This window comes from Lycorma delicatula, chromosome 2 (genome assembly GCF_047948215.1).
Source record: "Lycorma delicatula isolate Av1 chromosome 2, ASM4794821v1, whole genome shotgun sequence".
In the NCBI taxonomy this organism is placed as follows: Eukaryota; Metazoa; Arthropoda; class Insecta; order Hemiptera; family Fulgoridae; genus Lycorma; species Lycorma delicatula.
The window spans coordinates 111,331,133-111,454,089 of NC_134456.1; the positions used below are offsets into that span (position 1 = coordinate 111,331,133).

General features: G+C 31.2%; 1 protein-coding gene across 1 annotated transcript; it reads right to left on the bottom strand.

Annotated features, from left to right (window-relative positions):
* Positions 1 to 8,709: 8,709 nt before the first annotated feature.
* Parp1 (Poly-(ADP-ribose) polymerase) lies at positions 8,710 to 112,322 on the bottom strand. Its single transcript, XM_075356070.1, has 19 exons — positions 111,981 to 112,322; positions 104,778 to 104,919; positions 97,304 to 97,476; positions 87,194 to 87,396; positions 77,803 to 78,019; positions 73,519 to 73,727; positions 72,184 to 72,279; positions 60,445 to 60,608; positions 58,658 to 58,806; positions 52,291 to 52,357; positions 49,350 to 49,560; positions 43,963 to 44,170; positions 31,749 to 31,868; positions 27,567 to 27,791; positions 26,218 to 26,442; positions 24,512 to 24,631; positions 20,957 to 21,117; positions 19,394 to 19,573; positions 8,710 to 12,684 (listed from the first exon to the last, which is right to left on the bottom strand). Exons 1-19 carry the CDS (start codon positions 112,101 to 112,103, stop codon positions 12,612 to 12,614), a joined length of 3,066 nt encoding a protein of 1,021 aa, XP_075212185.1. The 5' UTR covers positions 112,104 to 112,322; the 3' UTR covers positions 8,710 to 12,611.
* Between the last annotated feature and the right edge of the window lie 10,635 nt (positions 112,323 to 122,957).

The following is a 122,957-nucleotide window of genomic DNA, read 5'->3' on the forward strand; positions in this document are numbered from 1 at the left end:
GCTGGTCTCACGCAGATAACTCTTTTCCGCAGTCTTTTGTGGTAAATATATTGATTTACAGTCTGTCCTGCATGCAAAAACTCCTTATGGACAATGGTATTACTATCAAAGAAACAAATTAGCATGGTTTTGATTTGTTCAATTTTGCTTTCTTGGGACGTGGTGAGTTTGAAGTGTGCCACTCCTTGCTCTGGCGTTTTGTTTCTGGGTCGTACTATAACATCCAAGATTCATCACCAGAAATAACATTTTTTTTTAGAAAATCATGATCATTTTCAATCTGCCCTAGAAGATCACGTCATACTTCCACTCTGTTGTTTTTCTGTTCAGCAGTGAGGTTTTTTGGTACCAATTTTGTACAAACTTTTTTCATGTCAGATTCATTTGTCAAAATTTGATGGACTGTGGTGTGGTTCAAATTCAATTGTTCTACAGTCATTCTGACAATTAATCGCTGATTGCACCGTATCAAGTCTGTGATTCACTTAACATTGTTATCAATTTTTGACATTAATGGTCTTTCAGAGTGTGTTTTGTCCGCAACTGATTCCCGCCATCTGAAAATGCTTTAAATCACCTAAACACTTGGGCTTGTGACAAAGTGTCATCTCCATATGCCCTTTTCAATTTCGCAAAATTCTCGGTAGCATTCTCACAGAGTTTAACACAAAACTTGATTGTACAACGTGCTCTTAGTAGCACTCATTTTTGTAACGCACAAGAATTCGTTTCACGAAGTTTGTTTACGTCTTATGTGGCAACAGTAAATTAAAAATATTAATACCTAACATAAATCAGCTGTTCATATAATCATATGTTAACTAGTAACTTTTTTAGTGTTGTCACTTTGGCCACCAAAAAAAACTAGTCTCATTACTTTTACATATCTCATAGGTTAAGGCTGCCTCAAAAATGGAACATGTTTCAAAGTGATTTATTTGTATTTCTTTCTACAATTTTTGTCTATTCTTCCAGCATACTAACAATCAGGTTTGTTGTGGCTGGATTAGATAATTTTATTTATTGGCAGCAAAATTTTCCATGTTTTGATGAATGTGTAAATTTCAATCTAATTAATAGATTCTGTGATCCAGAAGATAACATCTTTAATATTAGTTTTTCATACCATTACATCTCTTATCGATTGTGTTGGCAAGTTTTGAAAGTTGTTTGTGGCAGTATTTTTTCTCAAGTGTAGGGAACTTTCCTCGATTCATTATAGCTCAGTAACAAAGTGGTATAGCAGGAAATTTTATATACACCTACTTCTCAGTTGAAACATTCACATTGGGTTAACTTTGTGTTTATCAGTGGGAAGACTTGAAGCACTCCTTTGGTTGGGGGGAAGGGTTTTATTTCTGTGGTAGATTGTTACTTTATTATATATATATATATATATTCCTCTGATTCCTTCTCCAGTGGTGTTATTTAATTTTTAAAAGATGTGCATGTATCATCTTCTGAAGTAATACCTTACAGTGGTTCTGGAGGCCAAACAGAAAATGTGTGCACTGGATCTCTGCTAAGAATATGATGACTATTAGAAAGTTGTATCTTTTGCACTTATGAGTAACTTCTTATGTACTTCTGAAATAAAAGGGGAAAAACCAAAACTGGGACTGAGATGATTATCAGGTAAACATTAGCCAAATACAGGGCGTTTCAAAATGTTCTTCGGAGTTTTGAAAATTCATTAACAAAAATGTATTTCACTCATAAGAATAAAACAAGTACTGTACAAAAGAGTACTTCAAATAGTTTTTTCCACATATACTAGGTAGTTAGTAAACCATTTGCTCACTAGGCGTCGACAGTAGATAAAATGGCTGCCACGGGAAGCAAGAAGTCGTTTTGTGTGTTAGAATTTCACTTGTCAAAGTCAGTAATTTCTGTGCAACGTGCGTTTCGCTTGAAATTTCATAAGGAGCCACTAAGTGACAATTCAATTTGTGCACGATAAACAATTCAGTGAAACTGGTTGCTTATGCAAGCGAAAATCAACTGATCGTCCATCAACCTCAGAAGTCAATGTCGAATGTGTGCGCGCAAGTTTCATTCGCAGCCCGTCAAAATCGACTGAGGCTGCAGGCAGAGAATTAGGAATTCCAAAAAAAAAGTGTGTAGAGTTCTCTGTAAACGTTTATTATGCAAACCGTACCATCTTCAATTAATCCAGCGTCTTTCTGATGGAGCTAAAATAAAACACGTAGACTCGATTTTTGTTTACAGTTACAGGAAAAGATGTTGTTAGATGAAGGTTTTCTAAACAAGATAATTTTCATATGTGATGAAGCCACTTTCCATATTAGCGGCAAAGTAAACTGTCATAATGTGTGAGTTTGGGGAACTGAAAACCCACACGGTTATGTGGAACACATTCGGCATTTTCTGAAAGTAAATGTTTTTGTGTGATCTCTCGTGGGGCAGTGTATGGGCCGTTCTTTTTTATGGAAACGACAGTAACTGGCATGATATACCTGGATATGTTACAATTATGACTTATGCCTCAGCTACTCAATGACATTTTCCAGCAAGAAGGTTGTCCTGCCCATTTTCATAATGAGGTTCGACAGTACCTTAACACAACATTACCTCGGCGCTGGATAGGACGTGCGTCTGAAGAAGCCAACACATTATGCTGTGGCCACCAAGATCACCAGACCTCACACCATGTCATTTCTTTCTCTCGGGTTACGTGAAAGATAAGGTGTTTATCCCCACCAATGCCGCACGATATCGCTGAGCTAAAGGATCGCATAATCAATGCAATCAACTCTATCGAAAATGACATGTTAAGAATGAGTTTGGCAAGAGCTAGACTTTCATGTTGATGTGTGCCGTGTCACCAGAGGAGCACATATTGAACATTTATAGATTTTAACAAAAACTGTTTGAGTCCCTGCATCACCTCGTACAACTTTCATTTTGAAGTATTTCAAAAGTGAAATACTTTTTTTGTAACTCCTAAGAACATTATGAAACACCCTGTATAATCACTTTCTACTGTATTTATCAGTAAATGAATTATCAGTGAATACAGTCAAGTTATTTTGCTATAGTTACGAAGTGATTATCTTATCTGCACTATAATCCACCAAATACTGTGAAAACACCCCACAGTCTTGTCTCAATCTCATCTGTGTGTTGCCAACCTGTTCACCCGTCTAATTTATTTCATGCTCTGGTTAGCTACAACCAGCTACTGTCCGGACTCAATCAGGGGTTGGTTAGAAATTGTTTACTCAAAACATCTACTTCATTTCTCTCAACTGATTTAGTAAGTCTAGGTGTGCTGTAGCACACTTTTGTAAATCTAGCAAGTAAATTTAACAACTTCTAGTGTTTTAGAATTTTTGATTAATACATATAAATCTACCTAGCAGATTAAAATTGTATAATATAAATTGACAGAATCCTCTGGCATAGTACTCTATGTAATTTTTTATACAGAACTTTCTAGCAAGGGACACATTGAAAAAGTGGTTCATAATTAGTGGAAGGAAACATGAATAGCGTCTATTCATTGCTGTAGACAGCTATTATAACAATATGGACTTCATCCAAAAACTTCCAGAAAAGAACTTATTTAACACGTACACTGCATAAAAACGTTTTTAATAAAATACAAAGAAGATGAAGCAACTAAGCTTTAAGCTGTTCACTAATGCAAGAATATGTGTCAAATGAAAAGAAAGAAGACATATAATGATCAGCTCTGAATTTAGAAAGTGGGGTGGGTAATACCACTTGCATAGGCACAATTTTAAAACTTGAAGCTGGTTGAAATGTAATAATGAATCAATGAGTGGATCAGTTATGTCATACTATCCTATTGAAAGAAAATCTTTAAATATTCTAATATATAGTAGATTAAAAGAAAAACTGGATTTTATGCTTAAAATCAAATGAAATTCACGTTTCAATTATTTATCATAAAGAGCCTTCTCTCTTACAAGTTTTAACTAATAAAAAACCTTACAAGCCTACTACCAATCCCTTTCTTACATAGGGGACTGAATTAACCTAATAAAATAAAACAAGAAAGAAAAAATCCTGAACAAAGTGTTGTATATGCATAATTAAAGAGAAAATTTTTTCTATCCCAATATACAGGTCAACCTCCACTATGTATTGGAAAAACTTTGTAAAAATTACATGAATACATTTTAGTTTATTTTTCATAAGTTGCGTATGTTTATCATATTCCATTTCAGGAATCTTTTCTTTAATTACATAATATTTTTGTTTATATTGATTCCAGTTACACAGTAATTGTTTAAAGTTTATCATCTTTTTTATTGGTCTTTATTATAACTGCCTTGTATTACACTGAATATATGACGTGCGACAATAAAGTAATGAGACTGATTTTTCTTTGCAAGATGTGGCAACCCTGCAGCTTGCGTAGGCACACCATCAGCTTTTTTTGGTCTGGGTGATCCCTTTGGGCACCATTGCGAACTATGGTGTTTTGTCTCTGGATCGTATTGAAAAAACCAATCTTCATCACCGGTGATAACACGGCTCAACAAATCTGGATTGATTTCCGTTTGCTCTAACAGTTCGGCTGCCACATTTTTCCGTGTTTCTCGCTGTTGTTGTGTGAGATTTTTGGGGACCATTTTTGCACAAATCTTTCTCATACCAAGATCTTCAGTTAACATTAGACGAACCGTTTCTCGATTGATGTTGAGTTCTTCTGCAATCATTTTCACGGATAATCTTCGATCAGATCGTACGATTTCACGTACCCTGGTCAAGTTAACATCTGTCCGTGAGGTTGATGGTCGTCCACTGCGGTCTTCATCTTCAACATTCACTAAAAATTTTATGCCACCGAAAAACTTGAGCTCTTGACATAACCTCCTCTCCATAAGCCTTCTGAAGCTTACCATAAGTTGTCGTCGCGTTTTCACCCGATTTAACCCCAAAAGAAATGGCATACCATTCTGCAATATTTTGTGGTTTCATTTCTGTGATGAGAGACACAAATACATGTTCACTTATTACAGCACAACTCACGACTGAGCAGTTGCATCAATGTGCTGCTTGGACGAGAAGTAGCTTATAGACCAAGGTCAAAGATGGTGTGCCTACGCAAGCTGCAGGGTTGCCATATTTTGCAAAGAAAAATCAGTCTCATTACTTTATTGTCGCACCTCGTACTTCATTTAAATTATAGCTTTCATTTTTTATAATTATTTCTTATTTTTTCTAAAATGTTTTGTATTTAATTTTCCTGAAAATAATAATATGTATATAAGTAATTTTTATTCAGTTAATGGCACTAATGGTTGAAATGAAAAATTGATTCTCACTCTAAAAATAAAGATGCATGATATCTATATTTGAAATAGTATTTTCATTAATAAAATTATATCTTGTTACTTTCTTTACAAGAGTAAGTAAACATAAAAATTTATATTATATTTTTTTTTTATGCTGTAAATTGAGATATGGGAAATAGATGAAAATGACTTTGTAATCTCCTAATCTCTGAAAAGCAAATCATTCATGATAGCAGGATATGATATATCTTTATGATTTTCGAGAATGTCAGCTAGTAATTACACAGGTGGAGGTCATGCTAGAATATCCATGCCAAAAAATACTATAAATAATGACCACTGCTAGGAACACTGACTGATTCAGGCGACTGCATTCAGTGTGTTAAATCCATGCCAAACATTACCAACTCTTCCAAGGCTATTGCAAGGAAATGTGCATGATGAATATACCTTTCCTGATTTCTATCTTCAACAAGAGTACTAATACACATATACTGGTCACATATATTTAATTCTTAACATAAATTAAGTTCATATAATGATCAACAGATGATTACTTTTTGATGGGTGATTATGTTTCTCTTGTTTTGTTCTGAAGTGAATATATGTTTTCATCTATTTATGTGTTTATTTAGCAATTTTTAATATTTTAGTTTCTTTCTTTTTTAAACTTTCTTTATCAATACAAACATTTTATATTAGTTAATTTTTTACTTTCATTTTTGTAACCTTATTCAAACACTGTTTAAATTTTAAAAAGTTTTAATTAATACTGTTATTTTATGAAAAAAGAAGCCTAATTTTTTAAAACTTCTTTGAAAAATTTAACTCTCAAGGTGCCCATTGCCTGTGGCTGCCTTACACAACAGAGCAAACAGTGGTGTATTCTAATGTGCTCTAGGACGAACCTCTTATTGTTGATTTTTTAGGCCAGTGGCAAAGAAAGTTCAGTTGGTACAATTATGTCAGACAGTTGAAATATTTCTCGTTTAATGTGTTGAGAAATGGATGAGTGGTCTTGAAAATCTGTCCATTCTCTCAGCTGGTTTCAATCGGCAAGTATAAAGTATAAAAGTTATCCCTTCTCATTTGGGTTAAATTTTTTAGAGGACTTTAATCAATTGTTATATCTTTTAAATAGTTCATTACCATTTTGGATCAATTCCAATAAAATTGCTTGAGCCAGAGTTGGTGGTCGCCTTTAGTTTTTTCTTAATCACATTATAAATTAAAATAAATCCAGTTGTGACATGTGCAATCTCTATGATGACTTGTTGAATGTTTGATGAATGAACTGGATCCCTTGCTGTACTCTCCCAAATATGTGGACTGAGACAATTCAATTTGCCTGCCATACTTGAACGTATCCTTGTGCGGCAACCACCGGCAACAGATACCCACTTTTATTTAATATTACATTAGTAGATGCGTAGCAGTTGGAAATGTTCAAAATTGTGTTCAAATTTCTTTCCTTTGATGAGTAAAATCAGATATGTACAGCAAGGATAATCTACATTAAGTTATTATGTCAAAAAAAACCTTGCTTTTTGTCACAATTCTTGATTGCAACTTAAATTACAACTACTGCTTCATCAATGCTTTGGGGCCAAATACTAAAATTTCTACTGTTTGGAATAGTTTCTTATAGTTTTTCAAGCATTAAGTATACACTGAATTAATGTTGCTTATTCTCTTTTCGACTCATTAGCCAGTAATAATTACGAGGAAATAATTCAGGCAGGAGAAATAACTTAATTAGAAAACCTTATGTAAGAAAATAAAATTTTTTAAATGGAAATATAGAAAGTATTAAAATGCTAGAGATGATGAAAGAACTGCATGGACATCTTAGAAATAAAATTAGCAAAATGAAAAGTAACAGAAAATTAGTTTATGTACATGAGAAAAATATGAAACAAAGATACAGTATAAAGAGAAGAAACCTTCAGAGAAATGATGCCAGAATATGTTTAGAGGGGTAGATGGAAAAAGATTCCTAGGGGGAAAAAAAATAAATTTATAATAGAGATTTTATTTTGAGGTCGGTTTGATAGAGCTCATAAACTTTAACAGAAATAAGGATTAGAGACAGATAATTTAACATCATTATTGTTTTGTTAAGAAAAAATTGTCATGTCTGAATAAACTATAAATTAGTACGTAGTTTATGGTACTCCACAATAAATTGGCCACAAATTTTAGAAAAGGTATAATATTTACTATACTCAAGAAAGCAGGAGAAAAGTGCAAGAACTATTGCACCGTCGATCTAAAATCTCACACATCAAAAAAGTAGGATTTTTTTCAAACAAATGGAATGTGTAGTGGACTGTGTATTTGACCCAAGATGAAAATGAATATTATGACAAGTCCAATTTCAGAAAGACCATGGTTGTAAGAGGCAATTTTGATACTCTGCAGGAATAAGACTAATAAAGGCATTTATAGAACTAGAAAAAGGATTTCATCATGTAGAATTGAATAAATTTTAAAGAAAATTGGACTGAAATGTGGTGGAAAGAAACATATATAATAATCTGCTTAAGTAAAAAGAAGCAGTGGCAAGTTTAAAAGATGAAGAAAGGAAGGTTTACAAACGGAAAGGAGTGAGAGGAGTTGCCAATTCCCATTGTTTTTCAAACTGCATGTAGAAGAAGCAATACAAGAACTGAAGACACATCTGACAATACTAAGTAACTATTCAAGGAGAAAGGATATCAGTATTTAGATTCGCTGATTAACAGATTCCTTTAAGAACCTAAATCTGAAGAAATTCTGAATGGCATAGATTTATTACTAGACAGAAATCCAAGCTGAGAATAAACAAAAGTAGGAAGAAAAACTAAATCGACAGATTAATTAAGATATCCAGGTTTAATTAATTTAGTTATGAAATGTAACATTTTTTTTGCTTGAGGCTTGTGCATAGGATAATGCATAACATAAGAAAACTGCCATGCCTGATCGGGATTATACTCTGGGACCTCCAGATGGAAGGCCGAGATGCTGCCACAGATTTTGGCAATTAGATAAATAGTAAATGTAACAGAGGATAAAAGATTAGCAGAAAAAGAAAGCACTGGAAAAAAGCATCAAACAGTTAAACTGGCAACAAAAAAAAGGTCTGTAGATATTTAATATTAGTTTAAGTATTAATGATCATTTAGCAGCTATGGCAACTGTAAAAAGCCACCCACTTTATTTTTGTTAAATGACCAAGTAAAAAAATACACAACACAGCATCAATGACAAAGGACAGCAGGCAGTGACAAAAAAAAATCAGTAGAAAAGGACTACTTTTATACTGGTTCAAGAGTTATTCGGAAAGAATGGGACCTTGAACATAAATATGCAGAATAATTAAAATAAGCAAAAGGTTGGGCCAGGTAGTAACATAATGAATGTAACAGAAATCTTATAAACAAAATGTTATATTTAAAGTACTGTAATACAAATATTTTACTTAATTACAAAAAGAAAATGTAATTTATTATATATACTATCAATATATGAAAAAAAGTGATGCATAATACAAATTACAAAAAAATCTGATTTAAAATTATAAAATAATTATAATTAGTATGATGCTTAAATAGTTAATAAATTCAGTGTTGTTTCTTAGGAAAGGAAAGTTAAATAAATTTATATTAAAATTTTTTTTATGAATTACCTTACAAAAATACGGAAATTCAAAGTACAAATAATATAACGTTTCTCTTACACTTCTTCTGCTCTGTAATGGTGGAAGAACTAGATTAATAAACCTGCTCTTTTATGGGACCATAAAGGTTAATTTTATTTAATATTATATTAACAAATAAAATAATATACTAATAATCTAACTACACAATTTTAAGGCAATAATGCCAATTATTTGCATTACTTGATCCTACATGTTACAGATGAACAATGGCCTAGGTACTACACATTTATATTTATTACGTAATCAGAAAATCTTAAATTGAAACTAAAGAATAATAAATATATTCACCATCAATGGGCAGAAAGGACTTCTTCCCTTTTAAAATATTTCAAATAATATTCTGCACATTATTACTATACACAATTAAAGAAAGGGAAAATGAACTATTTTTATGCATGAACGCATGTATGCATGAATTGCATACTCATATTAACTTATTTTTATCAACTACCTGTATCCATTTTAGATTCTAAATTAAAATAAATATAGTCTTTGAATAACACTGCAAGCATTTAATGCTATGGTCATTAAATAGTAACAAATTTTAATAACACTGTTATCACATCAGGTCCTCAACCAGTTAAGACATTTTTATTTCTTATTACCTGAATAGAAATGAATACAAGTGCCTTAACTAGTTGAGGATTTAATGTGATAACAAAGTACTGTTAAAATTTGTTACAATGAAGGTATCACAATAGAAATAAAGAAACCAATCAGAAGAAAATGCAGAAACAAAACTTAAAACTATATTAAACTATACTTTAATAAAATCTTTAGTGAACATTTACTATTAACATTGTATAGTTTTCAATTATTTAATATATATTATTATAACAGTAAATTAATCAATGAACAAACTAAATTTGAGGATGATACTTTATTCAAACATATAATTAATAATTATCAAGATACCTAACCTGTTTACAAGTCTAACATTAACATTAATAACAACTGCAGCTTTCCTACATAATGGACGTAATTACTTTTACACTGATGACCACCGCTTATGACTCTATCTTATAATTTTTCTATCTACTTATGTTAACTTTAATACTTTTAAATTGAAAGAAAAGAAAACTTTTCCTGATGATGGTCGAATGACCAAAAGTACTTGAAAAACAAAGACAAATTTTTGTTAAGGTTGAATTTTTTAATCTATTTTATTTACATATAAATAACCTTATATACCAACAGTGCCATGCTTGAAAGATAAAGTTTTCAACTATTAACTATAGTTTAGTTTTATAAATTTTATCAATAAAACGATTATTTTTATTAATTTTATTAATAAAATGATTATTTTTATTAATTTTTAAATGTGGAGAACGATTAAAACTGCACATAGTCCTTATTCTCTACAGCTGACAGAAACTGAACAATGTTCAGTTATAATATTATTTAAATATAATTCATCTTTTTTCTTTCATTATGACTTTGGTACTGCATGTGCAGATATTTCCACAAATGTTGTTCTGACATACAGTTCAAACTTCATAAGAAACTTGCATAAAGACAATTTATTTTGTATACGTAGGATTATTATTTTGCTCCTTATACCTAAATTTTGGACAAACAAATGGTGTTTGTTGGTCAATATTTAGCAAAACTGGCCAAGATAAGGTGCTATTAAATGGTTTACTGACACTGGCCATTTTGGGCGATTGTAATAGCTTTACAGAAATCGGCTTCTATATTACAGAAATATAATATAGAAGAACTATATAAAACTGTCGTTTATTACTTTATCAAATATGACATCCAAAACTGTAACTTCTTACCAGATCTCAACATTTGGTACATTTGTCGGGTAGTATCCTAAAAATTGAAAGGTGTAAAGTAGGGATTAAAAATCCAAGAGCCAAAGTGGTTTATTTAATTAACTGGTTTCATAAATTATTATTAATGTTGATGGAAGATGTGATTTAACAGAGCACTATTACAATTTATTATTGTTTAATGACTACAGCAGTAGTTAATTCTGCAGCATTATTGATAAATTATATTTCTATTTATCATAACAATATTTATATATTTCCGTTCAGTTTATATCAAAACAGAAATTTAAAGATAAAAAAAATAACTTAATAAAATTTACTTTAAGTAAAAAAAATTTTAATCAATTTTTATAAATGGATTGATAAATCCTTAGATGTTAATATAGTTCAGTCTGCTGAAAGTGTAGATACAAAGGTTGCTTTAAAACATAGTTCTGATCATGCAGCCTAGTTTATTTCACAGTGTATACATAACTGTTAATGAATGTTATATTTGAATGCATTATATATGTTTGTATTCCTTCTCCAATGCATCTTTTTCTGTAGGAAACCAACCTTGCAAACTTCACTAACAGGCCTTTATCAAATTGTTTTATTGTAATAGTTGGAAAGAGAACTACTTTAACTTATAAATAAATGACTGAATTAATGGTAAGTAAATCTGCAAAGATGGAAATAACATTTATGAAAATTATGTTCAAATTAATTCAATACTCTTTTCATATAAATATGATAATGTTAAGCAGACTCAGAAAAAAGAAAATTTTAATAACCTGAAATACTTAAATGAGTATATGCTTCTAAAATATTGCCTTCTGAAGAAATATTAATTTTTTGAGAAGAAAATTTATTAATACAACTGACATTATTTCACTGTCATAAATTAATTTATCAATAAATATGTTTAACACAAAATTCTGACTAATTCTGATCATTTATTCATTCATAGCATTCTGAAATGAATATAACTGTTAAACTCTGCTCATGACCATTGCCAAATAAGTATAAAACTTTTAAGTGTTAAAAATGCTGTGTGGTTTCTGTGAAAATGCAGATTATAGTTAAAACTAGTTACATTCTTAATTGTTATAATTTATAACAATCAATAAAAATCAGATTACCTTTAGTAATCGTTTTGTTCAAGCAACAACTTAATAATATAAAGTAATAATTTCTTATTTAGAGAGAATGTGATCAAATGATTTTATTGTTTTCTATCTATTTTCTAGTGGGTTTAAAAAATGACAGTTTTTTTATTTATTAGTAAAAAATATAATTAATTATCCTTTTTTTATTTCTTCAGTATATAAGTAAAAAAAAGGATTCCTTTTTCAGCAAACAACTGAATAAGCTATTGGCTTTGAACATTAAAAAAAGTTAAGAGAGTAAACTACAATTACATATTTTTGTAAATGATTTTTTAAAGGAAAATTCACATAGATATGGTCACGTGAAAATCCAACATATCAATACGGGGCTTTTGAGTGCCAAACAAGTTGAAGAAAATGCAGAATATCTTTTAAAATTACAGATATAATCTAAGCCAAAAATAATGTTCTACACTAACTATAATTTAAGTCACATTCTTGAATTCACACACATTTCTTAAAAAAGCATTTAAGTTCTAAATGAATCCAAGTCCTTGCTCTTTAGACTTGACAATAACTGAATAATATCCAGTAATAATATTAATTTATAAATAAAAACAATAACAGAAAAGATTAATTAAAAACAAAACAGAAAACAAATAAGACACAAAAGGAACATGAAAAATAATTATATATAAATAAACAATTATAGCAATCTTAAAAAAAACTGACATCATTCTTTGTGTGTAGTAACTTAATACTTGTACTTGAAATTTAATTTCAATAAGTATTGAGTCTTGACTTGCGCAACATCATAAACAATGTATCTGAAAGAAATTGATTAAGGAAGTGACATATAAATAAACATAAATATTTTTAACTATAAAAAAATCTTATTTTTATAATTTTTCAGTTTGAAAGCTTGTACACACAACATGCATAAAAATTTCCACACTTTAACATTTTGACCGAGTTATAACATAAAAATGGTGGGTTCCTTGTTTATTTATAATTACATATTTTTCTTTATTTAGTATAGATAATAGTTGTAAGTTAATAATTACTCTTAGTGCAGCAATTTGTTTTCGAAGGATTACATTAGACATTTAAAACATATAAGAAATCAAAAGCAATTAGCTATTCTCCGATAGCAACTATTTAAAGTGACTATTAGTCACTTAACAAAAAATGTATTAGCGTCATGTTTGAAAAGTGCCTGCCAGTCTAAATTCCAAACCCAGAACTTTCCTGATAAGTAGGACAGATGCTAGCACTCCGAACAGGGAGATTGGTAGATAAAACAAAAAAATATATAGAAAGATGATATGGCTTGAATTATGTGTCTAGTATAAATAAAATGTCTATTTGTTCCACTTTCTACTTTGTTTAATTTTGTTATGAAGAAATCTCTTTCTGCTGAAAAGGACAATGAGTGTGCAAATACGGATGATACAAATGAAGAAAATATGGGTGAAGACTGTAGTTGAAGAAAAATAAACATTAATAAATATGGTACTATATGAAAGAAAAGATATAGTTAGGAAAATCGTATAGAAAAATATGGGTTTCATGAGAGACGGATTGTGATGTACAATATGACAAATAGCTCAATCCAGGAAAACCTAAGGTATATTAATAAGAAGATAAACTTGTAATTGATTGCTAATTATCAGATAGATCTATTTTATAATTGTTACCGAGAAAGATGGAATAAATGATTTAATAGCCACACTGGAAAATTACAAGCTGTTCAAAAGTCTGAACAAAATGTTCCATGACCGAGGCTATAAAACATAAAGAAGTCACCATATCTCATCGGCAAGGATGGTAATGTGTCGAAAGATACCTTGTGAACAACACAACCACACTCATTCAGATTGTATTAGCAGTTCGTGTTGTATATTTGTTTTTGTGCTTGTTGGAATTTTTAAAAATAGAACTAGAGCAACATTAAATTTGATTTTGCACAGAAAAATTGCTATAAAAATGTTTGAAATGATAAAACATGAACATAGCGATAAAGCTATATATCATTTGCATGTATTCCAAGCGATTTGTTCATTTTCATAATGATCTGAAGTCACGACTACGAAAATAGGGAAGCCGTTAACCAGCTACAGCAATGAAAATGTCAAATGTGTATGTGAATTGTTGAATGCTTTCTATTATGTTACTGCTGCTGACTAACAATTGATTTGAAATGTTTATTACATGCGACTGGATTTTCATAAAACCAAAAATTGGTTCCTGCTTCAGGGCAATGCACCAGCTCATACAGTCATCATTGTATGGTAGTTTTTGAGCAAAGTACATGTAACAGTGCTGGATCATCCCCCACACTCACCCGATGTAGCTACTGTAGAAGATTTTCTATTCCTAAAGTCAAGATGGTTATGAAAGAACAGTAAGTCAACAGACACCATAGAAGAAAGTGATACAAGTATCATATAGGTGATTATAAAAAAAAAAGAAGACTTCTCTAGGGCTTTTGACAACTTTATATAATTGATCTAAAGATTGTATCATATTGTAGAGTAACTTAAATACAAATACATTTTTCCTGATATTTTTTCCTAGACTCTCTCCTGGAACCTTTTATACAGAATTTGTGTATATTCAAGTGTGAATGAATACTGATATGTTAAGTAAATAAATAATTCTTAGTGATACATAGTTCTACACAAACTTATGCAAATAATTACATAGGAAGTTTTTATCACTAAGTTTAATTTTATGCAATTTGAATTTTGGGACTGAAATCACTTTAGTTTTAATAAATGATTTAGCACCTTTGCCTGCTGCCACGTTTCTTTTTGAGAAAAAAAACCACGATGTTCTTTAAACATATATCTCTAATCCATACTGTGATACTTTCTTAACTTTATTCTTTTTGAAATTAAATAAATACAATAAAATCTCAGATATTAGGTGCTCATCAAAAATTTTCCAGATTTACAATCTTATTTATAATGCACAATAATCATATTGTTATTGTAAACAGATAATTTGAGTATAAAATTTTATGAATGGGTTCTAGGACAAGAAAAATTATTAAATATGTAAAAAAGATTGGTTTTAATAAACTGGAATTAAAGTTTCTATTTTGCTATAGTACTATAAAACGTATTTTAAAAAATAGTAACGTAAAAAAGCATTTAATAGTTTTTTGTTTTTGCGCTTTTATGGCCAGCATAGGACCACTTTAGTCAATTATAAGAAGAATTTTTTAGTCTCCTATTTTTCCAACATTTCTTCATCCTTTCAGACCTTACCTGTCTTTCCCGCTCTTGAAATCACCCTTCCTTTCTGTTGTCTATTTATTTTTGGTTGTAATATAGTTCTGTTTCTTTTTCAGTTTCTTAATTTAATCTGTTTTTTCTATTATATCTTTTATTGTTATTTCAAGTTCTTTCAAATCCCAAATTTACTATCCTAGAGTTTTTCTATAATTCATATTGACAATCCATACCCAGATGTTCTGAATAAGTGTCCTAAGAATGAAACTTTTTTTCTTCTGATCGTACTGGTTACAGGTTCTAATTGTTTATATATTGCTTCATTGGAGAATTCTCCAGTGTCCATCTTTCTGATATTCTTTATTAATGCACTTCCATGCTATCCTTCTCTCGATTTTCAGGATTATGTTTATAGCTACGGAGTTAGTTGTTTTATACAGAGTTTCTCTTCTGTAAGTTATTTCCTGTTGGATCACAGTTTTGTAATGTTTCAGTTGCATAACTACGGAAAGACATTTCTTATTGTGCATGATTTTAGTGAGTGTTTGTGCATTTGTTAGTTTGTTAACAATGTTGTTCCATGTAGGTTTTTCATCTACATTGAAAGTGATAATTTCTCCTAAATATTTAAATCTATTGACAATTTTTATTTTCTGGTCATCTATTGTGGTTTTAGTTGCGAATGGAGGGTTGGTTAGCATTATGTCTGTCTTTTCAAAGGATATTTTCAGGCCAACCTTTTGTGCTATATTTTGTGGTGTTTTTATCTGTTTTTTTCATTCATGTAGATTGTTTTGATTCTTGTAATAGGTTTTTACTGAATATATGTCAGTGAAAATCGTATCTATTAAAAATCTACTTATTGCATTTATAAAATTTACTTAAATTGATCTCTTTAGAAATTTTCAAATATATGATGTAAATCTGTACATATGAAAGAAATATGAGTTTTTCAATAAAAGAAATTGTAGTTGTTTGTGTAAGTGATTATTTCTTTTGAAGGAAGGATGTTTAACTGCAAAATTTCTTGAACACACTGATATGGCTTACTTTTAACATAGTTAAATGAGATTTCAGACACAATGGTATTGAAATTTGCAACATTAACTCAAGAAACACTCTTGAATTATTTCTTCATCTGTTGAACAATCATCATTTGGCTCTTCCAAGATGGAACAAATTAAATTTTTTTTTAATTGAATTTGATAATTTTATCTCAAAATCTATATTAATTTAATTCTGATAGAAAATATCCATAAAATCACGCTGGAACACCACACATTAAAATTGTATGAGATAGCTGTGTTATTTCAAAACAACATATAGGTTAAAAAAATGACATCTAATAAAAAAAAACAACTGTTTCACCATGACAATGCACCCGCACATTTTTCAGTTATCACAATGCCTAAAATCAATGAACTAAAGTATGAATTGCTTGCTCATCTGCCTTATTCGTCAGATTTATACCCAGCAACTACCACCTATTTCCTAACCTCAAAAAATGGCTTGGTGAACAACAATTTAAGAGCAATGAGGAAGTTATTTATGCTGTAAATGGGTTTTTGAGGAGCTCAACAAATCACACTACAAAAAACAAATTGTGTAATTAAATTAGAGCAACGGTATGAAAAATATTTGTGGAGATTATATTAAAAATAAAACCAAAAAGTTTTCTTTGCAAGTCAGAAACTTATCAGCCCACTCTCAAGTAAATTAATTGTCTCCCGGTCACGATGCACGAAATTGCACAATGCCCTATGCTGGTCTTCTGGTCAAAGCACACGAAGTTGCACGTCAGTTGTACAGGCCTACTGCTGCTATATAGTTCAATTTTTATGAACTAAACTTTTATAATACTATTCACAGTAGTGTTGTTTTTAATTTTTAACACAGTTCAATGTTCTTAACCATCTGATTTGGATGTGATCAGCTGTGTTTTGTTTTGAAACTTCATTGTTGATTTACATTGTGAAAGTGGTTTCTACGAATGCCAATCATGTTTCTGACTGATATTGAAGATTTAGTGTCTTTAAGTATTTGTTGAAACACTTAACACTCCTTTATTCATAAAGCAGTTTAAGTAATGTTTCTGACGACAATGATTCTAGCAATAATGATGAAAATTCAGATGATAGAGCCAGAGGTTATAATAGGTTATGTCAAGTTGTTGACTGGGTAAATCCAAATAATTTTACAGAAAGATCCTATTTTACTTGTGCATGACTATGACCCTAATCATGATTTTGCACAAGGTTTTAATGAGTTAATTTTTTAAAAATGTTTTTAAGTGGTGATGAGTTTTTCAATATGATTACCACAGGAACAAACAATTATGCTTAATATGTGCAGCAAACCAAAAATCATCCCATCAGCTCATAAAACTTGAAAAATATGTTCAGATGTGTACTTTGTAGCTCTAAAAAGATAAAATGTCAGTCAGGAAGATGAATTAGATATTCATTGAAGTGTAAAAAGTGCAATCTCCTAATATGTAGAGTTGGATGTTTCCTTGAGTATATCAAGAGAGAGGTATCGAAGGGTCCCAATAAAAAATAGTTGAATTTTTTCTTAGTTTCAGTTTTTTATATTAATTAATGGTAGGTTTTTTAAGTATAGACCACATTTTATAGCTGTGGTGATAGATATAGGAACATATGTTGATGTTTTTACAATGAAAATATATGAAAATGTTGTTGCAATACTATTTTGTCATTTTTTAATTACTAACCTAAAAGTTACTAATTACAATTAATGAATGTACTTATAAAAAAATAATAAGTAGTCAAATATTGTAAAATGATGAATAGCTATCTTACATTGAAACACTGATGACTGTATTTTAAAATATTACTTTTTTTGAAACAACAAATAAGATAAAAAATTCTACAAATATATTTTTTTAAAAATCACAATTTTAATATTGCAGTAGCTACGTCAAGACTTTGGAATTGACAAAGACTCTTTGGAAATGCTGAAGATGGAAACTAAACCTGTTGAAAGGTGGGCATTTATTAACTGTCCATTAGTGAAGACAATAATTGTAGTTTAAGATAGATAAAGCAAACTAAAGTATGACTGAAAGTAGAAAAAAGAAGCATTTAATCATTATAAACACAGAAGACTAGAGAAATCAGCACTGCCTTAAAACTTCACATAAAGGCAGTTTACACTGGTTTTAAAAATATATATAATAAAGAGGAATTAAATAGCTGGGAAAATTACTTCATAAATAATAGTATTTAATTAGGTCAGAGTACCTAACAGTCTTTTTGAATTTGACATTATTAAAAATTCTTTTGAGAAAGCTTTTAATCATAAGAAAATTAAGTGGTTATCATTAAACTTTGTTCACAGGCAAAGATATAACTTGGATTGGTTTCAGATTTGTAAATGGTTTAAGGTTCATATTATTTTTTATTTAAATAATAAGTCTTACCTATCCAATCCACAGAAGAAGCAAGAATTATTGTGGAGAGTAATCTGAATTGGAGGTTTAAAAGATTAGACACTTTCAAGCTAAATCAGTGCTTTCTATTTGGACTGTGTAAAATAATAACCGTTGTATTTTTTTAATTCTAAAAAACTACACTAATGGTGTTTCATAAGAACTATTTATTTATCAATTAGTATTTATTACTGTTTCTTCCTTTTTCCATTAATTTACTTAATACAATTTTTTTTCCCCAGTGTTTATAGATGATCGATCATTAAACAATCTAAATGGGATCTAGACTTAGATCTTATGTAAATTTTAAACAGTTTTTGGGCATAATCTTGCTTTCAAACTTATTTCAATAATAGTTTAGCAAATGTATATTTCCTTCATTGTTTAGAAAAAAAAATTAATATTGCTACATTTTGATTATCTGATTTGACTTCCAAAAATAATTCATTAATTTTTACTCAAAAGTAGCAAAAGCAATTCATAACAAATTTTAAAAGATAGTTAGATTTAAGGCACCTAGTCCTTATCTGAGCAGCTCTAATATCATTTATTACTGAAGAAAGTAACAAAACCTTACTTATGAGTATAACCAATGATTTTAAAATTGATGAATGTAATTGATGGTAAGCTGAAAAGTGAACAGAAATAATATTCTGGTAGGAGTATGAATCAGGATGATTCAAACAATTGGAAATTCTATCAAAATTAACTTTCTTCCTTCCAAAATTAAGGAAAAACCACATTCATACTTTAATGCTATGTATTGGGATCACAAGTCTTATAGACCTGGGTCTCTGATTTGCAACCAAATATAGTAAAAGAAATAACCAAATAAGTAATATTAAAGGATACTCATTATACAACAAAGCTGTTCTATCAACATCAGCACGTTTAGGTTTGCCAGCAGGCACTTCAACACCAGTTTCCAATGTAATACTTCCAGAAGGATCAGGGCAAGTACTACCAATACCTTTACAACTGTGATGTCCCTTAGGAAGCTTTTCAATAAATTCAGCTGATTTACATTCATACCTATAAAAAAAAATTATTCAGCACATTTAATAGAATAAAGGTAACATTTATTTTTATATTATAAATTTTTAAGGTAAAAGTAAACATTTAAATAGTCCAGTGGTACACATATACTAAAAGTTGAACTTGCATATTTTACACAGCATCTTAAATTTCATCTAGGCCCTTTTCATAAACACATACAGGCTCTGCTTTGATAGATTTCACTCTTTCAGATTGATTAAAATCCAGAATAGGCCTGGTTTTACATAGTAGGCACTAATTAGTACTTATTAATAGTAACTAATTAATTAGCTATTTGTTCAACCCTTGAATAGGAGACAAAGAGTCTACAGAGTGCCATATACACTCAAAGAGTTGCTACCCCAATAAGCTATGAAAATAAACTAAGAAAAAAGTAATTTCCCTGCCGCTACTAGGATGGTGAGAGAGGGTGGCTGGCTGATCTAAGGGACCTTTTCCATTTGTTCAATAGGGAAGGAATTAAGGATCACACTCTATTAAATAGTATCTTGTCATTTTTTTTATGTTTTGCTACATCTCACCTGCCTACTTAAATGTATAATAACTGACTTACTGATTAAACAGTGACCTCTGTTACTAAGACTAAATTATTAACAAAGCCTTGAGTTAACAAAGAAGTGACTGATACATCCCTTTCTACAATAAGGAAATAAAAAGGACACTTTTTTAAGAAAAGAATTGCAATATCTAATAATAAATGAAGTAATTGAAATATCAGCAGTAACCATCAAATACTCCAATACATTAGTTCTCATCAACTGAAAGATCTCTTTCAATTCTTCAATCATAAATGGAGATTATCATTTATACATATATCATTAACTTCCCAATTATTTTATTGGTTCCCCTGCTAAATTGAAGCTGTGTGTAAGATATGTTGCCCCATTAAATTCATTGCTTTATACTATTGCTACTATTTATACTATTTTAACTGAATTTATTTACCTGTGAAGCATATGGTACAACATGCACCAATCATAGTTTCTTTCACCAAGAGTAATAATGCTCAACATGTTGCCAATCCTTGTGGAAGTTTCACATTTTTGTGGGATTGCTATATTAATCCTAATTTCTAATCCTGGTACAAGGAAGGTCCTTGTACCAAATATTTTCCATACCTTATTCATATTTTGTAAATTTACTTCTAAAGATAAAAAAATTCTTTAATTACTACTACATTTTACTCCATTTTTATACCAACAAAATTATTCTTTTTTAAAAACTTTTATATTTTCTTATTACCAAATTATGCTTAAAAAATACATCTAAACTCAAATAAAAATAAAAGATGGGAAATCTATATTAAAAGTTCTAGTAATTCAAGTAAACCTAATTATTATCAATATTTAAAATACTCACATTTTACCAAGTGCAACTTCACACAATAAAATAAAACCAATATTATTGTTTGGTGATGCCATACAGTAATTGGCTGACTTAGAAACCATATCAGCAAAGTATATACCTTTACCAAACATATAACCAGTAGTTGGAGCTTCAGGTGGAGCAATTCTTAGACCCTGTAACGTAATATAAAAATACTGAATTGCATATTATCTTAAAAATACAAATATTAGGTTTAATCTTTTTTTTGTTATGCTTATATATTTATCTATTTTGTCTTCCTGTACCTTTTTACATGTCTGTAATATGGCCTACCTTGATACTGTTTGATTATTTTCAGTAAATAAGTAAAAAAAAGGTAATTCATTAATTATCGAAATTGCACATTTACCTTTCAACACAGACACTATTTATTTAATTGGGGAAACATTTTTTCCAATTTATAAGTTTTCATAAAGTACTATTAAAGAATTCAGTTAACCTATCCTTAATGAAAATTAATCTCCTTGCTGCTTCTGAGGTTAGAAAATAAGTAGAAGTTGCTGTATGGTAATTTAAGAGATATAAAACACAAATCGAAGATCACATTTCATTTTACACTCAGTCCATTAGTATCAGTATACTTAGCAAATCAATATTTGATTTGCTAATACAAAATACACATATGTTTAAGTATAATCTACAAATTAAAAAATGTATATGTATGAAAAATTTACATGTATGAATTAACAGTGTGATAATGATAAAACTACCAACACCACACAGTTGATGTTGATATTACAGTGACAAAAATCTTCTGTGAATATGAATGTGTTGGATATTGCCCTGACTATAAATCAATTTTGATGAATTGTCAGCCAGGATTGGTGAGATTACTCTTGTTGAGTTTCTTCAAAAATCCTAGTCACTTTATCACATCCATAGTCAATGTCACAATTATGGCAGATAATTCAGAATCATGAAAGAGGTCAATTGTCTGTCAGCATGATATTTTTTCACAACATGACTCCTAATTCCTATCATTATATAAATTTTACACCAACCATTTTACAGCTCAACTTGGCCTTGAGCATTTACAAATAAAAAAAACAATAGTTTGGAGGGGTATATTTTGTGAGGGATGAGCTGATGGAAACAGTCAGTGTTTTCTAAATGGACTGGAGGGAAATGAGTATGACATATTTTTATAAGTATCTGAATGTTTAAGTTTTACTACACGGAAAATGACTTGATATTTAGAATTATTAAAACATCATTTTAGAAAATTTTTATTGGTTATTTTCTCAATTGCAAAACAGGAAATACTAATAAAAATCATTTCATTTGAATGCACACTGAAAACGTTTTGCAAATTTAGGTAAAACTAATCCCAGAATTCAAAATTCAGAATGTAATCCCAGAATTCAAAATTTGGTATCCTTGGGTTTCATATTAGGATAGTTTCACTATCTCAATATGCTTCGTGTGTCACTTTCATGCTAAGACTACAATAAACAAACAATTTGAAAATCATGAATAAACATGAAAAACAATAATTAAGACAGTCAAAGGTCATCTGCTTTTGAAGCAACATACAATTTTCTGAACAGCATTCATACACCAAGAGTGATCAAACACTGTTTGATATTAAGCACTTGGGACTACATGCATATAAAAAAGTCATGGAAATAATTAAAAAACTTTTTTTATGAGTATTATCATATCATTCATAAACAATTTATGACATGACTGGATAGTTTATAGACTGCCAATCTTTACAAATACAATTCATATATGTAAAACATGACTAACTTCTAATCAATGCCCAGAAAAAATTACTGAATATAAATTGATGAAAAATTGTATACATATTCTTCTTATGGCATAAGTGCACACTGAAAGGGATTTTTTTTTGAGTTTCTGAGTCTAAAGGGTTAAAATGTAATAACAATGAAATGTACTTTTTTTTAATTTCTCAGTAACAGTGAAGATATGAATTTAATTTTTGATGTGTTATCTTCATGTGAATATCTAAAAACCAATTTATAGAATTTTTAAAATTTGACCTTGAAAGGTAAACATGTTTTGAATGTTTGCAAATTTTCCCTTTTTCTGCTTGTCAGAAAAAGGTAGATATCTAATTTATCACACAGTGATAAATTAGATATCACTCAATTTGGACTTGCAAATACTCTTCAATTAAATATCTAAAAACCATTTCTAGTTTTCTGAATTTTTTACAATTTAAGGGGTAAAAAAAAAACAAATTTTTTTTTTACAATTTTGCAGTTTTAATTTTTGTTTGTAATTCTGATTATATATTTCATGAGTGAAGCCGTGACAGGAAATCTAAAAACCAACCACAGTGGGTTCTGTACTGACCAAACTGTTGCTCCGAAGAAATTACTTATTAATTAATTTATTATTATTATTTATTAATTAATTAAACTGATTGCTTTTATAAATTTAACAGACATTAATCTTTATTTTTCATTATTAGTTTCACAAGCATGAGTTAATGAACTCGAGGGATCCAGGGAGCAGAATCTCCTAACTGCAGAAGGAAACACAAGTAACAATATAACGTGGGCGAAACTGCAACGGGAATGCTAGTTAAAAATTTAAATCACATCAATAAATCACCTACAGATTCCTAACAATACACTAAGTAATAGGCAGTGGTAGTTTTATTACAGATAGGAGTCCAATTTCTTCTAAATGGTAATCACTTATCATGCAAGTTTAGTTCATGGTTATCATACAAAGGTTGCATAAAAATAATAATAGTAGGAGTCTCCATTAACCAAAGATCATAAAATATTTTTTCAACAATAAGAAATTGTGGAGTGAAAATTTTTGTTCTTTTCCCGTCAACATGACAAATTCATAGTTATTTTATGATGTTCAGTATAAATGATTGAAACTATATCACAATATTACTCATTGTATGAAAGTAATTCCTCATAAATTTTCAAAATAAAACATTTTACAAAATATAATGAGCCAACTGTCCAGATCTAGTCTCTTCTCTGCCTTTTTCTCAAAAATTAATTTTAACAGTTTCATTGCTTCTTCCACTGACATTTTAACATATGTAAGAAATTTATGATAAATACATACTGTGTTTGACAGGCTTCAAGTAAACGATCTCCAAGAAGCTTTTGAGGCATGTCAGTAGTATTGGGTTGTAAGGTCAAAAGAAGTTTAACAGAGATTAAGCGCAAAGCAAAATGAGTAATCTTAAAAATTCTTTTTCTTTTGATTAAATTTAGAAAATTTTATCAGAACTTTGTATTTACTAGCTAAAAAAAAGGTCATTTAACTACTTATAAATAAAAAGGGAAACTCTCCAACCATAAATATTATCAAGCCAAAAACTAATTTTGGTGTTTAAATGCAGCTTCTAAAAGAAAAAATCCTAATGAAATTTAAAAATTACACTAAAAACAAAACTGCTACTTGGAATTACAACAATGTTTTAACAGACTGAAAGAAAAAAAACACAAGTTCTACTGATCTGCAATCTATATTCATTCTCATTCATTCCTCTTTCTAACAGGTGATTAAAAATATAAACCACAATAAATCTACCTGAGAAAGAATACCAGCAAAATTAGTCAGTCTAGAACCATGCCATAACAACTTTCTATTAGGTAACTTCTTAAATGGTTTATAACGCTTCTCCTCTTCTTTTCTATTAACACTAAATGCCTGAAACATAAAATTACAATTTTTCTGTAAAATGTTAAAGTGCAAGATTTATTATTTTTTAAAAATAGATTAGAATTATTTAAGTCCAAATCAGAGGCAAGTTGTAGTGGGGTAAATTTGAAGAACATTCCAAACCCCCAGTCAGTCATTTTTGTCACATTTTGAATATTACATGTCATAACAGTAGTGTTCATTTAAACTTACAACACACCTTAAAAGATAAAAATGAATGTTACTTTAAGAATGTTAAAACTGAACTATTTTTAAGAAGAATTTCATTTGTATGCCAGTTATGTTTTAAAAACAAAATGACTTTTTTTTAAGTCGATAATAAAATTTCACCCTACCTTATATTCCTTTATTTCTGTGATAATCTTTTAACCTCTGACTTAAGTAGCACAGTGATAGTATATCTTTCATTTGCAAGGCTCTGAATTCAAATTACAGACAGGCTTGGCATTATTCACAAGCTAAAAAATTCCTTTCTTAAAAAAAAAGCAGGTAGGTAACTGTAATTGGGCACAACCTGTACCAGCTGGAGTTAAATAAAATAAGTTTCATCATAATTACTACATGATAAATTAACTGTTTTACATATTCCAATCTTAATTCTCTTTTACAATTTTTACCACTTTACACTTCCCTTCAAAAAAAATAACTACATCATCATCAAATTAACTGAAACTGGATATCTGGAAAGTGGTTCACAAACTTCTTCATTTCTTTATAAGATTCTAACACAAATTTCTCTTCTCTCGTTTTAACACACCTTCATTTCAAAGGCTTCTATTCTTCTTTCCATTTTACCTACTGTTCATGTTCAGTACCAAAAATTATGGCAATACACAAATATTTTTAAAAATTCTTGTTTAATTCTTAATCTATAACTCATGTTAACAGATGACTTCTTATATGTATAAAAACTCTCTTTGCTCGTGTCAGTCTGTTTTTGATATCAGTATTACTTTATCAACCTTTGAAATTTTACTACCTGAAAAACAAAATAATGTAACTAATGGTATATTTATTCCCTTAAATTAAAATTAAAACATCCTTTGTCATATTTCATTATCTTTTTTAATTTTATTTGTTTTCAAAAGTTAATTTATTCTTTCCCAGCAATAAATTCCTGCTATTCAATGTTTCTTCAAATTCATGTTTGGGCAAAAGAACATTATTAATAACAAATTCCAAAATTTTTCTGTCAGATCTTTTTCTCTACTTCTGCATTCATCTTCTATATAAAAGATTTAAAGGGAAAGGGAAAAATTACATCGCTGTTCAGCTCCATTACAAACCATAGCTGCCCCCTTTCCATTTTCTACTTTCATCACTGTGATTTTTAGTACAAATTGTAAATAATCTCTGTTCTCTGTATTTAAGTTCAAATTTTTCTAAAATTTTAAACATTTGTCATGTACATTATTCTTCTTAAACATGCCAGAGGCCTTCCTTGTTCTCAATGAAATCAAACTCATTCATCTAATACATCACATGATGTTCTATTCACCTGTAAAATAACTTTATTATTATTATTATTATGAATGCATAATATGTTAAACTGCTGAGAAAAAAAATAAAATTACCTCAAGTATTTCAAGTTCATAATTGGAATGAGTTGCAGCATGTGTATTTTTAACATATTGATCTATTAAATCAAATTCCTTAGAATCATGTTCAATTACATCAATATCGGTGTTAAGTTTAGCAAAATGAGCATCCAAAGAGTGCTCACCATCTTCTTGGCTTGTCTTCATTATTTCATACGCACATTCAATTTCTAATAAACTGTCCAACATCTCCATTTTATTCTGTAAGCAAATAAAAACTACAACATTTTTTCCAAAACTACAATAATTAAAAAACTACTGCAAAAAAACAAATCATTAACAACTTAATTAAAAAAAAATAATTATTAATTTATTATGAAAAGTCAACTACAAACAATACATATAACTAAAATTCAATATATGTCTAATAAAAATGACTTTCCCAGTTCAGTCCTTATCTTTTTCTCCCAATGTGCTTCTTTTTTCTACTTAAAATGTTTCAACAGATGCTCAAATGGCCCTAATTAAGAGAAAAAGGAGTGTACTTTTTCTAATATATGTCAAATGATAAACACCACCTGAAATAATTAAATCATTGAACTTTATCAGAAATTTGTGACAAAATCAGTTTAGTCCAGTAATTCACACTTAAAATTACAACCCTGCAATTGCAGTTGAAAGTATCATGTTTCTATAAAAAATTATGTATAATGTTATACTTTCATCATAATTTATGTGCTCGGTTGTCAACCAACCAAGTGGTTCAATTGCTCCAACCCAAATAAGAAATATGAACATACAATTAATAAACAGTTTGTGAACATTTTTTCCCTAATAACCCTTTTTATATTTTACTGTTTTATGTAACTTTGTAGATACTGTAATGGTTTTTTAAAAAACATAGTTTAGAAAGCAATAATTCCAACCTTTAATAAGAGCTGAAGTAGCAGGATTTTTTTTAATGTAGCTGCCACTGAAACTATAAAAAATAATCTATTTTTAAAATATTCTCAAATGCTAACTTACACTATCTCTTAATAAAGTTCTAGAATGCTTCATTAGTAGGAAAACAGGAATCTTTTTAAACATAATTTTCTGTAGTTCCTATATGTTTTTAAATGTAAACTTACGATTAACACAAATAAAACAAGCTCTTTTATTATATGGTTTATAAAATATTAATTGGCAAAACAATATTTTCTTTTGTAATGCATGATGCAAATATATCTGCACAATATTTTACTTATAGTTTCATTGGCTGCCATCAGATTACACTATTTAAATGAAGGTTTTATTCACTATTTTGTAAGCATAATAAATAATAATAAAAAAAATGTATGTATAGTTGCTAAAACAAATGTATTTTAAAATATATAACTACAAACCTTAAGCATTTCAATATCTTCCAAAAGCGGAGGATTATCTATGCCAAAATCATGAGGCACAAGGGTGTAAAATCTATTGGTAGCTTCAATAATTAGTGCACGCTGATCAGGTTTCAGATCACCATCCCGCTGCTCAATAAAACCTTGTAAATTTGTTAACACAGAGTATGCTTCAAGTATTTGAGTTTTACTTATTTTACCCAACGGCATTTTTTCCAAATCAATCTAAAAAATAAACAATTAATTATGGAAGCAACAAATTAAATAACTAAAGTTAAAGATTTAAAAAAAAAATCTTTAAATCCACAACTTGTAACAACCATTTCTCTAATGCTGATGTGTGCTCCTTTTATTAGAAACTTCATAGTTTACATAAATTTATTTCAATCACAGATTTCAGAAGCCAATTCAATAATTTATTTCAAAATTAATATGCTTCCAACTACTGATAATGACCAAGGTGTTCACAATGTTCTTCATCATGTAGCAGTTTCATTTAATCTCAAAATATTTCATATAATTTTTATAAATTTTTTACATTTAACACAATACCAGCAACAAGGTGCCTGTAAATTTGTCAGAATCGCACACTGAAATGTCTTAATAACCAATTTCTGCCCAAATTTCACAATTATGATAAAATTGTCTATTAATTTTTAAGCTGTACAAGTAATTTAAATAATAGGGAAGGAGCCAAGCAAGTAATTGAATGCAGCTAAAAATATTGAAAAAGCTATTAACCTGGAGACCTGCAGTTTTTTTTTAAATAGCATCCTCTGGAATCAAAACTGAGTACAGATGGACCTCAGTCTAAGGTGTGCTAATTTCTGCAAAAACGTAACTAAATGGTGATTACTTTCAAGACATCAAGTAATGGTGATTTCATTAATAGTTTTTTAAATAGAAACACGACAAATGAGAAGAAATAATGAATAATATGAATTAATTATTGTGAGAGAAATTTAATTTGAAATTAAATAAGAATAAAAGAAAAATACTGAAACATAAAAAAAAGTATGAATTAAATATTAAAGAAGTAACATTGTGAAGACAAAATAATAAGAAAAATCATTTTAATCAGCTTAAACATTAAAGGATATTTACTTTAAGAAACTAAACAAAAAAAAAAAAAAAAGAACTAACAAAATATACAAAACAAATATTACACATAAGTAACCAGGCATAAATAAAAAACTATAAAAATATATTATTTTTATCAAATTGAAGAAAAAAATAAACATCAACTCCTATGTATTCTGAAATCAAAGCTACACTCAAAAAACATAATTAAATAATTAGCACCTATACTTTACCATTAGTAACACACTTGGAACCATCACTGTAGAAGAAATTTATAGGTTAAACAGGACATACTTGGCAAAGTGTGCACTTTATTTCAATTCTTGCACAGAAAGTAGGGGCAAAGATCTCACTTACCACACACTACACAAAAACCAAATAGATAGTCTTTGAAAACACTGTTTAAACAAATAATAGCCTAGCAGACTTACTCCACGTAATTTATCCAACTGAAATATTGAAAACAGTATTAACAATAATAGGCCAGCCACACACTCAGAGAAGTTATAAAGATAATCGTAAAAGCACTTCACAAAAAAAGAGAAACATTATTCAATAAAAAGCCTACACATAGATACAATATATTCTATAAATGGATTGTTTTCTGAAACTGAGGAGTTCTGATATCAAATCAGGATAATTTAATAAAAAAAAAAAAAAAAAAATTACAAAAATATATTTGATTACATATAAAAAATTATTTTTTAAAAAAGCTTTTATTTAACTAATATTAATAAAAAAAAGAAACAAATTAGAAAAACCCTCTAAAAAGTAAAAAATAAGAATTAAATCAAAGTGACAATTTTAAACAAAAAAATATAATATATTAACAAATATAAAAATGCACTGAAAAGTAAAAAAATAAATTATATAAATAACTAATAAATACATATAATGATTATTAAATTTTAAAATTAAAAGTAATGAAAATATTTAGTTAAATAAAAGCGTGGTGCAGTTTTTATAATTTATTTAAAACACAACATTTAATCTTCAATTTCATTTTCAATAACAACGCGAGGAGACGGAAAGGTTTGCTGGAACCTCTCCAGTTGAGACTGACTAGCTACAAGTAACAATCTGGGAAAATGCACCCACTCGCTTTCTTTGTACGTGTTCTCACATAGTTGAAGTTCATTTTCGAATTCTGCTTGTAATCTAAGCCAAATTGAACGCACTCTTTCCGCTAAAAGTTTCATTTTAATTAATTATGAATTTTTATTTAATGAATTCATAATTACAATTACAATTATAATAATGATAATAATTAATAATTTTTCAGATTACCGTCAAAATGTAATAACTTTGTGCAAGATTTCTAAATTTAATTTTTATTTTTAATCTTATTAATCCTTAAAGGTCATCTCGGTGCAAATTTGAACCATCGAAGAATTAAAACTTGAGTTATTTTATTACAGATAAATAAAGTATATACATATACTAAACAACCTCATTAAACAAAATATATTTTAAAATACAGCAAATGTCTTTAAATACTTATTCGAAAACATTGTTATAAAAACTGTGCCACGCTTTTATTTAACTAAATATTTTCATTACTTTTAATTTTAAAATTTAATAATTATTACATTTATTTATTTTTTATTTATTGGTTATTTATTTAATTTATTTTTTACTTTTCAATGCATTTTTATATTTATTAATATATTATATTTTTTTGTTTAAAATTGTCAATTTGATTTAATTCTTATTTTTTACTTTTTAGAGGGTTTTTCTAATTTTTCTTTTTTTATTAATATTAGTTAAATAAAAGCTTTTTTAAAAATAATTTTTTATATGTAATCAAATATATTTTTGTAATTTTATTTTTATTTTTACTTTTTAGTATTAATGAACAATAAACTTTTTACATACAAAAAAAATATTCTTAATAACATTTATATCTAAATATTACTGTTTGTTTATTTATTAAGACTAAAAAGTAAAAATATTTATTTTTACACATCGAAGTTATATACGTGTATCAAATTTCATTGATTTTCATACGATAGTTGATGAGAAATAAAAATTTAAGCAACATGCATGAATTTAGCGTAGGGGTAGCATGTGGAGGGGGTGAGGGTGGGTCATATCCAAATTCTAACACCGCAGTATTGTATTGTCATCAAAGTTACATACATGTACCAAATTTCATTGATATTCATACGATAGATCAAAAGATATAGCAGTTGCAAGATTTGATTATAACTAAAGCAAGTTAAATAAAAGTTTATAAAAAATACAGAAGAATATTTTCAAAGATCCCATAATCCAGACTAATTAAATGTAAAATGTTACATATCAATCTAACAATACATCTTATTACAGAAGGATACAAATAATACATAAAGGCAAAATGCAGCTGCAACAAACATTCAACGGTTTGTCAATAAATAGTAAGAAACTTCAACCTAATCTCATAAGAAATTCATTACAAGCAATACTTTATTCTGAACACAAGAGTATATTTACATACAATCATATATATCTCATTTATAACAATATCTTAATGGTATTATTATTATTTACAAATGTCATCACTTCAAATAAGAATGATTACAGATCAGATTTATTTTTACAGTCTGACAGAAAAATCAGGAAAAGGCAAACCATGAGAAAGTAATATTCTGAATTACTGTTCATATCTTTTCCATTTCAATAAATTAACACAGCAATCAATATAATCATAACCTCTTGAACCAACAAATCTTTGTTAATGTTTTCTAAATGCTGTTAACCATACAAAAAAATGGAAAAATAAGGGGAAACCCATAAAAAGAACTTTCTACTTTAATTTTATAGAAATTTCTGCATTCTACAATGTCTTTGAACAATTGTATGAAGAGAAGTTTGCAAAGTGCATCATAATTGCAATACCTCCCATTATAAATGTTAAGCAATTTTTTAGGCTGATTATTATTGCATGCATTTACAAAGTATCGAGTTGAAATTAATAATTAAACTGTAAGAATAAGGAGTTATTTATTAAAATTTTCAGAATGCATGTGTACAGAACAATAATTTTGTAATAGCTTTTCATGACATTAGACAAATAAAAACAATCAAATTATTATTTACTAATTAAGTAACATTTTCACTAACCTCAAATTCCACCATAGTCTTTTTCATGAGATCAATATCAAATATCATCATGATTAATTCTTGGATAGGCTTTTTAAGCTTGGAACCAGTTGCATCAAGTGCTTCCAACTGTTTCTCTTTCTGTAAAACAAAATTATTTATTATTCTAGACCAACACAACAATTGAACAGAATGCAAATAAAATTCTTTTAATAAATTGATAAAATAACTCTCTCTGATCAATATAATTATTATATTCAAAGGATATGTATCTCTTTTTATTACATGAGAACTGACCACCATGTATTTCTTAGTAACCTACTTTAATTTTTCACAAATTATTTATTTAATATTTTTTTGACCTTATAAGTTTTAATTGTCTTAAAGCAGTTTTCTAAAATTTACTGTTTTTTTAATATCACAATAGCAATACATTTCATTCATATTTTATGAATTTATTTGTCAGCGAATGTGGCTACTGATACAAACTCTCAAAAATTTAGAAATTTGACACTTGAAAAAAACAAAAGAGTTCAATTCTAGCACAGTTATCAAGATGTGCCAGATGAATCAAGTTTTTAGTTGTCAGCAGACAATATTATGTTTTAGGTGATGTGAAATGTATAAAAACGGTACGTATTTGTGGCAAAAGATAGTTACATGGGTTTTGAGTGTGTCAGTTGTAGTTGATTTTCTGTAAGTATTAAATAAAATGTATTTGTTAAAATTTTGATGACACCAAAAGCTATACTGACCTCATCAACAACTTAGAATATTTGGTGTATTTATTGGTTTCTCCTTCAATTGAGTTATTGATGAGTATCAATATAAATTCAAAATATTGGGTCATTCCAAGAAAAATCAACAAGGTGGATGGACAGCCATTCATAACCGGATTGACTGGGATTTTCATGGAATTTGGTATGAATTCTGTTGATAGGGTTATGAGAAAATACTGAACTTCAGAACACTATCATTAACCGTTTTCTTTTTAGAGCCCTTCAAATTTAATGGCACATTTTGACTTGCGGCACTAGTGTTTGGTTGATAAAACTTTGTTTCTTATTAAGGTAGAATGATAAACTTGGACTTATTTTAAAGCTTATGTGATGCTCATTCGTAGATATACAAGCCTATATTTACAAAATTTTTATTTCAAGGTCACTACATTTGACAAGATATTCAGTCACTGCCTGAGTCAAGATATTCAGTGTTTGTTTATTGACTGCTAAGTATTAGTGTACTTACTTGAATTTCAGAAAAAATCTTCAATTTTTTTTATTAAAAATATATTTCATTCATCATTATATTATAAAATACAACAGTAAATCAAAAATAAACGGGATTTTACTTTTAAAAAAATTTATTTATGAAAAATAAAAGGCAAATATAATTTATTTTTCTACATAGTCGCCTGCTTTAGAAATATATTTTTCCCAGTGAGAAGGAAACTTTTTTATTGCAGCATCACAGAATGAAGCTGGTTGCATCAGGAGCCAATTGCGCACAAATTCTTTCATGCCATCTTCAAATTGTTGCCCTCCTACAGCTTCTTTAAGCGACCCAAACAAATGAACATCACAGGGCAATAGGTCCGAGTTGGAGGGGGATGATCAAGTTGAGGCCAGTACATCTCTTTTAGTTTTGAGACTGTTAAGAGCTGCAGTATGGGGCGTGACATTGTCGTGGAGGAGGATGGCCTCGTCTTTTGAGGTGATATGCAGCCCTCACCCTCTTTCAACAGCTCGCAGTAGTAAGCAGCATTGATTGTGTATCGCTCATAAAAAAAAATCAATGAGAAAAATGCCTCACTGGTCGAAAAAAACGGTTGAAAGAACCTTGCCAGCTGACAGTCAAATTTTGGCTTTCATCGGAGCTGCCTCCCCCATACTGGCTTGTTTTGACTAGGCAGTGCAGTGGTAGACCCACATTTCATCACAGGTGATAGTCTGACTCAAAAATTCTCACCATCTTTTGCAAACCTTGCTGTAAGCCGTATTAAGTTATGGGAGCTCCCATAACTTAATCCAATCTGTTCTGTAATTTTGGATACTCTCACCCATCAATTGTCTTCAAGAATGTCTCGAACTGTGTAAATGTTTTCATCTGCAGTGCTGGTCCAAAGATGGCAATCAATCATGTCGCTGATTTTCCACTCATTCTCGTCTTTCTTTGAACTCTTTATGCTAGGCAAACATACAAGTCCTTGATAATGTTTGGTCCCTGAACTACGCAATCTCTGGAAAATTTCTGTCGCTTGAACTCCTTCACGAGTAAGAAATTTTGTAATTATGTGTTGTGCAGTGGAGGGGTACACCTGTTGCTCCAATATCGTGAATGTTACTGATAAATCGGTTGGGAGTGTGGAATGGCCGACTCTCCCCACTTCTAATGACTCCACCTAAGCAAAAGTGCGGGCCCAGTCCTATCAACTGTAGACGCTCAGGAACAAAAATTTCATTTATATTTGATTTATCCTTACAGATGTGCAAATTTGAAACTGGGACTGCATTGGGACGAAGAGAAAAAAAGTGTATCAATGTTTTCACAAAAAAAAATCTTTTTTTGTGTGGTTTTGAGGTGGTAAATATTTAAATTTTTGTTGGCTGAACTAGCAAAATCAAATAAAATGTCTGGCAAGAAGAAACCAAAAGTAATGAGGTAATATGTTGCTCATTTGTTTTGTCTAGTAATAAGGAATAATATAACTCAACTCTCAATCAAATGACCAATGATGATTGTTTCGTTCCATATTGAGCTGTCCGGTGCTGCGATTTAGTGGGTGCTAGCACTCACTGGCAAGTTAAGCTCATACAATCATTCTACGTCAGAATCCTATGCACTGTGGTCGTGTTTTCATTTAGTTCAAGGGGACTCATAGTTTCTTGATAATGTTTAAGTTCAATTATGACTAAAGTGTCATATATTCTTAAGTTTAATGTAAATATTGTAATTCAATCAAAATATCAAGGGTAACAAGATATTAAATATAACGATTCAAGAAGAACATAGCATTGCTTCATTTCATCATCTACCATCTCATCAAAAATAAGTCCACACTAACTCTAAATTCTACCATATCTCTTTATGGTTCTCCGTCGCTAGATCAAGTTGTTGCCAGACTGAGGGACAGGATTGTCAAGTCGCCAGATTAAGGAGCCGGATTGGTCGAAGGATTCACAAGGCAGGATTCGTAAGGTCGGATCAAGCAGTATTTACAATTTATTTATAAGCAGTGTTAAATAAAATTATTAATGTTTCATAAAAACCGTGCAAATACTAACTTCTTAGAACAGTGTATTTAAAATATATAAGTGTATAAAATTAAATATATTCAAATGGGTTGTAACAGGCAGTTACTTGCAAGACTAGAATGAGAGCAGGTATATGAAGCAGTCTTCAATACCGGTTTTGGTTAGAACTGTACGGCATATGCACACTCACAGTTCAAGTTTCGTCTTGTTCGTCGACATGAGGATAGGCCAATGCCAACTGATAAAATCATATCGAATATACATTCAAGCTATCTTGTTCATTCAACTTTAGTCATAGACAATAATCTAACAATATTACTTTGTATTCAACCTTATCTACTTTTACTAGTATTATTTTATAATAAATTAATTTCTTATAAATATAATATTATCTCTGTCAATATTGTAATTCCAGTAAAAATGGAATTTAAAGATTTAATTAAGAAATGAGGTATTATGAAAAACTGCATAGCAAAATTAAAAACATTCATTGATAATTTCATGTCCGAATCAGACAATTATGATTTGTTCACTATAAAATTCAATAAACTATTAGAATATGAAAAAACATTTTTGAAGTTCAATCTGAAATCTAATTGCATAAAGATGCAACAGATAAAGATTTAGAGGATAGGGACATACATGATAACATTTTTGATAAACTTAAATTAAAACATAAAAAACTAGAAAATCTTTTCAAAATTTCAGGTGTAACTGAATCAAATAAAATAATTAATAAACCCAATCCAATTACATTAAAACCTATACAAATTGAGCCCTTTCATGGCTCATGGATGTGAGAGCTTGGCATAAATTTTTTGATCTTATTAATAGTTTAGTCCATAACTGCAAAGAATTTTCTGTTGAAAGATTTTACTACCTTACAAATTTCTTAAGGGGTAATGCTTTAGATGTAATAAAAAATTTATCAGTAACATCTGAAAATTATGAAACTGCAATAAAATTACTTAAAGCTCGTTATGACAACAAACTAATTGCATCTAAACATGATATGGAAATTATTAATCTAAAACCATTAAAAGAGGAAAATTCTGAAAATTTATCTAAATTCATTGATCCAAATTAATTCAAACATTAATGCATTAAAAAATCTAAATATTGATTATTTAGAATTTATTATAATACAATTAATTACTCAAAATTTAAATTTGAATACTTTAAAAAACTGGGAACAAACATTAAAAGGTAATGAATTTCCGAAGTTAGAACAACTTATTTTTTTCTTAGAATCTAAGCATAAATTACTTAAATCCGCATTCATAATTCAAGGTAATGAAAATGCGCAGCCGTCTAATGTAGGCTTTAGCGGCAAAAAATATGATTAATCAAAACCTAGTTCTAGTAAAAATGTATTTTATGTAAATAATTCTATGTGCGTATTATGTAAAACTAGCAACCATAAATTGTATCAATGTGATAAATGTTTGAGTTATAATGTTAATGAAAGGAAAAATTTTGTATTTCATAAAAAAATTATGTCTTAATTGTTTAAGTAAACAGCATATTGTAAAAGAGTGCCCAAGCAATCGTATTTGTAAAAAATGCTTATGAAAGCATCATATGGTAATTCATTTAGATAAAATGCTGCAAGAGGCAGCAAAAAAATCTTCTAAGCCAAATCAAGCTCCCCCGATTAATAATTCATATTGCACTTTAAAATCAGAACCTAACAAATATGTTTTACTTGCAACAGCTGTAGTTAACATCAAGGATAAACAAGGTAATTTCATTCAAGTCAGGCTCTTACTTGATTCTGCTTCGATGATTTCATTTTGTACTGAAAGGTTTGCTGCTAAACTTGGGCTTCAAACCAAACCTGTTTTGATGCCAATCTCAGGTATTAGTAATTGTTACTAAATCTAAGCTAAGTGTTGATTTAAATACTAATTCTAGTTATGAAAATTTTAATTTTTATTTGAAATGTCTTATACTGCCATCTATTACAGGTTTGTTACTTAATGATTTTATGAACGTAACTGACTGGGAAATTCCTTGTCACCTTTTTCTTGCCGATCCTAATTTTAACATTCCTGGGCCAGTTGATATTCTTCTACAAGCTCAATATTATCTTTCGTTGCTTAAGCCTGTTCAATTAACTCATAATGTTAATCATACTATACTTCAAGAAACCCATCTTGGTTTCATAGTCTCGGGTCAAATCCCTATTAAATCTAGTAAATGGAAAAATTCAGATTCAATATCACTTTTTGTTAGCAATGAACAACTTTCCTCTCAATTAGAGTCATTTTTGGAGATCTGAAGAGATCGAAGATCGTTTACCGACCAAGGAGGAATCTTTCTGGAAAAACATTTCGTTGAAAATACCTTTCGTGATCACAAAGGCAGATTTATTGTATCTCTTCCTCGTTAGGAAAACTTTGCTTTAGGATTCGTATGAGAATGCAAAGCATCGTTTCAATTTGTTACATCGTAGATCTCAGAAAAACACTAAACTTAAAGAAGATTACTTCCATTTCATGAAAGAATATCAAGAATTAGATCGCATGAAACCGGTAGATTCATCTCAGTGTCAGGCTCCATCTGAAATCTTTTATTTGCCCCAGAACGCAGTATTTCGTGAATCTTCCACCATTACCAAAACCAGAGTAGTATTTGATGGTAGTGCAAAATGGCCGATCACTCAATTCAATTCTTGCTACAGGTTCAGTAGTGCAACAATATTTATTTCAATTATAATTCGTTTTTGAACTCATGGCTACATGCTATCAGGAGATATTCCAAAAATGTAATGACAAATTCACATTAATCCTCAGATTTTCCACTGCAAAGAATCCTATGGTATGACAATAATAACTCATCAATCATTCCATACAATCTACAAACAGTTACTTATGGTTTAGCATCTTCAAGTTTTCTAGCTACAGGATGTTTGATCAAAATTTCTAACCAAAATGAAGCCTCCTTTCCTAAAGCTTGTCGATCAATCAAGCAAGATATTTATGTTGATGATTTGCTCACTGGTTGTGACAACACTGATCAGTTAAAAGAATTGTACAATGATATTTCGTTATTGCTTAACAAATACGGAATTTCTCTGCATAAATGTCATTCAAAAGTGCCTGGTATGTTTGAAGATTCTGATTTATTCATCAAATTAGAAAAAGACAAAAAACATCAAGACATTTGGATTATCTTGGGAACCTCAATATGATGATTTCATTTATCAAATCAAACCAAAAGATAATAATATTTCTTACACTAAACATTCTGTTTTATCAATAATTTCTTCATTGTTTGATCCTTCGGGTCTACTTGCTCCTGCAATTGTTCCATTTAAAGTGTTCATCCAAGAGTTATGGTGCTCTAACCTTCAATGGGATGAAGTTCTTCCAGCTCCACTGGCTGAAAAATGGAATTCTCTGTATTCTCAGCTCAAATCGTCAAGTAATTTCCTAGATCCTAGATTAGTTAAAATCAGTAGTTTCCCTAAGAGTTATCAATTGCATGGATTTTGTGATGCAAATAGCAGCGCATATGGTGCTTGACTTTTCATCAGATCTGTTGATAGTAATGAACACACTGAAATCCACTTGCTGTATTCAAAATCTAGAGTTGTTCCTGTCAAGCAAATCTCTGTTCCAAGGCATGAGTTGAACACCGCTCTTCTGTTGTCTCGTTTATTCAATAAGTTTAAATGTATTTTAGGTAAAGATTTGATTCAATCCATTTTTGGTCGGATTTTAAAGTAGTACTTTTCCTGGTTGTCTTCGCTTCCTAATAGATGGAAGATATTTGTCGCAAATAGTTTGCGAAATTCAAGAGCTAACTAAGAAATGCTTATGGAAGCACATCCCTTCAAGGGATAACCCTGCAGACGTCTTGTCATGTGGTTGTATACCGGATGTATTCTCTTTACAGCTTTGGTGGAATGGTCTGTCATTTCTGAAACAAGATGAGGATGCCTGGCCATCCAATCCGCCTATCATTTCTATGATTCCGCCAGATTCGCTCAAGGAAGAGAAGTCTAGCAAAACTAATGTGTTTTCAGCTCTTCTTCAAACAACAGAAACTTTCAAAACCATTTCTTCGTTCATAAGAACATTAAACATATTTTCATACTGTCGTTGCTTCATTTACAATTTAAAAAATAAAAATATTGTATATTGTCATATCTTTCTCCGGAAGAAATCAATTCCACATTGGAAATTCTTGTTCGTCAAACACAAGAATTGCACTGTAATAAAGAATTAAGCAATTTAAGGAAAAATGTTGCTGTGTCAACGAAAAGCAAATTAGTTTCTCTTAACCCATTTTTGAATCAAAATGGTATCATTCGTGTCAGAGGTCGTTTAAGTTTTACAGACTTGTCTTTAAATGCTAAACATCCTATAATTTTAAGTCCTCATATTCATCTCAGTCAATTGATCATTTCTCATTAACATTTAAGATTATCCCATGGAGGATTACAGTTAATTCATTCCTCACTGGTGTTGATTATGCTGGCCCAATACTTAACCATTACAGTGGGTGGCATACATCTGATCCATCTCCACTTACTCCTGGACATTTTTTAACTTTCACTCCATTAACTTCCTACCTGATCCTGATTTCTCAAGACGTTAATATAAATAGACTTCTAGGTGGCAGCTTATACAAAAGGAATTGAAAGACTTTTGGAAAACTTAGTCAAATGACTACTTACATTCCTTGCAGAAGAGGAATAAGTGTAAAATTTCAAATATAACATTTGTGTTGGCAATGTAGTTATAATCAAAGAAAGTAATCTTCCTCCACTGATGTGGAAATTGGGAATAGTTGTTGAAGTATATCCAGGTAATGATATACTAGTTAGATTAGTTGATGTGAAGACTAATAATACAATAGTTAAAAGAACTATTAATAAATTGATTGTTCTTCCAAATTTAATTGCTTGCAAGGACATAAGTTACGCCAAATGTAATCAATGATATTTATTCAATGTAATCCTCATGTATTTGTTTTTTTTAAATTTATTTTGTTTGTAAGCTTTGCCTGTAGCAACATTTGATTTATTGCGGTAACTTTAATTTTTGTACTTTCAATGTTTATGTAATTATTTTATGTATTACTCTTTATTTGCATATTAAGTTTTATTTCATGTAATACATCATAGAATTATAATAAAGGTAATTATAATTGGAAGGCGGTGTGTTCTGTTCCATGTCAAGCTGTCCGGTGCTGCGATCTAGTGGGTGCTAGCACTCACTGGCGAGTTAAGCTTACACAATCATTCTACATCAAAATCCCGTGCAGTGCGGTCGTGCTTTTATTTCAGTCCAAGGGGACTCATAGTTTCTTGATAATGTTCAAGTTCAATTATAACTACTGTCATACATTCTTAAGTTTAATGTAACTATTGTAATTCAATCAAAATGTCAAGGGCGACAAGAAATTAAATATAACGATTCAAGAACATAGCGTTGCTTCATTTCATCATCTACCATCTCATCAAAAATATAGTCCATGTCCGCACTAGCTCTAAATTCTACCAATGATAGAGTGTAATTAATACAAATTAAAAGACAAAATGTATTGAAGCTTACTATATCATCAGTTTAGTCATAGTCTGTGTCCATTGTAAACAATATTAAATATGACCTAAAATATTTGATTTATTTGTGGAATAACATAATGCAAGAAAGCATGAGCACTATAAAAATATGTCTGCCCTGAAGTCAAGATATTCAGTGTTTGTTTATTGATTGCAAGTGTTGGTGTAGTTTAGGTACTTAGTTTTTTTAAACTTACATATCTTTTGAAGTATGCCAACATTTTACAATAATAAACGTTGTAATCCATTTCAAGAAGTAGATTATAATAATGTTACTAAGAATTTAAGAAAAGTGTTAAAATGGATGACACAAAAAAAATTAAAGTTTAAAAAGTAACTGGAAGGTTTGTGATAAGCATTGGAAAAAACTTGCCTCAATTAGTAATAAAACTTCAGAAGAAGCAGATAGATGATGGTGAAGAAGACTTTTATGATGAAACAAATTATGTGTTATACAGGCTAAATGAGAGTCTAGTGAATATTGGGGAATCACCTATAAAATCTAAAAGATTGCAAAATAAAACATATACTGCCAAAAAGACTGCAAAAATTGAATCATCAGCAAGGGAAAAAATATTCAATGAAACTAAGAAAAACTCTAAAGACTTCATATCAAGTCAAACCTGATAGTGAAATCTTGGTACAGTTGAAAGAAAAACATCTTAAAATAACAATTCTTACTCTTGTTTCATGAAGTTGGAGCATCGAAAAAGTGGAAGATGAATTCCCAGAACTACCAATTACATGAAACAACAGGCAAAACAACTAGTTAAAGAACAAGGGACTGTCATCACCAAACCCTAAACCTGGAAAGTGTCTGAATCAAAACATATTTGGATGTATTCAGGCATTTTATAATCAGATGATGTAAGCTGTGTAATGCTAGGCAAAAAAAAAAAAAAATGTGTCACAATCAAATTACCTTGTGGAAACATTCAAGTTCAAAAAAGACTATTACTGGCTAATCTGAAAGAAATACATCATCAGTTTAAAGAAGCTCATACAGGTATTAAAATTGGGTTTTCTACCTTTGTTGCTTTACATCCTAAAAATTGTGTTTTAGCAGGTGACAGTGGAACTCACAGTGTATGTGTGTTATCTATCAGAACAAGAAATTTATGTTCGATGAATGTAAATTAAATTATTTAAAAAAAGAGTGCAACAATCATTTCACTTATAAATACTGTGTGGCACAAATTATTTGCAATCCACCTCAAGAAATTTGTTACCTTGGCAAATGTAAGAATTGTCCCCTTCTGACAATTTTATAAACATTTTAGATTCAATATTTGTTGAAAATTCTGTGGACAAAGCAACTTTTCAGCAACAGACATCAACTGATTGTTCAAGTTTAGAAAAAGTAAAGAAGAATGTAGAAGATTAGACGTTTATTGAAAAACTATCAATTCTTGTATGCCATTCATTCGTTGCTTCTCAGCAATGAATGAGGAGTCAAACATCTTAAAAAATTTAAAACCTGTAACTGAACCCGGAATCTTTATCACATTATGCGACTTTGATGAAAATTATTCAATTCAATTTGTGCTACAAGATGAAACCCAAGAGTTTCACTGGAACAATCAACAGGCTACAATTCATCCTTTTGCTATTTATTTTAAAAACCAAGAATTTGCAGACACTAAATGATAATTTAGTTATGTTTGACTGCCGTAAACACGACACAATATAAGTTCACTTTTTTTCAGAAAAAACTAATTAAATTAAAAAAAAAAAAAAGTATAATATTGTGAATAAACTTATTTAATTCTCAGATGACTCAGCAGCACAATATAAAAATAACAAAAATTTTGTGAATTTAACTTATCATAAGGATGACTTTGGTGCCAAGGCGGAATGGCACTTCTTTGCCAGATCACATGGCAAGAGTTGCATGTGGTCTTGATGGTACTTTATAAGATTACTATCAAAAGCAAGTTTATGATGCTCAAACCGAGATCAAATATCAGCAGTCACTCAGCTTTATGATTGGCTTGGTCAAGTATTAAAAATATGAATTCCATATTTGTTTCAAATGAATATCAGAAAGAAGAAAAGTATTTAACAAAAAGAAAGAAGTATCGTTTAACAAAAGTGGTGGTGATTCCAAGTACTCAAAAGTTGCTTGCTTTTTTACCAGTCAGGAAAGGATGTCTTAAAACAAAAATTATTACTGAAAATGAAGAATATGAACATAAAGTTAGTTTTCCTGAAGTTTCTGATATAAAAGGTTTAATCATGAGCAATTATAATGGTGGTTGGTTTATTATTCATTTATTATGTATAAATGAATCGACAGAAGTGAAAGTAAGTTTTCTTCATCCTCAAAGTCCATCTCCTTCTTATGTTTTTCCAGCACAGTGATATTCTAATATTACCTCGACAGGAAGTACTAATGAAAGTTAATCTGAAAACTGCTACTGGACATATATATTATATATTATCTGAAAAGGAAACTACTCAGGCAAATGAAAAACTGACAACAAAATAATCAGGTATTTCAAATAAGTACGTAAACACTCTTTTAAAATTTAACTTAACAATAACTTTGTGGTATAATTTTTAAGTAGCAATAAAATATCAGATTACATTTGATTTCATTATTATAAAAAAATTATTTTTATTAGAAACATTACTTTGAAAAATTAATAAGAACATTAGCATTAATCAAAATATAAGTGCTGTTGCTGTATTTTATTGTTAAACTATAGTTAAAAATTAATACAAATTAAAATATCTATTTAAAGTAACAGCTACCAAAATGAAACAGTTAATTTAAGAATATATAAAACTTTAATTTGAAATTTTTATTGATTTAACTTTTTTTATGTAATGTAAGATTTTAAGACAGTCAAAATATCCAAATCATAAACACCACAACTGTAATTATTTAAAGACATACAGTGTATTTTAATTATTAGTCGTATGATTAATATTTATATTATTATAGCTTCTTGTATTAGGAAAAAAGTCTTGAGAATTATAGCTTATACATAATTATGTTTTACACTTGAGTTTTTAGATCATTTAAAAATGTTGAGATTTATTGTTTTACTTAAAATTATTAACTTAATTTCACTTTTAAGCATAAAGTGTAATGATTTTCAACTCATTTTCACTTAATATTCACTGCAGTCTTGTTATAAAACTAATTAGAAATTTAAAAAAAGTAAATTTTGCTAAAAGAGTGAAACACATTTTGTGAGAAGGCCTCTAAAAACGAAAAGGTTAATGATAGAGATCTGAATTTCAGTATTTTCTCATAACACTATCAACAGTTAATTCATACTAAATTTCATCCCAGGTGGTCAGGTTGTGGGCCTTGTTAATTTAACCTGTAATGACCAGGTTGGAAAATATATCAGAATCTTGTAAATTATTATTATCATGAAGAAAATAATATAAAACTTACCGTTTCAGCATCGCCATAGTCAACGCTAAGTGGGTACATTTTTCCAGAAATCTTATGGAAGTTTTTATGATTTTCCCACATATTGCCTGTTTTATCTTCATATAAAACACGAAACTGGTGCAAAGCATCAGCTATACTTTTATAAACATCCAGTTTAGTACCACCAATTGTTGTACCAATGCGCCCCCAACTTCTAAATAACCAATAACTGTAAACAAAAATGGTTTAATAGTCCATTGTACATATGTTCTCCATATAACTGAAATTTGGCATGATTATTCTATACGGAAAATAACTAAAAATTATTTTGATGCACTACAAGAAGGTATTATAAATTATTGAAGTTTCGATTACTGCGCTGCAAAATCACATAATGATCTTATTCGTGAAGACAGGGTCAAAATTTCCCAATTTGCTATTTTTGTGTAATATTAGTGTTGGAACCATGCATTCAATCATTCATGACATGCTGAATTATTGCAAAACACGTTTGAGATGGGTTCCAAGACTCAAGCCCAAAAGACACCTGGATTTGCATTTGTTCTGAACTCAAAGAATGGTTTGAATCGTATGAGTATAACAACCTATGATGAAATGTAGATACATCATTTCGAGCCTGAATACAAACAGCAAGGCCTTGGGGGAAACACTGATTCATCCACCATAAAAAAAATTCAAAACTCACGCCTCAACCGATAAAGTGATATTGATGGTCTTCTGGGACTTGCAAGACCCAATTTTTAGCGACTATTTAGTAGAACAACATACCATGAACAGTGAGTACTATTCTAATATGCTCCAACAGAAAGTGAGACCTGTGATAAGGCGAAAACGTCAGGGCGCTTCCTCAAAAGGTCTGATTCTCTTCCATGACAATGCATGCCCCCACATTGTTCAGAAAATGAGAGAAATACTTGAGAAGTTGGGGATGGGAAGTGTTGCCACACCCCGTACAGCCAAACTTTGCCTCGTCTGATTTTCATTTGTTCAGCCTGCTCAGAATTTTTATGTGGCAAGAAGTTCGACCACAATGAAACAGTCAAAAAAGCGGTACATGAATGGTTCAAAGAGCAAGGTAAAGACTTCTACACTATGAGAATTAGATAACTCTCATAACAGTAGTACAAGTGTCTAAATGTTGCTGGAAGATATGTTCAAAAGAAGTGTAAGTTTCATTGTCATTGAATAAATCATTTTTTCTCTACATCAATTTGTTTTGTTAATTATTGAATGTCCCTTTCATAACTTTAACAGCATGAAAAATCTTTATTTTATTTTTCATAAATATACAGTGAAATCTCTCATGGCGACCACCTTTATAAGAGAACCACTTCTGTAAAAGACCAGTATTTCTTGGAATGTAAATAAATTGCAGTACTGACAATGTTGTTATTGCAATCTAAGGTGACCACTCTCTAACTCGACTTAGACCATCAAATATTTATTGAAGATGACCACTAACTTGGTGCTTCATTTTGGTATAAAACTAAACGTTAGTCACAAATTTAATAGCAGATTAGAAGAAAATTTTAATTTAGTACAAAAATTTTTCAGTCATTTACAAATAAATTTAATTTAAAAAAATAAGACAAAAAAATGTAGATCTACATCATGTACAAAAATATAATACTTTTTCATTCATTTTTATAGACATGTATGCCCAAGATGATTATCACAGCCCACTTTATAGAACGTACCATTTATAAACGTTACAAAGCAAACAAAAACAGTATGTCTGCCACCAGCTAGTCAGTAGCAGACAGAATTGATTCAGATGGCAGGGCAGGACTTCAGTTCTGAATTTATTACAACTGCATTCAAATGAGTTATACATGTGAATAGTATGTCTCAGTTTAACGTTGTTTCCTTTTATAATCTTTATCATTGTACAGTTTTTTATATTTCTTAGTAAAATGTCAGGGAAAAACAATAAATTAGAAACATGATTTAAAGTTACTCAAGATGCTGGCTGTCTTGTTTTATAAAATTTGTGTAGTGGAAGTGAATCAGTCCGTGAAAACATAGCGGCAAAGTGGTTGCAACAGTTGCCATTGTTAATAAAAGACTACAATCTAAAGAATATTTACAAGCTGATGAAATGGGACTTGAGTTTTACCAACTGTCAATGATGTTCAAAGGTACTAAAAAAGTAAAACAGAGAATAACAGTGATGTTGTGTCAATGCTATAGGAGAAAAGAACCTTCATTAGCAATAAACAATTTGCTGCGGCCAAAATGTTTCAAAAATATGTCTGAATTGAAAGTAGAACGGTACGCAAACCTAAAAGGCTTGGATAATGGGGTTAAATTTTCGCTAATCAGATTGAAAATTCTATGAAAAAATAAGACAGAAAAATGCTGCTAATTTTGGTTAATGCCCCATGTCACCTGAAATTGTCAAGTAATGTTTATTGTTTTTACCTGCTAACATTAAAAGTAAATTATAATTATTAATAATTATTATTCACAATTAATAGATTTTTGAATAATTCAGTTTAAACTTCATTATCACCTTGAATAATGAGTATTCTTGTAGCAGTTATCGACAAGTTCAGAATGTAGATTACTCGATTCAAAAAATTTCTTCGATAGATGTAGTGGAATATGTAAAGGAACCATACATTAGTGAGGACGAAAACACAGTAAAGTTTAAAGAAAGATGGTACTGATTACGAGTTATATGAGGAAGAAAATATGAATGAAGAAACTGTTTAAACTGAAAATGAAGTTGTAGAACTAGGTCAACAGATCGGCACTGACACTGATGTTCACTTTAATGAAGATGAAAATGATTGGGAGAAAGAAATTCTGGATAAGCATGCAATATTTTTACTTCAAAAGATGCAGAAGAGATTACAATGGAAAAAGATGAAGAAATCCCAGCTGTTCCTATAGATGATGCTTTAAATTGTGTCAACAAATCAAAACTAGGTCATAATCTTGGTAATAATAAATTATCAACTTTCTTTATGAAGTTCAAATTGTGTTAGAAAAGGAAGTGATTAAACAAATGACAAAGTCAAGTAGGCAGACTTCGTTGAATGAATACTTGCAAGTAGTAAGTGCTTTTAGAGGTAGTAAATAAAATTTTGTAATACTGTATTTGGTAATAACAGTAATTTTCAACACACACTTCAATTGTTTTAAATAAAAAAAATTATTACTCCCTCATTTTCAGTTTTTATTTCATATTCAACATTTCTTATTTCTATTTTAAAAATGTATTAATGTGTTCTGAGAATCTGTTTAATCTTTTTCCATTATGTCATTAACCAAACTATTCATGTATATGTTATCCATGAATTATTCATGTATATGTATGTATATTGTATATACAATACAAACAATACAAATAACAGTACAGTTATATTTAGTTGTTTGACTAAATTTTGTAATTTTAATGAAATGAATTTCTTCTGTACTTCCAATGACTTTTTTTATTTATTAAAAACATTAATTTTTGTGAACCTTTAATGAGAATTATTATGACCATAATAGTACACCTTTAAGAAATTATTACGACCAAACTAAGCCATGTTTTCTAAGGCAAACATCTCTACGAAAGACCAAAATTGTCAGGAATCAAAGCTGGTCATCTTAGGAAGATTTCATTGCAATCATAGTAACAACAATGCAATCATAACGTTCAGTGTATTGCTAGAGACAAGATGGTGTTTTCGCTAGATGAACGTGTTTTCATTATTGAGTCGTACTTCAGTACGAAATCAGTGGTTGCAGTGCAAGATTTGTTTCGCCATAAGTACCCAGATAAACCAACATCAGTATTAAGGTTAGTTGCAAAATTTAGAGAGACTGGTTCTGTTAATAACAAGGAACACAAAAGATCTGTGTCAGTTTTGAATAGAGATACAGTCACTGAAATCAGACTGATTACTCACCTCACCAAATAAATCGATCAGACGTTTGTCTGCTGAAATTAATTTGTCTAAATCAACTGTTCATCGGGTGACCAAACAATTACAATTACGACCTTATCGCATTCAAACGGTTCATCAACTTCTTGAGCCCGACAAAGAAAAACGGCTACAATATTGTCAATGGTTCCGTCGATTTCTGCATGAGGGAATTAATGTTATGGATTCGTTATTTTTTACAGATGAAGCATGGTTTCATTTGAATGGCTACATAAACAGCCAAAACAGTAGAATTTGGAGTGCTGAAAATCCCCACGTTTATCACGAAAAATAATTACACCCGCAGAAGTTGGAAGTGTGGTGCACGATATCATGGAAGAAAATAATCGGTCCTATTTTTTTCGAGTACACCATTAATGCAGAACGATATCAGGATATTTTATTTCAGTTCATTGCACTCTTGGAAGAGGAAGAGAGACACTGCTGGCTACAACATGACAGTGCGACATCGCACTACGCAGGTTCAACTTCTGATTTCGTTGAGGAATTCTTTGGTAATCGTGTTATCGGTCGAGGTTTGTGGTCATCAAGATCTCCAGATTTGACTGCGGCGGATTTTTTTCTATGGGGTTACCTCAGAGAAAAAGCCTACAGCAACAAACCACAAACACTTGAAAGTCAATATTGAACAAGCTGTATTAAATATCCAGCCACAAACTTTGAAAAAAGTTGCAAGAAACGCTGTTAAAAGAATTGAAGCTTGTATTCAAGAAGATGGCGGCCACTTCCAACATTTACTCTAAATGTAAGGTAATGGATGGTAATAATAAAAATTACATTTACATTTACACACGCCTTTTTATTATTTCAATATCTACCAATATAAGGTTGGGTTGCATTTTATATGGGACACCCTGTATATTAGATTAAATTATTGCTGTAAGTTAAAATGCATATAAAACATGTCACAAACTCTATCCTTGTCTATGCAACTAATTTCCATGATTTCTGAATGAAACAAGGTAAAAAACAATAAGTAACTAGAAAATCACACCATTTTTATCTTTCAAAATTGACCTTTGTATAGTCCCAATAACAGAATATTTTTAACTCCTTAAATACCTGTTTCTGTAAATAATCTCTAACAATGAATATATAGCAACCAAATATAATCTGTATTCTTCTCTCAATTTTAGCTTTTTCTTTTTTTTTTAACTTATCATTATTTCTGAAATTAAAATTTTTAATCACAGATCCAACAACCACATCCCTTTTAAACTGGATTTTATTATTCCCATTCAAACCACTTTATCCAGAAAAAAAGGTTAGATTATTCACTAACCAACCAAATTAGACACAACAATATTCAACAACACTTAACTCCATTCTCATATTAAAATATTCTTAATGATAATCAATTTTATATACCTTCAAACAATTACAACTGATAAAAACTACATTACTATAAGTGATTTTACATTATTATATCTAATAGAGGTAGCCATTTAGTACCTTTTCCCTTTGTTACTTTCAAGAATTTGTAATTTATAATACGAATTTCTCCCCCTTTGTATATCAGTTTCACCCAACGTAACAGTGTACACCTCATCTCTAGTACGATAAACATGAGCGACATCATCTAATCCACTTTCAGGGTCAACAGCTGTTCCTGACTGAACTTTTACTTTAATTTTTGATGGCTGTTCACTCTTAACAAACCTACCTATAAACATACAAATTTTATCACATAATCATAAAACTGCTTTATTTTGTAAAAATTCATCAAATACCTTATGAATACACATACATAAAAATCCAAATTCCTTACATTAAAAATGGTTATCTCACAACAATAGATCAGAAAAGGTTTTGATTCAGACTATATAGTAACATTTATTTAAATATTTTATTTATTTGTGTTTAATTTTCTAATGTGAACACGTACTTTGATGAGTCAATTTGAAGTTTAAGACTTTTAAATTAACACTTATGAAGAACACTTGTAGAATGATGACAGAAAGGTGGGAGAAACATAAATGAGATTAGCTATAGGCTGATCAGGATCATGGTTTTTGGTAAGCTGCACAAGTAACTGATTGAAGAGAGGTCAAGAAATATATAAATATAAATTCTATAATAAAAAATCAAAGCCACTGTAGTTTTTTAAGTTATTGGCAATAAGGACTATATTGTTGCAGGCAAAGGTGTAAAGGAGTCATTGAAAGATTTTACTAATGGAACTACCAAAATTAGAAGGTAAGAATACTTCTGATAGACCACCACATTAAATTAATTCTATCAAAAAATTTAATAAAAAATGTTGTAATGTCACAGTAAGGCTTCTTACAAGCTAAATATATATTGAAGCCCTAGAAATTACTTTCTACATTGTAATTACATCAAAGAATACTAAAACATAATATTACTGTCAATGAAAACCAAATGGTATATACGCAGCTAAGTACAATAAGATGTAAAGGTAAAAGAAAATGTTTTCAGAACTTTCCCACATGTGACATTAGGCACCCAAGCATGATAATAGAAAGTCTCTCTTGGAAGTCAATACCCAAAAGCTTTCACATCAAATTAAAATTAACAAATTTTATCAAGATAATCACAACTATAGCAATAAAGATGAACAAGATATGCTTTAATAGACAGTAAATTGCAGTCTGGGGTATACAGATGAAATATGCAGCGTGTGATTACTTCATCTTCAGCAAAGTAACATAAGCTGGTCTAAGCCAAAGTTATACAGGCTGGTCTAAAGTAACATGAACAGCTAGACACCATCAGAAACCTGAAGATTTTATAGTATCGATCTACCTACAAGGCTCGTCTGATATATTTTACACACTAGTGTATAAAATAGAGTGTGAACAGAGAAAAAGGTACTATCAAGTTAGGCACAGCAGCATATGATAGCTAAAATTCCCCTCTATAAACCTGCAATAATCGGTTGAAAGCCGTTTACCGGTTTGTTTTCAATAGCAGTTAAAATGGAGTCGAGTATGGTCAATATGTTAACATGGTTAAAACAACTGATCAAATTTTTAAAAGCAGAAAATGTGAATCCAACACATATTTTTCCTTGTTTAAAAGCGGTTTACAGTAGTGAAACTGTTGACAGGAGCACTGTAAATAAGTGGGCATTGAAATTTTGTGAATGTGATGCTGGTAAAGCAACAATTGAGGGCACACCTCGCAGCAGACGACCAGTTTCTGTGACTGGTGAGAAAAATCGAAAGGAGGTGCATGATTTACTTCAAAGTGACTGGCGAATCATCCGCCAATGCATTGCTATTCAGTTAGGCATATCTAAAAAAACGAGTAGGTCATATTATCGAGCAATTGGGTTACCGTAAAATTTGTGCATGGGTACTGCACAAATTGATGGACAAGCACAGGCAGCATCGTGCCGAATGTTGCGAGGAACTTTTACAGTGCTATTGTGCCAAAGGAAATAACTTTCTTTTCAATATTGTGACCGGGAATGAGAGCTGGGTACATCATTACGACCCAGAAGAAAAATGCAAAGCGTGGAATATAGACATTACGAATAGCCAAAACCACAAAAATTTAAAACTCAAGCCTTGGTGAAGAAATTCCTTTTGATGGTGTTTTGGGATGCCAAACACATTTATGTAACTGAGTATTTGGAACATGGGATGACTGTGAACTTAGAATGGTACAGTGAGACGTTAAGACACCTCAGAAGATGAGTATGTCGCGTTCAAAGACCACCATGCCCATAATCTTGCAACATGACAATGCGCAGCCTCACAAATCACACTCCACTACAGAGGCTCTCCGCAAGCTGAAGTCTAAGCCTATTCTGCATCCACCATACTCGCCGATTTGACTCCATGCAACTTCCACTTCTTCACTCATTTCAAGAGGGATCTCAAAGGTAATCATTACACCAGCGACGATAAGATGATGGAAGCTGTGGCCACTTGGATCTGAGAAAGACCACCAGAATTTTTCAGTGACAGAATGCAAAAACTTGTCACATGTTGGGAAAAGTGTATATTGAAAAATAAATACTGAATATTGTAGCAAAGGTACAATTGTACTTTTATTCATTTTTTATTTCATTACAATATCTCTTTTTGTTCCCATGCTTTTTGTTCACATGCATACATGTGCAAAATTTATCAGCCAGGCCTCATATTTTAAGTGCTCTACTCATTACCACAAAATATAAGAAAAGAAGCATAAATGAAGAGAAAATAAAGAATTCAGAGGATAACGCCCTGATAAATTAACAATTGAAAAGATATATCATATGATGTCATCAAATTATAAATTATTTTCCAGATTCATTACAAACAATATTTATAGTATATAGCAACGGTCAATAAATTTATCAGATTTTCACAATAGATTCCAATTGAAAATCTATCCAATAAAAAAATATGGATACAAAATGTAAAATTAATTAATCACTTACTCTTTCCAGATTTCATTGATTTTAATTCTGATTTAGTTTTTCTTGATCTTTCAACACGGATCTTGGGCTAAAAAAAAAGTAAAAGTAAAAAATAATAAATTATCAAAATATACCAATAAAATTAAATTTTGACTTGATCATATGACTGGTTATGTAACAATTGTAAAAAATGAAATTGTTTTTTGAATTGCTAACTATTCAACTGGTTACTTAAAATGAAAATTAAGAAGTTTCCAATTTAAAAATATTAAAGCTCAAAAAAATATATTTTTTAAAAGTATAATTTGACATACAACTTTCTGTTTCATACTTTTAATAATTTTTTTGCAAATTAAATGATATTTAGTGATTAGTTCCTTTCTTTATGAGAATCTTTTAAGTTTTTCATTATTTAACTCTTGAAATTAGAGTCTCTCATACAGTCATCAGTCCTTGCTTACAATCAGAAGGTTCATAGCTTGATTAACCATCTAGATTGAAAACTAATGGTATAAGGTATTTAAAATCTCTTGCAAGCATTGGTGATAGTCAACTTTTTATTTTCTCTGTTAAAAATTTAAGGACAATATCTAATATTATTTTAAATCTTGGGGGTTTAGAGAAAAACGTTTTAATTTAAATTACCCTAAAAATTATGTTTAAATACTGACAGTTACAAATGGTATACTATGAGATTTTCAATTGCACACATTTGATGATTAGCTGGTTTGGTGATTGCAGCACTGTATTAGGCTCTGAGCATTGGAAATATACGAAAATGAACTTGAAACTAGGTATAAGTAAAATTTATTTGTGATTACAATGCCAAGATTCTATTATTAAAAAATGTTAATGCAGTAGACAGAAATGAGGATCATTCTCCCAACAAATAAAGGTAACTAATTAATAATATATATGTATATCCCTGAAAGATAAAAACAATTTTGTAAGCAAAATCAGGTATAAGATGTTGACTTATCAGATTAAATAAGTAAACATCATATACATGTGTTGGCAGTGTACATATCACTTTTCACTTTGTTAAGAGAATTAATTAATTATAAGAAAAGAGTTAAATTAGAAAGGAATTTTACTTGCTTGCTAATGCTGGTCTGGACACGAGGCTGTCATTTTATTCTATTTAACTGATGTTCAAACTGACAATAACTATGATGGTTTATGGAACAAGTGATCTGATATATTTAAATTTAAAAATGATTTTTTAACTTTATGCTCAAGAGAAAGCTTTTAATTTCCTGGAATATGTTTCTTTAAAAAAAATGGGTATATTACAGTTCGTTTTATTACCTTTTTAATAGCTTTACACTTGGATAAGCTTTCTTAGAGTGAAATCACATCAGGAAACTTCCTGGAAACCAATTATAAAAATCCCCTGTAGTGGCTTGATCATGTGGGTATTGATATTCTCATACTATTTTCTGTCACAGTTGATTTAAAATGAGGTAATTAGCAAAATAATTTGGAGCTGGAACCTAATCCAAAAAGTAAAGCAGATTCTCTAGCTTCTGTTGTGCTAGGTACGATAAGAGCCAGAATTAATCTGTGTGCACATAACATTTTTTTGTAATTTATTGTTAAATAAATTACAAAAAAAAAAAATTGTAAATAAAACACATTTTCAGATGAGTAAAAAGGACACTATGATATTGGCATCATCCCAATGATATTTCAACTTTTAATGCAATTTCCTCAACAGACTTCATTTAATATTTTGAATTTGCTAAATGTTTTATCACCTGTCATATTATAAGCAATCTCTATGAACACAACAATAACCCACACTAAAGTAATCCTCCAAGCAATCATCAATGCAGACTGTAAAAGCTTTTCTTTTTTTTCATTTCTATTTCATATAGAAGATTCTGCATATTAATTTTTTTAACAAAGTAAATCTGATATAGAAGAAAAATAAAAGATATTTTCCAACTACATTGTTCTAGTTAATTAAATTTAATACTTCAGAATAGGTTTCACATACAGTCACAGTCACATTAGTCTTTTTCACAGATTGAAACAGTTTGCTTACTCCCTTTGTTTCTAGTTGAACTGGCAGTTCTTTGAATACACCTGTTAGAAAATTCTTCAGTCTATCAATATATATTCAATTATTTGCTACTAACAACACTTTCCAATTTTGACAAGAGAAGCTGTAGTTGTGTGCAGTTATTGTATAATTTGCATGATTCATTAAACTTTTTTTTTTAATACGTTATTTCTGTTTTGTGTTGAATAATTAATTATACCATTAAAATAGAGCTTTCGACGTTAATTCTGTATTAGATGAATATTGGATGACATATAGCTTAGACAGTTACATTTAGAAAAATTTATTTAGCTCAAACTTTTTATTACTTTACTGAGAATCATCTTTTTATGATTACAGAAATTATGACATCAGCTAGATATTTACTAACATAGACATTAATAAAAAAAACTTGTCAACACAAATTTTATTTTTTTAAATTACTGCCAGGAAAAAGATAATGTGAAAAAATAAAAAAATATTAAAGGGCTACTTTTTTCCAATTAACATACTTGAATTTAAATTAAGACCTTTAGACCTTCTGAACACTTAAATGAAATTTTAATGCAAAGTTTTGAACAAATCAACCCTGGTCAGCCTGATGTCTTAAACCGAGTGAAAATAAATAATTTAACCTTAACAACCCACTAGTCAAGCATATTTTTAACTCTCTGCATACCAAACAGAATGAATTTATTTTAATCTGAAACTTTCTGGCTAATCTGATCTTAATATGTTATCATCTGAACACTGTTAGAAACATATTAAAAAAAAAATCTGTATTTTTATTCCAATAATTTACCAAAAAAGTAACAAAACAACCAAAATGAGTCTGCCAGACACAATCAAAAATAAAACAGTCTGCAGATTTGAATTTATTGAATCTACGACTTTATGGAAACAGCATCTGAGGTCGATGATGGGTAGTTAGACCAGTATTAATGAGGAAGACAAAACTGGAAAAAATAATCTAATTGAATATGTGGTATAGATAGAACCAAGTACAAAGCAGAACCAGAACAGTCAAGTAGAAGTAGAAGTACACAGTACTTTCTTTTTTTTTTTAATAAATATGCAAGTGTTGAAATGAGAACATATAGAAGTTGGATTAGCTGGAATGATTTCACATTAAAATAATAGTCCAGTAGAACTCCAAAACATAATATAGTCAGAGGCAGTGTGCATAAGGTGGTTCTTCCTCCAAGACAATCTCTTCAAGATCCTATCGATAGTTTCATTTTAACTAATACCTTTTAGAACTTGTAAAATATACTATTATGAAATGAAGAAAATATTTAAAAAAGTAGAAGCCAATACATACAATTGAATTACAAACATTCTTGGGTTTATTGCTATCTACAGGTATCAACAAATAAGCAAATGTTGATCTTATAAAATACTGGGATTCAGTGTTTAGTAGTCCAATATTCCATGGGAAAAGATAGATTTGTGGATATACAATATCTAAAAAAACTAGGTCAGACAAACTGACACCAAAAGAGCTATGGGAAGACACAAATCACAAGCTTCAAAAGTTTTACTCACGTAGAGAAAATCTTATGATTGGCGAATAACTTACTCTTTTTGTGGATGAGTAACTTTCAAACAATAACTACCCAGTAAACTTGAAAAGTACAGTATGAAAATATGGTAGTTTTGTGATAGTAAAACAAGTTACCCTCTTATCTGGAATACCATATTTTAGAAAAGAGGCATCCAATTGGCATGAATGAAAGACATACAAAAAAAAAATCTTTTTGCAGGAAGCTGCCACTCAAATGATAAGACCTCACATTCTTACACAAGGAACTAAAGGGTTAACCAAGTAGCACATTGTTGCCATAAATGATGTTGCTGGATCAAGCCAATAAAGATGGTTAAGTCAAATGAATCATCTACTAAAAGAAAAAAGTGGTGTCATATTTCACCTTAAAGCATTTTCAAAGAACTCTAATCAGTCTTGCAATAAACATGATTGAAGTGTATGTTCTGAACACTAAAAAAAGAAAGAAAAATTTATGTAACTCTTTCAGAAAATTAATTCATGTTAATAACAATATAATGGTAATAAATATTTTTGCTTTATTTATTTAAATTTAATATATTATTTGAAATTTGCAGTGACATTACTAGTAAGTTATATTACAATTTTATACTGCTTTGTTAAAGGTTATTATCAGTTAGATACTTCCACATGCCAAACATATCTGGAGAGTGGGCAAATACATGTTCAGGAATAATAGCGAAGATATTTTTATAGCTTTAAGTAGATTAGTTAAAATATTAAATATTATTCACTCTATACTATTTCTTATCTATTCATGTTATTCAATTATCTATATAAATCAGGTTCAGAGCATATAATCAAGAGCTACCAAGTAGAATGTGCAGTAAATCTCAAGAGGGAAATACATCTATTTAACATTCGCCTTAGGGAACCCAAAACAAGCATATAAGAATCAATTTAAGAGTTTTCATTATTTTAATGAACCCAACAAAGTTAAACAATTATTTTAGAAATATCTTGTATACAAATTTGTTTATTTTCTTTATAAAAAATGCAATGGATTTTTTTATTTACATTAAGTTATTGGTCATTGACCTGTGAGGAGAAGGGACAATATTGTGCTATTTACTGTAAACACCACTGCTTAACAGTAGGAGCTAGAGCCATCACCATAATGAGTGTACTATAGTATATACAGCATCGATAATGATAACCCTGTCTTTTTTATAAGTTTATTGTAACAGTAGATGAAAGATCAACACACTGCAAAAACCAAACTCCAGGTACTAATCTATTTGTAAACAATATATTACTATATCAAAATTCATGAACAATAAGGTTTTAAAATAACTGTTCTAAATGTAGGGAATATAATTAATCTTAGGCATTGTTGTATCTAATGCATAAAATCATCACTGCATTACTACTTTAAAGAACACAATAGTTCACCATTTATAAAAATATAACATGTAATATTATTATACAAGAGCTACAATTTAAGTAAGGTCTGATTGGCTACAGCTATATAAACTTTGCATGGCTGTTGAAATGTAGATGCCATTTGCAGACATAACGTCACTGTGTGTGGTTACAAATAATTGAGCGGCCCGCCAATTGAGAAATAAGGTCTGTGATTTGATTTTTGAACGCAAAGGATGTATCAGCAGTGGATATACATCGCCAGATAGGTGAGCTTAATTCAATGAGTGACAGAAAATTGCATAAATGGATAAGACTGTTCAAGGACGGGTGGGGCAATGTCCATGAAGAACAACAATTGAGCTAACCTGTAATGACTAATGATTTGCTACACGAAGTTGACATGAAAATTCATGAAGGATGGCGATTTGCAATTTCCACTTTATCACTAATATTCCACAAGTTTCAAGTCAGTTCTATACAAGATCGTTTGCGAAATCTTGCAGTTCAAAAAATTGTGCTTGTGATGGGTTCCCAGGCTGCTTTCTTAAGAATACAGAAAAAGGAGAATGACTAGTACAACATTTTTGATCCAATACTGAGAAAGGAATGAACTTTTGAACCAGTCACAGGGGACGAAACAGACATGACTTTCTCACATCCCTCCAGCATCAAAGTGGCGGTCAATGGAATGACGACATACATCTCCAGTCAAAGTGAAACCAAATAGACCATTTCAAATGCAACATAATGGCAACTGTGTTTTGGGATAGACATGGTGTCCTGTTAGTTGATTTTACACCCAAAGGGACAACAATAAACTCAGCTGCATGTTGTGAAACCTTGACAAAGCATCGACGTGCTGTACAGAATAAGCAATGTGACCTGTCATCTGGAGTTTTGTTGCTGTATGACAATGCACAAACTCATTCTGCTGCTCAAACTCTTAAGAGTTAATCAAATCTTTTGAATGAAAGCAACTAACCACCCACTGTACAGCTGGAACTAACGCCAAGCAATTACCACTAGTTCTGCTACCTGAAGGAGTTTTTCGGTGGTCAGTGGTTTGACACTGACAAAGAATTGAAAACAACAGTTCAAGACTGGTTGTCTTCATAAGCAGCTGATTCTATGAAGTGGGGAAAAACAATTTAGTAAAACACTATGATAAATGTTTAAATAAACAAGGTAACTATGTAGAAAAGTAGCACAAAGTGTAAAAAGAGAAATAAAAAAAGGTTTTTGACAATATCTTTACTAGTTCTGTTTGAAATTACTATACAAAACCTTACACAGTTTTGATATCCAAGATTCCTAAAACACTTCACAAAGAAAATTTTTTTTTCAAAATTATACATTTTTTTTACTATAGCAGAAATTAAGGTGTAGTATTAAAAAGAGAAAAGTTATATACTTACATCAGAACCCCACGAGGAAATAGCCAATTCAACTATTTTATCTACAGCATCATCTAGATCTTTACATTTTTCAATAAATTCTTTATCTACTACATGAATACCAAGTTCTTCAGCCTCTTTTATCTTTCCCGTACATTTCTCAACTTCAGCTGAAAAAATAAAGAACAGATGATTAATATGAATAGACTTTTTTCATTTTATAAAGAAATACTAGGGAATTTGAAGAAGAACAGGAAGAGTCTTAAAAACTTATATCTAACATATGCACTCCAACCAAAATTATTATGTGATTAATACCTCTATTTCAACCAACAATAATAGCATCTTAATAATATATTGGACTATAACTAATTACATTTATAAAAAAATTCACAACCGAATACATTTGAATTATTTTCCATTTCTACCACCACTCAACTTTTGAAAGATTCTTTTTTTATTAATTTATATCCCAAGAATGATGTAGTCTTTTAAACTAAATTACTAAATGTAAATACTGCCCTAACACTTGTATTATGATCATTATTTTCTAAAGCTACAGACTTTATATACAGAACAGTATTAGACAACTACGCAATTGGAAGAAATGTTAATAAATCTAGTAATACCAAAGCCTACCTAGATGAATATTTGTTTCTTATTTATTAATGTTCAACTGAGACTTTCTATTTTATAAGTGCTTAGTACATCAGAAACAAGAAATTGGCCATAAAGCAATTCCTTATTTAATATTACTCAATGAGACCATGATAAATTGTTGTATTTATTTTTTATAATTCAGTCAAGCTATTTTTCTTGAAACATGTCCATAGATACTACTTTAGAAGTCAATTTATTTGTAATTCTATTAATGTATACAATTAAGAATGTATTACATCGCAGTTATCTAGGAAACATGTACAACATAATATGAGATAAACTACCCATTTTACTAATATATCTCGTATACAAATGGAAAAGATAATTTTTAATTATCACACAGATTATTTTTACAGCAGTAGAGTATCTTACGAGATTATTGTCTAATACCCTAATTTCTTATTTATCTTTTGCTTAGTCATTATACTTTATTAGCTTTTTAAATTTCTGCAGCTAGTCCAGCATCCTCATTTCAATGTAGTTAACAAATATTAACCACTCACTTTACAACATTCCCCTAAAACTGATCCTTTATGGAGCATATACAACTGGAATCAACTACATTCTGCAAGAAAAAAAAGGTTGGCCAAGAGCAAGCTTTCTTTTTTTAATCATTTCTTGAGATTCGTTTGTGACGAGATCTAACTTGTGTTGTACAAGTTGCAATCAACTGAACCTACAGTTCAATCTAAAAATGTATATCACATCTGCAATAATCTGGTAAAGAAAGCAGGAAATTCCATTTAGATTGTCAGATAAGTATACCATCATCATGTAGAAAATATATGGTGAGAAGTAAAAAAAATTGTAACATAATTTCTCCTTTTTTTGTAAATATATAATGTCAAAGCTTGTATACCATGACATGGTTTGATACACAATATTTTTTGTTTAAAATTTTTTTTTCTCACTATACCTGCAATGATCAAAAAATGTTTAAAAACCTAAAATTATACTGTTTGTATTTAAGGATAACATTTAAATATAAAGCATATGAATTCTGCTTGGCAGATAGGCTGTTGAAAAGTCAGAATCCTATAAAATAAAACATTAATTTTCAAAAACTGAAAACTTTTTTACAATTAATAACAAAAAATACTATGAAAATTTTAACAAATATAATAATTTAGAATAATTATTTTTAATACCTTCTGTTGATACAACAGCAGCAACCTCTGAGTGTAATTTACTTACAACATGACCACCCAATTTTTCAATTGCAATTTTCAACTTATCTTTATTTCCACTGTGTTTATATAAAAAGAAGTCCATTCCTTTAAATGGTAACTTTCTGCTGAGTTTCACTTTTGGTCTAAGGAAAACAAATTAAAATATAATTCATACAGACAAAATAAATAATTATGATAACCAATTACTGCAAATGTAATTTATAGGGTAAAGAAAGATTAAACAGGATAAGTTGACTTTAGTTAAAAGCTTCTATATTTAGGCAATAAGATGTAAAGAAATGAAAGACAACAGAGATGGTTAGGAATTTGAAGATACAGGAAAATCTAATTAGCTGGTGGATTTTTTCAGGTTGTGAGGGAACTTGCTGTGGAGAGAAGTCCTAAAAAAATTTAAAAAGGTATAAGTCATATTATGTGAGGTGAAAGTAGTAAATGGTTGACCACAGTCAAACAAGAAGAAAAAATCCAGGTAACAGAAATATTTTTAAGAAGTATAATTAATAAGAAAAAGAAAAGAGTATGCTAGACTAGCTGCTAAAATATAAAATTGAAAAAGGTAGAAAATAGGATATTAGACAAACTGTGCAAGAAAATGGGAAATATGAAGGGAAAAATTGAAAGAAATAATATGACAATGGTTTCGCATATAATAAGGGTGGGAAACATAAGAAAAGTTAAAGAGAGCAAGTTGAATTGGATGAAAACACCCAAGAGGAAGACCATGGAAGAGATAGAGCATACAGAAAAAGGGCTTAGGGGAGGTATGTGCAGTACATATTCAAGAAATAAAGATGCAGGATAGTCATAAAGAGGGTAAGACACCAACCCACACAATGACCACCTCCAATCAAACTAGATAGTGATAGTAAACCATCTTATTAAATACTTTTTGGTAATTGAGACAGATGGACCAAATCACAAAACCATTCTGTTATAGACAAGAAAGTGGTGCAAAACATAAACCCAATATGCACACTCCTGAAAACATTGAAATTATAAAACTTCCTTAAAAAAAAAAATTCACATGCATGATTATAAAGTCCTCCTCTATGAATCATGAGACCTTGCCGTTGGTGAGGGGGCTTGAGTGCTCAGGGATACAGAGTAGCTGGACCGAAGGTGCAACCATATCGGAGAGGTATCTGTTGAGAGCCAGACTAAGGAATGATTCCTGAAAGAGGGCAGCAGCTCTTTCAGTAGTTGTTAGGGGCGTGAGTCAGGACGACTTAAACGGCCGTATCAACATCACTCAGTCCTCTTGAGTACTGCGCAGCTGAAAGCAATGGAAAACTACAGCTGCTTTTTTTTCCAAGAAAATGTGGCTCTCTGCATTTTCACATAACAATAATGGAGGCGCCTTCCTTGGTAAAATATTCCGGAGGTAAAATAGTCCCCCGTTCGGATCTCCGGGTGGGGACTACTAAGGAAGGGGTCACCAGAAAAGTAAAAAATAACATTCTACGAGTCGGAGCGTGGAATGTTAGAAGCTTAAAAAAGGTTGGTAGGCTAGAGAATTTAAAAAGGGAAATGGATAGGGTAAACGTGGATATAGTAGGAATTAGTGAGGTTCGGTGGGAAGAGGAAGGCGACTTTTGGTCGGGTGACTTTAGAGTAATTAACTCAGCGTCAAATAATGGGCAGGCAGGAGTAGGTTTCGTGATGAACAAGAAAATAGGGAGGAGAGTGGAGTATTTCAAGACGCATAGCGATAGAGTCATTGTAATAAGGATAAATTCAAAACCTAAACCGACAACGATTGTTAACGTCTATATGCCTACAAGCGCCCATGATGATGATGAGGTAGAATGTGTATACGAAGAGATTGATGAAGCAATTAAACACGTAAAAGGAGATGAAAATTTAATAATAGTTGGAGATTGGAATGCAAGCATTGGAAAAGGCAAGGAAGGAAATATAGTGGGTGAATACGGGCTGGGCAAAAGGAATGAAAGAGGGGACCGACTTATAGAGTTTTGCACGAAGTATAATTTAGTAATTGCCAACACCCAATTTAAAAATCATAATAGAAGAATATACACTTGGAAAAAGCCAGGCGATACTGCAAGGTATCAGATAGATTATATCATGGTTAAGCAAAGATTTAGAAATCAACTCGTGGACTGCAAAACTTACCCTGGAGCAGACATTGATAGCGACCATAATTTGGTGATAATGAAATGTAGATTGGGGTTTAAAAACCTGAAGAAAAGGTGTCAGATGAATCGGTGGAATTTAGAGAAGCTTGAGGAAGAGGAGGTAAAGAAGATTTTTGAGGAGGACATCGCTAGAGGTCTGAGTAAAAAAGATAAGATAGAAAATGTAGAAGAAGAATGGGAGAATGTTAAAAAGGAAATTCTTAAATCAGCAGAAGCGAACTTAGGCGGAATAAAGAGAACTGGTAGAAAACCTTGGGTTTCAGACGATATATTGCAGCTGATGGATGAACGTAGAAAATATAAGAATGCTAGTGATGAAGAAAGTAAAAGGAACTATCGGCAATTAAGAAATGCTATAAACAGGAAGTGCAAACTGGCGAAAGAAGAGTGGATTAAAGAAAAGTGTTCAGAAGTGGAAAGAGAAATGAACATTGGTAAAATAGACGGAGCATACAGGAAAGTTAAGGAAAATTTTGGGGTACATAAATTAAAATCTAATAATGTGTTAAACAAAGATGGTACACCTATATATAATACGAAAGGTAAAGTCGATAGATGGGTGGAATATATTGAAGAGTTATACGGAGGAAATGAATTAGAAAATGGTTTTATAGAGGAAGAAGAGGAAGTTGAGGAGGATGAAATGGGAGAAACAATACTGAGATCTGAATTTAAGAGAGCATTAAAAGATTTAAATGGCAGAAAGGCTCCTGGAATAGACGGAATACCTGTAGAATTACTGCGCAGTGCAGGGGAGGAGGCGATTGATAGATTATACAAACTGGTGTGTAATATTTATGAAAAAGGGGAATTTCCGTCAGACTTCAAAAAAAGTGTTATAGTAATGATACCAAAGAAATCAGGGGCAGATAAATGTGAAGAATACAGAACAATTAGTTTAACTAGTCATGCATCAAAAATCTTAACTAGAATTCTATACAGAAGAATTGAGAGGAGAGTGGAGGAAGTGTTAGGAGAAGACCAATTTGGTTTCAGGAAAAGTATAGGGACAAGGGAAGCAATTTTAGGCCTCAGATTAATAGTAGAAGGAAGATTAAAGAAAAACAAACCAACATACTTGGCGTTTATAGACCTAGAAAAGGCATTCGATAACGTAGACTGGAATAAAATGTTCAGCATTTTAAAAAAATTAGGGTTCAAATACAGAGATAGAAGAACAATTGCTAACATGTACAGGAACCAAACAGCAACAGTAGCAATTGAAGAACATAAGAAAGAAGCCATAATAAGAAAGGGAGTCCGACAAGGATGTTCTCTATCTCCGTTACTTTTTAATCTTTACACGGAACTAGCAGTTAATGATGTTAAAGAACAATTTAGATTCGGAGTAACAGTACAAGGTGAAAAGATAAAGATGCTACGATTTGCTGATGATATAGTAATTCTAGCCGAGAATAAAAAGGATTTAGAAGAAACAATGAACGGCATAGATGAAGTCCTACGCAAGAACTATCGCATGAAAATAAACAAGAACAAAACAAAAGTAATGAAATGTAGTAGAAATAACAAAGATGGACCACTGAATGTGAAAATAGGAGGAGAAAAGATTATGGAGGTAGAAGAATTTTGTTATTTGGGAAGTAGAATTACTAAAGATGGACGAAGCAGGAGCGATATAAAATGCCGAATAGCACAAGCTAAACGAGCCTTCAGTAAGAAATATAAGTTGTTTACATCAAAAATTAATTTAAATGTCAGGAAAAGATTTTTGAAAGTGTATGTTTGGAGTGTCGCTTTATATGGAAGTGAAACTTGGACAATCGGAGTATCTGAGAAGAAAAGGTTAGAAGCTTTTGAAATGTGGTGCTATAGGAGAATGTTAAAAATCAGATGGGTGGATAAAGTGACAAATGAGGAGGTATTGCGGCAAATAGATGAAGAAAGAAGCATTTGGAAAAATATAGTTAAAAGAAGAGACAGACTTATAGGCCACATACTAAGGCATCCTGGAATAGTCGCTTTAATTTTGGAAGGACAGGTAGAAGGGAAAAATTGTGTAGGCAGGCCACGTTTGGAATATGTAAAACAAATTGTTAGGGATGTAGGATGTAGAGGGTATACTGAAATGAAACGACTAGCACTAGATAGGGAATCTTGGAGAGCTGCATCAAACCAGTCAAATGACTGAAGACAAAAAAAATAAAAAAAAGATTATAAAGTCTTGAAGTTCATTAAGTTGCATATTCTTCATTTAACTCTCCAAAAGGATTTGGCTGAATGGTACAGTTCAGTTTTATACTTTCTCATTCACACAATTTTGTAGTCAAGTAAAGAATTTTGTCACAGAAACCCAAGGCCATTCTCCAATTTACCTACAAGAAAATATCTCACAGCATATATTTGGGCTGATCAACACAAAATTTTTGATCAGTTAAATGCTACTTCACCTTCACACCTAATAAACACATCCTGATCTTAGGAAATTGTAGAGGATAGACAACAGTTATCCGGAGGGCCTTGAAATATTACTTTGGTTAAGTTTGTCTCATTTAGAAGTCCTCTGTGGTTCTTTTACATTATCAACTAATTCAAATGCTTGATCCCTTCTTCAAAGAGTAGTTTGTGGGTTTTAGCTAAACATAAATTAAACTCATGCTAAGGATCTCTAACTAGAGTTACTGAAATCCTCATAAACAATAATACGTAGTTTTACGGGGACACTCTGCCTATAAATCTTCTGGATTTCTTTCCTATCCAGTCAGTGCATAGAAACCTAAACTAAAGTGCTTATAAAAAAACTAGGTTCCCTAATTTCTCCTTAATTTAGATCTTACTTTTGACTCATACATTATAAGAAATAACTGATCATGACAAATTAAATGCTTACTTTTTGCCAATATACAGCAGTTAAAGAAATTCACTGTTAATGAACACTATTGACGACAATGAGATTTTTTGTTTATGAGAAACAAGCAAAGACAAATAAAAACTTCATGAAAAAACAAAAGAGGTGGCATTACCCTCACAATAACTGAAGAATTTAAAATGGGAAATCACACCAGAAATACTACCAAAATTAACACAAACAATGCTGGTAGCAACATATACAGTGTCGGTGTGTAATTCATAAGGTACTGTTGCCATATATGTGACTGCAACAGTAACTTGAATATCTAATGCACTCTGACAGCAAGCAGCATTTAACTTTGGCTTGATATTATAATACAGCTTATAGTATGGATCCAGTTTTTATGTATATAAACTCATTTGAGTTTTGCTGTTTTGTTCAAATTTTAACAATCTGATTGTGCAAACAATATTGAGGTGGAAAGAAAAATGGAGGTTTATGTTATTTCAAAAAATTTGATAGTAAAATTGTGGAGAAAGTAAATAAAAGAAAGTGAGTTTGTGGAGTGCAATAGATACATGAGATAATAAGAGTGTCATGATCTAATACTACTGCACACTACAATTGTTTATATAAATTTGTAAGATGATACAAAAAGCTAGAACTTAATTTACTTCTGATGATGCTGATCAACAGCCACAATCTATTTAAGAAATTCAACTGAAATAAATTATATAATCTTCATGGAACAATCATTAGATACTGAGTAAACAACTTAAAACTGAATTGAGCTGGCTCGAACTCCAATTATTTGAAGGTTACCTATAACATTACTACTATTGCTGCTACTACTAGCACCCCTATTGGTTATATATATTCTCATCTACTGCCAGTTGCGAAATCTTCATATTTAAGTGCAGTACAGTTTTGTTCTTTGCAGTTGCAAAGATCTAAAATGCCTTATTCGATCAAAGAAAAGATTGATATAGTGGAAGATTACATGAGAGTTTTGGATCCTTTACAAATCACAGAAAATTTCCAAATGTCAGTATTCCAGCAAAGAGTACCATATACTATTTGGTTAAATAGTGGTGTACAACAGGGTCAGTTTCAAAGGTAAATCAAATTAGGGAACTCAAATTAAGACTCCAGAGGCTATAATCAATGTTCAAAGAAAAATTTTTCATGGTCAGAAAAATATAAGTTATCACAACAAAGTGATTTTTTACGTTTTTCTTTTTTGGCGTATAATAAAGGTTCATTATTAGCAGGTGAAAACAATGATTTTACAATATGTAAACTAATTTTTAACAAATGCGATAAGTATAATGATATATAAACTAACAGAAAAAATAAAATTAACAAGCAAACCAGGGAAAATTAACAAGCAAATAGCACAGGGAAAATAGGAAAAGTTAATCACAATATAAAATACTAAGAGAACATATTGTAATAAGTATTAGATAATTGAATATAGATGTTTGGATTTAAGAAAGAACAAGATATTCGGTAAAATGCTTAGATTGTTTCCTAGAATATCTTGGATGGTAGCTCCTAATTTAAATTTCCAATGCTACACTGCATAACACATGCAGTCCACAAGTATGTGGTGTGTCGTTAGTTGGCAGTTGCAGCAGTCTGATTCATTATGTGTCCATGTATAAGATTAGTAGCTTCTCAGAAACATTTCTGATGGGCAGACAGACCTGTTGGGCATATTTCATGTCAACAAGGTATGGCTACATTATCTGAGTGCGTTAATTTGCATAGAAAACAGTATCGGATGACAAAAAATCCTCACCAGATGTTAGAGCATCCACTCATGATGAGAAAATCTGTGTATGGTGTACTGTTTATGATGATAAAGTGGGGAGCCAATATTTTTTGGCTAGATAACAATACAGAAGTTACCATACAATTTTATACGATTTTCTAACTGATAGTGAAAAAGAGTACGGCTTCTTCCATCAAGACAGACCAATATATCACACATCAAACAATTCACTATCATACATACATGTGGCCAGCAGACGTTGTGGCCTTTGCTTCTTCACATTTTTCTGGTTATGACTTTTTCCTTTGAGATTATTTAAATGCTAGAGTTCAAGGTTCAAATCCCCTTCTTGTTGATGAACAGAGGGTTAATATTCAGAAAGAAATTAACAACATCAACAATGTTTTACGTCAGATGACTCTTAACATAATCACTTGTTCACAAAAGTGCATCACTACACAGGGTGCTCACTTCGAACATATTTTGTAAAAATTTTTGTAAATAAGTAAACTTTTGCTAATATAAATAAAATTTTTTATTTAATTTACTTTTTTATTTTAATAATGAAATGTTATAAGTTAATTTAATAACATAATATAGTAGTTATTAGTTTATTTATGTTAAACTCTTTATAGTCCATTTTTTTAGTACTTATCTTTACTTTTTTACTTTATCATAAAGTTTTCAGGCCTAAGCCCATCTTCAGTGATATTTTTTGTAAATTTTTAGACTATTTACGTTGACACACTATATTAGCTTTTTAAATTTTGTAAAAATTGTTGGTTAAAATAATATTTTTTAAAAAATTTCCATAAAAACATTTAAAATTAATTACAACAAATATTTGTTAAGTCAAGAATGAAAAAGTATACAATAACTATTAATTTATCATATCCTGTCTTTGTATACCAACTTAATTTTAACAAGAATGTCCCCATCAAATTCTGTTTGCAGATTTATAAGGCTGAATTCACACACACACACAATTTTTCTAAAATGCCCAATTTTTATTATTTTCATCTTCAATATTTATTTTTTCAACTATTTCCAAATTATCTTCTAAACTACTTATATTACGGTTATTATTTATCAAATGGTCAGCAACATTTGAGAAACCCATCTTTCTATTTTTAAATGATATAAAATGTTCATTAAATCTATTTTTAAATGACCTGTGCGTTTTTACCAATCTTTTCGCAATTATTGCATTTAATTTTATAAATAACAGAAGAATCATATTGATGATTTTTTACTTTTTCATTATTATAAAATTTTAAATGTTTTATTATATGATAATCAGGTTTATACATTTTATCATTATAAGCATCAATTAAGTTTTCTATAATTTTATTTGTATAACAATATTTTACATAAACATTTTCATTATTTTTATTATAATTTATGGGTAATAATGTAGTAATATTTGTATTATTAAAAAATTTTGAATTATATTTTTTACATATATTTAAAAAAATATACTATCTTTTTCAAATAGGAATTTGAAAGAATAGTATATCGCATAAATCACACACATCAAATTTTATTGTGGGTCAGATACGTGGATGATTTTAGTTATATATGAACCAGTTATAAATAATGAACAGGAAGTAATTTTTAATAAGTTAAATTCAAATCATAAAACTAAAATTTACATATGAAATGGAACATAACAGAAAAATAAATTATTTAGATTTTTTTTTTTTTTTTTGTCTTCAGTCATTTGACTGGTTTGATGCAGCTCTCCAAGATTCCCTATCTAGTGCTAGTCGTTTCATTTCAGTATACCCTCTACATCCCATTATTTAGATGTAAATATTAAAATAAATAAAAACAATCAAATAATAACTGGAGTATATAAAAAAACCTACCTCAAAGAAATTCTTGTAAATAGGAATTCTAATCATCCTTGGTCCCAAAAAGTTAATATTTTTAAGAACATGACAAACAACGCAATAAAACTTAAATGGTAAATGAGTACTGTATAACGAAATAAAAAGTAAAAGAATACAGATATAAAAAATGGATATCATACGTCATTGATTGATACATATATATATTTCAGAATTTTTAATTTTAATTTTAAATTAAACTAATTTAATTTAGATTGAATTACAGCCCTGGCCAAATTGTTAGACTATAACAATTTTTAATGCATTTTTCTACAAAATGGTGGAAAAATCACGCCAAAGGCCAAATTATTAGAATAAGTGCATATAAAATGCAAATACTTTATTTACTAAATAAAAAAAAAAACCACTACATAATATATGAGCTTTTTAATATTTAGTACACATTCCCTTGTTTTTGATGAGCAATTTAAGTCTGTTGACATACTTTGCATAAGATTTTAACATGTGGTCTTGATTTCTTCATCAAGGTGCAAAACTTGGATGAGCGTTTCAATTAATTGTCTCTTTATTGTAACTCTGGTTTCCTGTAGTCTTCATTTGACTATTGCCCATTGGTTTCTATTGGGTACAGATTGGAACTGTTAACAAGCCAGGGAAGAACACTGATCTCTTCTTTCTTTAAAAACTCTTTAATACGTTTAGCCTGATGGTACGGGGCTCCATCATCCATAAAAATGAATTCTCTGTTCGGATACCAATCACGAGCCTGTGGTAGTAGTTTAGTTTTCCAAACATTCAAGAACTGATCCTGCCTCATAATTTTTTCAATCACCTGGTTTTTTCTTAGGTCTGTATGCCTATAGTCCTTCTTCCTTTAAAATTCTTCTGACAGTCCTAGCTGAAATTTTATGACACATTATCAAATTTGGTCCTAAGAACCTTACTTGTGATACTTTTGTTTGTTAGTATCATGTTTTCAGCGTTTTGGTCATTCTAGGACTAAGAATCTTCTTTCGACCATAGTTCCCAATCCGTCCAGATTCAAAGTTGTCACTCTTTTCAAGTTTCTTCTTAATTCTACTAACCGATTCTTGTGAAATTTTTAGTCTTGATGTTATCTGACTTTGAGTATAATGTTCTTCTTGAAAAAGAACTTGTATTATTGAAACTTTTCTTGGTGAAAGATCAGGATTTTTACCCATAACCACAAAATTTTACTTGTTTAAAAATTATAAGTAAAAAGTATTTTAAAACACTTATAACAAACCCAAAAATATAATGAATAGTATTTTTAATAATAATAAACACAAATCTAAGAATCTGTCCAACTTAAAACACTTACATAATACTTAATCACATGTTTACATGCAAAGAGGATTTTGATTGAATAGCTGGTAGGCAGGCAGTCACTGAATACTGAAAAAATCAGGCAGAAAGGTTAGTAATGCCAACTTGCAACATCAGAAACATACTTTTCATGCTTGTTACATGTTTTAGTGATAATCTGATGCAAATAAATACATTACAAATACAAAACAATTTTTGTAATAATTTTGTAAAAAACGCAAAAAAATTGTTTTAGTCTAATAATTTGGCCATGGCTGTATTATATAACAGATGATTCAAAAAGGACTTTATAACTTTAAAGCATATAAAAATTTACAGACATAACTTATAGATTTGATGAAGGTCTTACTTCATAGAAAAACACATTAACTTTGTTATCCAATATTCACTTTGGTTCAATATGGCTTCCACCTGTAATGCAACATAAATCCCACCTGAAATTGATTTCATTCCAGATTGCAGCCAGCAAATTGGGTGTTAACTCTGTAGTTGCAACATTAATTCAAAATCTTAGTCCAACAAGATCAACAGGCAAAGGTGGCACATAAACCCAAATTTTAATGAAACCCCACACGCAAAAATCTAGCGGATTCAAATCTGGGGGGGGGGGGAGATGGCCATGCAATTGGACCTTCTAGACCTGGGAATTGAGTAAGTATCAAGAAAATCTCAGACCTCTGGGCGGTAGCGAGGTGGTGCCCTGTCTTGCTGATAGTAATGGCATCCATTTTGGTCATCATCGTCTAAATGAGGAATTAGAAAATCTTGAAGAATGTCTATATAAATCTTTACGGTAGCCTCCTGGAAGAACAGGCTGTACAGTCTTTGTTTTTTAGGACACAAAAAAATTGACCTTATGTCTATCATGAATGTACTGCTAAGCTTCATGAAGGTTCTTGGTACCCCATATTTGACATTTATGGATGTTACCTTCCCACTGATGTGAAACATTGACTTACCACTAAAAGTTCTATAAATGTACCATTATCTACAATTCTATCATTTCCACACATAACTGAAGCTGAGCAACTTTTGTTGTAACCTGTAACATGTTGAACCAAGGTTAATTTGTATGGCTTCAAGTGCAATCGTTTATGTAATACACGCCAAACAGTCGTTTGTGGAATGCCAGTCTCATGTGGGGCATGTCAAATGGATTTATTTGAACTATATGCAAAGCTTTCTTCGAGTTGTTTCACAGCAGCTCTGGGTTGCACAAGCATCCTGGTGATTTTGTGGAATTTAACAGAACATGTCTCAATGCAGGTTTGGTGCCAAGAGCAAATTGTATGCCTACTAAGAGGCTCCCTACTGTACGCTCTACAAAATTTACGTTGAACTGCAGTTGCCAACTGCAAATTGTGAAACCAAAACACACAGCGAGCAAGTTCAGCACCAGTAAATGTAGCCATTTCTGACAACACTGGTGGCTGAATTTGGTACTAATGAACTGTGCGAGTCAAAAATTGATGTGTTTTGCTATGAAATGAGACCTCAACTGAATCTGTAAGTTATCTAAATAAATTTTTATATGCTTTTAAAGTTAAGAAGTTTTTTTTGAGTTACCTGATGTATATAAGTGAACGGTGTTTTCATACTATTCATATCTCAAAATGTAAAGAAAATTCAATTTTATCCCTCAATCCCACTGTGCAAAACTGAAAGTAATAGGTACTTTTTGTCAAAATGTCAGTAAGACAACAAAATTATTGCATTATAGTAAGCAATTTTTTATAAGTAAATTTAACTTAAAATACTTACTCCTGATTATCACCAGACCCAGATGGTTTATCTGGTTGATCTTCCTTTTCATTCAACTGTATTAATCTATCCGATACTTTACAGTTATAATTAGCTCTGAAATGAAGCAATTAATTAACAAGTGTCATAATAATTGTTACTGTATAAAATTAAATAATATTACAGCCATGCAAACTGTGCTTAGACAGTTTTTAAAATGCTTAAGTTAAGAACTATAGTTTTTAGAAATGCACAAATATTTTAAATTAAAAATAAATCACACAAAAGAATTTTAAAAGAATAATTTAATTTCATAAACAATAAATTACATTTTACATATTAAAATGTACCTCCTGCAACCTAACTATTTCTTTTTGTCATCTTTACAATAAATTAATAACTGCCATCGTTTCTGGAAAGTTATTTTCTGGAATATCCTGGATAATCTTTTTCTAAGAGATTATCAGACCATTATAGAACATCTCAAAGACACTTTTCATAAGTGGGATACAAATCTTTTTGGAAACTTGTTTCATTCCTGTCTGAGAAAACTACATGTTGTTAAGGCCAGCGGTGAACACATCTCATACTAATGTAACCTTACAGTTGTACGCAACCAGATAAGACTCCAATCACTCCCTAAAATGACAGCAACCACTCTCAAACACTAGCATTCCACTGAATGATTATTAAAAAAAAAAGTATGAAGAGAAGTGGTTTTTTATTGTCTTCTTTACAGAACTGAATACACAAAGATAATAGAGTCCCAACCTTTAAAATGTAGGTGATATTTAGCTCTATAAATGACACATTTATAACACTCATCATAGAAACTGGCTATATAATGAGTACTATTACTCTCAGAAAAAACAACTGCTTTTTGTAACTTGGTGTTTCACATATATCAGTCAAGCATGATTGGAAGAATAATGTAACATAGCAAACTACTGTATCTCTTTCTGCTGAGAAACAATGCAATAAACACAGTGCTCTACTCAGTAAACAAGATACACAGATAAAAACAAAGTTAGTGTAAATGAACATAGTTGCATCTGATAGTTTCTTCTATTTTATTTACATATTACTGAACAAATCTACAATACCCAAGGGAAATCTGCAATCCAAACCATTACTCTTGAATATCCTGAGCAAGCTAAAAAAAAATTAAATACTTTGAAGTAATAAGAAAAATGTTAATTATTCAGAATTTGTTTACATTAAAAATAATTGCATTAAGAGAAAAACTCATATCAGTAAGAACCACACATTAACATGCATGCTATTATGCACATGAGTGCAAATGTGTACAAAACACACACATTGCACACAAACCTTAGCAATAAATGACATACTTACAGTTCTTCACAACTTTCTACAATTTCAGGTGGCACTTTAAATGGTTTCCTAGGTGGTTTTAAATTAACATTTTCACATTTAACCCACTCGGAGATTGATCCATCGCACACATACCCTGTACCAGATCTGAATACATATTGGCCATTTTTGCACTTCTCACAAGGTAATAACGCTCCAAATGTCATAATATCTGATAAAATTTCTTTTCTCTAAAAATAAAATAAAGTTTATGAAATAACTTGGAAAACAAATTATACATCATAAAAGTCAACACAATAACTTATTATCAAAATTAGTAATTCTACATACAGTATTTACACACAATATAAGTAAAGTAGGGAGGAGATCCAGAATTAAATATAATATAAATTTAAATTAAAATTAATTTCAATATAATTAAATTAATATATAATATAAATTATATTAAAAATAATATTTAATAGAATTAAATTTAATATTTAAAAATAGGCCGATTATTTCTGTAAATAAGGATACATGTTGCATAACAATTTATTAATCTCTTAAAATATTAATAGCCCAATCCCCTAAGTAAAATTTCAACTAAGATCTTACAGCACCAAATGGCTGAATTTTTTCATACAGGTTGTATTTTTTATATTATAAAAAAAAGGTTTGCACAATTTTCTGAGATGCATTTTAAAAAAATGATAGCAGTTATTTCTTTCCCAAAATATCTCTGAAAATAAAATTATTATGCAAAAACTGAGACCATAAGATGAAAGAGAAAATCTTACACAAAAAGATCTTTGTTTATTTATTTATTTTTTTAAATCTGTTTTCCTTCAAATGACTTGAAATTACTGTTATGTACTTGTCTAACCTGATTTAGCGACTGATTTAATAAAATAATGAACAGTTCATTATAGCAATGAACTTTGGCAATCAACTAAATAAAATTGGACAATTAGAAATATTGAAATTTCCTCAAAGGCAAAATGATAGTGTTTGTCTTTCATCAGGAAAGTTCTGTTTGAATCCTGGCCAGGTTGGTATTTCTAATATGTTAAAAAGTTCATTTACAAAAAAAAGCAGGTAGTAGCTACATTAAATGGGCATACACCTACAGTCAGAAAAATAAATAAATTTATGATCAAAAACTTTACAAAAAAGAATTCACATTGTTCAAAAAGTAAAATACCTACACAATAATTTAATTTACATAATTATTAACAGACATACGAAAAATATATCATAAATTAAATTTTACCAGATTATGAACATAAAACAAATAAATCTTCTTGCTTCACAATCACAAAAAATAGCCGCAAAATACACTAGGCCCAGCTAATATACGAGCTTGTGACATCACAAGCAGGGTGCGTATTACTACTCGGCTTGACAACTCCGTGTATCAAATTGAAGTATTACTTATCATATTGTACGCGGTAATAACTATCATATTTACATTCACTAATTACAAACAATACGTAATCAATTCTTTTATAACCTTTATTTGTACTAAATTATTAATTTTTAATAATAAAGAAAAAGCTTACTCTTCATGCATCTAATTCAAACTTCTAGCAAGTTCATCATCCTAGCTAAATGAATCACTATCACTGTCATTTTCATTTTCATTTCCACTTTCACTACCAGAGTCTACACATAAACATTCTGCCATTTCATTGATCAGTGGTTCCAGTTTTTCATACTCTTTTTCAATACTTTTTACTTTTTCACAATAAGGTTTCCAGTCATCTTCATTCATGGAATTACTTTTCTCCATAGTTAATTTTTCAACATTTGTGAAAGAAAATGTGTTATGACTCACATGTCTTTTTATGGCTGACCATACCATCTTGATCGGATTCAAATCAGGAAGGTACAGTGAGAGTCTAACTAAGAACACGACGTCCATGTTTTTTTTTCAAAAGTTCATAAAGTGATATTTTTATACTTTAGTTTTATGTAACTTTAATAATTTATATATTTGTGGTTTCAACATTTTTGAACTATACAGAATATGAGTTTTCTCCAGCCAATCGGTCATATCTTTTCTTCAGGAGTTAGAATTTGGCACTTTATCAATACCTGTATTGTGATAAGGGTCGTTATAAACAACTACTACTGACATTGGTGGAAGATTTAGAATTAATTTTTCATAAGTCCATTTCATGAAATTGTCTGTATTCATGTTGTCATGGTAGTCGCCACTTTTCAAAGTTAGTAATGTGTTCATAATAAAACAAATTTCTCCTCCAGTATGAATTACTATTAAATGATCACCTTTATTAATCAGCATATAAGTCCCTCAACAATACCATCAGACCAAGATTTTGTCAAATAATGTGAACTTAAAACATACGTTTAATTCAGATAAACAATTGCAACATTGCTTTGACTGTTCTTAGCCACTGCTTGCAAATATTCAATTCTCTTCCACCTGATATCGGATTTCTCAATTAAAAGTTTTCTGTTTTTCAGTTGTACACCATTTGAAACCCAACTCTTTCAAAATAACAGCTAAAGTTGATTAACTGCCTTTAAAATCAATGGATGACTGAAGTTCTTGCCTTATTTTTTTTTTTAAGTAGGAAATTCATTCATCCTTAAATGAAATTCATTAACTGTTCGTTTAATTACACCTAAATCAAAACTGTCCAGTCCATTGACAGGTTTCAAACATCGTTTATACTTTTTCGGCACGCTGGAAGAACACGACTGGGATGTTAATTGAAGAATCATGTCTTTTTTCTCTTCTAAGTTTTTGAGCCTGTGTTCATGATACCCCACATCAGGATATCATTTTTTTCTTTGCATTTCTGAATGCCAATTATATGTCTGTCATCAGTTAATTTACCTACTTTTAGAGCTTCTTTCTTCATAAAATCATAAACATTGTTGATAATTTCATGTACTTGACTCCTGTTTTTTTTTTCTTAACTACGGATATAAATTCTGCCATAACAAAGTGCACTAATAACACCCGAACAAAACTAAAATAAAAAATTATATATTACAAAAAAATTTGCGAAAAACAATGAGCAATTATAAAATAACATAACTGCACTAAAACGCTACCCGAATACCTTCACTGAACACGATATAAAATGGACTAAAGTTTATTTCTTTAAATACACACCTTGTACTATGAATGACAGATTTAAATATAATCATGATGAAAAACATCATTTCTAACTGCATGTATAAATTTTTATAGGCCTATACATAATAACAGTCAGAACATTAGTCATTGGTTAAGGAATTGTTATTGTTTACAATATCGAGTCATTAAGCATTTTTATACACGTAACTAACTCAACTGAAAAGAATTGAACACACAACAACATAAATGTATTGTTTGGGTGCCCGTTGTTTGTAAGTCAAAAAATGAAATAAGAATAATAATTACACAAAAATAATGTTTTGGAAAACAATAATATAATGAGATGTCACAAGCTTGTAGAATCACTGATACAACTACAGATTTAAAATTTACAAATAACTAACAATGACAGACACACTCATTCAAAATGTCTAAAATAAAATATAAAATATCTCCAAATATAAAAAATCTGCCATGGTTAAAAAATATCTTTTATAATCATGATCCATATCCATTCCAGATCCACTCAACACAACCATATCACCTGAAGAAAAAGACAACATAATGCTATAAAATTGAAATAACATCACACATGACTTGGTGTAAACAAAATCACCAATTACAAATAAAACTACAACGAATAAAAACAAGTCAACAACACTAATATAAATAACCAAAAACAGAGAAAATAACTCACAAGCATACAAAGGATGCAGCGTAGCCTTTAGAACAAGAAACAAAACATACTGTGACACAAACTAATAATCCTGAAATATATAATATTACTGCAATTGCTCTACATTAAACAAATGGGGGACAACATAAAAAAAATATATGCACATTTAAAATCACTCAATTACACCATTCATTTATTACCTCTTAGATTCAAATCACAAAAACATTCATACTTGAAAGACATTCTCATCACTTTACGAGTCCTAACATGTCCATTAACAGAAACATCAGCTGATGCTGAAGTGAGAAACAAAACCTCCAGTCACTGAAGAGGACCATGAAAGCAATTAAAGGAATAATAATATAAACATTATATTAATTAGATTTGGGTCAGTTCCAATACAACTTTACACAATTTTTACCAGTCATAATAGACAACAAATAGACATAAAAAAGAAATGATCTTATTCACACATGAAATTAAAAGTATCAAACATGATGTTAATATTACCCTAAAAGAACAATATTAAAAAAATACAAACCTTTTCATCCCCAGAAGATATCTTTTGATTATTATACTCTAACAACTGTATTAATGAATTCCTTTTGAAATTCTTCAAAATATTTCTAAACTTAAATATTTTATCAATTTGCTTCTTTAACTTTTTCTTTTCTTCGTTCAGTTTTTTCTGATCCTCTTCCAAAACTTTTATCTTTTTAGCTGGTATCTCACCATCTAAAGCATCTGTTTCAGTCTTCCTAAAAAAAAAAAAAAAAAATATATATATATATATATATATTTAATTACTACGATTAATTCATATTCTTAAGAAAAAAAAATACAAGCAGAAATATATTCACAGATGATCCATTGAGTTCAGAACAATAACCAAGGGCTATTTACCTCGCCAATCGAGTAATAAAAATAAACAAAATAAATTTTAAAAAACTTTAAACTTAACTTTATTTAAAACTTTAAATTAAAAAAGTTACATACATAATTATATTTCTTCTCAACATAATCCCTGCCAAAATTGTTGTATCTTGACACCAGCTGCCTATTTCTTCTTCAAAGAATGGTGCTGCCAAAGTACCCATCCATTTGTTGACCTGATTCATGAGTTCACCCTTGTTTTTAAATTATTGAGTAGCAAGCCAATTCTTCAATTTTGTAAACAGATGAAAATCAAATATTTCTAAATCAGAGATGTAAAGGGAATGGTAAAGCATGAACCTAAGGAAACATAAGGAACTTTATTCCATAAACCATGAAATTTTAGGAAAATGTTCACATTTCAGAATTGTAAAGCAGTGTTTATGATGAACATCATGTTCAATTTTTTCAACCAATTCATTACTCAAAATGGAATGTACTTAATGAACGCTTCCTTCCTCATTGCGCACCTTATTTCACTCTTCTCACATAATCCTTACTCATTACATAAACTCTGCACTGCTGACACTGAATCTTGGCTCCAAAGTTTCACAGACAAATGATGCGTGTACCTTGCAAATGGCAGAAGCCATAACAATCAACTCCATATTTCACCATATGCTACTGAAGTGGGTGCAGAACAAAATGGTAAATGATTGTATGTTTGACAATATTTAAGTTTTCCTGATATATACCACGTATGTGCTTTAAACTAGTTTGTAATGTACAACAGGAGGTTAATTTATAAATTGCTTGAATTTAGCAAATTTTCAAAATCCAAAACATCTCCCACAAATACATTGTGTTGAGTGAATATTTACTTAATAACATACCAGGTCTGTTCAGAAAATAACTAAATTTTAATTTTTGAATCTTTATTATTAATTTTACAGATTATTGCTCCTTGTTCCCTTCAAAGTATTCCCCTCCCCTATTCACATACTTTTCCCAGCAGTATTTCCACTTTGCGAAGCAGTCCTGGATAGCTTCATTTGAAGTGGCCGTGATGAATTTGCTTTAATGTCATCAATAGTCTCAAAACGGCAATCTTTCATCACCAATTTTAATTTCGGAAATAAGAAAAATCACAAGGAGCCAGGTCTGGAAAGTAGGAAGACTGAGGGAGGACAGTCATCTAATTTTTGGAACAAAACTGACAAATTGATAAAGCTGAATGTGCGGGCACATTGTCGTAGTGAAGGAACCATGAATTGTCTCGCCACAACTCTGGCCCCTTTTTACAGATTTTTTCATGTAACCATTGTAAAATGCCTTGATAGTATGCACGGTTATCTGCACCTTGAGGCAAGAATTCAAAATGCATACCATTGAAATAAATAAAAAAAACAGAGAGCATCACTTTGACATAAGATAGAGACTGACGTGCTTTCTTGAGGTGTGGAAATTCTTTGCCGATCCATTGTAATTATTGAACTTTTGTCTCAATGTCGTAGCTGTACACCCAGCTTTCATCTCCTGTTAAGAACCTTTGCATGAATGTTTAATCTTCATTGGCTTGTTCAAGAAGTTGCCTACAAACATCCACTCAATGTTCTTTCTGCTGTTTGGTCATCAAACAATAAACGAAATTTACTGCATATTCAATTTTTCCGTCAAAATGTCACGGCATGATCCAATCCAACTGAGATGCTGACCTCTTCTGCAAGTTCTCTGACAGTCAATTGGCAATTTGCACAAACCAGATCATTGATTTTCTGAATGTAGGTGTCATCAGTTGAAGTCGAAGGCCTTCCTGGTCAGGGGTCATACTATATTCTCTGACGACCACTTTTAAATCATGAAAACTATTCATAACATTGCATACGACCCAGGGCATCATCTTTGTAAGATTGTTTCAAAAACTGAAACATTTTTGTGAAAAGTTTTTCCCAATTTCACACAAAATTTTACATTGTATTATTGCACTTGAAAACTGCAAATTACAAAAATTGCTACTAAAACTTAAACACGTCGCACTCAAATAACAATACTAAAACTAAACAAGATATCAACAATCCAAGAACACATAGTTACAGAGGAGCTTATGTGGAACACACTGCTGCCAACCACACATCACTAAATATCTCTCTTGGTACGTTGTTAAAAATGTTTGGTTATTTCCTGAACAGACCTTGTACTTGCTAACTAATACAATAATCCTTAAAACTGACTCTTAACAAATTAAATTTTAGAGGTAAATACTTAAGATGATTGTATTAACAGTGTAGATAACATATGGAAAGCTCCCTGCTAATGGGTGGAAAAAGTCCAAACAGCTACTTTTACAGTTATTCTCCTCATCTATATTAGGAATACATTCCTCTATTTATTAAGTAAAGTACAACTTTACTTAATACTAATCTCAACCCTGGTTGAACTCTTTTTAAGTAACCAGGCAGGAAACAGAGTTCCTGGACAGTTCCATAGACAGAACTACTGATTCGCCACTAACTTGGCACAAATCCAGTGAGTATATAAACTAATGCATAGAACATAACTGACAAGACAGTATCAATGACATTAAAAGGGGACAACTAACCCAAAAAGAAAACAAAGCAAGATAAAACAATTACTCAAAAGTCATGCTTCAACTAGTAAGTAAAAATCTCGTTTCTATGATTGGGAAATCTAGAAGCCTGTGATGGGAGTAACAATTTACAGGTGAAAAATGTTTGCATTGATTAACCCAAACATATGCTGCAACGACTCAAGCATATGACTCCTTTTCCTTCAAATATAAAAAAAACTAAACAGGAAAGATTCTGGCTTTCCCAGTGAAAATTATTACACATTCCCAAAATTGTTGGCATGTAAAAATATCCAACTGAACTACAAACTGCAAACCTAAAAATAACCAGATGCTGAATGAAACATATGAACTAGATGAAGTTATGTAATAGGCCTCCAGGTGTGGTAGAGGTCATCACATGGCATCATTGCAGGTTGATTGTGCAAGAAAGTTTGATGATTTTTAGAAAAGCTAATAATAAAAAACAACAAATGTGTAAAATTTTCAGAGAAATCAAGCTGAAACTGTTTTACTGACTTAAGAATCTTTTAAGAAATTTGAAACACAAGAAAGAAAGTAAATTGTATTGATATTTTATTTGAAACAAAGTAAAATGCCATTTGAATATAGACTGAAAACTGCTTAACATTCAACCAAAGGGTTACTTTTTTCAAGGTCCGATCAGTCGCAAAATAAAAACACGTGCAAAAATTGGATGAACCTTTGTGGAGCGTCTCTAGTATGGCCTTCAATCACGCCACGTCACTTCGTTTAGTTCTGAACACGCAGCTAGCACGTAAACATGTCTACAACAATAGCATCTCCCGCCAAGTGTGAAGTGCGTTAGGTAATTCGATTTCTTCAGGCTGAGGGGTGTAATGTAGCTGAAATTCATAGACGAATAAGTAATGTGTGAAACTTCAATGAGTGACAGCAAAGTGCGACAATGGTGCAGGAACTTTAAAGGAGGACGTACAGATGTTCATGATGGAGGCGGTCAGGGAAGGAAGCGAGTGTCAACTGATTATCTTGTTGAGCGAGTGGATGAGGCAATTTGAGAAAATTGTCAGCCTCATACAGTATGACTCTTCAATGTCTAGGAAGGGAAATTCAGAATAAGCGGAGAGGAATGTTGTCATCAGGCATTGTGTTTCTCCATGACAATGCTCGGCCGCACACTGCAGCTGTAACAAAGCTCCTGCAGCGTTTTCGTTGGGAAGTGTTTCATCACCCATCATAGCCCAGACTTGGCTCCATCTGATTTTCACCTCTTTGCTCACATGAAACGCTGGCTAGGAGGACAACATTTTGGCAGGGACATCGAGCTGTAGACCAACGTAGAAACATGGCTAAAAACACAGGCAGCTTAGTTCTATGACAAGGGTATTGGAAAGTTGGTACCACGTTACGACAAATGTCTAAATCAGAGTGGCGACTATGTAGAGAAATAGCGTAACTATGTAAGTACTTGTTACAAATAAAAATTTGTTTATTTTCACTGAGGTTTTAATTTCGTGACCGATCAGACCTTGAAAAAAAAATAACCATTGTATTTTGGAGTTCATGTCAGAAAAGTTAACAGGAGTGAATATAAAATTAACTTCTGCAAAATCTGTTTCTCATTTGTGACATAAGGATAAAAAAAAAACCTTGCATAAATATTTTAACAGTCTGAGTGAACAAGTTAAAAATGAGACAGTTTCTTTCTGAAGTAATTAATCATCAGTGAGGAGACTGTGCAGCAGTAACGAACCCAATAAGGGATTTGAAAATCCGTCTTTAGATTTTACCCAAGAGAAATGGAATTTCCAAAACAGTCCACAGGCTAAATAATATTAACACACTCCAAATTCTAGCATCAAATCTAGATCCCAAGAACAAATAAAATTGGGCAAGGATAGAGAATAAGGAAGATCTTCCGCAAGACTCTTCCAATCAGATAGTCAAAGTGAAAGACTTTTTCTTTTCTCAATTCTCCTTATCCTTTATTCTCTCTTCCTAGAGCAAGTGCTGTGGGAGTTGAGTCGGCTGCCACAGTACCATTTGTGTGCCAAGTTCTCAACTTTTAGTGCTCAGCAAGGTAATAGTTTCTTTAATAGAGATTATCAAGGTAGCAAACCTATGTGCTTGTGCAAATGCCCAGGCTCTGTTTCTACCCAAAGATTTTGTCTACGTGCCACTAAGGTACTCCCAAATCTAGCGGTCAAGGTACCACTAAGTATAGGCAGGCCTCTTATTTTTGTCTCCAGTAAGTCAAAGGATAAGAAAAAGAAGTGAATTGTGAAGAAGAAACACCTACCAGAGTATAATTTCCTGTCTTACCCAGGACCCTATGACCCTTAAAAAAACGAACATCAAACCATATGAAAAGTGTTTCAAATGATCAAAGGGATAAGTATTTCAAGTTTAAAGAACAGTACATTAAAGGAAACTGTAGATTGGTTAGTTATATAAAACCTAACTAACCATTTGCTTTTATATATTAGTTATTTTTAAATTTGTAATTTTAAATGTTTGACTGTCCTGCAAGTTAATGAAATAATTTAATTTAAAATTATACTCTAAAGAAATTTGAATTTTATATATCATAAAATTTTATGAAACAACTTCGTCATAAATTTCATTAAAGAATTTTTGCTAGATTACATCATCATGATATGCCTAATTAATCAACTATACATAATAAAATGAAGTAAAATATGAATTTTTATTCAATTCAGACAAAATAACAATAAATCATATAATAAAATCATAACACTTATTCTATTATTATTATTAGACATTACAGTACAGTCCTTTCCTTCTTTTCTTATTAGGCCTGAATATAAGATAATTTACATAACTGAATAACAAGTTTCCTATCCCTTTTAATCCTACTTCAAAATAGATTTAAAGAGTATAATACCCATTTTATAACAACATTTAGAAATATATAAAAAGCTAACACAATTTACAAATAAAGTGTTCTTCTATCTCCCACCATACTTTAAAAACACATTTTTATTATAAATATAAAACTACATAATTAGAAAGAGTTCATTTAAAACTTGTTAAAAATGAAACACACTACTATATAACAGGTGAATTATTTGAACCCATAGTAGAACATAATAAAAATTTTAACATTTTTAATCTACTAAAAGATGGTCTATATGAATCATATTGACAGACACTCAACAGTTCCATGTCTGTATCTAGAATATCTGTTCTGACTTTTTAAAGTAGCCCCCAAGATGTAATATTATATTTCAGATGAAAGTATCATAAAAAAATATTTAATAATGATCACAAGCTTAGCAACTCAGTAGGATGTTTCAAACTGAAACAATGCAGCTTGATCTTGAAACAAAATCAATTTGATCAACCCACAAATATTTAATATCAACAAGTACCCAAAACTTTTACACTATGGGCAACAAAAATGCCAGTGTTAACACTAAATAAGAGCACAATTCATACTAGTAGTAACAGCAGTAATCACATTTACCTAAGAATTACATTGCAACACACTTCCATCCATATTTCCTGTTAAGTAATTACTTTTTGAAAAAGATACAAAGGTATCATCAAAACAATAACAATGAACTGCTTGATATTTTGATGAAGATAATTTAAAAAAAATAATAACAGCAAGAGAGAAAAAACTTGAGGGATCTTACTATATAAAAGTAAACATGAGGACTTTTATTTTTTATATAATATTATGTTAATATAATATATTAAAGATAACACCAAAGAAGCACAGTTATAGAAACAATTTATTAAAATTCGAGGAGTTAACTTTCATGAACTACTCTCATCGTCAGTTGGTAATTAATATTATTATTATATGATAAATGATTAAAGTTCCAATAAAATATAACAGTTGGAGACAACATTCACATTCCAGGTGATTTTACGCATCTTCACTTATTTTACTTATGCATTCATTTAATCATATAATAATATTAATTGCCAACTGACAATGTGAGTAGTTTGTAAAATTTAACTATTAAAACTTTAATAAATTATTTTTATAACTGTGGTTTGGTGTTTTCTTTAAGAAATTATATTAAGATCAATTAACAGTGGTAAATATGTTTATAAAATATTTGAATTTTCAGAAAATATTGTGTTATATAATCTCTAACTATATGTTGAATTCAATGATATAATAAATAATAATTATAAAAATTAATAAGTTTTACAAAAAAAAAAAATAATAATAATAATGCATGTTGAACTTCTCAGTACTGCCAGTTTGCAAAATTTAATACATGCAAATAATGAGTTACTTAATATTTATAAAAGCAATAACAATCAGAATTGAATAACATCAATCTGTGATGTTAAAAATGCAAGGCGTGATTTAAAAAGTAACAGCCAGTTGCTAATAAAAAGAGGTTGGCAAGAATAAATATTGCCTATTCATAGACATTTCATTAGTTAACTATCAGGAGCCTTATAAACAGCCTATTTTTGTCTACCTTACCGTTAGCAGTGATTAATGATGACATTGAAAATAAACAAACCCACTTGTTTGAATATCCAGATCGATTACATTTCTCAATCCACTTTTGAAACTCTGTGTGAACTGTATAATTTTACAGGCCTACAATAAGTGAATGTAGGTCACTGATCAGAGTTTAATAAATGCTGCATAAATGATCATAAGAAAAGAACAGAGTGTAAAAGCCTTGTGTTAAAAAAAGTCATAGTGTTTAATAAACTTATTGAATAAGTGAATGCAAAAGTTTAAGAAAATAAAGTGTGAAGAATTGTTCTGCAAAACTAGACTATCAATTGTGTGCAAAACTGGGTGACGAGTGAAGATAATGATTAATGAACACAAAAATTTAAGAATGGCATCTGCAGTAGGTGAATTTTTGGACTATTATGAGAGAGGGAATAAATTTTCTCCTACATCATAGCTGGTGATGGAACATGGATTTTATTTATCAACACTGAGTCCAAACAACCAAACAAAAGTGTCATTTAAGTTCATTGAAGTCAAAAAAATTCAAGCAAACTCAATCAGTGCGGAAGGTGATGGCAAGTCTTATCTAGGACAAAAAGTATGCTATTGGTAGATTCCATGGGGCCAGAAACAAGAATCACAATGTAGGTGCAGTGTTAAAACACTTTCAAAACTAAGGTGTGAAATTCAGATCCAGCAACGTGAGATGCTCCATCAAGAACTGTTCTCATTCACAAAAATTGTCAAGCAGATTCATCAAAACAGATGGAAACTTAATAGAATTAAGTTACCATCTTATATTCTGAATCTAACATGCGATTACTACTTCATCCTTCTTTAAAAAAAGTGGCTTGGTTCTCAATGTTATGAAGACAACAATGAATTGAAAACAGCATTATTGAGCTGGCTGAAATCTCAGGCAACAGATTTTTATGAATAGGGTGTTAAAAAACTTATTTCTAGTTATCAGAAATGCTGAAAAAAAAATGGTGACTATGCTGTCTTTGTTAAAATGTTTTAGTCAGTAAATTTTATGTAGGAATTAGAATGTTTTCAATTACCCGGCCTGTTTTTTCTGTTTTCTGGATTCAGCTAAATCAACAATAGCATTCCAAAAGCAAAATTTGATAACAAGTACATGTGAGTGTACATTACACGGTTACTTCAGTAGCCATCATTTAGACGTAACATCAAAACTTGAACAGTTTAAAAGCTTTTACTCTATGTATGAAGTGAGCAAAAAAGGATTAGACTTTACTTAAGACATTAAAACAAAAATAATCATATATTTAGTAATAACATCTTCTGCAATACATGATCTTCTTTATAAATGACCACACACTTAGCTCAATTCTTAACTCATTTTTCAGAACATTTCTGAAAATCTTGTTTCAGAGTAGCAGCCATCTAAGTCTTGTTTTTTCATATCCTCTCAAACTAAGATTATTAAGCAGTGTTTTACACTTGCAGAATGATTAAAAATCACAGGTAGCATAACTTGAGCGTAAAGAACTAGAATAACATCAGAATCACTGTTAGAAAAATTCAGCCACTTCAGCATGATTTTTTTTGATCAGTCAAGAGTACCTTGGGTACAAATTTTACAACCATCCTGCAGAGACCCAAGTTACGATTAAAATTACATTGCTGATCCTCTACTACTACCAATGTCATGAGAAATTTCTTGGATACTTAGCCAATGTCTTTCTTAATTAAATCCCAAACTTAATTAATATAAACAATTTGGCTTTTTAGCAATCGTCAAGAACACTGATCTCTTTTTGTCAAAGTTCACATGTTTTAAATGCTGATATAATTATTTTATTTATTAATATCACCACCATCATTAACAAATCCTTCATGAATTTTACTTATTATTTCAGCTTACATATCATCAAAGTAGCTTGAATGTCAGCAAAATAATAGGAACAGTAAACCTTACAAATTTTAATATTTCATCATTATACTCTTAAGAATTAAATAATTAGAATAATGAATAAAAAAATGTATTAGTTTAGAAATGTTATAGCTTACACTATCTCTGGTAACACCTTCTTCACTTCAGCTTTATCTTCTACTTTTAGTTTTGTGAAACCAGATAATGAATCTCCACAATCAAAAAAACCTAATTCAGAACGTAATTTGACAAAACATTCTAAATGATGCCACAGATCAATTCCACCATATCGTTTACCTTCATCACTTTCAAAATCTTTTTTTGATGCTCTTATCTCCCCCTGAAAAAATATCACCATAAATAAATTTCTTCTTTTAGTTTTTTATTCATAATTAAATAAAATTCTAAATAAAAATTAACCATATAAACAAAAAATATTTATTTATTATTCTGAGTAAATTACAAGGATAAATATCATAATTTATAAAAACATGAATGCTTTTTTGCACTTTCCGCCTCCTTCTATAAAACAAATTTAATAGTTAAAATTAAAATAAATAGAACATTTACTTAAAACTTTGAGCTTAATTCCAAACTTTCAAATAAGTCAATACTTTTTTCTATTTGGTTTTCAATGACTTTTTATCCCTATTATTTATTTCTTTTAACTGTTTGTTAGGTACATTTTTTGACCATGTATTTAAGAATATATATATATATATATATATATATATATTAATATGTAAAATATATATATATATATTACTCCTCTTGCCAATTTCTTTGGCTATTTCAGATATTTTAAATAGATATTGATTGTTAGCTTTAGTGCATGTCATGAAATGATTTCTATTTTTAAAAATTCTTTTTTTTGTTTTTGATTACAGTTTTGACTGCAATGTTATAACATATTTTTCTAATATATAATTGTGCTAATTGATACAGTTCCTCAGAAGGAAATCTCTGATTACAAAATAACATTTTTTTAAGCATTACATTTAGTGTACCAGTCTAAAGTAAATTTTTTTCTATTGAGGATTTCCATTACTTTAACAAACAGAAATGAAATTCACTTAATTTAGCAGTGACTTTTCCAATATGTTGGTTCCAATGCATATGAGAATCAAATGTAATGCCCAAGTCCTCAGCACTATTGCTAATCGATTACTTAATAGTAATGTTTAAATAATATGAAGTGAAATTGTTCAAAAGTTGATATAGTGTCTGTGGCAAAACAAAAAATCTGTGTTTTTTCACAGTTAACTGTTAACTTTTTTGCCAGAAACCATTGGTCTACTGAAGGAAAATCAGAACTTATACATTATTAAACAAAATGTTCCAGTCTTTAGCTGATTAAAAAAACTGCAGTATCATCTGCAAAGGAAAGAATGGCCCCATGATCTGTGATTTGGTATGTAACTTATATACAGGAGAAATAATAATAGGCTGAGTATTGAGCCTTGAGGTACTCAATACTCTATTTTACTGTCGGAATTCATACATTCTACAATTTTTACTTTTTGATACATATCTGTGAGAAAACCTTTCAGTAATTTATTTATGTTCCTTTGAAATCCCATTTTTTCACTTATCTAATACCATTGGCATGATCTACAGCATCAAAAGCATTGTAAATCAACTCACTGAGTTTTGCTAGGGCATCTGTAGATATATTTATTTTGTCTCAACCCAAAATTATTCAATAGGCTCAGAGATAAGATTCACCAATCGCTTTAGTACATCATTTATAACTCAATCAGCTCCTGCAGCTTTTCATGTTTTGAGATTCTGTATTATTTTTACTACTTCATTAGAGTTTGTGGGTAATAAAATCTAATGAATTCCCTACCTCTGGGTCCCTTGTCTTTAAACCAGGTCAAAAAGGAATTCACAAATTTAAAAGCATATAAAAATTTATTGAGATAACTTACAGATTCAGTTGAGGACTCATTTCATACAAAAACACATAAAGTTTGTCACCAACATTCACTTTGGTTCAATATGGCTTTCGTTTGTAATGCGACATATATCCACCTGATGTCGATTTCATTCTAGACTGTAGCTAGCAAGTTGAGCACCAATTCGAAATCTCAGCTCAACATGTAAATATGATACATAAACTCAATTTTTAATGAAACCCCACAAGAAAAAATCCAGCAGAATCAACATTGACTCATCACTAAAAATTACACAGTCTAAAAATGTATTGTCTACAATTCTATCAATCATTTCCACACAAAACTGCGAGCAATGTTTGTTGTCATCTGTAATGTGTTGAACTGTGGTTAGTTTGTATGGTTTCAAGTGGAATCGTCTATGTAATACATACCAAATTGTTGTTTGTGGAATGCCAGTCTCATATGATGCATGTCAAGTTGATTTTTTTGAACTACATGCAAAGCCTTCTCCAAGTTGTTCCACAGCTGCTTCAAGGATAGCAGGCATCCTGGTGATTTTGTATGTTTAACATTCTGTTTCAATGAAGGTTTGATGCCAAGAGTAAATTGAATGCCTACTAGGAGGCTCCCTACTGTACGCTCTACAAATATTAAGCTGATCTGCAAATCATGAAACCTAAACACACAGTGAGGATGTTCTGCACCAGTAAATGTATCCATTTTTATCTACCTTTTTTAACAATGCTGGTAACCGAATTCGGTACTAATGAACTAAGTGAGTCAAAACTTGATATGTTTTGCTATGAAATGTGCTCTCAACCAAACCTGCAAGTTAACTAAATTAATTTTTATATGCTTTAAAAATTTGAAGTCCTTTTTGAATCATCTGGTATTTGATTAACTAGAATCTTCCTACATTTATGAAAAAAGTTACCAAAACATTTATCCTTTACCTTTACCATTATATGTTTATGTAAATTATTTTATTTTGTTTTTTTTCAGTTGTCTCATTTATTTTGATCAAGTTAATAATCCTCCATAATTTTTTACCTTTGCTAACATTTTAACTGACAACATCTTTATCATATTTATTCTTGGCTTTTTTAAATTAATGACACTAAAATGTTTCCATAAAGTACCCATTTTTTGGTACATAATGTGACTGTTAGTTATTACGGGGTCTTTAAATAACTTACATCTTTTAATTGATTTTAAGAAACCTGTCTTTATCCACTCTTTTTTTGTTTGTAATATATATATATATTACAAACAAAAAAAGAGTAAATAAATAAAATAAGAGTAAATAAAAGAGTATATAAATTTACTGTATATATATATATATATACAGAGTCATTCATGGGAACCAGATGTTTTTGAAGTGGGTTGTATTCGGGCGTTCGTGGTGGGAGGGGCACGTGGCTGGTGTCTGACGTTTCCTTTGTTCATAGCATTTACATTTTAGTCGTTGAGATGGAGCCATGGACGCTAGACCAGCGTCTGTACGCGTATGACAGTTTTGTGTGAAATGACGAATCCGTAACTGCTGTTCAGCGAGATTTCCGCCGTCAGTTTAATATCCATCGTAATGCAAGTGTCCCTTCTCGTAACACAATATTGCAATGGGTAAACAACCTTCGAACAAGTGGTTCAATATTGAAGAATAAATCACCGGGTCCCCGACGAACTGCTAGCACTCCGGAGAACATCAAACGAGTAAGGGAAGCCATTGTCAGAAGTCCACGCAGCTCTATTCAGAGCGGCAATTATTCTATTTAGAGGCATTCAGCAGCGCTTCAAATGAGCACAAGTACGGTAAGACCAATCCTGCATACAGACCTGCATTTCCATCCTTACAAGATAGCCGTCGTGCAGCAGTTAAACGAGCAAGATTTCACGTAGCGATTACAATTTTGTCGACAAATGCTTACCACTTTTGAAGAAAATGAAAATTTGTTATTGTGAATGAGTGACAAAGCCCATATTTATCTGAATGGCTTCATCAACAAACAGAATTGCTGGTATTGGGGAGAAAGAAACCCGCAGCAGCTTCACGAGAGACCACTTCATAGCCCAAAGGTGACTGTCCGGTGTGCAATAGGAAAAGTTGGTGTTATTGGACCATATTTTTTTGAAGAAAATGACGCTGCCATAACTGTAACAGCTGATCGTTACATTGTGATGTTGAATACGTTTTTCATCCCTGAGTTACAAAACTGGGGAATCGATTTTCAAAATGTGTTATTCCAGCAGGATGGAGCTACAGCGCACACAGCGAGGGCAATGATGGCTGTTCTCCGTAACTTGTTTCCGGGACGGATCGTTTCCAGATTCGGCGATATTCCTTGGACCCCTCGGTCCCCTGACTTGAGTAGTTGTGATTTTTTTCTGTGGGGGTTTCTGAAATCGCGTGTGTATGGCAATAAACCGCGTACATTGGAGGGCCTAAAGATTGCAATTCGTCATCACGTCACTCAGATTGATGTAGACATGCTGCAAAGAATTGAGGCCAGTTACCGTGAAAGGCTACAACAATGTATTGCCCAAAATGGACATCACTTGCTGGACATAATTTTTCGTTCATGAGTAAGTAACAAATGCTTTGATTTAACAAGTGTTTCAGTACCAATAAAACTTTTTTAAAGTAAATATTCAATTTTTTATGATTATTTTAAAAACATCCGGTTCCCGTGAATGACCCTGTATATATATATTTTTTTGCTTATGTTTTCACAACATTAACTATTTTTTCTATTAAAGCATTTTTTTTTGGCAATTTTTTCTTCTATTTTATAATTAGTGAACTTGGTCTCATTTTCCCGTGATACTTCTTTTGCATGATGAAGTAAAACCCTGTGTAATCCATGTTTGCTTTTTACTAATCTTATTTTCTAGAACAAAAATTGAGTAGCTCTGTAGAGACAAAATCACAGGATAATGGTCCATTATGCATGATTCCATGATATAGGTTTCATGACTCGACTTATGACTTTTAGTTTATGTTTTTATGACTTTTAGTCATAGTAATCAAGCATTTATATAATATTATGTCTTTCAGTTCTATTAACCCTTGATCTTTACATATGATCACTCTTTTGTTCTCATGTTCAATTTTTGAGTTTCTGTTACTTATTTACTCTAATTATAAAGTTAACATACTGGTAATGCAATTTTTTTAAGTTTACTGGAACGTGGGTGTAGTGTATTCCTAAATTTGTGTCTGTATGATTTGAGTTATACCATTATTTTCACATCATGTCTAATACCGATTCAGCTGATAGTGCACAATTATTGATATCCCTTCTAAAAAAAGAATGTGAAAAAACATATAATTTTAAATGCTTAAAAAAGCGAATTACAGAATAATCCAATAGTGTTGATTTCAGATGTTGTTAATAAAACTGCTAACACAAGTGGAAGTTGTGCTTTTCAGTGTACAACATGATTTGCAAGTAAAAATCTACTATAATGAATTACGGATTCCTAAGAAAACTAAACCCCATAGGTCAATTAAAGAAAAAGTTGACAATTTCGATAAAAATGCGATTCATAAAAAAGTACACAAATTTTATTTTTGAAACGAACTGCCTACAATAGACAAAGTATTATGAGTTGTAAATGATGATAACGATCTACCATTTCCAAAGAACAATTTTTTAAAAATTGTTTGAGTATGAATTTTAAATATGAAAAACAAGGCCAGGAAAGTGCCTTAATTGAAAGGGACGATATCATTATATGGCGAAGACATAACCTTACTGAAATAAAGAGAATGAGGCAAGAAGGGCATAGAATATAATATTACATGGATGAAAGGTCAAACGAAGGCTACACAAAAAATTTTGTTTGAAACGATAAAGTTGTGGAATCATAAAAAAAAAAGCATTTTAGTGTGGCTTATCAACCGGGTAAAGGTAGGCAGGCATCTCATAATTATGCATATCAGCAGTGATACCAAGTTTGTCAATGATGGTCCCTGGATTTTTAAATCTAAATCTACAGGAAACTATCATAATGAGATGAACAGCATTTTTGAGAAATGGTTCAGCAATACCTCTTCTGGAAGACAGTTCAGTTACTGACTTAGATAATACCCCTATCATTCATGTAAAAAGGAAAAAATTCCAGTCCTGTCTTAGAAAAAGAATATCAAAATGTAGCTTGGCTCAAAAGAAGTTTTTTTGAAGAGGATGAACTTTAAAGTCCAATTATTGCAAAGGGTTTCACGTATGAAAAGTACTTTAATGTGTATAAAACGCATGAGTTAACAAGATCCAGTGGCAAAACCATGCTTCAATTACCTTCCAATCATTGGGTACTCAACCCAACTGAGTTAATTTGGGAACAAATCAAAAGATACATGGCATCAAAAAATACTACTTTTAAAATATCTAATGGTTAAAAATATATGCTTAAAAGCCATTGATAAAACGGGCCAGCAGCAATGGAAAAAGTGTATAAAACATGTAACAGATACTGTTTAACCAAATTATTGGGAACTGAATATACCAGGAAAAAAAATAGAGTTAGTCTCTCATTGAATCTCTTAATACTGACATCACTATGAATCTCTCAATCAGATGATGAAAACTGAATTGAATTTATTATTTGTTTATTATCATAGAAATTTAATCCAAAATATTAGTGAACTTTTACTGTTAGTGGGTAATTGAAAATTTCATAACTCTTAAAAAACTCAAGGAAACTACAAAAAAATAAACAATTTTAATGAATAAAATACTCATGGGTTATCAGATATGGCAAACAAAGTAAGAGATATTTACTGATCATTTAACATGTCTAAATTTATTTAAATTTAAAATATATGTATAATTTTTATAAAATATAATAGGGTGTGGTTACTGAATATTAACGTCAGGTAGTTTCTTTTATTCACATCAAGATTTACAGGAGATGATTGTGAATCAGACAACTGAACACACACATACGCACAGTTTACTTCAACTTGATAAGCTAATTGAATGAAGTATAGGTATTAAGTTACACAAACAAATTTTGTTGAATTTTTGCATAAAAACACCTTGAATATAAGAATTATGTCTGGTTACATATCACTGTAGTGGCGTTTTGACGAGGGCATTATAGAACGAGCAAACGACACTGTCGGTGGGATGCGGTTGCACTGCCAAAGGGCATGGGACACCTTGCAGCTGTGAGGTGTAGTGGCATCTCGACGAGACGGTCTATTGTGGTGAATGTCACATAGGACTCTGCGATGGAGCTGAGTGGGAGTAGGCGATCAATCCGCCTCTCCCTGGTAGACCAGACCCCAAAGTCTGTAATTAACCTAAGTCAAGGGTATATTTAAAGCGCAAGCTGAGTTCACTAAGGGAACTAGGACTAAATTTTGTTGTTGCGATCAACATGTTTGGTGGTATGTTGTGTTATTTACCTGAAATTACGAGACGTTCATGAAATTGGCTCATAACAAGTAGAACTAGGCACGGGGTTCCACAAGCTCGGTTAGCTAGTTCAGAGGGAGATGATGTAGGACATTCAAGATGTCCAGATGAGGCCTACAGTGAAGGCAATAAGCTAAGTTATTAAATCACTGATGCAAATGTCTACTGAGGCATTTGCATTGGTGGCATCCCTATGAAGCCAGGCTTATTTCTGAGATGTAAAAAGTCAGAGGGCGATAGACAACTCCCATTAAAGCCCAACAGGGCAAGGAATGGGGGGATGGCAGCAACCAGAACGTCAAAAGGCGGTTGTCTTCCCCTACGGGGTTGGGATCGTTACATATCACTTGAAATTGTAAATAACAGTAAAATCTTGGAAAAAAAATAGAATCATCAAAATCATTCCATTTCATGAAGAGAAAGTCCCAAACTTACAAAACACAATGATTTATTTTATGACCACATAGATCACTTTAGTCAGTCCATTATCCAAGTCTGTTCGGGCCTTGCGATTCTCCCAGTACTTTTTTATACGTTCTGGTTTTCATGACCTTTCTGGTGTTGAAAATGATCATGTTGTGAGTTTCATTCTTGTGAATAAGAAGCGTGTTTTTTTGTCCTTGATTTTTTCTTTTAATTTTACCTTGTCTGTGGTGTCTTCTACGGCCAATTTCCTTCAGATCCTCTCTTTTTTCTCTGATCCATCTCCATCCTATCTTGGTGCTTTTTGAATCAAGATTGTACTGAACCAGCTGTTTCAGAAGTTTTGAATCTTGCATTTTCATGATGTGTCCAAGAATCCTAGTCTCCTCTTATGCATGGTATCAGTGATAGGTTCTAACTCTTTGAACTAACTTTGTTTGGCATGACCCACCACTGCTCATATTTCTGGTACTTTTCTATATGCAAGTTCTTCCAATTTTCTGGAGTCTTTCAGTCTTTGATTGTTCATTCAGATGGAAGAGTGTTTCTGCTACAGATGTGGCTTCCGGACTTATAACTGTATTGTAATGTCTTGTGTGGTTTGTTTAAGGTTTTTGACTAGGTCTTTGAGTTTAATCTAGATTGTTGCTGTTAGGTAATTTTCATTCTTGATTAGTTGGGTAGGTCTATTTTCTTTTTGTTTTACAGACTTGGTTTTATTGCTTCCTTTGGGAAGTGAATTTAATTTTAATTTTGATTACATAGTGATCTGAGCCTGTGTCCACTCCTTAGAAGGCTTTATGTCGTAGATCTCTTTGTGGTGTTTGTCCGTGAAAACATGATCTAGTTGCCATTTCCATTAGTGTAGTCAGGGTGTTACCAGGTTGAGTTTTTGAGGTTTCCTCTTGAATTATGTGGATTTCAAGATTAGGATGTGGTGGTTTCTGCAGAGATCAATGAGTCTGTTCGTTTTCGTTTCTTCTCTTTTGAACAAGCCATTTTTCAAAGATATCATGGTATCTTCTTTCTATGCTTAGTTGAGCATTGAAGTCTCCAATTAGTTAACATGATTTTTGGGGATGTTATTTATGACCTCATCAAGTAGGACTTGATGAGATCACCAGAACTTTTCTTTCTAAGTCTTTTGGAAATTTGTTTTTATTATTATTAGGGGCGTGGGCATTTATTATTATTATTATTACGTAGATTTTATTAGATGCTTTTAGGATGAGTATTGAGATTCTTGGGGATTATTATTTGAATTTTTATACAGAGCTTATTATTTTGAGGCTTACCAAAAGCCTGTTACAAAATGTGAGACACTTTTCATCACTCTCTTCCCATGTACACCTTTGTAGAGCCTGCATCCTTGATATTCCAAGGCATCATGGTTGGTGTCTCTTACTATCTACAGTCACATTATAAGAACTTTGTGTTGGTCTATTAGATTGGTTATTATTTTAGTTTACCAGTCTAATCTGCATGAGTGAGTTTACATTGCGTGTGGACATTCTTAGTAATTTTCTTTGGTTTTATTTTGTATTCTTATGTTCATGTGTGCAGTGTTAGGGCATTCCAACGCTTCCGATCACATGTTATCTTCTAAGCGGTAGCCTACAGTATCAGAGTCCTCCCTTCTCTGAACTCCTACTCTGGCATTGCTTGGATTAGTTGGTGGAATAATCCTTAAAGACCTTTCATGATTGACTATAAATGGGTCCCACTTGTGGTGGGACTAGGTGCTGAATTACAACTCTAAAATGTGGCCTTGTGAGGTGATAGTGGGGTATGACTTGATAAGATGAAGTTTGAAGTTTATTTAGATTCAGTTCAACAAACTAATTTCTCCTATTTGTTCTGAATAAATATAGGCGCACCTCATGGAGGCTCCTTCTTAGTTATTATTAGGTGCCTTGTTAAGTTGTTATTTTGGAGAAAAGTTAAAAAATCTGATCCTAACATTACCTCCATTTTCTTCTTTTATTATAGTCAGTTACAAATAATAACAGTATTTTAGTAACAGCAATAATCTCAGTTTTTTTGGATTTAAAATAAAACATGTAGAATCAGATCTTGAAGATTCTTTTTCTAAAATGTTGTACATGGTGTATTCTAATTATTATCTTGATACCAACAAATGAGATTTATTACAATTTCAGAATAACTTTTAATTGTTACTTAACTACAATCTTTAAAAATATTTTCATTTATAATAAAAAATAATTATGTAATTCTTGTGTCAATTAAATGCTCTCAACAACTAGAGCAACGTTTGATTAGAAGGAGACTAAGTAGCCAGTACTTCAGCCACTAGTGTGGTTTTTTTTTTATAACTCCGTTAGGTAGAAAAACAATTCTCTGACAAGCACACAGGGTCCTATTAAATACTCCATTAAAAAAGAAAAAAATGGTTGTCATACTAACTGACCCAATTCCCATGATAATAATCATGGCTCCTGAAGAATAATTAGAAAAATTCAGAGAAAACACAACATAAAAAAAATACCTTCACTATCTTCTCATGACATCCCCTACATGCAGCTCTGCTGCTAACTGCATACTCAATCTTGTAATCCAATTGTAACTTTTTATTACCATCAGCTTTTCTTGCAGCTCTTTTCTTGGAGCCTTTTTTTACATCACCATTGGTAGATGATGATGCTCCTGAAGCACGTTCATCTGAAACAGAAAATTGACATAATTTGTATGTAATCTTAAGATTAAATATGTCTTATGAATAAGACCACAATGACATGTACCTAACAATGCCTGACCAGGATTCGAACCCATATTTCTATCTGCTGAATTCAAAAATCACCATAAAAATGACCGATTAGCTCTTGCTTTGTAGATATTATGACATGTCATTTTGTACCTGATCTACATTTTTAGTTTGGGTAATTTTGTTTTTGGAGTTGTCATATCTGTTAAATGACATAACATAATGTTCTCAAACTTTTTGCAGGTTATAAACATTATTACTGCTGCTGTGATTGAGTTTCATATTGTGTTGTAATTAGGGCAGAATTTCTGGTTTTCAAGTGCTTTTGAAGTTAAAAATTTGTTAAATCAAAATGCCACAAAAATGTGTAAATTTAGTGAATAGTTTTTGTTACATATGTGGTGTAATAACATTCTCATCACAGAAACACAATCTGACACCTCTTGTGAAGATTGCCTATCAGCATTATTTTGGTATGAAGGTAGGGGACCAGGATAAGTCATGGGCTTCACAATTAAGAACATATTGTATGTATTGGAACATATTATGTTCTAATTAAGTTATACTACGAAAGTGGCTGAAAAATAAAATTGATCTATGGCTTTCGCTGTGACTATGGTTTGGTGGGAACCTACAAACCATACAGATAACTGCTATTTCTGCTTGACTCTACCTATAAAGTCAATGAAAATAAGAGGAACAGCTCAATACCCTAATCTTCCATCTGCTATTTGACCTGTTCCACATTCAGATAGTTTATCAGTTCCTAATCCAGTCCAAAATGATGAAGTTGAAGTAGGAAATGAAGAGTGTAGAGGAAGAAGAACCCAACAAGCTTTCCACATACCATGACTTTTTTTGGCAAAAAAAGATGATAAACCGCACAGACTGTGTCAAGTGGAATTGAGTGATCTCATTCGAGACCTTGATTTGTCAAAGAAGAAGGTAGAACTTCTAGGGTCAAGACTACAGCTATGGAATCTTCAACATGATGTCAGGGTCTCACAGTACAGACATCGTCATAGGAATCTATTTTCTTTTTTTGAGAAGAAAAACAATGCTTGTGGATTACTGCTGGTCTGTGTGTAGGGATGCTCCAGAGCTCACTTACAAGAGGAAAGCCAAAAGACAATCTCATGAAGCCGCCACATGATTCTCTGCAGACCCAACCAACTGCCAGGCATTCTTCCATCAATTAAGAACTCTTAAAATGTAACTGTCATTAACAAAATGTCAAATGGACTTTCTATGTTGTTGGTATATGTAATTAAAACGTATCTTTTTCTCTTAGTCCATTAAAATAAAATACTTCCACTTGTATATCATAGAAACTAGAGCTAATAAAAGGTTTTCTTTGTTTTTACACCCAAAATGGGTGTAAGATTTGACTCCTGAAGTGAAAGTAACATTCAGAAACAATTCCTTGTTGGGCAGTGTTAGGTATAAATAAATTAATTTTTTTGAAAAACATACTAATATTTTCTTACTGCTTGAAAAAGTAAAACTTGTTTTACAAATATTCAAAGGAAGAAATTAATTTAAACCTATGCAAAATGATTACATCATATGATAGCCCCACCTTGGCATAATAACCAGTAATTTCTTAATCTGAAATAAATATAACTTAAAATTTACACTTTATCAATTAATGAAAAATTATGAGCTCATGTTTCAAAAATACAATATAAAGAATTTGTAGTCTTAGAAAAAAAGAAGAAAATGCAGTATAGGAATTAATAAAGTAATAGGAAATAAACACAATTATGCAGATAAAATAGCAGAAATTAAAGCCAGACGATTACAACTGTTTAGACATACACTGTGTTGATGAAAGAAAGGAAGGTGAAAACAGTATTAAAAGGGAGATTACAAGGAATCAAATCATTGGGAAAAAGATTAAAATTACAAAGATTGAATAAAGTTTAAAAGTATTTTAAGAAATCGGTTGAAAAAAATAATGGCACAAGATCAAAGAAAGGGTAAAGGCTTGCAAGGCTTGAATGGTCATATAAGTAAAAAATGAAAAATTTTAAAGTTGTATAACAATCAAAATATTAGGAGATAATACTATTATAAAGATTATTATTACTATAAAAATATATTAAGTATAAAGAAACATTGTCTAAAACAAAATGGATCATAAAAAATAAGATTAATAAAAAAAATATATACATATATAAATATGCATACACAGATTTTTCAACATGATTATTACAATGGTTCTTCGGAAGCTTGGATTGTTTTTAGAATTCTAATTTTCATCCTTTCCTTTACTGCGCAAAGTCACTGTCTTTCGGCTTATATTGCCCAGCATAAAATGTTATTTACGCACATCAAAAAAAGTATGATACACAAAAAAATAAAACATAAAAAAAAATGTCAACCAACGCAATTCTAGGTGTAAGTTTATATTCAACCACTTATCATTAAACAGAGTCTTTTTAGATGCCATTTAAAAGCATTAATTACCTAAAATACAAAAAAAAGATTCATGGTGGTTTGAGAAAAATTCCAAGAAAACAATTGAAAACCTTTAACTTTTTCAATGGTAAGATTCTGTTAAAATTTCACCAGTGAAAAAATTAACAGTAATTTGGAATATTCCTCCTTTAATATAAAAGAATAATTAGGGAATGTAAGTAAGAACAGGACATATTAATGGCTGCTTGATGCACATAGTTGCAATGTGCTGGGTGATGGGGTTGTCACTTCACGATGCCGGGAAAGTATATCAAATATATTTTGGCATTACCTAAAAAATATTTTATTAATAACATAATCTTAATTCGATAACAAAAATTCAATTCTCTGACATTTTTTATAATTTTTCCTGACTTTTCCGACTAAGTTTATATTTCCAGACTTTTATTGACTTTTCCTGCCTGAGGGAACCACATAGAAAAATTATGATACCAGAATTGTTGCTCTGAATTTTCTTCATGCAGAATGTGAAATCATGATAACATAATTTTATTGACATACATTAATATATGTGGTAATAGTATAATTTTAAAAGGCATACTAGCATTGAAAATACTATTTTTAATACAAAACTGCACTAACAAAAATTTTTGTCTCTAAAATTCAAGTATGCAAGTGTACATCAAGTATACTTGAAGGCACTAGTATGAAATGATAATCATACTGGTTGTATGTGACTCAGGATGAGAAACAAGACACTTCTCAAAATCACTTTTATCATTCTTATCAATAGAGACCAGATTATATGCATTTGCATATTAAGCCCATTCTCACTGGTTATTGCATTTTTTCCTTAAAATCTAGTGATGATGCATATTTTCGCTATATTTACAATATTTTTTGGTAGGGTACCTACCAAAACAAATGAAGTCATACATTGTAGCCGGCCAAACCTATTAGACGCACGTTTCTTAAGGCACACTTAGCAGCTACGCGTCTGTTGTTTTGGTAGGATAATATTACTATGAGTCCAAGTAAAACACAAACTCATGCAAGACAAGGACCGACTATACCTTTCTGTGTCGCACATGCCTACTGCGGTACTCTCCCACTGGGCAATTAAATTACACATTTTATTGTTGGTGTTCATTGCATCAGTTTAGTTTTTTATTTGTTTGTGTAAAGTTTAATGTGTACCATGCCTCCCGAAAAAAGAAGTGTCTCTTCATGGACAGCTGACTATCATGGAATATTTACATATGACGGAAATTTTTTATATTATTGAGTTTACGAGAAAAATATTTCGTGCACAAAATGTTTCAAATAGACTAGCATGTCAAGACAAGCCTTCATATCACAGAATTACAAAAGAAAGTCCCACGACAACAACTTGTAACAGCAGCAAGTAGCAGTGATTTCACTTCCAAAGGTAAACAAAAAAACCACTTTAGCATGGATTTACGTGAAGCATTGCTTACAAGTAATATTCCTCTTCACAAACTTACAAATCCTACCTTCAAAGATTTTCTGCGAAAATATTGCTTGAATCAAAATATACCACATGAATCAACACTGCGTAAAAATTACATTCTTACAATTTACCTGCATGTTCTGGAAGAAACACGCAATGAACTTAAGGACAGCATTATTTGGATTTCAGCTGACGAAACTACCGATATTTGTGGCAGTTTCATTCCGAGTTTAATTGTTGGTACATTAAAACTAGAGCCTTCTTCTTCCTACTTCCTATTTGGTGGCCTGCAAACACCTTGAAAAGACAATCATTCTGCAATCGCCAGATTCATGAATGAGGGTATTAAAAAAATATTTCCGGAATCTTCTGCAGATGAGAGACTGTTTATATTTCTCTCAGATGCTGCTCCCTATACAATCAAGGCAGCTACAGCTCTCCAAGTACTTTATTCGAATTTGATTCATGTGACGTGCTCTGCTCACAGAGTACATCGACTCATTGAAGAAGTATGATCCATGTGTACGATCCACGTCTGGGAATGTAAATAAACTGGTTTCATCAACAAAGAAAGTGTTTCTTAAGACACCTGCTTGCAATAAAGCCTATAAAGAAAAACTGCCAAATGTGCCTTTACCTCCTAAACTAGTGGTAACTCGATGGGGAACGTGGATTGAAACTGTGCTGTTTTACAATGAACATTTGAGGCCATCAAAGGTGTAGTAAATGACTTCAATAGTGCAGAGACTATGGCAGTTTGTCAGTCCAAGGAAGCATTTAATGATTCTAGTATATAAAAAAAAAGCATAGCTGTGATTCATTTAATGAATAAAATCCGCCAAATGAACTCTGCATTGCCAGAGGTATTCCCGTGTAATCTTAAAGAAAAATTTGAAAACATTTTGAACAATAACCCAGGTTTTGAACCTGTGTGTTAAATTGATGGTTTTATTAATGGGACGGGTGAACTTTTGCCAGAAACAATAAGTGCTAACATAACTCCCAAATTCAAATTCTGCCCAGTTACCTCAGTGGATGTGGAGTGATCCTTTTCCACTTATAAAAATATTTTGACTGATCAAAGACACAATCTTACTACCGAACATTTCGAACAGTACCTGATTGTTTATGTTTATGAAAATAACAAAAAGTTAAATAATTGTTAATTATAAAATTTATCCATATGTTATTCAACTACTTACTAACCGTATGCTGATTTTGAAATAAAAGACTAAAAATTACTTCTTTTTTTTTTTTTTATTATTTAAACTTGCATATTTGACACTTTTCATATTTGAGATGCATATTTTAAGCATTTTTTATAAATATTTCAAGTTTTTTATGTTGCATATAATCCGATCTCTACTTATCAATAATATCAATCAGGCTTACAGTGGAAATGAAAAGTAATTTCCCATTACCTCCAGTGACCTAAATACACAGCTGCATGGCAACATACCAAATTTAGTTTCACAAGTGTATCTTCTTTATTCCATTCATCAACAGGACTGTGATTAGGGTCTTATTTGTTATACAATAGCAAATTTTGTGATAACTTAAATGTTCACAGAACTGTTATCAATTTTGAGAATAGAATAAACAATATGTTATGAATAAACAGTATGCTATTCTATTTTTAAAAATGAAAAAAATTGATTATTTATAAATTAATTTGAAATATAAATGAACAGAAATTTTAATTAGTACTTATTAGGAAACCAATCTACTAAATTACATCAATTATTCTGGTAACCAAAAAGAGTAATGTTCAGCAGAATTTGATAAAAAACAAACCTTGCCTCTTGTACTTCTATTCCCAAAAAAAAATTTACAAGATCGATTCAGTATTCTTTGAGCATAAACAATAGTACAACAGTACCATTAAAAAACAAATAATAAAGTAAAGTGAAATGATCAGTCAAAAATTATATGAATTACAAGTGGTGGTTAAATAAACAGTAAGACAGTCTGATTGCATGAAGAAAATCAATTATTCTTAAAGAAACCGTGATTAAGTGTTACAAATGCTAAATATATCACAGTCATAAAAAAACTGCCACATAAAGTAAAGCATGGAATTCAAGTGTACCTTTATGTCCAACAATAAGCGACACTGTATCCACTAAGTAGGGTAAGAAAAGTATAACTGCTATTAAGAAAATATTTAATTATTCTTAATACTCAAAAGACTGTCATAAAAACACAATTTTTAACTTTAAAAAAAAAATATATTATAAAAAGTTTAGATTAGTATCATACTTATGGGATATTGGGATACACAGAGATGGGCTGTAAACAGTATCTGTCCCCAATGACAGCAAAAGATGATGTATAGACAGAATGCAATATAGAATCATTAATTTTTTAATAAAGTATATTTTAAGTTAGTATCATGGCACAAACTTCTTCAATGTTGCAGAGCTAAAAATCACTCAAACTTGGATTTAGAGGAAACAGGAGTGTGACAATCAGTTTCTAAAATTTAATCAACAAAAGCTGGAACTAAGATACAAATAAAATATATAAAAAAAGGATACTAAAAAAAGACAAAAAATTTCCACTGAAAGGGAGGTTGAAGTATTTATTTAAAATTACATAAACTTCTTACAAATTTTTTTGGGGTTTAATTATATATATTTTTTTAGGTAATAATCAAGTCTAATTTTTTTTTAAGTTGGCATCATACAACTTACTTGAGTTTTTTTGAGTTGTATGATGCCAACTTAAAAAAAATATTAGACTTGATTATTACCTAAAAAAACCATAGCAGACAGTTCTGAGTTCTGATGTTTACACAAAATCCCTGAGGACAGAGGCACAAATTGAAGTAACAGTCAGCATGTTAAAATGTATTAATTTAAATATTCAGTAAGCAAAATGAGGAAAGATTGTTTTGCTTCAGTTAGATAAGAAATTAAAAATCTCTAAACAATTTACAGACATACCTTAAATTTCTGTTGAACATTCGAATATGAATATCACTGCTTTTTACTTTATAATATTATCCAAATCATAGAATTCACTTAACAGTTAAATTTAAGGAAAAATATATTGATAAAAAAATTATTTCAACTGGTCCAACAGTTCCTCTGTTTTAAGCGAATACAAACATACTAACACATGGACACTATTATTTACATATAACAATTATCTCACAATTAGGAAGGGAAAGTGAGATAATTAGATTATTATATATCCAACATTACTCAAATAGAAGTAATATTTCAACCTAAGGAATTTTTCAAATCTGTTTAGTATTTTCTCAGATTACCAAACAATATCTACCTCCTCATAACAAACAGCATACACATATTATTTATTATATACCTGATATAAATAAAACAATAAAATGAATGCTGAGCTCACCAACTTGTTTCCTGATTTTTTCTTGATCCTCGAATTTTAGTTCTTCAAAATGAGCAATATTACTAACACTTTTTGGATTCTGTTTACCAAAGAAGCACATGAAATGGAACCATAATGGCATCTTGCCATCAAATGATGGTGACTGAAATAAAAAATAAATAAATCAAATATTATTCACACAAATCTTCGACTTGAGTTTTGTCATTTACAACACCATATTCCAATCGGATGTAAATCATGAATGTGGTAACACATTATCAAAAATTTCCCATCACAACAAAGAAAAAATTAGGTATAGGAACTGAAGATGTTTTAGTCATAGTGTTGGCACACATGAAGAAAATCTATACACTATATGCTGTAATTAAATGACAACCCATTTGGCACACTTGTTTACAAGTAATGTAACTTGTTCTTTATCAGGGTTAAAATTAATCTAGAAATAAGATACACTGACCACTTGCAACCATACAAAATGCCACCACAAATCTGGTGCCTCATCCACAAATAAAAATGTCCAAAATGTCAAACATCAGACCATGTGAAATTACAAAATCCTAAACCAATGACTAATTTTCATCTTACCAGGTACATTATTTTTGTTATAAAAAAACATTACAGGGTTTATTAATAGCAGATCAGATAAAACTATGTAGGTTCAAAATGTAATTAGTAATTTTGTAAGGTAAAACAAAAACCTGCAAGTTGTCTTAATTTTTAAAGACAGTCTGATAGTCAAGACTATCTTAAAAATTAAAGACAACTTGCAGGCAGAGGAGAGAAAAATGCCCAAATTATAAGTTTTGCTACTATAAAGTAGTGTTTTAAAAATTTAAAGGGGTTTTTAAAAACTATTACAATACATTTCAAGGTGAAAATACAAAAACTTCATTGACGTCTTAGCTAGCTTTCACCTTATCACACAGATTCTTCAGATGATCAGTGGAAAGACTGAACCAAATTTTGAAAAATCCTTTTTTTATATTGAAAGCGTATTTAGAATGTAATTTTTATGTGTCCGTATATTAAATTACTCAACTATGTCTATCTAGCCTTTGCATCGTTATATGTAAAGGCTGGCTGGTTACAAGCTGTAAATTCCTTGTTCTGCTGTTCACAAGTGGCTTCATTTACTTACAACTCCTTCATTACATTAAACCAAATGATTACTGCCTATAATATCAGTTTGCTGCAAAGGTAATGCAATGTCAGAAACAATCCCAATTATTTTGACATATTGTTATTTAATGATGAGGCAACTTTCATACTAGCAGGAAAGTTAACAGACGCAATTGTTGAATTTGGGGTAGTAAAAACTCCCATGCAGTAATCGAAAATGAAAAGGACACATCAAAAGTCAATGTTTGGTTAGGATTCACAAAATTGGCGTCATTGGCCAATTTTTTTTTCATGAAGCCCACTCTGACAGGACACACATACCTCAACATGCTTGAGAACTTTGTTGTTCCTCAGATTCCTGCAGGCTTCAATTTCCAACAAGATGGTGCTCCACAACTTTCACTGAGATGTTACCATGTCCTTGAATAATACTTTCCCCAAATGTTGGATTGAACAAGGAGGTCCAACTGCACGGCCACCTGGATCTTCAGATATCACTCCTTTCAACTTTTTTTTGCCTGGAGATTTATTAAAAGTTAAATATACAAAAAAAAAAAGTTTGAGATCTGAACATTTTAAAACAGAATTGTTGAAGCTGTTGGTCTAATAACGTCACAGGTACTCCTAAACACTGGCAAAAGTTAGATTGTCGTTTAGATGTCTGCCAAGCTACAAAAGGTACACACACTGAACTTGACTAACCAACATTAAAACTTTGTAAGTAGCAGTGTTTATTAAAAAAAAATTATTAAATTATATTAACTGGATCTCATAATATAAGCTGCTACTTTTAGATACCTTTAGTCCAAACACTATATAGTTTTAGCATCAACTATGGTGATTTGCTTTGTTATTTTATTTGCAATGTAAATTATGTTTTAGGTTTCTAAGAAGGAATGTAATTTTGTTTAATATGAGTAAAACGTTTGAAAGGTGGCCTATATGGGAAAAAATCTGCAACATTTTTAAGAACAAAAGCTTCATATCCGAAATAAAATTGAGTCTTCAATCTAAAGCAGAAATAGATATACAAAACAACACTTTTATCAGACAAAGGAAACAGCACTTCTGTATAAATGCAGAACTCCATAATAGAATAGATGACTTCATTATTACAAAAACATGAATTAAAATACGATCCTACAAACATCAAAACACACTAAAACAACTCATCAACACATTTAAACACAATTTCACTGAAAAACAAATGCAAATATAAAACAAATTAAATCTTTTATACTTTCAAAATTTCATAAAGAATATACTAATCCATCCATAATAACTTCACAAACATTCTAATACATAAACTTGCATAAAACTGAGACAAATTGATCAAACATCATAAATGCCTTGATACAATATAACAATAAAAAATTACATAAATGTAGAAAACAAAATCAGAAATGTTTAATCTCATTTAATGTCATAATTGACCTGATATAAAAATAATCTCTACTTTTTATCTTTAAAGTACCACAACAACCTTCTTTTCTGAAAATATTAGTAATCTTGTTCGGTTAATGTATGTAGTGTTATTCAAATTTTGTGCATGATGTTAATGATTTCAGTGTTAATGGTCATAGTCTATTTTATGCAACAAACTTTAGAAAGTGGGGGTAGATAGCAATTTAACTATGCCAAATGTTTTATTGTATTGGGTTCTTATATGTAGTTGTCAACTGGCAAATAAAAATAAATGTTTTATTAATACACTTTTATTTAAAATGTATAAAGTTACATACACACTAAACGGGGAAAAATAATATCATTCAAATTTAATAGAAACAAAATATTAAATTATTTTCTACACAAAATTCATCTATACTAATGAAAACTACCTACGAAATGACTTTCTTTAGGAAAATTATCTAGGTTCATGAAAACAAGGGATTAAATCATTTTCTTTACAAAATTATGTATGTTAATGGAAGATTTTTAATAATTTTCTTTGCATTATTAATCTACTATTTAAAAAAGAAAATCTATATTGTCAAGTATTCGTAGTTTGACAAGGATATTGAGAGGTAGCACATGTAAAGATTTCTTGCAAATATAGATTATTACTCATAAATAATTTATCAGGTAAGAATATAAATTCAAATTAAATAAAAAATTAATTTAATAACAGATTTAATTATAAATACCAAAATACAATTCCGATATAATAACAACTTTGTAATAAACTAATAGAAATTAATATTGAATTAACATTAAAATAACATAAAAAAATCTACAAGTCATACAATTCACTTCATGAATGAATAGAATGTCATGTTCATCCCTGTTCACAAATAACTCACTGAAAAGCTTCTTGTTTTCAAACAGTCTAAAATGGAATACTCGTGATGCAGTCTTCACTAGTTTGCTACCAACTACTTATTCCAAATACTCCTGCACGTCATGATTGTTTTTATTGAACACTGGACTGAACTCGAACTTATAACGTCCTCTGCTGATCAACAGCAGTATTTATATCTTCAGACCTACAGTAACTAGTACCTGACCCCTCCTTTTGATTGTTCAAGTGTAATAATTCCATTGCTCGCATCTTCTTCACCTTTCTTTGATTCCTTTGCTATTTCTTCAAGATTCTTCTTTCTTAATTTTCTCTCTTTCTGGAAGCTTTTCTACACATTATAATATAATTATTATAAAAAAAAGCTAATAAAAAGGAAAAAATATAATTACAAGTAATAAAAGCATAGGGCACCCTTAATGATAACAGATAAATAACTATTAAATTTATATCTAACATTTGGTTTTATTTATACTTATCCAACAGTAATTCTGACCATTTCAAAAATCTTATTACATAATGTTTGGCCACTCCAATGTATCCAATAGTTTTCATTTGGTTGATTAAAAAACATTCCGGCAGACCTTTCATAAACTTTTAAACTTTTGTAAATATACTCTTTATGAAAGCAAAGAAATATTAAACATAAAGTCAAGAAATGTTCACTGAGTTCAAAGAAACTTCATTGAGTTTATCATGATGAATGAAAAAACTCTTACTTCTGCTTACTTACAATTTACCCCAATATTCCAACTTAATTTGTTAATTTAAGTAAAAAATGATGAAATTTACTTCAATATTCCAATTTAATTTGCTCGATTTATACATCTTTTTCAAAATATGTAATTTCAAATATGGAAATTTAATCAAACAATAATTTTCATGAGTATTTTTTCTAATGAATAAATAAAATATTCAGCAAAACAGTAAAATTAACATAAAAAGGTATGAACCTAAGCAGGTGTTATTTTATGTAAATACTGCTGATTTTAAACATATTAATGAAAATGGCTTTTACTTTTGGAAATGTGATCCAATCATTAGGTTTGGTTATTTGGGCGCCAAATCTAACAGTATTATTGTTGAAATGAAATCGTAGATAACTATTGTAAAGAAAACTACAGCACAGATATAAGAACACACATAGAAAGAAAACCTAATATACAGAAAGTAGTACAAGGATGCTGATTGCCTCTATAATATTGTTGCGCGATCGAGTTACAAATGTAAGAACTACTTGTAAGTACAATCTATTACTCTAAAAACATATACAATAAAATAAATAATAATAATAACAATAAATAAATGTAACATACAAAATAATAATTCAAATAAAAAGACAATATTTATTTAATGATAGTTGAATTATAAATATCAAAACACGGTCCAATATACGAAAACTTTATAATAACTGACAGAAACCAAAATTACATTAAAAACAAGATAATAATAGAAAAGTCTAAAGTTTATACAGTCCACTTTCTGCAAGAATAATTACTTACTGTTTATAGTAGAACTATCCAACACTTTTTGAATGAACAGAATGCTATAACTTTCATTACTGTTTGCAATAACTCAGCAAACAACTTCCTGTATTCAACAGCTGTCTACACCATACTCATGATGTATACTTTGCAAGTTGTTACCACACACTTACTGATACAGCTGTTATCACAAATGCACCGAACATGGCCTTGCAGAACAACTGACACTTTCTGCTGCTCCCTAATAGTATTTATATCTCCTGGCCTGCAGAACCAGTGCCCGACTCGTCTCTTTGATTGCTTAAGTGTAATAATTCTCTTTGTCCACACCATTACATTTTTCTTTAAGTTCTTTTCTGGTCCGGTAACCCTTCTGGTCAAAAAGAGCTTTTGGAGGTGCCTATTCTCAGAAAAGAATCCTTTTTGGTTCCTTCTAGATTCTTTTCATTATTATTTTCTCTTTCTTTCTTCTTAATTGGAAGAAATACATTCATTACCTTGATCGGTTAAAGTGGTCCTGTTACAATATATAAGAAAAACCAACAAAGGATTTACAAATTAACCTCCTATATTTAAACTTCACATCTGGATCCTATCACAACCAGAAAGACTTATCTGGCTGTCTATTATATCTGCTTTAAGGTGCCATGAACTTGCCTTTCCATGGTCTTCAATTCAGCTACACAACCAACAACCAAAACTTCATAACAAAAGCAGGGCATACAGCTACGAATATTCATGTAACATTTTACAAATGTAAGAGAAGGATAGGATTATGTTCATATTTGAACATAGAATACACAAACACATGAAAATGTGCTTGTGTGACAGTAGATTTGAGTGACAAAATTCTCATTACAGAAGCTTATGTTCTAATTATAATGTCATATTATAATCCTCTCTCTACTTATTAATACATTTTTCATTTTGCTGGAAAACAATTTCTAGACTGCAGGGATAATTAATGTAGCATTAGAACTAGACTTAGTGTAACTTAGATTATAGGATTATTCTAGAATTTGAAAGGCTAAAGGCATCTACCACTCAATCATATATAAAAAAAAACTTCACCAACCTGGTTGAAATCAAGCACTAAGAAAAATCATAATCCAACACTTTTGATAATCAAACTTCTCAAAACACACAACACTGATAAATTAAATGAGACACAATTCAGGTCCAATACATTTTTTTACCATATCCTAAATATGTCTCAACTCAAAAAAAAATCTACCAGTAAAATGAGTTAAACTACTGCCAAAGTCAGTTAGGAGGATTGCACATGTAATGGAAAATATTATGAGAAAGGTAAAAAAATACATGTATATTAGTAAATTTTATTTGCTTTTTTGTCAAAAATAATTATTTTTCCAAATAAATATGCCTAAATATTTTTTAAAAATTTTATTTAATAACTTTCAAATTGCAGTTTGGGAAACAATTTTTATGAACAATTCTACAACAGGGATTATTATAGAATGTTTCTGAGACCAATTAAGAAATTGGCAATTTGGAAACCCCTAACAAAAACTGATAGTGACACATTGGCCAACAAATTAATGATGCAATTTTTGTTTACAGTAACAAAATCTGTCTTTTATATACAGGTGATTTTATTAAACCAATGACATTTTTTATTATTAATTAATTATTGTCATACAAGAGAAAATATCATAATGTATTTTATTACTAAATTCAATCACACATTTTTAAAGGATTTTTATGGATAGTAATTCAAGATTAGAAATCTTATGTTTAGAAATTACGTATGACAAAGGGAAGACGTTATGAAACTTCGATCATACTAATTAAATTAACTGCATGATTATCTAACACTGTTTCAGGCAACAACTTCCAAGTGAATGTTTACAAAATAATCATTGTAATAATTAGCTGATGGTAGAAGTTACTTATCACAAACTCAATTGTTTTTAAACATTTCAAAATATTCTTAGCTATAGGCATTAACAAAGTTTGTATAGTTTATCTAAGATAAATTATAAATATATATTATAATGCTAACACTATAACATTCAAACCGGCGTGACTGCAAAGTTACTCAGTATATAATTCGAGTTCCCTTCCTCAGAAATACAGTATACAAAAAATAAACTCAGTTACCAGACAAGAATATATACATCAAAAGCAAATACTTTTGCTGGATACTAAATATCAACGATTAGCTACCAATGCCATACTCCAAACCGCTTAAATTTCTAGTTGCCGAAAGTTAAGAAATGAAAACAATAATGCAGTTAGGTTACGTCAACGTTGTTATGACACATATTAAAGAAAATAACTTACTTGTACTAATACTGCGAGCCGCAGAGTACCTTTCTCGATGTTACCCTTGCATCCACGGCAAGATGCTCTACCACTTTTGGCATATTCTGCCCTGTACGGTAAATCATCCCCTTCATCTGCCATATTTTAAAAATTATTGGAAATTAACGAACTATTAGACAGAAAAAAATACCAAACAAAATAATTAACAGTAAACAAACTCGATCATTAATCACTACTTTTCACGTAAAATTACATTTAAATCAACAACAATTTAACCAAATTATAATCAACAGGAACTAACAGGAACGACAGGAATTGCCGCGAAACGACAGGTTAACACTGTTAACATTACCAACCTCAATCTCCACGAAATTGAGTTACTGTAATAGTTTTAATAAATGCACATCAGAAAAAAAGTTTTTCCCTGATACACAAATTTCATGTATATTTCATACACGTAAAATATATGTATTTTATGAATTTAGTTGCGCAGAAATTTTTAATTTAATAAACTCAATTGTTTGTATCTTCAAATACTACAGACAAAATTTAAAAAAAAATCATTTAGAATATAAAAAATTTTCTATTATCAGCTAAAAAGATTAGTAAAAACGACACAAATCTGTGTACTGAACATAAATTAACCTCATGACATAAATTAACTAAGACCAATGTAGCAACATTAGTCATAAAATTCATTCAACGTTCACTAATTGGACGTATTATATTCATATTTATGACCATATTCATATTTATAATATGATCAGAGCGTTCTCTGATTTTTTTTATGTTAGTAATTTTTCTGAATAAGAAAAAAATTACTAATATCAAGAACGATATTTCCTTTGTGTACAATCCTCATTAAAACACCACAAACCACTATCTGCTTTGTTCATTCGCTGGAATTATTTAAAATTTACTTTCAATAAGAACTCACCTAATCTCCATATGATTTCAGGCTTGGCTGTGAAGTATTTTCTCTTTAGATAACAAATTTGAAATTATTATCCAATCAAAAGTGTTCAAAATTTACAACAATCACATCCAGACCAACATTTTTATTTAATCCTGGAACCCTACACTTATTTTCTAAGAACACCAACCCTACACTGAGGTAGTGGGTGCCCCAAGAATAAAAATACTGATTTACATATTAGAAACCAATATTTATTGAAGTAAATATAAAAACTAGTTGGTTTGGTTTGGTTAAAGTTACTTAAAAGTTATTTTACATTTGACTTTAACATTTTATAGAAAAGAAACAATAATATTGAAAAATTTACATTTTTTGACAAACTTTTGCCTTACTTAGTAAGGTTTTTTTTTACTAATTTTCATCCCAACAATTGGCACAAACTGATATGGTATGATTTTGACATACAAATGTCTTACACTCAGCACACTTAGTTGTTTTCATGTACTTGGTTTACAAACAGATGCAGAAACTTCTGGCCCTCCATTTATCTGCTTGTGACTGGCTGCATTGGCATTTGAACCTCAAGTCGTTTTGCTATTGCGAGGCAGATTCCTGTTCGAAGTGTAGGCATTTTTAATCGGTGAACCTACCAAGGTCTCAGGTCTTCTGCAAGGGTAAACATAAATTCCAATCTGGGCTCTGGAGTTTGTATAGCCATAAATATATTGTCCTTTTAGAAAGATAGATTATGTATGCATTCAGACAAGCACTGCTCAGCATCTCGTAAAAATGACCATCTTTTTTTCTTCCTGCTACAAGAGTACTGAGCAGACATTTGGTCCAATAAATCAACTACACTTTTAGTCTGATTGTAGAAGTGGTACACAGCTCTGACCAGTACAGATGTATTTTACTAAACTCTCTTCTAAAAATTTTAATTTGTGGTTCTGGTATTGTTTTTGAGTCACTGAACTAATAAGTATGTTTAATAGATTGTGTATGAGGTGGAAGAGTATGTTTGTAATATAAAGAACATTAAAGAAAGAAGTGCAATTGTACATTCTATCCCATGTGTGGAAATTATGTTATTTACAACTTTTGACTGTTAAAAGGAATGTCAGGCTCCAAAACTGTATTGAGTGGTTTAAGACGAATGGGTGAGAGAGTAAAAACTACTACTCCGGCACTGGTTCTAAGATTACTGTCTGAGGTCATTTCAACTCCAGAGGTCTCTAAACCAAAGGTGATGTTGATTGATAAAACAATTGATGCTACCTTGGCTGCCTTCAAAGGTGAGCTGGTGAAGATGTTGGATGCTAGGGGGTGAGGTCTGCAAATTGTCAACCTAAAGGAAAACCCAAAAGGTATTAGAATTGTGGAATACTTTGGTCTCCTTGAGTGCATCCAAAGTGCTGTAAGACTGAGTATTTTCGGTAATTTTCAAGCTGTTGGTTGAGTGAGTACCCTCCAGCAGTTTTGGGCTTTCTCGAGTTTAGACTGTGATTACAGTTAGTACAACTTGTGTTTAGACTTGTCCAATCTGAATTTTGTGAAAATAAAAAGGTGCTATTTATTCGACCTGTACCTGCCTCATTGCAGCTTAAAGGTGGTAATGACTACTGTCGTCAGCCCTTGTTACAGCAAGGGAATACTCCCTAGTCCTGTTTGCATTCTTCATAGAATGAGGGCTGTAATCCATGGTTATTTTATAATCTATCCAGAAGCGGCCAAGAGGTACAAAGTGGCAGGGAATACAGAAGGTCCCCAGCTTTTCGTGGCTTGCTGTGAGCAGTAGTCATATTTGTGGGCTTGCCCAGAGTGTTTTGGTAGGAGGAAGACAGCAAACAATGTCCTTGCAGTGAAGGTAACCCACCGGGTTGGTCTAGTGGTTAACGCCTCTTCCCAAATCAGCTGATTTGGAAGTCGAGAGTTACAGCGTTCAAGTCCTAGTAAAGCCAGTAATTTTTACACGGATTTGAATATCGTGGATACCGGTGTTCTTTGGTGGTTGGGTTTCAATTAACCACACATCTCAGGAATGGTCGAACTAAGAATGTACAAGACTACACTTTATTTAAACTCATACATATCATCCTCATTCATCTGAAGAATTATCTGAACGGTAGTTACCGGAGGCTAAACAGGAAAAAAAGAGAGAAAAGAGAGAGGGTAGTGAAGGTAGGGTACCTCTGGCCACGAGGCAGAAGAGGAGAGAGGAAATTTCCCCGTTCTCCTCAAGAGTCAGACGACGAATTCTCCGAGATGGATATAGGGACATCCACCGGGGCAGAAAGAGGCGACCTAGTGGTCGAATAGTTTCGTGCGGCTAAGGGTAGACCTGACAGTTCTACCCAGATTCTTCTTGCGGCTCAGCAGGGCTTGGATAACCCTTGGACTTCGTAGAAGAGCCCGTAGCGTCAGTGCAGGGGTGAGGAGCAGGATATTGCCTAGACTTAGGCATGTGAAGGGAGTTCCTTCCGCTCTGGCGGAAGGTTTCTAAAAGTTGGCCTCCTGGTGCAAGGAGGCACCAAAATTCTGGCTCCTGCTCAACAGAGTCGTTACGCCGAAGTTGTGCGCGGCAAACGCGATGCTAGGCAAGCCTCGCCGCAGCCCGCGGTATTATTTGGAAATAAGGTTGAGGGGTCTACTTCGACCAGTAGACAACTCAAGGAGGACTTCACGGTTGCCCTTCGTGGCAAACGGAAGAACCTCAAGATTAGGAAAATCAAAGAGACCAGCAATAGTAGTCGTTGCCAATGACAAGGAGACAGTCCAAGTCGTTGCGGAGTCTTCTGAGGTGAATAAGCTTGAGATCAAGGTGGACCCGACGTGAAAGCGTAGGCCCCGGGTCGTTGTCTACGACATTGACCGGTGTGACGAGGATGTTCTGACCCTTATTAGGAAGCAGAACCTGAGTTAGATGAGGTCGCTTTTAAGAAAGAGTGTAGGCTACTCTTCAAGACTGGGAAGCGTGATGCCCAACGGTATCACGGTGTTTTTGAACTTGGTGCTGGTCTCTTCAAGAAATTTGTGTCTAAGAGTAAGTTGTTTCTCGATCTCACATCATGTCGAGTGAGATAGTACATTGATGTACAAAGGTGCTTTAAGTGCTTTGGCCACAGAGCCAAATTCTGTAAGTCTGTGAAATACTACGTGCATTGTAGTATTTCACAGCAAGGGACCGAGAACAGAACCCTGCCGGCTTCCCCTGGTCATGGAGTTTTCCCCGTTAGAGGGCAACGCTGGTACCTTCTACGTACGGATTTCACAATGCGCGCAGCACGCTCAGGTTAGAGGACCACCATTTTTTCCCGGACTGCCGCCTGGGATCAACAGACGGTCCCCTGGAAGCAGAGGTCATGACGGCTCCAGGCACTCTTCGATCAGTGAACTGGTTACTACTGGTCTGCCCGTTGGCCGTGGGTGCCGTAGAACCCTATCGCAGCCAGTCTTGATGGCCCGGCGAAATTGTTCAGCCATCAATTCCATATCGTCCCTGTGCTCCATACACCATTCCTACCCATGTAAGACAGCTGCGCACTCGCGCCGCAGCCTGTCCCGATCCAGATTCCTTAAGTTATAGCGACCTAACCTGGTGCTCTTAGACCGCCTCCATAAGCGATCTCATAGGTTATAAGCCTATGATCGCTCACACTGGTCTCGAGCCAGACAGTCCAGCTACTTGTACTCCTAAGTAGATCGCCCGTCACCAAGGTAACTTCGATGTAACTTTACCAAGTTCTTAAGAGAAAGTCGGCAGTTCTTCTGCCTCTTTAAGTAAGTAGAGGTTCCTGACTTCTACGAACTGTGAGAGACCAGCGGCTCTGGAGTCAATGAGTGGTGAATCCTAGGCGGAAGCTTTAGCGTTACCGTTCAGAACAATCAGCACTCTGGTGCTCGGTAGCCGTCCAGAATCCGTCCCAACTTCGCCAGCAAGTCGTCGATACTCCATCCAAACTGGAAGTATTCCGACACCAGTACGACATCGATCGTACCCCCTCGTGACTCGCACGATGGTGAATTGCTCATCAGAAAACTGGGGCATCCAGAAAACACCCAATGAAACTGAGCCGACTATGATCTCAGGGAGCGGCCGTCCCCGACGAAAAACATCAACCCCGTGGAAGCCGACCACCCTATCCCTGACCGTGTACAGCTCCTGGATCAAGAGGACCTCGAGGTCGTACTCCTCAAGAATCTCATGACTGCATTGGAGACTGCCCGGAATAATGCAGGTTTAAGCGGAGTCAAGAGTTCGAAAATCTTATTTTTGTCACTTTTTGGATTTTTCATTTTATTATATTTCAAAATCTTGCGATTAATTTGATATAATTGACATTATTGTACGATGTTCCTTTCTATTTTTAAGAAATTTTTGCTCTAAATAGATTTTTCTCCAGTGTTCTTGACAGTAACGAACCAGATGGTCACAGGTTGTGTCCTAAAGGAATAAATAGTTAGTGTAAATATAATAAACACTTGATAGATCCTCAGTAACCACCTTATAAACACAGGAGAACTATCCCTTGGGCAATTTTGAAAGTAATAAAACCCGTTTTTCAAGCTTTATCAAACTGTAATTTATTGAGTAAGTGCATTCATGGAACTACGAAAAATGTAAATGAATCCTTCAGTAATGTAGTATGGACAGTACTTCCAAAAAAAGTATTTATAAAAAGAAAAACTCTTGAATTTGACGTCAACCTGGATATTACATGGTAAATGCCATGAAAGAACTTGACACAACGAATCCGAAGAGCTGAAAATCAATTTCATATTACAAGAGATCAGCCACAATAGAAAAGAAGGTTGCCAAGAGAAAGTTGGAGAAGGAGCAGGAAGAGTAATATAGAGCTGGTCTGTTTTTAGGTTGGAAAAGGTGTATTTTACTTTGGTTTTATTTTATTTTTGAAATTTTGTGAGTTCTATGATTTCAGCACAAAAGGAACATTTTCTCGGAAACAAAATGACCAATCAAATCCAAATTTTCAGGCATTTCTTTACGTATTCACATATACATTTAAACATTAATATTTTTCAAAAAGTTTCTGTATATTTTTATGCAATTAAATTGACCATTTTATACATGTAGCACTAGAAACAGACATTTTTATTTTTTAAATCAACATTTAAAAAATCCTAATATTAAAATATGTATCAAGGATAGGGTAAACAGCACAAAAAATTTCATAATGATCAGACTAATACAATCTGAGAAAATGTTCCTTATGTTAGTAGGGGAAGATAGGTCGGAAAGAATTCCTGACTCTCCTTAACTGCCCCACGTACAAACGTTCGATAGTGACGAAAGCTTCCCCAAATTCAGGCGTCGCCATATGCCGTATTGTAAACGATCTTTGCCCGGGCTATGTCATGCGACCTGCATTGTTTGCCCCTGACCCGGTGTCCGGCTTCAAAGCCTTTAACCAAGGTACAGGGAGCGCACTTTGCAGGCGCAGTCTTATTAAGGTAGTTAGTTGCCCTATGCCCAGCAAGGGCGCAGTGACCACACATCTCCGACTGTGATCTGCAGAGGAAAGAGGTGTGACCTAAGCCTTGACATTTGAAGCACCGGGGTACTTCTGTATGATTGACAACCCTGCAAGAGGTCCAACCAAGGAACAGCTGACCACCAAGACCTGCCGGATCTTTGGCACGGTCTCAATTATCCAGTGACTCTTTGGAGCCTCTTTCTTCACTAACTGCCGGACCACCTGGTCCCCTTGAGGAAGTCCTAGACAGCCATATCCAACACAGGATTTTGGGTGTATATGGCCCCGAGGAATTCGGGCTCCTCTATCCTCGGCAAATCGTATACCACCAATATTTGTGGCCTCCGCTCGGCCAGAAACTGAGCCTTCAGCCCATTTTTATTGAGAACGTCGGCCTCCAGCAGTCGCTTCGCCTGCCGCTCATTTACTACCTACAGCACAACGCCACTGTCCTTTGTTTTAGTAACCCGGGAAATCTGGAACTTTTCCTTCTTCGGGTGCAGGGTCTTTTTTAGGGTTAGCTCCGTCATTGCTGACGAAGTCCCCGGACCAGGTGTGTGTAGACCACCTTCACAGTGGCTCTCTTAATTTTGACAGCTGGAGCCCGGACTGACAGCGGTAACTGCTTAGGATCGGGAACGGCTGTTACTGCGGCAAAGGAGGCTTCTTAATCTTTTCCTCCACCCGTTTGATGGTCTCGTGAAGTTCGCCAAGAGCCTCACACGTCATCGGCTTGAAACTCCTTACTCCCTCCACCAACTAGTCGACCTTGCCCGACAGTCTTGTTACAACTAAATCGAGAGCCCAGTTGGCGCCCTGGAGGCTTTCACACTTTAAAGCTAGCTCAACAAACATTAAACTACATTAGGCAGGTAGGAGTATTTGGATAATTAGTCGTAATTGTCCAGATTCCACCGAAATCCGAGACGCCTTTTTTTGAGGAGAATTTAGTCCATGCGGACCGCATCTCCTCAATCCTCCCCTAACCTTACGCCCCAGAGCTTGACTTCCCTAGAGAAGCTTCACCCCCGAGACCTCCGGCTTAGGACAGACTACCACTCCACTGTCCACCACTCTTAACTTCGCAAGGAGGCGTCCATGACTGGTTGCACCCTCCGAAAGCTGACTCTCGCTGTACGGTTCCAACCGAAGCCTTCCTCACACAGCTCGACGCTAAGGCCTCGACAGGATTTTTTGTGCAACGTGCCTGCGCACTCAGGTTCAGTACCTCCCTGGTGGAATCCTCCGAGAACTCCTTATTGGAGGACCGGGAAATCAGAGGACCTTCTTGCCTTGAAGAGGTCACCGGCTACCAAGTTCTTGGCCAAAACAATCAAGTCCTCCAAGTAACCTCCTCCGGATTTCTCTGCAGCTGCTTAATGAAAAAGAAGAACCGACTGCGACATCAGGCACTGCGTCCACAGCCTGAAAGAAACTATTCTACCACAAGACTAGGTGAGCGTTTAACAATTTCCTTCTCTAGAAAGGCTACCTGTTTTCACGTAGTCCTGCTAGAAATGTCCAAAGCTAAAAGCTACTAATGCAGACCACCGGCGAGGTCAGAATGAAATCGCATCCCTAATCTTTCTTATAAGTAGGTGAACTGGTTAAAAGACATATGAGCCAATTGTGTTTGGTAGTTAATATACTTAGTTAAAATTTGCTTTTACTTCCAATAAGAGACTTTCACTTGTTCTTATTTTGTTCAATACTGTTCAAGTGGAAATAATTTCAAATACTTGTCTTTGTTTTTCATCTTAAAAAGGGCATTCTGAAAGTAATGCCTCCATTTGTCATAAAATATTTATTTGTAGCAAGAAAAATGTTAAACTTATAAAAACAAATACTCTTGTGAAGATCCAAGCCTATTCAAAGTCTACCCACAATTTTGTATAAATTTCCTTTTTCTGGAACCCATTGCTGAAATTCACTTTCAAAAACTTGCAATGACTGTCATTTCACCCACAATTTTATAGCCAGTTTCATCAAACTGTTCCCCATGAATGAAATTTTCAAATTTTGTCCACCATGAAAAATTCAACAAGAGAAAAATCAGGTTTGTAGAGGGTAACACAACACATCACTAATTAATGTTTCACTGGGTTATTAACCCAGTGAACTCTATGCACAGACTTCTTGAAGATCATTCAACAATTAGTTCTAATGAGGTTATTTCCTTGTTTATATCTATCACAGTAGTTGTTGATCTGTAACTGCATTTTTTGTTTGAATTGAAGTTTCCCTCCGTAATCTATGTTTAGATGTTACTGATATTGATTATGTACACCTCTTGAGCCTATATTCCTCTTTTTCCAGGAATCCAATTGGTACCCTTTGTCTTTTTCTATCATTCATGTTGCTTATTTATAAGAAAAAATTCTCCACATATAGTATATGTTAGTGCAGTTTTCAAAACCAGTTACAAAGTACAAAAGTTATTAAAAAGACATTCCTTTCAGAATACCTTTATATTACAGTTGAATGCATTAATATATTTATGTTTATGACAATTTCATATACCTAATCCTAAAATTTTATGTTTATCTTCAGAAGTAATAAGTTTCTGGATTTTTTTTTTAATTGTTGATATATTTTATTCTGCCGATGATCAAAAAAGTTAATTAGTTTTAGATATTATAAAAAAATTTTCCACACAGGTCAAGCAATATATGAAAATGAAAAAAAAGAAAACTTTGTCCCCAATGTAAAACAATATTCATGTTTAAAAACTATACAGGGCTTTAAAGTAGTGAAATTATTAAATCAGAACTGTTGTGCTAAAGAGTTCATGTGGAAGGGGGGGCTGAGATTTGGGCCAAGAAAGGCAATAAAAACATGTTAAAGGGACATCAACAGCCAACAATTGAGTGAGTGACTTAAATTTAAAGTCTCTAGATATCTAGGGCAGATTTTTACATTCAGAACCTATTGCCAGTTGGATTTCTTTGTTTGTGTAATGTTGTAATGAGTACTTGCGGTTTGCTCCATTGAGGGATTAACCATGCCACTTCATCTTGTTAATTAAATTGAACAATAGAATAGTAGCTGGTGAAAGTATTGTTAAAATGTAGTAGATCTGAACAGACCTTAAAACATCAACCTTTTAAATGAGATGACATCTGCACCACTGACAACTATTAATATCCTTCTTCTTTCTATGAACTGTCTGTCATTTATTTTTGTAAATTTTGAAATTGTAAGTATAACAAACAGTTATAAATCATGGATCAACAGTATAATATTTACTGTGGTATAAAGAAATTAAAGTTATTTCCAAGTTTCAGTGTATTCTCAATTTTATTTTCTTGCCAACACCACAGTAATCCTGATTAAGCAAGATATTCCATTTCTCCATCAGCTTTCAAAACAGATGTAAAAATCTTTTACAGCAGGAGAATTACATGCACAACAAATTATTTTTTTTTGTAAAATTTTTTAAATGAGATTTTTAGCCAAAATATTCTATTAGGTGAACAGCATCCAATTTTCCATGAGGTACAATCATTAATTTTTTCCTTTCTATGATTTAAATTTAATCTCTATTAAGAAAGCATAGTAAGATATGCAAATGAAATATCAGTACTATTTAAAATGCTGATTTGGCTTTATGAATCTTTATACCATTTTCTCTGTACATGATGCAAATAAATTTAAAGTCCAATATAATTTGTACTGTTTATATTTGTTAAAAGTATTATGGTATTAATAAATATGACAACGAATACCCATCATCAACCAATCCGATGATGAAAGCAAAAATTTTGAATCTGTTCGTTGAGCGTTTATTTTCCCAGATTTCAAAAAGAACTAAATCTTGGTAAAAATTTGCTAGTTATGGATTTTCAAGTGTACCTAACGAACAGTTTAACTAAGAAGTTACAGCTTACGCTCAATAGCATTTATGTAACATTGTTTCATTGCAATCCTTTTCTTATTTCTATCAAGTAGGTATATCTTGTTTTTTTGTATTTATGATTGTTTTCCATACCATCAACTTTTCAACTATGCCCTATCCATATTGATTTGATGTACATATCCCAAATTGCATGTATAAAAATGATAAAAATAATTTTTTTTTAAAGAGAAAAATGAATGTTGAGGGTATATAAAATGTTTCTCGAAATTCATTTTGGTAATTAAAAAAAAATTAAAAATTAATACTTAATGAAAATATTATCACTTAATTTAAGAATCAGCTTTAATAGCTTACATGGAAGCAAAACTTAATGAATAAAAAGTGGCACTAACGGACTGGAAATATGGAGGTTATTATAATGGTAAAATTTGTAGCATTTGTAACAAATCTAAAATTAATAATTAAAAAATATTTATCTGATACTTATTTCAAATTTTATTTTCCTACATTTTTCACTATTTAGTTAAAAACATACTGGGCACCATTTTTCTATTTCATCACTCTAGAAATGTGCTACTACTTGGTGAGAGCCTTTTTTTATATTAATTTGTGCCACCTCGACTTCTTTTTTTTTTCAGAAAACAAAATAAATTCACTGGGAGCCAGATCAAAGGTGTATGCTGAGTGCTGAAATACTTTCAAACCAAATTTCTGAAACAGTCCTGAAGTTG

Excerpts from the sequence above, each read along its gene's own strand:
- Parp1 (XM_075356070.1), bottom strand. The coding sequence starts at position 112,103 with ATGGCAGATGAAGGGGATGATTTACCGTACAGGGCAGAATATGCCAAA. Across the intron at positions 58,807-60,444 it reads TGCTGTTGTATCAACAGAAG|CTGAAGTTGAGAAATGTACG; the intron begins GTATTAAAAATA and ends TTATTTTTTCAG. Across the intron at positions 31,869-43,962 it reads ACTATGGCGATGCTGAAACG|AAAGAGAAACAGTTGGAAGC; the intron begins GTAAGTTTTATA and ends TTTGTTTTACAG.